General features: G+C 40.0%; 1 protein-coding gene and 2 pseudogenes across 1 annotated transcript; all 3 read left to right on the top strand.

Annotated features, from left to right (window-relative positions):
* The first annotated feature begins 770 nt into the window (after positions 1-770).
* On the top strand, positions 771-5,347 carry LOC149210106 (ABC transporter C family member 8 pseudogene; annotated as a pseudogene).
* A 3,037-nt stretch (positions 5,348-8,384) lies between these two features.
* On the top strand, positions 8,385-13,203 carry LOC149210105 (ABC transporter C family member 8-like; annotated as a pseudogene).
* Positions 13,204-28,492: 15,289 nt separating this feature from the next.
* Positions 28,493-139,398, top strand: LOC149210104 (uncharacterized). Its single transcript, XM_089398871.1, has 4 exons — positions 28,493-29,972; positions 31,393-31,635; positions 31,732-31,848; positions 139,109-139,398. Exons 1-4 carry the CDS (start codon positions 28,493-28,495, stop codon positions 139,396-139,398), a joined length of 2,130 nt encoding a protein of 709 aa, XP_089254997.1.
* Positions 139,399-144,179: the final 4,781 nt, after the last annotated feature.

Below are 144,179 nucleotides of genomic sequence, written 5' to 3'. Positions count from 1 at the left end.
GACCTACTTTATAATCGCCTATTTGTGAACATTAAGCCTAATCTATTGAATAATTACTTCTTTTTTCTCGTGGGTGTCCCAATAGGTCGTCTGTCCAAGTGGTTTGTGATAACTGAGAAGGACATAATAGTTTACTGCATTTTCAACTATCTTTTGGGGCTATTTTTTCCAAATTTGGGGTATTCAGACTTCACTGCGAGTGCAAGGGATAAAGTTTCCATATCTGGAGATGGAAATGCTAAAGGCGTTTAAAGTCTTCTCTCCGGTAAAAAAATGTTTGTGTTCTATGACTAGAATTTGATCGTGTACTCTTTGATTAGTTGTTAATGTACTATCCTACATTAGATGTGCAGTCGCTTTTGTAAAGAAGGTAGTGGATGACCCTATAACTCTAAGGCTTCTTGCCAACACCTACTCCACTAATGAGCATATAGATCTGTGGGAGAAGAAAATTAGCAAGTCTTTGGAGAAGAACTATATACCAGAGAAAGAGGTGTTGAAAAAAATTGCAGTTAAGGATTTGCAATATTTTTCCTTCTTCCCTTTGCATTTTTAGACTTATGATATCCTGTATTTGAGGATTTCTACCAAAACCTACTCCATTAACGAAATTGTATCTCTGTGGGAAAAGAAATTTGACAAACTCTGCAGAATACCTATATTCCAGAGGAAGAGGTGCTAAAAGAAATTGTAGGTTAACATGGAATATTTTTCCTTGTTCCCCAGCCCTCAACATTAAAGTTTAAATCTTGTACTCTAATGATTACGAGATGCCTCAGACTGTAGCTGCACTCCCTGGACATGTTGTCAATGAAGCAGGGGTCATTCTGGCTTGTGGGGCTACTTTCCTCTGGCAAGATGGGAGAGTTGCAACTATTGAATGTTCGTTTCTCTCTGATATGTCAATGGATATAATCGTCCATGGATCCAGAGGATGTCTGAGCCTGCGTGATTTTGTGATTCCTTACGAGGAAAACTGTGCATCTTTTCAATCTTCATCCAATGTCAAATTTGCAGGAAAGCTCCAGAATGGATGGGATCCGAAGCCCAGTGAGCATAGTGTGTCATAACTGAATTGCCTCAGGAGGTTCTTATGGAGAGTTTTGCTCATGGAGATATGATGGAGATTGGGGAGAGAGGATTGAATATGAGTGGAGGACAAAAACAGAGGATTCAGTTGGCTAGAGCAGTTTATAACGATGCTGACATTTATCTATTGGATGATCCCTTTAATGCAGTCGATGCTCATACAGCTTCAACTCTATCAAATAAGGAGGAGACATTACATAAGAGAGACTCCAAGACTTGCTAATATTGCTTGTCATAGTATGAAAAATCTGGTTTACCTCTGTATCAGATCTGTAAAGATCTTAGAATGAGATCCAGACATATTAATGTGAAAATTTCTGTGCATATTAGATATAAAAGATTTGAGTTTTGGGTTATCAAAGCTATAGATTGAGAACTACATGGATTGCTTGATAGGATGGCTGGCTCGATTTGTATATCAGGATTGCTAGCTTCTTTGTGGTGGTAGTGTGAGATCAATTGGGAATTGCTACTCGTTTCATACTTCAGGAGGGAAATGAATTTCCCATTGATGGTGGTGATGAAGGAACCCAGCAAAAGCACAAAGAATAGCATAGTTGATTGAATAAAAAAATCAATTGTGTAAATACAAATAACACACCCTACAAAGTGATGTCTTCTTGAATATTGATCAATATGAATGATTTTCGTTTGACAGCTCTTGTGTTTTGATTCTTCATGAATAGGAATTGATTCATTCAACTAAAATTGGTATTGTTGATTTTGATGGCACTTCTGTTCTCCAGCTTGATGATTGGGTGTTGTGCCGAATTTACAAGAAAAATGGTCATTCTCAGAGAGTACAAGCGGTAGAATGAGATGAAACTCTGTCTTTTGCCTATATGAACCATACCATCACAAAAAATTGTGTATATATCATTTCACCATAGAAACTGTAAACAGTTTTTAGAGTGATAACTGCATCCTCAAGGTATTCTCTTGCTCCTTTTATTTCTTCCCTCTTGCATTGAAATTTTGTGGAACTCAGTTGAACCCAAAAATCATCCTAAAGTTATATAGGTCAAAAAATTTCCTTAAGTCACAGTGCGGCTTCAAATTTAAACATAAATACATATAAACAGAAGGTAAAGTCTCAATATTCGATTATATGAGCAGATTACATAGCTTATTCAGCTAGCACGAGACCAGACTTGACTACATTAGTCAAATATCTTTCCAACTCCAGTAACTACACCACAGTTCACATCGATTGACTGATGACTTGATCTCCACAGTTATTTACTTACTGTCCAACAAGGAGACCAACATGTTAATCATCTGGATTCTACAGCTGGGAGTGTGACCTGATAAATAATGAGAAACATACATATTGCAGCAATACAAAATGTGCACACAAAGATACTTCACTAATTCTTTATTCACAGGTACCTCTATTTATACACAAACATAGTAGTGGAGTCCTGCTGAAAGATTCCAGCTTCAACAGCAACTAACCTCCCTATTTTAACTCATTAACCTACAGCTAATCATCCTTAATAGCACTTATACATGAGCTATTTGTACTCTAAAACAGAATCCCTAAATAGCCTATTACATTTACGTATTGGAGAGTTATTCTCTAACATGATTAGCAACCAGAGCATAACAGAATTTATTTATTGCTCTAGTACAAGCGAAGTTGAAATGAACTCTGTGAATTGTTCAAAACAACATTTTTGGAAATAATGTTTCCTGACTTGTTCTGAAATTGTACCCATGTTTTCTGGATAAGTTGCATTCTCTTCACTTTGGACAATGTTTTAGACCATAAACTTACAGTCCTGTCTCCAAGACTATATGACAGAATGATTTTGAGACTTTCTTCAAGGTTTAACAGGTAAATATATAAACATTTCCATTATAATTTTACGAGGATAATTCATTTAAACAGGTTGACTAATAATATCAAATATGAGGTCAGCTAATTGTTAACACTATTCAATACTGGAGTACAATTAAGAAAGCATGGTAAGCTCAAGTAGAACTGCAAGATTATTGTGAAAGCCACCATAACTCCTTCCTTTCAGAATAGAATTTGAATTAGTATTTGTGGGATTGCTTGAAAAATGGTTGCTAGCATCTTTGGTGGGTATTGCAGTCATCCATCACATTTTTTATAGTTACCTCTCTTTCCTCGAGGAAAGAAAACAATGGATGATGTCTTATCATTTTCACTACATCCAATGAGTTCTTTTGACAGACTGAGTAGCAGAATGAAATGCCAATACAACACATACCAAAAAGACTAGTATTGTTGTCAAAGTATTAGGAGACAATGTCTATGGATCCAGTTTGAAGCTTGAAGTAAGGGCATGACCATGCAGGATCACACAACATTCACATTTCATAGCTGAAACAATTTCTGCCTCATGTTATAATTCAGTTATTGAGTGGGAAGCCAAGAATTTGTTAAATGTCTTTTTATAGAAGAAATCCAAGTTACTCCATTGAGTAAAGCAGGGTTTTTGAGCCATCAGACTTTCAAATGGTTGGATCCTTTACTACGTCTAGGCTATTCAAAACCATTGGAACTCAAATATATACCGCATTCACCCTCTGAAGATGAAGCATTCACAGCTCAAAAGGCATTTGCAGAAGCATGGGATCTTCAAAAAAACCAAGACCCATTAAACAAATAGACAATATTAAAAGCATTATCAAAATGGTACTGGAAAGATATGGTAGTCAAGGGAGTATTTGCATTTATGAGATCAGCAACAACAATTTCTGGACCTCTATTTATGCAGTCCTTTGTACAATTAGTAGGTAGAGAATAGTCTTTCCAAAATGAAAAAATTATTCTTGTTGGAGGTTTATTTGCAGTTAAGCGCATAGAGTCCTTCTCTCGAAGGCATTGGTACTTCAATTCTAGACGCACAGGTATGCGAATGTGTTCGGCCTTGATGGCAACTATATATCAGAAACAACTTCGGCTATCCAGTCTAGGAAGATGAAGACATGCCACTAGTGAGATTGTAAACTACATAGTTGTAGATGCATATCATTTTGGAGAGTTTCCGTGGTGGCTGCATTGGGGTTGGACCGTCCCTTTGCAAATATCTGTAGCAATGGGCATGCTTTTTGCCACAGTTGGATGGGCAGCTATTCCAGGGTTTCTCATCATCATTCTTACTCTCATTCTAAACAAACCTCTAGCCAAAACCTTCCAGAAGTGCCAAGCTAAGTTCATGAATGCACAGGATGAAAGACTGAGAATAACATATGAAATTCTTAATAGTATGAAAATAATCAAACTACAAGCATGGGAAGAAAAATTTAAAGAGCTGATAGAAAATCTCTGAGCTATGGAGTTCAAATGGTTGTCTTCAGCACAGTTTAATAGAACATATGGTACCATACTCTACTGGATGTCACCCATCATTACTGCATCTATAGTTTTTGCCGGCTGTGCTATCATAGGGGATCCACCGTTAACTGCCACAACCATATTTACAGTTCTTGCAACATTCCGTGTGATACAAGATCCAGTGAGAATGCTACCTAAAGTTTTGGCTATATTAATTCAGGTTAAAGTATCCTTAGATCGTCTGGAAAAGTTCTTACAAGATGATGAGCTGAGACCAGATTCTGTTGTGGGGAAAGCACTTGCCGGATCCCAGTATACCATCAAAATTCATCAAGCCATACTCAGCTGGGATCCAGAATCTTCATTGACAAATCCAACATTGAAGGGAATAAATCTCCACATTAAAACTGAAGAAAAGGTAGCAATTTGTGGCTCAGTGGGATCAGGAAATCTGCTCTGCTATATACAATTCTTGGAGAAATCCCAAAAATTTCAAGATATGTAAGTTGAACATTAACTACTCTTCTTGAGCAAAAGTAACCATTTCATAGTTCAACAAGATTGTAGATGCAGCTTTTTTGCTTTCTATATACATAAATTCTTCCATAAACTTTTTGATTGGACTATGTGCAGGTTGAAGTATATGGCAATGTTTCCTACGTCGTACAAACAGCTTGGATTCAGAGTGGTACTGTCAAAGATAACATACTCTATGGGAAACCAATGGAAAAAATTCAATACAAGAAGGCAATAAAAGCTTGTGCATTAGACAAGGATATAAAGAGTTTTGCTCATGGAGATATGATGGAGATTGGGGAGAGAGGACTGAATATGAGTGGAGGACAAAAACAGAGGATTCAGTTGGCTAGAGCAGTATATAACGATGCTGACATTTATCTATTGGATGATCCCTTCAGTGCAGTCGATGCTCATACAACTTCAACTCTATAAAATAAGGAGGAGACATTACATAAGGGAGACTCCAATACTTGCTAATATTGCTTGTCATAGTATGAAAAATCTGGTTTACCTCTGTATCAGATCTGTAAGGTTCTTAGAATGAGATCCAGACATATTAATGTGAAAATTTCTGTGCATATTAGATATAAAAGATTTGATTTTTGGGTTATCAAAGCTATAGATTGAGAACTACATGGATTGCTTGATAGGATGGCTGGTTCGATTTGTATATCAGGATTGCTAGCTTCTTTGTGGTGGTAGTGTGAGATCAATTGGGAATTGCTACTCGTTTCATACTTCAAGAGGGAAATGAATTTCCCAATGATGGTGGTGATGAAGGAACCTAGCAAAAGCACAGAGAATAGCATAGTTGATTGAATAAAAAAATCAATTGTGTAAATACAAATAACACACCCTACAAAGTGATGTCTTCTTGAATATTGATCAATATGAATGATTTTCCTTTCACAGTTCTTGTGTTTTGATTCTTTATGAGTAGGAATTGATTCATTCAACTAAAATTGGTTTTGTTGATTTTGATGGCACTTCTGTTCTCCAGCTTGATGATTGGGTGCTGTGCCGAATTTACAAGAAAAATGGTCATTCTCAGAGAGTACAAGCGGTAGAACGAGATGAAACTCTGTCTTTTGCCTATATGAACCATACCATCACAAAAAATTGTGTATATATCATTTCACCATAGAAACTGTAAACAGTTTTTAGAGTGATAACTGCATCCTCAAGGTATTCTCTTGCTCCTTTTATTTCTTCCCTCTTGCATTGAAATTTTGTGGAACTCAGTTGAACCCAAAAATCATCCTAAAGTTATATAGGTCAAAAAATTTCCTTAAGTCACAGTTCGGCTTCAAATTTAAACACAAATAGATATAAACAGAAGGTAAAGTCTCAGTATTCGATTATATGAGTAGATTACATAGCTTATTTAGCTAGCACAAGACCAGACTTGACTACATTAGTCAAATATCTTTCCAACTCCAGTAACTACACCACAGTTCACATGGATTGACTGATGACTTGATCCCCACAGTTATTTACTTATTGTCCAACAAGGAGACCAACATGTTAATCATCTGGATTCAAAAGCGGGGAGTGTGACCTGCTTAATAATGAGAAACATACATATTGCAGCAATACAAAATGTGCACACAAAGATACTTCTCTAATTCTATATTCACAGGTATCTCTATTTACACAAACACAGTAGTGGAGTCCTGCTGAAAGATTCGAGCTTCAACAGCAACTAACCTCCCTATTTTAACTCATTAACCTACAGCTAATCATCCTTAACAGCACTTATACATGAGTTGTTTGTACTCTAAAACAGAATCCCTAAATAGCCTATTACATTTATGTATTGGAGAGTTATTCTCTAACATGATCAGCAACCACAACATAACATAATTTATTTATTGCTCTAGTACAAATGAAGTTGAAGTGAACTCTATGAATTGTTCAAAACAAAATTTTTGGAAATAATGTTTCCTGACTTGTTCAGAAATTGTACCCATGTTTTCTGGATAAGCTGCATTCTCTTCACTTTGGACAATGTTTCAGACCATAAACTTGCACTCCTGTCTCCAATACTATATGACAGAATGATTTTGAGACTTGCTTCAAGGTTTAACAGGTAAATATATAAACATTTCCATTATAATTTTATCGGGATAATTCATTTAAACAGGTTGGCTAATAATATCAAAGATCAGGTCAGCTAATTGTTAACACTATTCAATACTGGAGTACAATTAAGAAAGCATGGTAAGCTCAAGTAGAACTGCAAGATTATTGTGAAAGCCACCATAACTCCTTCCTTTCAGAATAGAATTTGAATTAGTATTTGTGGGATTGCTTGAAAAATGGTAGCTAGCATCTTTGGTGGGTATTGCAGTCATCCATCACATTTTTTATAGTTACCTCTCTTTCCTCGAGGAAAGGAAAACAATGGATGATGTCTTATCATTTTCACTACATCCACTGAGTTCTTTTGACAGACTGAGTAGCAGAATGAAATGCCAATACAACACATACCAAAAAGACTAGTATTGTTGTCAAAGTATTAGGAGACAATGTCTATGGATCCAGTTTGAAGCTTGAAGTAAGGGCATGACCATGCAGGATCACACAACATTCACATTTCATAGCTGAAACAATTTCTGCCTCATGTTATAATTCAGTTATTGAGTGGGAAGCCAAGAACTTGTTAAATGTCTTTTTATAGGCAAACGCCATAAATGAATTGCTGTTAATTTTTGAGTTAACATGTTCTTTTCTTAGGTCAGTTACTTCATTAATCCATTAGCTCATTATTAATTCCATTAATTCATTAGCAATCACATTAACCATTATCATATGACAGTAACTAATGAAAGAACATCAAAGTTCAAAGGCTTAAAGCCAGGGCAAAACCCCACAAGGTGGAAAACCCACAGATCTTTTCTTCTTGATAATATCAAATGTTCAGAGAGAGAGAAATCCATAAGTACAATGATACATTAGTCAAAGTCAATAGATTGACTTGCCATAGATGATCCCAATCCACTGTCCAAAAGTCAAAGTCACATCTGCCAAAGTCAATAGCAGTCAACAGTAGTCAAAGCTGCCCTAACCAGTCAGCAGCCAACAGTTAACAAGCCCAGTCAAATCAGCCCAATCTATTCGGTCAAAGGAGAGAGAAATTCACTCTCTCTAGGTAGCCAAAATGCAGTCATCGCAGCCTTCAAAAGTCTGGCCAAAACTTGGTAAATTTGTCCTCCAAAATTTGCACGTGTGGGAGAGAGGTTGCTGCCCAAAGAAAGTTGAATCCATCATGAGAGGAAAGAGAAAATCATGTTCCTGATGATTTAGCACAGTTTAATAGAACATATGGTACCATACTCTACTGGATGTCACCCATCATTACTGCATCTATAGTTTTTTCCAGGTGTGCTATCATAGGGGATCCACCGTTAACTGCACAACCATATTTACAGTGCTTGCAACATTCCGTGTGATACAAGATCCAGTGAGAATGCTACCTAAAGTTTTGGCTATATTAATTCAGGTTAAATTCTCCTTCGATCATCTGGACAAGTTCTTACAAGATGATGAGCTAAGAGCAGATTCTGTTGTGAGGAAAGCACTTGCCGGATCCCAGTATACCATCGAAATTTATCAAGCCATACTCAGCTGGGATCCAGAATCTTCATTGACAAAGGCAACATTGAAGGGAATAAATTTGCACATTAAAACTGGTGAAAAGGTAGCAATTTGTGGATCCCAGCTCCAGTAACTACACCACAATTCACATCGATAGACTGATGACTTGATCTCCACATTTATTTACTTATTGTCCAACAAGGAGACCAACATGTTAATCATCTGGATTCTACAGCTGGGAGTGTGACCTGATAAATAATGAGAAACATACATATTGCAGCAATACAAAATGTGCACACAAAGATACTTCACTAATTCTTTATTCACAGGTACCTCTATTTATACACAAACACAGTAGTGGAGTCCTGCTGAAAGATTCCAGCTTCAACAGCAACTAACCTCCCTATTTTAACTCATTAACCTACAGCTAATCATCCTTAACAGCACTTATACATGAGCTGTTTGTACTCTAAAACAGAATCCCTAAATAGCCTATTACATTTATGTATTGGAGAGTTATTCTCTAACATGATCAGCAACCAGAGCATAACAGAATTTATTTATTTCTCTAGTACAAACGAAGTTGAAATGAACTCTGTGAATTGTTCAAAACAACATTTTTGGAAATAATGTTTCCTGACTTGTTCTGAAATTGTACCCATGTTTTCTGGATAAGCTGCATTGTCTTCACTTTGGACAATGTTTCAGACCATAAACTTATAGTCCGGTCTCCAAGACTATATGACAGAATGCTTTTGAGACTTGCTTCAAGGTTTAACGGGTAAATATATAAACATTTCCATTATAATTTTACCAGGATAATTCATTTAAACAGGTTGGCTAATAATATCAAAGATGAGGTCAGCTAATTGTTAACACTATTCAATACTGGAGTACAATTAAGAAAGCATGGTAAGCTTAAGTAGAACTGCAAGATTATTGTGAAAGCCACCATAACTCCCTCCTTTCAGAATAGAATCTGAATTAGTATTTGTAGGATTGCTTGAAAAATGGTTTCTAGCATCTTTGGTGGGTATTGCAGTCATCCATCACATTTTTTATAGTTACCTCTCTTTCCTCGAGGAAAGAAAACAATGGATGATGTCTTATCATTTTCACTACATCCATTGAGTTCTTTTGACAGACTGAGTAGCAGAATGAAATGTCAATACAACACATACCAAAAAGACTAGTATTGCTGTCAAAGTATTAGGAGACAATGTCTATGGATCTAGTTTGAAGCTTGAAGTAAGGGAATGACCATGCAGGATCACACAACATTCACATTTCATAGCTGAAATAATTTTTGCCTCATGTTATAATTCAGTTATTGAGTGGGAAGCCAAGAACTTGTTAAATGTATTTTTATAGAAGAGATCCAAGTTACTCCATTGAGTAAAGCAGGGTTTTTGAGCCGTCTAACTTTCAAATGGTTGGATCCTTTACTATGTCTAGGCTATTCAAAACCATTGGAACTCAAAGATATACCGTATTTACCCTCTGAAGATGAAGCATTCACAGCTCAAAAGGCATTTGCAGAAGCATGGGATCTTCAGAAAAACCAAGACCCATTAAACAAACAGACAATATTCAAAGCATTATCAAAATGGTACTGGAAAGATATGGTAGTCACGGGAGTATTTGCATTTATGAGATTAGTAGCAACAATTTCTGGACCTCTGTTTATGTGGTCCTTTTTACAGTTAGCAGGTAGAGAACAGTCTTTCCAAAATGAAAAAATTATTCTTGTTGGAGGTCTATTTGCAGTTAAGTGCATAGAGTCATTCTCTCGAAGGCATTGGTACTTCAATTCCAGATGCACAGGTATGCGAATGCGTTCGGCCTTGATGGCAGCTGTATATCAGAAACAACTTTGGCTGTCTAGTCTAAGAAGACGAAGACATGCCACTGGTGAGATTGTAAACTACATAGCTGTAGATGCATATCGTTTTGGAGAGTTTCTGTGGTGGCTGCATTGGGGTTGGACCATCCCTTTGCAAATATCTGTAGCAATTGGCATGCTTTTTGCCACAGTTGGATGGGCAGCTATTCCAGGTTTGCTCATCATCATTCTTACTCTCATTCTAAACAAACCTCTAGCCAAAACCCTCTAGAAGTGCCAAGCTGAGTTCATGACTGCACAGGATGAAAGACTGAGAATAACATCTGAAATTCTTAATAGTATGAAAATAATCAAACTACAAGCATGGGAAGAAAAATTTAAAGATCTGATAGAAAATCTCCGAGCTGTGGATTTCAAATGGTTGTCTTCAGCACAGTTTAATAGAACATATGGTACCATACTCTACTGGATGTCACCCATCATTACTGCATCTATAGTTTTTGTCGGGTGTGCTATCATAGGGGATCCACCGTTAACTGCCACAACCATATTTACAGTGCTTGCAAAATTCCGTGTGATACAAGATCCAGTGAGAATGCTACCTAAAGTTTTGGCTATATTAATTAAGGTTAAAGTCTCCTTAGATCATCTGGACAAGTTCTTACAAGATGATGAGCTGAGACCAGATTTTGTTGTGAGGAAAGCACTTGCCGGATCCCAGTATACCATCAAAATTCATCAAGCCATACTCAACTGGGATCCATAATCTTCATTGACAAAGCCAACATTGAAGGGAATAAATCTGCACATTGACACTGGAGAAAAGGTAGCAATTTGTGGCTCAATGGGATCAAGGAAATCTGCTCTGCTATATAATTACTTGAAAAATGGTTGCTAGCATCTTTGGTGGGTATTGCAGTCATCCATCACATTTTTTATAGTTACCTCTCTTTCCTTGAGGAAAGGAAAACAATGGATGATGTCTTATCATTTTCACTACATCCACTGAGTTCTTTTGACAGACTGAGTAGCAGAATGAAATGCCAATACAACACATACCAAAAAGACTAGTATTGCTGTCAAAGTATTAGGAGACAATGTCTATGGATCCAGTTTGAAGCTTGAAGTAAGGGCATGACCATGCAGGATCACACAACATTCACATTCATAGCTGAAACAATTTCTGCCTCATGTTATAATTCAGTTATTGAGTTGGAAGCCAAGAACTTGTTAAATGTCTTTTTATAGGCAAACGCCATAAATGAATTGCTGTTAATTTTTGAGTTAACATGTTCTTTGATTAGGTCAGTTACTTCATTAATCCATTATCTCATTATTAATTCCATTAATTCATTAGCAATCACATTAACCATTATCATATGACAGTAACTAATGAAAAAACATCAAAGTTCAAAGGCTTAAAGCCAAGGAAAAACCCCACAAGGGGGAAAACCCACAGATCTTTTCTTCTTGATAATATCAAATATTCAGAGAGAGAGAAATCCACAAGTACAATGATACATTAGTCAAAGTCAATAAATTGACTTGCCATAGATGATCCCAATCCACTGTCCAAAAGTCAAAGTCACATCTACTGAAGTCAATAGCAGTCAACAGCAGTCAGAGCTTCCCTAACCAGTCAGCAGTCAACAGTTAACAAGCCCAGTCAAATCAGCCCAATCTATTCGGTCAAAGGAGAGAGAAATTCACTTTCTCTAGGTAGCCAAAATGCAGTCATCGCAGCCTTCAAAAGTCTGGCCAAAACTTGATAAATTTGTCCTCCAAAATTTGCACGTGTGGGAGAGAGGTAGCTGCCCAAAGAAAGTTGAATCCATCATGAGAGGAAGGAGAAAATCATGTGCGTGATGATTCAACACAGTTTAATAGAACATATGGTACCATACTCTACTGGATGTCACCCATCATTACTGCATCTATAGTTTTTGTTGGGTGTGCTATCATAGGGGATCCACCGTTAACTGCCACAACCATATTTACAGTGCTTGCAACATTCCGTGTGATACAAGATCTAGTGAGAATGCTACTTGAAGTTTTGGCTATATTAATTCAGGTTAAAGTCTCCTTCGATCGTCTGGACAAGTTCTTACAAGATGATGAGCTGAGACCAGATTCTATTGTGAGGAAAGCACTTACCGGATCCCAGTATACCATCGAAATTAATCAAGCCATACTCAGCTGGGATCCAGAATCTTCATTGACAAAGCCAACATTGAAGGGAATAAATCTGCACATTAAAACTAGAGAAAAGGTAGCAATTTGTGGCCCAGTGGGATCAGGGAAATCTACTCTGCTATATGCAATTCTTGGAGAAATCCAAAAAATTTCAGGAGATGTAAGTTGAACATTGACTACTCTTCTTGAGCAAAAGTAACGATTTCATAGTTCAACAAGATTGTAGATGCAGCTTTTTTGCTTTCTGTATACATAAATTCTTCCATAAACTTTTTGATTGGACTACGTGCAGGTTTAAGTATATGGCAATGTTGCCTACATGGCACAAACAGCTTGGATTCAGAGTGGTACTGTCAAAGATAACATACTCTATGGGAAACCAATGGACAAAATTTAATACAAGAAGGCAATAAAAGCTTGTGCATTAGACAAGGATATAGAGAGTTTTGCTCATGGAGATATGACGGAGATTGGGGAGAGAGGATTGAATATGAGTGGAGGACAAAAACAGAGGATTCAGTTGGCTAGAGCAGTATATAACGATGCTGACATTTATCTATTGGATGATCCCTTCAGTGCAGTCGATGCTCACCCAGCTTCAACTCTATCAAATAAGGAGGAGACATTACATAAGAGAGACTCCAAGACTTGCTAATATTGCTTGTCATAGTATGAAAAATCTGGTTTACCTCTATATCAGATCTGTAAAGATCTTAGAATGAGATCCAGACATATTAATGTGAAAATTTATGTGCATATTAGATATAAAATATTTGAGTTTTGGGTTATCAAAGCTATAGATTGAGAACTACATGGATTGCTTGATAGGATGGCTGGTTCGATTTGTATATCAGGATTGCTAGCTTCTTTGTGGTGGTAGTGTGAGATCAATTGGGAATTGCTACTCGTTTCATACTTCAAAAGGGAAATGAATTTCCCAATGATGGTGGTGATGAAGGAAACCAGCAAAAGCACAGAGAATAGCATACTTGATTGAATAAAAAAATCAATTGTGTAAATACAAATAACACACCCTACAAAGTGATGTCTTCTTGAATATATGAATGATTTTCCTTTCACACTTCTTGTGTTTTGATTCTTTATGAATAGGAATTGATTCATTCAACTAAAATTGGTATTGTTGATTTTGATGGCACTTCTGTTCTCCAGCTTGATGATTGGGTGTTGTGTCGAATTTACAAGAAAAATGTTCATTCTCAGAGAGTACAAGCGGTAGAACGAGATGAATCACCAAGTGCAGATGAAGTGATGGCTTCTTTACGTGATATTGATCAGCAAAACAAACCGCAACTGCCCAAAATTACCTCTTTCAGTGGGTTTTTTTAGAGTGACGATCCTTTCATAGATGGTTTTTTAAACGATGAAGCCATGGATGGCAATGGAAACAGCGGCAGACTACCTCAAGTCCAGTCCTCCAACCTCTCTCACAACAATTTCAGCAATAACAACGACAACAATAGCGATTGCCGATATGAAGTTGTCCCAAAACAAGAAGAATTAGCAGTGGAAAATGACAAAAAATTCAATTCTCTCAAGAAGACCACTCCTTAGCATATGGGGACGATGAAACCAACCCTGCAAAGAGATTCAACAACATGCAGAACAACTACAGCGACAACGTCAACAATAATGTTTCAGCCTTGCTTAATTCAATGCAGCCCAATCAAAATTTCCAACAGCAGAACTTCCTAAGCGCATTGAATGACAGTCAACAGAATTCAGACTTCCCTACATTCAGAACATGCATTGGACCACCTAAGCAAACAGAAAAAAATACTTCAAGTCCAGACGCACAGGTATGCGAATGCGTTTGGCCTTGATGGAAGCTGTATATCAGAAACAACTTTGGTTGTCCAGTCTAGGAAGACGAAGACATGCCACTGGTGAGATTGTAAACTACATAGCTGTTGATGCATATCGTTTTGGAGAGTTTCCGTGGTGGCTGCATTGGGGTTGGACCGTCCCTTTGTTTAACTTCATCTTCAACTAGGCAATCTTTAAGGTATCTAAACAAGTTCAATGGATATTTATGACTACTTTTATTCCATTTCATAGCCACTTTAACCCCTGAATAGGGTTTTCGGCATGGCTTCCTCAATTTAAACTCATTATCATCGACCCTTGCTTTCAAAATAGCCCATTCACATTTCAATATTCTTCCACACACTATGCCTTACAGCGTTTCCTTTGCAACATTAGGTGCAAATGCTAGTTAAAAATAAGTGAATTTATAGTTTCCGGGTCTCTTCTATATATATATATATATATATATATATATATATATATATATTAGCATGCTCACATTAAAAAAATCTAGTTCATAAAATTTCATAAGTTTTTATTAAATACATATATTAATTATTAATAATATTAAAAATTAATGTTATTAATGTTATTATTAATAATATTAATATAATTCTAAAAGGTATCTCAATTGATTCTATTGTTCAGTAATTTTTTAATTGAAAAGATACTAGGTCAAATCTTCTCGACGTCGCTTTGGGATTTACTAATAAGAAAATCAATAATATTAATTATATTATTACTATTATATTAATTAATAATAATAAAAACATTTAATACAAAAAAATGTAATAAATAAATAAATTTAAATGGTTTAGAACAAATAAATAAATAAATTTAAATTTAAAAACGGTGAAAATTTTAAATGGTTTAAATTCTAGCTAAAATCACCTAACGCTCAAACGAAGTTGGTATAAAGACACAAGGGCTTGGTTAAACCATTGGGAAGATCGACGAGAATGTTGCATTTCAAAACATTAATAACATTAAAAATATTGTTACTTCTAAGTTCAAAGAAAAATTGTGGTGTGAGAAAGATTCAGGAGCTAAAAGAAAATTAAGATATTATAAGGAGGTCATCTACCCCACCCTAGAAGATCAAAAGTATCTCTCTATTTTAACTAGCTCAAAGAAGAAAATTAATATAGCCAAGATTAGAACGAACACTCATGAGCTCCATAGTGAAACTGGTCCTTGGGCAGTTCCTAAAACACCATGGATGGAAAGGATCTACCATATCTGTGAGAATATGAACATCGAGGATGAAAATCACTTCCTCTTAGAGAGCCCCACATACAACCACATTAGATCTCAGTTTCATAACCTTTGCTGCAATACTGGCCTTCCTAGCCTTTTAGGATGTCAAAATTATAGTGAGCTCAGGAGGCTTCTCTCCAAGCTTTTCGAGCATAGGAATAAAATCTTAAATCAAACTAAATAATTCATTTATTTAGGTTCGATAGACCAAAATTTGGTCTTAGTGGACGTTAACCACCATCATCATCATCAATAAATTTAAATTTAAATTTAAATGGTTTAATGTGGCCAAAAAAAAATTAAATGGTTTATAAATTATTATTTTATAGTTTTTTTAATGACAAAAAAATCAAAATATAGACAAAAACTTAAAAGAAAATGAATAATAGATAATATTTTTTTCAAAAATAAATTCATATAAATAAAATGAAACGAAATAAGCATTTGCTAATTCATAAATTCATTTACTATAATCTCATTTGATTATATTAAATTTTAAAAAATATAACATGTAAAACTATAAATATAACGATTTACAATTTTTTATTGTATGATATATTTCAAAAATTGATAATTAAATTAAAAAAACTAATTTTATATTTTTACTTCATCTATTTTACTTATAATTAATTTACAATATAATGTATTTCAAATTTTAAAAATAAAAATACATTTCAAAACATCAACCATAATTTCTAAATTTCATAATTTGTTAATCATAGAGGAACTTATCATGAAACTTATTAATACAAACAATTTACTTCATAAGTAAAATATTTCAATGTCAACTAATATATACAATGAAAATAAATAAATTTTCATGGTTAAAACATTTTTAAGCATTTCAAATAATGTTATTATTTTATGTTTGGGCTATATTTTTTTGTTAATTTTGTCTTTGATATGCAAACATTTTCTTTTTTAATTTTGCATTTAAAAAATACTTACATAAGAAATTATATCACTCTAAATATTTCTTAGATTTGTGATTAAACTAGATTTGTCCACTTTAAATTTGCTATTATCACTACCTTGGCAACATACAAATATATGTATAAGTTGTTGCCACGATTATAGGAAAATACCTTGTTATATATGGTATGGAAAACTTTGTTATTAATTGAAGAAGACGTAGCATTCACAACTTGTAGCCCACATTCTCCTAGAGTGAGCAGAAGATTGGAGTACACAATCTCATCTTCGAACATGTTGAGGGAGGCCTTAACACAAGAATGGATGGAATTTATTTCAGTAGTGAAGACATGTAGGAAAATACCTTCTTATATATTTGCTTATATATAAATGAATGTTATCAATAATAATGAGAAACTTATCATGAAGGAACTTATTAGAATTGGAATAATCTAAAATTGCTAGGAAATTGGTGGGTGGGGAGCCATGTGAATCTAATTTTTTTAATTTATTAAAAGTAATGGACCATTTTGCTAAATAAAATTTGCTTATATATAAATGAATATTATAAATAATAATGAGGAACTTATCATGCAGGAATTTATTAGAATAAGAATAATCTTAAATCTCTAGAAAATTGGTGGGTAAGGAGCTACATATTCCCTATCTATTTTTTTAAATTTATTAAAAATCAATACAACCAAACAAACTTTGTAATTGATAAACATTAAAATTAAATATATACTTAACATATTCCCTTGAGAATCAAACTAAATTTCTATCCCCTAAATATGATTATTTGATTATAAAATCAAATAATCATTGACGTTGTCTTATGGTAGTAGGGTTGTTTGATTATGAAATCGAGTACTATATACAACCAGGCCGTTGACGTTTGTCCTTATACTAAAGGACAGCCGTGTGACAGTTAGTGTGATTGAAATATTTATGCATGAGCTTGAACTTAGGCCAATTCATCAACAATATTAATTCGAGTCATCCACTGATATATACACATCGTATCCCCCACATACACACACACACACACACATATATATATAAATAATATCGCTGGTTGATTATGACACCGGTTTACTATTTGTTTGGATGGAAAGAGGACGTGAGTCACCATCATTGGAATAGCCTTATTTCCAATTTATTAAATTTAATAAAAATTTAATGGATTAAATTAAATTTATTTGAAAAATTAATAGTTTTATTTATAATATTTTAATTCAATATTTTTTTTACAATATCTTAATTTAAATTTTCAATATTTTAAGTTAATTATTTATTATAATTATTATAATGGTGGCATGAAAAGACTTTGTAAAGAACATTGTCATGTTATATTTAAAAATAATAAAATAATATTTATACTAATATATTAAACAATGGTAAACATTATCATGTTATATCTAAAAATAATAAAATAATATTTACACTAATATATTAAAAAATGGTGATAATAGAAATTAATTTTCAAAACCTCTTATAAATAAAATGTTTCAACTTCCATCTTAATTTTAATGTTAACCATAAATAAAATATTTAAATGTCCATATTAGTAACATAATTTAATATCTTTCACCCGGATGCGGGTGTCCTGACGTGCCATTAAGGCATTCCCGCGCCTCTACACCTGTGTCAAGGCCGAGGCAGCAAGCAGGTACGAGATAGCGATGAAGACAAGAAATTATTTAATGCTACAGGCAAACGGAATTAAGGAAAGGCAAAGCACGGTAGAGGTTGCATTCAAGCCGAGCGAGCCTACTCCGGTCTCGAGGAGATCTGGTGTAATGGAGTCTTGTACGCGGCATATGGTGATGGCGAAGTCCTGGTTATATAACAACACCGCTCAGACCTGCAATGTTCAGGGAATGTTGTTTGACGTGGGCGGTGAGCAAAATATTGATCTGCAGTATTGTCTCAAGGAAACTGAGCAAAGTCTCAAAACGCTCAAGTTGGAAGCCGTGATGCGTCGAAGAGGAGTGCCTCGTTGAGGCGGTCGTTCAGGGGTTCGCAATGGGATTAAAGGGGAGGAGCCGCACCCAATAGCTCCTATGGCTGCCATACCCCCCTCGTCATCTAGCTCTGAGGAGGAATTTCTGTTTTTGCCGGATTCCTACCAGACATTCCGCCTCCGAATTCCCAGAAGGATCCTTCAGTCGGATGTAATTGTCAATTTCTCTGTGTATCTTTCAGAAGCGCCTCCAGTTAATCCCTCATGGTCCTCCCCTGCTTCCGATAGCCTCCAGAGCAGCGAAATTCTTCTGGGGGACATGCAGCCGGCTCCGGAACAGGAGAACTCAACACAGGATGAATCAGTGCAAGAAATTCTACCATTAATAAACCGTGTTCAGAATAGAAATGAGGAACAAGATTCAGTTCATCCGGGTTCGGAGGGGCATCTTCAGGATGGTGAGGAGTCTGTCATTTGGCTTGATCCGCCCAGCCCGATGCAGAGGCAACCGCCAACGTCGCCCAGTCACCTAACCTGAATATGTTCGAAGGCGTTTCTCAAGGTTTTTTGCATACTTGTTCATGTCTTTGTTGGTTAAATCCTCAATCTCGCTCAGTTCCTGTTCTCAGCCCTATAGTGGCAGCTTGTTAAAAGTTAGAGTCAGCAAGTTAATAGAGTCTGTTTTTTGGCTATCCAAAACTGTATGTTGTCCAAGGAACTCATTTGGACAATTTTTTGTAATGATGTCTCAGAGGTCTGATAGTCTGTCCTAGTTGTCTCTGTTAGAGGGTGGCCTCGTCCCCCTTGGATGATGTAAACTATGTAAATATTTTTCTTACTTAATATAGAAGTAGCCTTTACCCAGAAAAAAAAAAACATAATTTAATATCTTTCACATAGAGATATAATGAAATTTAAATTATTATTTTTATGTGTAGTTTATTCAATTCTTAGCAAGGACTTGATATGTGGTATTTAAATAAATTACTTAAAAAAAATCAATGTGAATCATAAATAAAACATTTATCTTATATATAGAGATATCTTATTTCATTGATAGCTACTTTGTAATTCAATGTATGGGGAGGGTTAGCTAGTTCCTTCCATTTATAAGTGTTTTTAATGAGTTGATATTTAATATTAAAAAAATTATTAATAAAAAATATCAATGTAAATATCTATATTTTTTTTTATAGAGAGAAAGACTATATTTATATTGTATAAAGCAAATAAAAAACATTTTTTTTATTAAAACATTTTTATTAGTGTGTTGGTTAAAATGAAGGATATGAGTGAATTTTTTGTTTTGCTCACCATGGAGTTAACCATCTATGTTAACTCGTGATCTATCAAGCTCTTAGAAAATCAAATTTCTAAAAAAAATTGATCTTTCCCAATGTTTTACAAGGGCTACATAGTAGCTAGTATCTGCCACTTAGTTTAAATATAGTTTAATTAAACTAAAAAACAATAAATACAAAACAAAACAACTAATAAAATATTGTATGGTTGAATGTCATCACGAAAAATTAAGAAAAGAAAGTTTTGGCCACAACTTTTTATTATTTTCCTTCGTAATTTTTTTATAATATTTTATGAGGCTTTTTTAATTGTAAAAAAATTATTATACTTCAATTGTTAAATTAGCAATGATATATTTATTATTATTATTATTAAATACATATTAATATATACACTTTAATATATATGTTTATTATCTATGTGTGTTTTATATTTTATTAATATATATAATTTTTTTATAATTAAATTTATTAAAATATTTTTTTAATATAATAATAAGTCACTTTAAATTGAAAATATGGAGAAAAAATTACAAGCCTTGAAAATGGAAATAATAGGAAAAATAATAAATAATAAAAATAAGAAAGTTAAATAAAAAAGAAATAAAATAAAAATGAAAAATTAGTAATTAACAGAAATGGAAGTTACTAAACAGCCTATAATAAGACCTCAACCAATCACTTTACAAATAAATAAATTTAAATAATAATAAAAATAACAAAAATTGAATTCCTAATATTAAACTATAAATAAACAATATAATTTTTTGGTAAAAAAAAACTAAATGTGTAATATCATAATATCATAAGTACCGCAAGTACAATAAAATAAAAATTAACATGAATCTATATCAATAATAACATACTATATCTTAATTCGAGAGGGAGAGCTCTCGGGTCTAAGGTTTGAAGGAGAACGGCTTCATCTGCAACCTGAGTACTTACTCTGGAGAAGAACAGAGCCAGAGCGGCAGAGCTTCGCAGAAGAGGGCAGATTCTGACCCGATAGATGGAAAACGCGGGGTCCATTGGGACCCCATCATACAAACAGATAATGATGAACAAGGAGAAGACTGCACAGGATGGAGTGCAGATATCAGGGTCTGAGAAGTCAGGTAAGGAGAATCTGACCAATAAGGGGAAGAGGACTAATGAGGGAAAAAATACCAAGAAATAGAAAGAAATCATCGGAAGTAATAGTACAGTGAACAGAGACAGTACAGATCCTTCCCAAGCACAGGTCTCACAAGGATACAAGCCGGAGAAGGAATAAGCAACAGAAGAGGAGGAGGATCTAAACCAAGACAACGCGGAACAAGGAGGAACAACGTCAACAACCATTGGAAAAAAGACCTAGGGTCCATGCAAACCCAAAGCCGCTAACACCCTAAGGGTAATAATTTCTGACCCGAAACTTCAAGCGTACCGTGACCACATGGTTGAACATGCAGTGATCTGCAGGTTCATGGGGTTCTGGCCAACAGAAAGAGCACTGTGCATGTGGATAAAGCAACAATGGAAACCCAAAGGGGATGTAAGGCTACACTTAGGAGCCAAGGGATTCTTTACAGTAGTTTTTTCCAATCTGGAAGACAAGGATCGAATATTTGATGGAGGACCGTATTTCTTTGCCTCTGCAGGTCTTTACATGTGACCATGGAAACCCAACTTCGCGCCAGAACAGGAAACCTTCAAACAGGTACTGGTCTGGATTCGCCTATTCTCTCTTCCGATTGACTATTGGGGACATGCAGCACTGGAACAGATAGGCAACAAGTTAGGTACCTTCATCAAGGCCTCAAAAGCGACATTACAAAAAAGATATACCTCTTGTGCTAGAATCTGTGTAGAGATGGATGTTTCGGGAGCACTTCATGAGGGCCTATGGTTGGAATATAGAGATGAAGTGTATTTTCAAGCCATAGACTATGAGCAGATCTCGTTCCATTGCAAGAAGTGTCATGAGCATGGAGATTTGATCAAAGAATGCCCAATGAACAAATTGGTAGAGAAAACCAAGGAAAACAAAGGAGATAAGAATAAGGAAGCCTTTGTATGACCGAATGCAAGACATAGAGCAAATAAAAAACGATAGACTTGTTAGAAAATTATATATTACGGAGCAATGGAACACATAAAATATTGCAGAAATATAAACACAGAAAACACACAAAACAAGAGAGACACAGATATACGTGGTTCACCCAGTTTGGGCTACGTCCACCCCGAATAGCCAGTCCTTCCTTTCTATTATCCAGCAAAATGAAGAGACACAACCTACAACAAATTCGTTGTAATATCCTCTGTTTTCTCTCACGGTCTCACCTCTTTGTTTCTCGCTCACAGAATACACATCTATCACACAGCCTCAAATACAATACCCTCATACAAAGAGAGGGGTTTCCTTCTAGGGAAAAAAACCATAAACTAAACATAAGTTCTACTGTCAGATCATCCGCCTAATGAACGGCCCAGATTGACTAGAAATTACTATACTTTTACAAGGCAATTTTACAACTATTTTTAGCTTCGGGGGTGCTGCCCCCGAAACCCCCCACCAGGGGGGGCTCCCAAAGGTCGCAGCCGGCCCCCCCTGGACCCCCCCTGCAGCGAATATTTTACGGGCGGCGTTGCCGCCCCCATTTCGAACTGGGGTCCTATGTGGTGATACCTTTTAATATAGAAGATAATCAGGCTCCACACCCAACAATCTCCCACTTGGAGACTGATTGTAGCAACTCCACCGCTGCTCCATTTGTTGGACAATGACTCCTCTTTGGACCTGGTTGTTTCTCATCTTCATCGTCATCCTTGAAGACCAACTGAAACTGAACATATTCTCATTTTCTCCCTGGTTACAACTTTTGTTAGCATATCTGCAGGATTCTGGCTAGTGTGTATCTTTTCCAGCTTCAACTCTCCATCTTCCAACACTGATCGTATGAAATGGTACTTGAGATGTATGTGTTTAGTCCTGGAATGAAATGCTGAGTTCTTTGCAAGATGAATGGCACTTTGGCTATCACTGTATAACGTGCCCATATCATGCTCCTTACCCAATTCACCCATAAACCTTTGTAACCAAATCATTTCTTTACTAGCCTCTGTAGCAGCAACATACTTTGCTTCTGTTGTTGAAAGTGCAACAACACTTTGGATTTTTGAAACCCAACTGACAGCTGTTCCTCCAACAGTAAATACATATCCTGTAGTGCTCCTCCTGTTATCTCTGTCACCTGCCATATCTGCATCAACATATCCTTGTAGGGAGATGTTTGAACCACCAAAGCATAATGCTTGATTTGTGGTACCTTTCAAATATCTGAGAATCCATTTCACTGCCATCCAATGTTCCTTTCCTGGATTGTTCATGTACCTGCTTACAACTCCCACTGCATGTGCAATATCAGGCCTTGTGCAGACCATTGCATACATTAAGCTTCCAACTGCTGATGCATATGGAACTTTAGACATATAATCCATGTCTTCTTGGGTCTTTGGGCACATTTCCTTGCTAAGTTTGAAATGGCTAGCAAAAGGTGTACTAACTGGTTTTGCATTGTGCATGTTAAATCTTTTCAACACCTTTTGTATGTACTCATTCTGAGACAATGTTAATTTACGATTTTTCCTATCTCTAGTTATTCTCATACCAAGGATTTGTTTTGTAGCTCCCAAATCCTTCATTGCAAATGAATTTGCCAATTTTCTTTTGAGCACATTTATTTCCTGCATGTTAGATCCTGCAACAAGCATGTCATCTACATACAATAACAATATAATATAGCTTCCATCATTTTTGTTTTTCAAATAAACACAATGATCAGAGTGACATCTAGTATAACCTTGTTCAGACATAAACTTGTCAAATTTTAGATACCACTACCTTGGAGCCTGTTTTAAGCCATACAAGCTCTTCTTCAACCTGCACACTAGTTTCTCCTTCCCTTTCACCTCATATCCTTGTGGCTGCTACATATATATCTCTTCCTCCAAATCCCCATGGAGAAAGGTTGTCTTTACATCTAATTGCTCAAGATGCAAATCTTCAGCTGCTACAAGACTTAAAATGGTTCTGATTGAAGTCATTTTAACAACAGGAGAAAATATTTCATCAAAATCAATACCTTTCTTCTGTGCAAACCCCTTCACCACAAGTCTAGCTTTATACCTCTGTTTTCCTCCATCTTCTTCCTTCAGCTTGTAAACCCATTTATTCTTCAATGTAGTTTTTCCTACAGGCAACTTGACTAAATCCTAAGTCTGGTTATGCATTAAGGAGTCCATCTCTTCTTCCATGGCTACCTCCCACTTCTTCCTGCTTTCAATCTGCATTGCTTCTTCATAACATTCGGGTTCACCGGAATCAGTCAACAATAAATAATATAATGAAGGAGAGTATCGTTCAAGGGGTCTACTTATCCTGGTAGATCTTCTAACACCACTTTCAGGTGTTTGAGGTGCCTGTTGTTTTTGTGGTGGTTGTTGTTGTTGTGGTTGTTGATTATTATTATTTTCAGGCACCTTTCCTTTTTCAGTGATTTCATCAAGAACTGCGTATTCCTTGTTTTCCTTTTCCTGTTTCTTTTCCTGCAACTGATTCTTATACAAGACCTTTTCATTGAATATTACATCTCTACTCCTAATGATTTTGTGATTTTCGTAATCATATAAGCGATAACCAAAATCATTAACACCATATCCAATAAAGGTACATTTCTTTGACTTTGCCTCAAGCTTTGTTCTATTTTCTTTATCAATATGGACAAAGGCCTCACAACCAAAAGGCTTTAAAATAGAGTAGTTTACCTTTTTACCTGTCCATGCTTCCTCTGGAACACCACCATCCAAGGAACTTGAAGGCCCTCTGTTTATTAGATAAACAGTAGTATCTACAGCATCTGCCCAAAACTGTAAAGGCAATCCTGCATGCAATCTCATGCACCTTTCACGCTCCATGATTGTTCTGTTCATTCTTTCTGACACACCATTTTCTTGTGGTGTTCTTGGAACTATCTTCTCTCTGCGAATTCCATGCTCTGAACAGTACATATCAAACTCTTTTCTGCAATATTCACCTCCATTGTCTGATCTAAGACACTTCAATTTCTTTCCTGTCTCAATCTCAACCAAAGCTTTCCATTTCTTGAAAGTATCAAATACATCAGATTTATTCTTAATACAATAAATCCAAGTTTTTCTAGTTGCATCATCAATAAAAGTAACATAATAATGAGAGCCACCGAGAGATGATACCTGAGCAGGTCCCCATACATCTGTATGCACAAGCTCTAATTTTTCATTCTTCTTTTCTTTCCCAACTCTGAGAAATCTGACTCTCTTCTGTTTTCATAAATGCAATTCTCACAGAAGTCCAAATCAACATTCTTCAAACCTAGCAACAAATTCCTTGAGTGAAGAATCTTCATCCCCTTTTCACTCATGTGTCTGAGCCTATGATGCCATAATGCTGCATCTGCTCCTTTACAAGTTAAAGCATTAACAGAGTTAGAAATACCATTGCATAAATACAATGTACCAACCTTTTCGCCTTTTGTTATTACCAGGGCTCCTTTGGTGACCTTCCAAGCTTTATCTGTGAAAGTTGTCACACAACCTTCATCGCCTAACTGCCCTGTTCAAATCAGATTTTTCTTTAGATCTGGAACATGCCTTACCTCTTTTAATAGCCTTTGGTTTCCATTCTGCTGTTTTACAAGAACCTTACCCATTCCAACGATTTTACAGGGTTTATCATCACCCAGACGAACTTTTCCAAAATCTCCTTGAACATAGTCATGAAAGTATTTCTTATCAGGTGTGGCATGGAATGAAGCCCCTGAATCTACCACCCAGGAATCAGTAATATTTTCGAAAGAAAGAATCAAAGCATCTTGTAACACCTCACCTGTCACATTTGCTTCATGATTGTTTTCTTGCTGTGCATCTCCTTCTTTTCCCTTCCGAGATCTACAGTCCTTCTTTAGGTTTCCTTTCTTTACACATTTCCAGCACACTATCCCCGATCTGGACTTGGATCTGCCTTTCCTTGATTTACTGCGATATCCTGAGATCTTTCCTCTTTCCATTTTTCTTCCTCTAGACTCTACACTCAAAGCATTTCCTGATGTCTCACCGGAGCTTTTTCGTCGCATTTCCTCGCTAAGGATAGCACCGACAACATCATCAAACTTTAAAGTACTAGATCCAGAAACGGAGTTACTAATGGCCATTACCAAACCATTCCAACTTTTTGGTAATGAGCACAAGAATAACAGAGCTCTAACTTCATCATCAAAGTTTACCCCTACAGAACTTAACTGACTTGTAACTGTATTAAAATCATTTAAATGGTTTGCAACAGATCCACCTTCCGACATATTCATATTAAATAATCGTTTCATAAGAAATACCTTGTTTGAGGCCGAGGGTTTTTCATATAGTTTCGACAATGTCTGCATCAAACCCTCTGTCGTGGTTTCCTTCGAAATGTTGAAGGCGACTGACACAGCAAGGCACAACCGTATTGTTCCGAGTGCCTTTCTATCGAGAAGGTTCCATTCTTCGTCTTTCATACCCGTCAGCATCTTTGTTTTTCCACCCAATGGTAGGTATAGATCTTTCTGATACAGATAATCTTCCATCTGCATCTTCCACAGCGAGAAGTTTTGGTCGTTAAATTTCTCGACCCTAAACTTACCATCTTCTGCCATTGCTCCCACTCGAACCAGGAACCCTTCTTTCCTGCGAGTTTATCATCCAAATAGACCTTCGGCTCCGATACCAGTTGTTAGAAAATTATATATTACGGAGCAATGGAACACATAAAATATTTCAGAAATATAAACACAGAAAATGCACAAAACAAGAGAGACACAGATATACGTGGTTCACCCAGTTTGGGCTACGTCCACCCCGAACAGCTAGTCCTTCCTTTCTATTATCCAGCAAAATGAAGAGACACAACCTACAACAAATCCGCTGTAATATCCTCTGTTTTCTCTCACAGTCTCACCTCTTTGTTTCTCGCTCACAGAATACACATCTATCACACAGCCTCAAATACAATACCCTCATACAAAGAGAGGGGTTGCCTTCTAGGGCAAAAAACCATAAACTAAACATAAGTTCTACCGTCAGATCATCCGCCTAATGAACGGCCCAGATTGACTAGAAATTACTATACTTTTAGAAGGCAATTTTACAGCTGTTTTTAGCTTCGGGGGCGCTGCCCCCGAAACCCCCCACCAAGGGGGGGCTCCCAAAGGTCGCAGCCGCCCCCCCTGGACCCCCCCTGCAATGAATATTTTACGGGCGGGGTTGCCGCCCCCATTTTGAACTGGGTCCTATGTGGCGATACCTTTGAATATAGAAGATAATCAGGCTCCACACCCAACAAGACTAAAGCAAGCACTTCCCTTGGAAATACACGCAATGCTTTTGAGGTGTTAGAATTAGAAACAGAGTTAGAGGACAACATTCCAAAGCAAGAATTATCGAAAGTAAGCAAACCCATAGCCACACCAGAAATGAAAGAACCAGTTTCGAAGCCTTCAAACAACATCCCTCATGGTCAAGGTTCAACGAAAGGTGTAGAAGAAGATTCAGAGATGCTAGCGAAACAGGGCTCGAAGATATGGAATTAAGCGACATGCTTGAGCAAGAAGGTATGGATTTACCAAATATGGTAGAAGACTAGAAAAAGAAAGGAATAGAACACATATCGAAAGAGGAGGTAAACAAAATTAACAACTTATTCATAGCAAGAAAACAAGCAGAGCTGGAGTTGCAAAGAAAGAGCTTGGGAATAGCAAAAGGGCTAGGGGTACGAGTGCAGGGACTGCATCAAACCTCCACCAACTCCAAGAACTGGAAAAAAAGAGGAAGAAAAACCAACAATGAGGCATTACAAGAACTGGGACAGATGCTCCTAAATTCAGTCAAGATGAAAGCCCTTGAGGTGCTCTCACTAACCTCCTAAACTATGTTTATTATGAAAGTACTTTCATGGAATGCTAGAGGGCTAAATAGCCAAAAAAAACAACATTTGTTAAAGAAGAAGGTCCAAAAGGAACAACCAGACATAGTGTTTGTGCAAGAAACTAAATGTTCCAGCAACACAATGGTCAATATCAGTAAAAAACTAGGTAAATGAATGGAATACCTAGAAACAGCAAGCAATGGTTGGGAAGGAGGCATGGCCATTCTGTGGAATCCATAGGTCATCTAGCTCATTTCCTCTGAAGCTGCCAGATCTCACATATCAATAGAAGTCCAAATAGTAGGGAATCCAGAAACATATTTATGCACCAATGTCTATGGCCCTCAGAAACTAGAGGCCAAATTGCTATTACTGAGATCTCTATCCAACTTGAAGCTAAGATATCCACAAGCAAAAGCGATCTTCGGAGGTGATTTCAATATGATCACTTCGCTCATGGAAAAGAGAGGAGGTATTAGAATGCTCAACAGGGACACTGAAGCTTTCATAGACTTCATTAAATCGGCCAAGCTGGTAGACGTCTTCCCCAAGAGTGGAGCTTTCACTTGGAACAACAAAAGGGGGGTGATAGGCAAATAGCCTCTCGACTGGACAGATTTTTAGTGACAGAAACTATTCTCCTGGAAGGGATCACTGTGGAATCGGACATACTTCCCAGTGGAGGTCGGACCACTGGCCCATAATAATGACTGCGGCCATCCAAGGCACACCCAGAAATAAGCCATTCAGATTTGAAAAGTTTTGGCTCAGTCATCCCGAGTTCATTCCGAAGATTGATCAATGGTGGAAGGAACCGTTAGGCATAAGAGGAACCAAAATGTTTCTTCTACAGGCTAAACTTAAACACATCAGAGCCAGACTTAAAGTCTGGAATCAAGAAGTCTTTGGTAACATATTTAAGGAAAAAAAGAAACTGGAGGAGCAAATGGAACAAATTCACAAAGGATGGATCCAAGGCAACATAGACCAAGAGACTATGAACATAGAACAAAAGCTAATGCAAGACTGGCAGTTAAGATGCCAACAGGAGGAAACACTATGGAAGCAAAAGTCCCGAATTCAATGGCTTAAGGAAGGCGAACAGAACACAAAAAATTTTCATAGATCTGCCATTGATCACAGAGGGGCTAACAAAATATTAAGCATTAAAGATGATCAGGGAACCTCTGTTCAGACTCACCAGGAAATCTCAAGCCTTCTCATAAACCATTTCAGCCGGATTTCTCGGGAACCAGAGATTGACAGAGAGGAAGCCATTGAGGAGCTTCTAACTTCTATCCCCAAGCTCATCACGGAGGATCAAAACAAAGCTTTAAATCGAGAAATCACATTGGAAGAAGTGGAAGAGGTTGTAAAAGATATGCCTAATGGTAAAGCACCTGGGCCAGATGGATTCACCATCGACTTTTACAAAGCGTGTTGGGAGATAGTCAAGATAGAGGTTTTGGAAGTGATCGAGGATTCACGGCGCTCCTCTTCAATCCTCAAATCCCTCAATTATACATTCCTTGCCCTTATTCCAAAGGAGGAGGAAGCTAATACTCTGTCGAAGTTTCGACCAATTGCGCTGTGCAATGTCTTGTACAAGATTATTTCTAAAGTCATTGCCAATAGACTAAAACCAATTCTTCCAGGTATCATTTCGGAAGAGCAATCAGGCTATGTAGAGGGGAGACAGATTTTGGACAACATCTTACTAGCACAAGAGATGATTCACACTCTCCGAACACAGAAAAAAGCAGGCATGCTAATGCAGTTGGACCTATCAAAGGCTTATGATAAGGTAAACTGGCACTATTTGAAAGTTATTTTAGAAGCCTTCAGCTTTGCTAAACAATGGATAATCTGGATCCTAGCCTTGGTTAAATCCACAAGATTTTCAATCCTGGTTAATGGAGCCCCAACAGACCAATTCACTCCATCCCGAGGTTTAAGGCAAGGGGATCCCTTATCCCCCTTTCTGTTTGTGATTCTAATGGAAGGTTTAAGCAGACTAATCAGTAGAGCAAAAGAGGAAGGAATCATTCAGGGACTCCAACCCTTGCCCACTAGCCCTGCAACAACACATCAACAGTTTGTGGATGACACAATGCTACACGACACGCCCTCGGTCAAAGAAGCTCTTGGATTCATAATTATTCTCAATCGCTTCAGTAAGGCCTCAGGTATGGAGCTTAATCTAAAAAAATCTTCCATTTTCTTTTTCAATAAGCACTTAGCAGTTCAGAAAAATCTCTCGACCATCCTAGGCTTCAAAAGCTGCAACCTCCCTTCAAGATACCTCGGCATTCTGCTGACTAACAGACCCTGGCAGAAATTGCATTTGGAAATAATTTTAGCCAACCTAGAGAAAATATGTCATCATTGGACACACAGAACCCTAAAATTTGCAGGCCGTCTTGTCCTCACCAAATCTGTCCTCCAGGCCATTCTGCATCACATGCTTTCCATTCTCCCAGCACCTAAAAGGGTTCTTCAGAAAATGAGAATCATCCAAAGAGCGTTTCTCTGGTCAGGTAATTCAGGGAAACAGAAATGGTCTCTAATGGCATGGGATAAGATCTGAAAACCCAAACACCTAGGTGGGTTGAATCTGAAGAACCCATTCATAGTTAATTGGGCCTATGGAGCAAAGTTATGGTGGGGGTGGCTGAAGGAACCCAACTTACCTTGGGCCAAACATTGGAAATATAAGTATGCACACAATCACAGTCTGCAGAATTTAATCAAAATGCAAGAAACCACTGAGGGCTCTCCAATTTGGAACCTGGCTAGAACTAACCGGCACATAATTTAGAAGTAGAGTTTTTGGGAAATTCGAGACGTAAAGACTGCCCTGTTCTGGGAAGATGCGTGGCAACAACTACCTAAGCTGGAAAGCCTTGAATTCTTAACTATCCAAAGAAGAAACCAAGAGCTAGGGAGAACAACAGTAAACCATTACTGGAAACCTAATGAAAATGACCAAGCATGGAGAATTTGGATATTCAGTGACACAGAACCGTTGGAAGGAGAAAGCAACAATTTAAGAGCACTAAAGACAGATCTGACTAAAAGAAAGATAAGTAAAGCACGGGAGACTGACAAATTATGTTGGGGCAAGCTCGAGGGGGGCAACTTCACACTCAAAGAAGCAAGAATCTATATAGAAGGGACTGAACATGAAGAAAAATTCAACTGGCACAGTAAAGTGTGGGATGCTCAACTTTGGCTGAAGATTAAAACTTTCCTCTGGCTCTTGATGCACCGAAGAACACTTACCTGGGAGAACCTTAGGAAAAAAGGGTTCAACGACCCATCACGTTGCCCCCTGTGTGGAATTGAGGAGGAAACCTTGAATCACCTCCTCAATACTTGTGAATGGAAAGACAGCCTCTGGAATTGGATGGAAACCATTCTTAAGAGAATGGACAGGGTAAGGAATTCAATTCAGGAAACCATAGAGAATTGGAGGCAATTTCTCCAATACCCAAATGGTTAATACAATATGGAAACTTATCCCAGAGTTTATAGTATGGTTGGTATGGAAAGAAAGAAACAAGAGAGTATTTCTAAATGAAACCAGAAACATAAACTTTATTAAAGACACAATTCTGCAAAACATCAGAGAAACAGTTATCTCTAAAGGGAAAGTAGAACAGGACAAGAACATCTCAATCTCGGACTTACAAATTCTGAAGGCATTTGGTATTGAGGTTGGAACCATCAAGGTTTCATCAAATCAGCGACAGCAACAAAGCACCGATGTGAATACCTGGATTCCTCCTCCGATAGGCTTTCATAAACTCAACTTTGACGGAGCCTCTCGGGGAAATCCGAGGCCTGCAGGTATTGGTGGTGTTCTTCGGGACAACAAAGGAGAAATTCAACATATTTACAGTCAATTGTTGGGTGAAGGAACTAATAATGAAATGTAATTTGCAGCTTTAGAGCAAGGATTAAGAATTATCAGGCGCTTGAAAACAAGAGCCATCATGGTGGAAGAGGATTCTCAACTAGCGATCGTGGCAGCAAGAAGAATGTATTCCGGAGCCAAACCGAGTAAGGCCACGAAGAATTGGAGGCTTTCCAAGGTCAAAGAGCTAATAGCTGATCACCTCTCATGCCTTGATAGAATCATACTACATGTAGTGAGAAGAAAGGCGAACGTAGTGGCAGATCATCTGGCCAACTACGGGATCGATAATCACTTAGCCTACCCGGACACCTGTTGGCATGAGGTCACATGCACCGAACTTCGGAGTAAGTGCACTCTTCTATCGAGACAAGACATAAGTTAACAGAAGAAGTGGTGCAGGGGTACGAAATATTTCTCCTTAACAGTGAATGAAGACAACCAATTGGAGGAACATCAGGCGGTAGACCCAAGAAGTACAAAAGGAGAAGTGGGAAATTACCCACAAGGACAAAGTGCATGGACTGATGCATCCATCCAACAAAAAATATGAGCAGCAAATCACAAAGGAGGACACTTGGCATTCCACAAATTGGCTCAAGCGTGGCAGAGTTAATACTAAGGATACGTATCATGAACAGGAATTGGGAAATCAGAACAGCAGTTATTATGGCAGGATATGCGCCTATCCGACGATGAAGTGGGAAACCTTAGGCCAGATAAGGCCACCCTCTACTATAACCAAGACCTCCCACTAGAAGATAGAAACACAGCTCTCCCTCGACATGCAACATAGCAATAGTTTTGATATCAGTAGTTTCATTGTTTTGCACTCTGCAATAGCAGTATGGCTCGTGAGGGAAACCGAAATGTCTCAGCTAACAGAGACCTTCAAAAGGCCCTGTAGGCCTATGAAACTCGAACTTCCCAAAAAGAAAAGCGCAAGATCGAAGAGCTAGAAGCAGTTGTAGCAGAGGAGGAAGAACATCTGGAGGAGCAAGATTTGGAGAAGGAAGTGGAATGGATTCAAGATCCGGGAACTGCAACCACTTGAGCTACACAATTTGTACGAACCCAGACTGAGATGTGGAGGATGAAAACTATGCTAGCCAAGGTGCTTAGCATGCAGGGGGAATACATCAATCAAGCACATCAGGCTATCTCCCTAATTTCAATAGAGCACACGCTAAACTGGACGCCATAGATTTCAATCTTAACGCCCTGACTCAGGAAGTCGGCACACTCTCACAGAAAATGAGTGTCCTCGTCAGTCTCCTTAGGCACTCCATTTGTGAAGATTCCTCAGCTGTGAGTGAGGTCTCATAGGAAGCAACCGATACCAGTCAGGGGAAACGAACCACTTAGCGTGCTCCTCAGCCTAGGAAAGCGACCGCACCAGCCAGCCCGAGTGCTCCAAGTAAAGATTATGTAATCCTAAAGCTGTAATTTCTTTATAGTTTCAGTTCACACTTCTTGTTTTGGCATGTTTTGTTTCTGGTTTCGAGGTTACTGGTTTCTTGGGATTAAGGAGATCCTCTTGGCCCTCCCACTTTCTTTCTATCTAGTCGCCCAAGAGGGTAAATTGTTTTGCAGTCTCAAGCCCCTCTTTAAGCAACCCTGCGTGGTTAGCCTTGGTGTCAAAAGATAGAGTTTTAGCGGCTCATAATCATTTTGAACGGGCAAGGAAGCTTTACTTTTATTTGTGCGTGCATACGATTTTGTATCTTATGTATTTTATGAATTAATATAAAACTGCTGATTTACACAAAAAAACATGCTATATCTTAATTCAATATTTTATTTACATTATTTTGATTTAATAATTTATTATAAGATATGATTACATACTAAAATGAGTTTTGAAATTTTTAATATTATAAAAATATTACCCAAATAAAAATAATGTCTCTGGTTGCATTGTATATGCTTAGGACCCCTCTTCTATAACCATCCAAAAACCCCTAAAAACATGAACTTGTAAAAGTCTAATGGCCCTATTTTCGGGGAAGTTGACATTCAATAAAAATATTACCCAAATAAAAATAATGTCTCAAGTTTTGGCATCGTATATGCTTAGGATCCCTCTTCTATAACCATCCAAAAAAACCCCTAAAAACATGAACTTGTAAGTGTCTAATGGCCCTCTTTTCGAGGAGTAGACATTTAATTGAATTTGCTTTTCTTACACTGCTTTTCTTATATTCCCTCTATGTTCTTATATTCACATCAAATAATATTATATTAAAAAACAAAATAAAGTTTATTTAATTAATAATAAAGTATTTAGAGCTAATTTATTTGGTAAAGTATAATCTCACACATAATATTTTCATATATTCAGTGGTGTAAAAGATTTTTAAACAAACTTTGTGATCATTAAAGTGATTGATGGTGTGTATATGTTTTTTTCTATTGTTTGTGTCCATTTATACTACACAATCATTTAATTATTAATTCAGAATCACAATTGATCATGCGAGGCACTTGATGTCATAGACACAAAAGAAGAATTCCTCTAATCACACACACTATTTGTTAGAAATACTGAGAGAGGTGGGGGGCACTCTCTCATTTTTATTTTTTTAATAGAAGTTAATAGTTGTATGGATTATAGCTTATTCAAAAAACCATATGCAATATCAAAAGTAAGAGCATGTAAATCATAAAACACATCATCACATCAATCACATATTGACATCGAGATTTTAGGTAGACATCCAATGTAGGAGAAAAACATTGTTGATGTCGATTTGTCTTCTTCTTTTATTATAAAGAAAATATTCTTACAATTTCGTACTGGCATAGACTCTCGTTAGCACATAGGCTCCTACCTGTAGGAGGCTACAACCTCCTCTCATTCTCCAAATCCTACTTGAAGGGAGTGACTACACCCTAATCAAGTTTACTGACTCCTACCAGAAGGAACCTCCTACTCCCTCACTAAAGGTGACAACCCTCAACACTTCGTGGAGCACATTTAAAATTTTTAATACTATATCCACCTTTCAATCAACCATAAATAATATGCAGGCCACTATCGACACCAACCATGCACCAAGATACCAAATATTGAATCATTGAAGACAAATACCAATATTGAATACCAACTAAATTACTAAAGAAAATGAATCACTAAATTCCCATTAAACCATTGTAACTAGATCAAGCCAATATACTAATACTGGAAATACCAAGCCTTGAATCAGTGAGTAGCAACATTGAATACAAATATGCCAATCACTAGATCATTGAATATCAATATTTCTCTATAATCGTAACACTGACTAAACCAACGTACCAATACTCAAACAAATCAACACTATGCAAGGTTAAGCCAAAATACTGTCATATTAAACCAATATTAAAGCCATAAAAGGTTTTTCCAATATCATTGTCAAAATATTCAATTAAGTAGAGGTCACACCCAAGTACCAAGTAACAACCTTGTGAGATGTCAAGTTAACCAAGTTATAACACAACATCAAATCATATCATGTCAACTCTTGACAAGAGATATATAGAACCCTAACTATCAAATGCCAAGCCATATATAGTGTCATAGAAACTTGTCACAATCCCTTCTCAATTCTCATCCACAAGGAAATTGTTAAGTCAATGTACAACACTTTGCACTAGGCCAATATCAAAGTCAAATGTAGTATCATTTTCAAGCATCAAATTCATTAAAATAATAAGGATGGAACACAGCCAATAAGTAAGATCAAGTTCCAAGCTAGATCCTTCAATTAGATCATATGCTTATCAATCCTTGACTACTTAACAAGATATCATTTGTTTCTATCTGTCATAAATCTTATCAGATTTCAAGCCAATACTCATCAAACTATTCAATATGTAAAATTTTTGTCATTTGGCAAGAATATAAAGTCCCTAGCAAGCAACAACACATTAAGTTCATAAAGGATCATTGTCCCACTTCTGTTACTGTAGCATAATCCACATCAACATTTTCCCTATCAATTCAATAACATACTCATCAAGAAGCCAAATCAACTATTAACATAATCAGCAAAGCAATTTCCCTCATTAACATAACTCAATGCATCAAACCCTTTATAATATGACTATAAGGATCATCATTCAACCAAGTCAAGGTTCAACATATAGTTCATTGTCAATGGTGTTAGTGTCCTATATTATAGTAGTCAAAAACAAGTTTTGTCTTTTCAATTTATTTTGGTAAATGTGTAAAGGTTTTGCTATGGTCTCTTAGAGATCAAGCTATTGGTCTTTGTAAAGAATGTAATATTTCATTCTTAATGTAATTATCTTAGAGTGTGTGAAAGATGATGTAAAAATAGTTTTGGATTCTTTAAAGATTGAGTCAAGTAAGTCTAGGGTCGATGTCTCATACACGATCATGAGTGAGGTCATAATGAGTCTTGTTTTCTCATCATTGGTACAAATTAGTGGGGTCAGTTCATTCAGTTAGGTTTAAAAAATTATCAACTAATTTTTTTCCTCGGTTAAATACCCCTACATGCAATCAAAAATATGCAGGCGAAAATTTGTTTCCCTTTGGCACTGCGCTTGTTGTGAGGGGTAACTTTAAAGGACAAAGGTTTGTAGCTTGAGCACGAGTCTTTAAATAGGTTCCTAACATTGTAGAGGATGTCTTCTACCTGCTCAAAACTTTCAAAAATCTAGGGAATGGCTAGAAGTATGAGAACCATGGAGTTCCTGTGCATTTGGAGAAACATAATGCGTTCGTTGCGCTTTCACACAGTCAAAAGAAGTTGCTGCATTTTTTCAGTGTTTTTGACATCATTTTCAAAATCGTTTTTTGACCAAATGGAGATGAATTTTGAAAACAAAAACACCGGTTTTGTGAAACACAAGCTAAATTATAATAACCTCCTTCATTTTTGTAACATGTGTCATATATTTGAATATTTGAATGAATCATTACAGACTATTTTTTAGATTTCATTATTTCCTGTTTTAGTCATAATACTTGGGCGTGGATTCTAAGGTGATGGAGAATAATTTTTGGAAAAGGAGAGAGGTTTCTCTCAAGAAAAAGTTCATAAACAAAAAACTCCTTCATTTTTGTAACAAATATCATGATTTGAGAGATACGATTTAATATTTGAGCCCTATTTTCCATAAATTTGGTCCCTATTTCATAGTAGGCAGTTTCTAAATCTAATGTAACTGACTCTATCTTTGGGAAATTATTGAGCTCAATCCCCTAAGTCCAGGGATGAGCTAATTTTATATATTCATGAATTTTAGTGTGCAAAGGTTGGTTGGTCCGGTTTAGAGAAGAGACATTATGCATTGCACTCTTTTGCTATATTTTTCAGTGAATGAAAAGACAAAGGCCTAATTTACATGGATTCTTGTGTTAGTTTCTTTGGAGATGTGATTCTTTGTTTTGTAAGTTATCTTTTGTTATCAATCATGCTTTGAAATGTGTCTTCTTGTTTAGTTGAACAAATATTTGTCTCATAATTCACTTCAAAAAGTGCTATGTTTCAGTTTGCTAAACATTTATGTTTTCCACTTGAATGACATTTAGAATTCATCCTGTTGTTTGATTCTCTATGTGTCATTTTCCACCTATATTCTACTCACCCTCCTACAACGAATTTGACTGAAAAATTCCAAAAATACTACCTACCTTGCCCCTGTAGAGGATCCATCTTTCTCTTCATCCTATCACTGGAAAAGAATAAACTTATATGGTTGTATTGCCCAATGGATCTATCCTTTTTGAGCACCATACCTATCCTAATATCTAAGTGAATGAAGTTTTAGACAGAGATAACCCTCTTTGAAGCTGGAAGGGCTAGATTCTAAGCTTCCAAGTGGTTTGTGGCTACCTTTCGATTCCTCTCCTTAGCTTGGAGGAATTACAGAGATCTAGCATAGTGGTTCCATTGTCGGGGAGCAAAAGGTTCCATCTTCCCTGGGAAAGAAACATCAAGTTCTAGATCTGATTACTGATGGTGAACTGTGATCAGACATTATAAGGATGTCAATTATTCATCGGGAAACTCCACTTACAAACAATCTAGAGTTCAGAGCATCTATGTGACCTCCACTAATCAAAAAATTCAGAGTTTAAAGTGCAGATCCGGTTACCTAGTCAATCAAAATGATAGGGTATGTTGAAGACCCTTTGTCTATTGAAAGATTTATAGAATATTTTGATATTTTTGATGATGATCAAGTGGAAGAAGCTTTCGTAGTTTTTTATTTAAGATTAAGAAAATTCTCTCAGGGGAAGAGCTATTTTTTAAAATCATTTGTTGAAAAATTGAGAAAGATATTGAAGCCTTAGAGATTCAAATTCAGTCCCACAATTTCCAATGTTAAAATAAGTCATTTGAGAACCTTTTCTAGCCAAAAAAAATACGAGGTAGTGCTGCCCTATGATTTGTATATTAATGAATGCTCTGATTTTGGACACAAGTTTGATAATGCATAGTTGAAGTTGTTAGCCTCCTATTGCAATAGGTTTCATATTTCATGATTGACTATTTTACATGCCAAATATGTCATCTTGTCATGCTGCAAGGTTCCATATTTCCAAGAAGTTCCATTTTGAAGAAACATACCATTTTTGAAGAGTTTTACAGTTAAGGGAAAGCCAAACAGCTTAATCTTGGCTTCCCTAGGTTTAAATTGCTTGTTTTAGAAGATAGAGAATGAATATCTGTCCAAACAGTTCAAGCTTGGCAGATGAGTAGCTAAGTAGAGAAATGAAGGAGCCCAACTGCTTAATCTGGGCCCTTGGAAGAGATAAGGGTTGATTTTAGATAGGAGGGCAGTCAAAAGAAAAGAGGATAATCAGGGTCTGCAAGTCTAATTGCACCCATTCAAAAGGAAGAAAAAATGCTAGGTAAGTAGGTTGGGTAAGTAGTTTTGTGGTTGCACAATCAAGCTATGTGATCCATTCCATGTTTTCAAGTGTTATATCTATTCAGATCACAATTATGAGGTAGTTTTTCATTTGGAGGAGCTCAAGTGAGGCATGTCTAACTCCCCCTTCTTCTTATTCCCCAAATCATTCACTAACCTCCCCAAAGAGGTCAAGATCTGCTTTATATCTCTTAAGTTTCATCATTTGTAATATCATTGGCCTAAGTAAAGGTTTGCTTTGCTTAGGAGTACTCTTATTCACTCTATAAGTCATTTTTCCCTTTTAAGTAGCCTAAGATCTCTAAACTTAGCGTTGTCTTGTCATTTTCATATTAACTTCTAAACATTATTATGTAAATCCCTATATATTTCCCCTTCGCCTTATTAAAAAGCACTAAATAGCTCCCCTATGTACATATCCCCTCCCTCTGGTTGAAAGATAAACTTGACTATGCTTGGGAATTGCTAAGTTTGCCTGAAACTTAGCCAGAACCCTCGGTTGCCTCTCAAACCATCTTCTAAATGCATTAGGACTCATTCCTATACATAAAATTCCCCTCCAAATGTATAAAATCCATCTTTGGCCGTGTTTTACCTTTCCCAAGGCATAAACCCCTTTTTTTGGGCCATAAACCCTTCTCAAAGCACATAAAACCCCTCTCAAGTGCCTTTGAACTCCTCCAAAGCGTGAAATTCCTCTTTTAGGTTATCAGACCCCTTCCGAGGCCTCAAAAACCCATATTACCCAAAGTTTTGACCCCCCCGCACATAAATAAATGATAAAATATACAGCGGGCCCCGCACCGAAACCTGCCATCTGCTCTGCGTTCCGTCAACCCTCCGATCCGCCCTCCCAGATCCAACGACCCTCGACGATTTTGGAGCCGCCCCGTCACTCGACAGTTAGCGTCCGATAGCACGGTGGTTTTGCCGTCGTACAGAAGGACGCGTGTCCGCCTTTGATTGCATTGGAGCCCCTCTGGCATTTACCACCCTCGTACAGAAGGCGATCTGATAAAACCACAAACCGCCTTCTGTCTCTCCGCCCCCTGATGTCAACGCCACGTCGCCGCTCACGTCACCTCTGCGTCAACCCCCGCTGCTACGTGTCGCTTCCACCACATCTGCCTCCGTCCCTACCCCGCCACCATGTCCTATGCCACGTCACCCTGTCGTACTGCCACGTCACCCTACTACGTAACCCTGCCGTACTAGGACCCACCACTGACGTCATGCTGACGTCATCACCGAAAAAGGCGCGAAGGGCGAAAATCGCAGCAAAGGATGCCCGGAATGAAAAACTGAGGCAGTTTTTGATGCGCGATTAGCGCTTAGCGCTAATCACGCATCGCTAAGAAAAATTGATCAAAATGGAGGGCTTCTCATGGCTCAGCTACCTGCAAACCCAAAAATTCGCGAAAGGCAACAGGATTTCTTCATGTATGTTCATATTCAATCGGCCAGCGCCGATAGCATTCCAGAGGCCACAAAAAGCATTTGCAGCAGTTATTTTTGCCTTGAAAGGGCAGAAAAGGAGCGACTTGACAGTTTCAAAGAGTATCAAAGGAAAGATGAAGCCCAGACTCAACTAAAGAGTATCAGTGAAGCAGCAAAGAGTATCAGATCGGCAATATAAAAGCAGGTGAACATTAAAGGCCCCCAAGCAAAGTCAAAGAAAGAGGTGAAGCCATTTAAGACTCTCAGATCACAGTTAATGCACATCAAAACCACTTAAGGGCAGGGGATCAAAGCCCAAAGCACAGTTATGGCTAAATGAACAGCACAGAGCCACAAGGACACCCTATTAACTCATTTTTATATAGCTACCTCCAGGACAGCTCAGATAAATATCTTCTTGCATTAATTCCAGGACAAGATTAGATTAAAAAACTCATTTCCCTCATACCTGTTTAAGGTCTGCTGTAATAGATATTTTTGGATATTTTCTCCATATAAACCACCCTAATTCATTGTTTAAAGGGTTGGTTGGTTGATAATCCTCATTCGAGACTTGCGTTGTATACTTTGAGAGCTCTGTAATCAAAGACTGCTGGAATGCTTTGGATGAAGAACTGACTGTTGTGTTATTTAATGGCCAAAGAGTGACTGTGGAACTCCCGTGCTACTACATGGCTCAATAAGTGTTTTCCTAACTCTATTTACAGTTTACATATGTTTATGCCACCATTGTGTTACCATCTAAATAGCAAGAAAGAAGAATAGCTTAGGTTTTGCTTGACTGCACCCTATGCTCAGTTCCTATTATTTCTATTTGTTTTCTTCAGAAATGGTTATAAATATGCATACTTAAATGATCATATTTACCCTGTTTCTTTCACATATGACTGTTATTTAGGAATTATTGACTGCTCCTAGACAAACTTTCATTCACCTTCCCTCTCTGTTAGCTAATGAAAGATTCTTAGTTGCCTTTCATCTTTGACCTTCATTCATCTTTATTCTAGCCTGATATTGTCCTATGTGTAGCTATCCTGCTCTGTATTCCTCTTGTGACCAAGAAAATGCAACAGCAAGCCCTAATCCATGACTCCATGCCCATTGGTTTGAACTTCTCACACTATGCATCCCAACTCCCCTTGAAAACATCATCCTTCCCACCAAAATCAAAACAAAACCCATGTACACCATAACTAGCCTAAAATCATGCCAAAACAAAGTTAAATTATAAAGAGAGAGCCCTCTCTGACTGCAGGTAGGCTAGGACCTGCAACCCAAGGATTGGTTTGTGGTTACCTAGGTGATGAGCCCCAAATTTGGTAACATTTTGGGCTCATTTGGCCTAATTATCCTTGTTCAATCCTTCATTTTTCATAACTTATGCATTATTTTTTAGTATGTTTATGTCATTTGTACGAATAAGGGTAGTCACTCTTCCTAGGTGGCTAACACGTGCTCATTTCAGGTTTTTTGACATATGTTGGATCAAAACCGAGCAGTCATAGGCTAGGAGACAGCCAAGATTGGGTTGAGGATTCGTAGGGGGGTTGTCTATGGCATTAAATAGCCTCCCTCAGGATCTTCACCCCCAACTCCGAGCTCCAAAGGCCACCAAAATCGGATCTAGAAGGCAGCCAAACAGATTTTGGAAGAAGCTGTTCACTCACAGTTTGGGCAGCCAAGTCCCATAGATTTAGGAGGCCATCTAGGGCCTTTTGGTGTATAAATTTCAAGGCCTCAGCCTTGGTGAGGGACTTTTGGAAACTCTTGCATACTTTGCACTACAGTGCTGCTAGCTTCATTTTGTTCTCTTGTAGCCATTGTTGGCATAACTCTTGACTTATGATTATTTTTTGATAATGAGAAGCAGTCCGATTTGATATCAGCTCTGAGTTTTCTATAGGAGCCATAGCTCTCGAGGTTGGGCCCAAACTGAGAGCCTAGGGCCCCCTTCTTTGTATTGTTATCTTTTCTTTATGCATCGTGATTTTCCTTTTATCCATTTGAAACGTGTTTCTGTTGAGCAAGATTTAGTTGTGTTGGTTAAATAGGTCACTGTTGATAAATAGAATTGCTTCAGATGTGTAGAGTAGATTGGTAGGATAATAACAGAAAAAGCTCCAAGAAAAATGCTTGACAACACTCTCAGTTTCACCTCTCCCTCATTGAATCAGGGGCTGGAATTGCAGAAACAGTGTTGCCCAACAAAAACACTAGCTTGCTTGACCATGCAATCTTTGGTGTAATGTTTTCATTTGTAGAAGTTAGTTATGCGTTCAGACCTTTGAAATGTTTCTTTTCTTAAGTGTTATACATGGTTCTCTTTATAAATAAAGCTGATGTTCATTTGTTTCATTGACAGTTAGATTAGATTAGCTAAGATTTTGATTGTGTGCAGGACTTGGTTGATTCGGTTAAGTGTACACCGTGCAGGGCATCTCCACCACTCGCTCATCCACCCAAGCTTCGTCCAAGCCAGCTACTCCATCTCCTAGTTAGGTTCATGTTGAGGCCTCGAAAATCACTGCAACAACATTGGGGAAACCACCCGGTCCGGACCTTAATACAACTTCTTTTCCATTTGGAATAGTGGCTCCGACTGGGGATAATGGGACCAGTTTCCCAAAAACTATAGGTGAATGGGATGGATGAGTGACTTATAGAATATGCTGGCGATAAGCGAATGACTAAAACTATCAGCAAAAATATAATAACTATGATCTACCCCGGGGACTTATCGATTTCTAAAGCGTAGCGTTTGATGATCTGTGCTTTAAGACAGGCATATAGATGACTCCGTCTCTAAAACATAGATATTAAATCATTCAAGACTGCTGTGCATAAATAGTTACGCAAAGCGATAACAGCGAAATTACCACACTTTATCATTTATATCATTGTTACATGCATGATTAAAGAAAAAGGCATATCACAAAACATCCAATAGTGGAATGAGATAGAGATTTGCTATTACAGCACATACATGTACTCAACAATAGCAAGAATAATTGCATAACAATTCATATAAAAGGAATGAATACAGATGCAGATAAAAGTACCATATAAGCTGCTTAACACTCCCATATATCAATCGTTATGTCGCAGTCCTTCCTTCAACTCAGAAAACATCCCCAACAACAGACAATAGTGCGCAATTGCATAAAGAAGCTTTCTCGTTAAATTAAGAACCATTGGTCGAGTTTCATAAAAGAATATAGGCTGAAGCACAGTAGTGCAAACTTCAGTCTTCAAGTCTATTACAAAATTTTACGACCCTTTCTAAAAACATGAAAGGGTCTATAAATACTAAACTAATCTAAATATCTAAGAAACTGAAATGCTATTAAGTTGGCATCAATAAATATTCCTCCTATCTTCCTCAGGGATCTGGCAATCGGCGACAATGATTCATCAGGTAGGCTCTTTGCCTTTAAACCTGAGCTGACATATCGCTAGCATTGGCTCTACTTCAGGCAGTTTGTTGAGGCGCGAACGGAGCTGAGAAGCGTATGTGGCATCTTGAATATCGGGAATTATACACCCGAGAGCATCAGTTAAACACTTGAGGGCCGACCTTTGTGTGTGTGGCTTGATCAGAAAGAACCAATATGCATCGAAAGTCAAAGTATTAACTCCAGCGATTAACCTCCCCTTCTCCTCCAAGTCAGGATAACTTGATTGCTCAATCATATTTGCTGTTGTTATGCTTCCAGGTGTACACTGGGAGATCATGTTCGCCAAGTAGAGGGTGTTGTTGACCAAATCAACCATATTGCTGGCAGTTAATTTACATCTTGAAGCCGCCCTTTCTGCTTTCATCACTTGAGTGTGCCATTCTGTGAAGAGTATGTCCTTGTACGTTTCTTGGATTCTGGGCAAATTCGCTGCTTTTCCCACATCAGAATCTTGCCAATCAAGATATGCGACTATGGTTTCTTCAGCTTGGTCTAATTCACTCCCGGCCTTCTCTACCTGCTGACATACTGATGTAGTTAGCTCGCACAATGGTTCTGCCTCAGTGAGTTGATGGCATAGTAGCTTAATCTGTGATATTAACGCACTGTTTATTTACGATGCCTCTGCTCTGAAATCCTCCACTTTTTGGGTGCCCTTTATGACTTCGAGCTATGCCGACAATTGAGCTATTTGCTCGTCCTTCGTTTTCATCATCAGCTCATTCGCTGTCCTCAACTGTGCCAATGCCTCCGATAATTCCTTTTGTTTCTGGATCGCACTTTGGTCGATCCTCTACCTTTCTGCTTGCAATTGCTGGGTTAATGAATTGTTCGCTTGCTGTTGTGCCAGCAACTGCTCTTCTGCTTGCGCTGCCTTCAGCTTTGCCTCGGTCACTTCTGCCTGTAGTGCAAAAATTTCTTGGTCTTTAGTCTTCAATAGAAGACTTACCTCCGATGCCTTATCAATAGTCGCTGCAGAATAGGCTCCTGCATACTGTGACAGCTTTGTTAGGTCATCGGAGGGGTCCAATTCCTCCTTCCATACTACATTACCCATGACTGTTTGCTCTGGAAAGATAGAAGGTTGATCAGTCCTTCGTCTTTTCCTTGATCGCTTTACAACTGCTCTATGCATTGGGCTGTAGAAAACGTCCAGGGGAGGAATATCTTCCACCTGGAGAACAATTTGATCGGAAGGGTCTTTAGGAATTACCTCAACATCCTTAGAAATGGGTGGGATGCTGGTTCCACTTAGAACCTCAGGAGAAGTGATGTCCGGTGTGTCATTTGTTTTGGAGGTGTCTGCATCTTTGGAACCTTCCTTTCCACTGATAATAGAATCGAATTGCTTCCACTGCTGGAGCAATTCGGGATCAATGGTGGTTTGTTTCTGCTTTTCGGCTTGGGACTCGCTCCGTTCTTTTTCCTGCTCTTTCCTCTGCTGCTCCTCTTGTTCTCTCCTTTTTTTTTCTTCTTGTTCCCGTTTCTGCCTATCTTCCAGTTCTTTTTTCTGTTTCTCCTCTTGTTCCCTCTTCTGCTGTTCCTCTACCTCTTTCTTCTTTCTCTCTTCTTGTTCCATTTGTGCTCTCTCTTGTTTTTCTGCTTGTTCTTTCTTTTGCCTTTCCGCTTGTTCTTTTCTCTGCCTTTCTGCCTGTTGCTTCTTTTGCCTTTCCTCCTGTTGCTTCTTCTGATCTTTTGTTGTAACAGGAGGCTGGGTTGATTGTTGCTGACCAGGCTCGCTTGAAGAAGTCGCCGGGGTTGTTGCCAGTAAATCTAGAGGCATAGTTTGCAACCTCTGCTCTCTAAGTTTATTGAACTCAGTTAACCCTTCATCATTATATTTCATCCTAGCGAGTTCTTTAGCATGACCAATTGTTTCGGAGGCAACGAACAGGTCATCAAACATATCTTCTTGATGGTCAAATTTTGTCAACTTGGCCTGTTCTAATGCAGTGTAAGCAGATTTCTTTGGATCATATAGCCTATTTGGGATAGTGGCCAGGGTTAAAGATTGAATCTTTGTGGCTTCCTTTTCTGCATGCTTGAGATCATGCAGAGTATAGACACCAATTCTCAAGGGAAAAGAGGGCCAGCCCCTCTTCTTTTCTTTCTTGAGAGTCTGTGTAGTACTCTCGGCCATAATCTGATAGGAGATTTCCCTTGCTAGCAGTTTATCTGGAATATACAAAGGGAGAACATGCGGATTGGCTTGGCTCCCGAAAACCCTAACGTAGGTAAATCTCTCTTCTCCAAACCAACTTGCTACCGCTGGTAAATCAAAAGAAGCTAGATAGGAGATTTTGGGAATGGGCCTATCAAAAATGGAATAATGAATGGGAACCATAAAGCCATTGCAGATTTGGTACAAATGGTGCTTGTAAGAAGACTTCCACAATTTCTGGTGGTATATATGAATGGGTGAGGGGTCTTGGGCAGTCCACCTCCAACCGAGGACGGGAAACTCAGAATTGAAACATAATGTATCTAAAATATATGCACTGTAATAAAACGGGGGAATTTTCCTTTCAGTGACAACAGAATTGGCTCTAAAATCACGAATAGCTACAGCTAGCTTATCAGAGAGAGTAGTGGCCCAATCCATGATTATACTGTTTACTGCTGCCTCCATTAGAGGAACCATCTCTATTGTAAAGTTAGCAGGGTCATGTAATCCCCATAGCCTACACATCATTATCCCCACATAGCAATAGGGAGAAGCCAAAGAATCGACTGAGTACTTACCGGAAGACTCGTGCTTGTGTTTGGCCGGATTCTGCCTCCAATCCCGGATGGGCTCGAATTCCACTTCATTATCGGCTGCAAATTTCTCCAGGAAAGTCTTGTTATACACCTTCTCCGGCTCGGGCAAGTGATACATTTGCCTTAAATGTTCTGGCTTGAACGATCCGAAAATCCTCCCACTCTGGTGCTAAAAGTTCTATCGAGGATTGGAATTTCCTCAATTGCCCATCGCACGACGTCTGTGTAGGGGAGAATCTGTTCTCTGGAAGCTATCCTGTGAAGGAAAGAGTCGGCCAAATCTTTAAGAGTGGAATCAGACTTCTTGAGTAAGTCCACACCAGCTTCCGTCACTGTTACCACTGGTTGTTCGGCTTCTAGTAGATTATACGTGCCTTTCCATGTAGCTCTGGTAAGACCCGTGCATGTAGTGTCTGATATTAAGCCCTTCTTTTTATCTACGGTAGCTTGTCCTGCAACTGATGAAGCAGCGGAACCCGCGGCCTTCTTAGATTTCTTTCCCATCTTGCTCAGTCTTCTCTCGAAAGATGAATTCTACACAAAGGCAAGAAAAACCGTAACATAGAAATATAACAATGAAAATCTATGGTGGGAGAGATATATCAATCGAAGCGTGCCGAGAGATCAACTCTCAAAAATGGCTGCAGATCCAATCACTGGGAAGATCTTACAGATTCATTAAATGGCAGTTTAAGGCCTGCTACTCCTTAAATGCTTATTACACCGTTATCTGGCTGAATGACCCCCTTAAGCGTGCAATGGATATTTTGGCGGTTGAGCGCAGGTGATCGTTAATCGAAGGGGCAAAACTTTAAATATGAATACATCACCTTATCCCTCCATTTAACGACTTTTTCAAAATCCGCGCTCCATCAATCAGGTATCAATAATACTTTAGATCTTCAAGTTATGGCTTTTGAAACGCCGATCGCCGATAGCGATATCGCATCGCTTCGGAGAATAGGTATTATACAATCATAAGCGTGGGATCCTCCCAATCGCCGATTGTGACATTGCATCGGATTAGTGTGAAGAAATATAACAAGGTGCATTTAGAGTGAAGTGTTGATTCCCCGATCGCCGATATTGCATCGCATCGGGGGTGAGACCTGGGCGCCTTATTAATGTGCATGGGATGCTGCCGACTGCCGATTGCGAAATTGCATCGGATCGGGGTTAATAACTTAGAGTGCTTTGACTGTGTATGGGGTATCGCTGATAGCCGATTGCCGATTGCGCATCGCGTCGGAGCTTATGTTATGTGCGTTTTTAAGATGTGTATGGAGTATTGCCGATCACCGATAGTGAAATCGCATCGGCGGAGACCAATGTGCCACTTAAATGTGTTCTCCATGTCATTGCGATATGCGATCTTGCGATCGCTTTATCGCAATAATAAGAGATTGTTTTATTTCTTGAAAAATAGTTGTTCGAAAGGCTTAAATAAATGAGCTCATTTGATCATCGGACCTTTTTGAACAACAGAAATATTGATACCAATTAAACTTTCAAAGGGACCCATTTCATATGTTTAACTTTTATAAATAAAAATGATATGAAATGGGGGGTTGTTGTAGAGCACAACACTTGGCGATTCGCTGGAAGAACCAGTTATCTCTGGAACTGATAAAAACACTTAAGCTTTTTCAAATAGAGTCTCAATGAGAAGGGGAAAATTCTAATATAACTAGATATCTATGCATTCTGAACAAAGTGAAACTATTTTGTTAACTTCCTCCCTTTTTTAAAGAAAATAAATGCATTCCAAGTTTTAAAATAGGCCTTTGTTGGTTTATAATGATAAAACAGAAAACTTTTCCAAATCAGCTTTTAAAATTAACCCCTCTGTCATAGGTAGAGCCTCTGTTGCCAGCAAACGTTTATAGTCTCGACAGGGATACCTTTTAACCATGCTATTGTTCATTGTTCCCTTCACTTAAGAGTGTGACTAACAAAATGAATCCAAAACATGTTTTCATATTTTGTATTTCATTTCCTTTTTCTTCTTTGTTATTGATAAGATAAAAAGCCATTGTCCTGGTTTGGTGGCCAGCTGTTGACAATGCCATTCACTGGTAGTAATTTAACTGAACAAGCTGGCTCGTGATGAGACCCCTTGTCTTGTAATTTCAAGCCATTACCCTGTTTTGATATGCAGTATTGGTAATGTCAGTCAAATTATTTTCCTATGAACATGGTAAGCAGGCTTGTAATAAGACCTCTTATCTTTAATCTCTTATATTTTAGAATTACACTCTGAGTAATCATAAACTTTAGTGAATGGGGTGAACAATCTTCTCCTTAAGAGAAAATGGATGACAGGTCAAGAGTTGAAGGTGCTGGAAATGGATTAGCTTCTATCTTAATATGGGTAACCTTTGGAGACCAATTTTGAAAACAGAAAATGATTCACAGAACTTTTATGTTTTTGAGAGGAGTTTACAAAAGTTAGACTGTGATTTCAAAATACAAAGATATCTAATTTCCTAGAAATTATCCCTTCTGATTAAGGGTTCTATTATTTAAAAGCAAATATTCATACTACTCCTGTGAGACAACTTTTCAACTACAGCAAAAGGTCAATGGAAGATATCTCACAACCTTATTTTCTGCAAACCCTACAAACTACAAAAATCTATCAAACTAAAAGGAGAAGGGGTTACCTCCTCAATTAAATAATTTCTTCAAGATCAGGCCATTAACAGGGAGAGAATCTCTCAACCCTGATAAGTCTTGCGATACAAAGGTGGAATGGCCTATCTTTTCACAGATCTGAAATGGTCCAAGCCACATCTTCTGGAACTTGGTGTGCTTTCCTTTATCTTCATGGGCTTTGTCCCATTTCAAAACTAAGTCACCGACTTGAAACTGTTTTGAACCGGATGAGACTGAGTCAAAAGATGCTTTAATGATTTGTTGATGTTTGGCATGAGTAACTCTAGCTTTTTGTCTCTCCTCTTCTAATTTGAGAATTTGATCATGTCTAAACTGGATAGAAGAAGAAGGGGTTTCCTCAATGTACTGTACTAGGGCCAAAGAGGGAAGAACTAGATTTGTAGGCAATACTGCTTCTTTTCCATATACCAGATTAAATGGGGAAGATCCAATAGAAGCCTTCTGCGTTATTCTATTAGCCCATAATGCACACATCAAAGATTTGTGCCAGTTCCTATGATTCTGTTCAATAGTTCGCTTAATGATTTTGATCAGATTCTTATTAGTAGATTCGGCTAAGCCATTTCCCTGGGGATAATAATTAGCAGAATACTTCAGTTTAAACCCCCTCTTAATAGCAAAATCATACATAGCATTGCCTGAGAAATAGGAAGCATTATAAAAAACAAGAGCGTTTGGGACACCAAACCTGGTAATGATGAATTGGTCTATGAATTCAATGATTGCCTCTGAATTTGCTGTCTTCAAAGGAATAGCCTCCACCCATTTAGTAAAATAATCAGTAGCAGTGAGGATATACCTATGTTGTTTGGAAGATGGTGGAGTAATCTCCCCAATGATATCCAATCCCCATTGTTCAAATGGTTGTTCAATGTTGATTGGTTGCAGAGGGAAGGCTGATTTACGTTGTCTTCCACTAGAAGTCTGGCAGTTGAAACACTTCCTTACATATTCGTGGGCATCTCTAAGTAGAGTAGGCCAATAATACCCAGCATGAATAACTTTGTGAGCTGTTGTGTTTGCTCCAAAATGTCCTCTTGCTGGTCCATCATGTAGCTCTTGCAAAACCTTTTGAGCTTCAGGTTTCTCAAGGCATCTTAACAAGATAGAATCATAATTCCGCTTAAAAAGCACATCACCAATAAGAGTGAAATTCTTTGCTTTTAACCTAATGGCCCTTTTGTTTTTGTAAGACAAATGTGTGGGGGCATAGCCATTCTTTAAGAAAAAGATTAAATATGTATATTGTGATTGAGAATCAGTGGCACTTAGCTGATTGATTTCTTCAATTTGACTTGTATCTCCTGATTCTGGAAGGTTGGATGCTCCTGCCAATATCCTGCAAAAACCTTGACCTCTAACAATCTTTGCTGGTTTAATTTCTAAGTCATATTCTTGAAGCGTTGTGACCCAATTTGCTCTTTTTTCACCTAGCTCCCTTTGGATTAATAGTTGCCTAACTGCTGGGAAAGGAACTATAACTTTTGTGTGGGTTTTCAAAAGAAAGGGTCTGTAATGCTTGACTGCTTTAAATGCTGCAAAGGCTTGTTTTTCTACGTCAGAGTAATTCAATTCAACACCCTGAAGATTAGAGCTAAAGAATGAGATAGGTGCTTCCAAATTGTCATCATTTAATTGAGTGAGTACTGCAGCATAAGATAAGTCGGATGCCATCGTATACAATGTAAAGTGATTGGAAAAATTTGGAGTACTTAAGGTTGGGGCACTGATTATTGATTACTTGATTAGATCAAAAGCTTCCTTTTTAGCTGATCCCCACTTAAAGACTAAATTCTTCTTAATCATTGTTTGAAGTGGCAAAACAACTTGAGAAAAATCTGGAACAAGTCTTTTAATGAAATTGATCTGGCCTAAAAACGACTGCATCGATTTTTTATTGTGAGGGAATGGGATTTCATAGATTTCTTTGATTCGATCAGGAAGCCCAAGAGCTTCCCTTGATCAAGAGCAAAGAATGACTTTTTCGGGTTCAGAGAAATACCATACCTCTTGCATCGCTGAAAAATTTGACTTAAGTCATGCAAATGATTAGACCTCTCTTTAGAGAATACAGTTATATCATCTAAATAGATGACTACTGTTTTATTAATTAACCCTCTAAAAGCTGTATCCATAGCTCTTTGGAATGTCGCTCCTGCATTTATAAGTCCAAAAGGCATTTTCTGATATGCATATGTTCCCCATTTTGTCCTAAATGTAGTTTTGAGTTGGTCATCAGGATGAACCAGAACTTGGTTGTATCCTGAGAAACCATCCAGAAAGGACATCAATTCAGAGCCTGCCACTGATTGAAGTATTTGCTCCATAGTGGGTAATGGGAAATTGTCTTTTAAGCTTGCCTTGTTCAGGTTCCTGAAATCAATACAAATTCGGATGTCGCCATTTTTCTTTCTGATTGGCACCATATTAGAGACCTAGTTTGAATGTCGGACTGGAAAAATAATCTTGGCTTTCAGGAGTTTGTTAAGTTCTGACTTTATTTGGCTCTCTAAATTTGGGTGTATTTTTCTTAACTTCTGCTGGATTGGTTTTTGATCGGGAAGCATAGGAATGGTGTGTTGGATAATAGATGTGTCATAGGTCTTCAAATCATCATATTTCCAAGCAAAAATTTGTTTGTTTTTCTTTAACAATCTAATGAATGCCTCCTTTTCATTTGAAGAAAGTCCTAATCCTAAATTGATATTTTGAGGACCTTGCTCAGTACCTAAATTTATCAATTCAAACCTTAGGGCAGAGCTTTGGAGCTTTGCACTGATTACAGGTCTAAACCTGTCTTTAATATCATAAAGATCTTCTAGCTTTACTACAGGCTTAGGAATTGCATTTTCTTGAGGTGATTATTTCATTTGTGAGTCATGCTCATTCTCTTCAATGATTTGATTATCATAGGACTTTTCAGAGGTTAAGAATTGTAAAATGTCCTCATCATGGTTGAACACTCTCCAGTTAGTGACATTATCAAGAACTGAAGGCCTAAAAATCAATTCTACAGAAAATTTATCAAGGCTGTAGTCTTCAGAAGGCAGAAGCTTGGAAGCTACGTTGGCTAGTAGGTCAGCTGCTGAGTTCTGTGACCTAGGAATTGAGGAAATGTTGAATGTTGAAAAATGTGAGGTAAGATCTTGCACTAGCGATTGATAATGCTTGAGGTGATTTGAGAGACAATGAATTGCATTCCTCACCTGTTTAACAATTATTTCAGAATCGCCAAATACTTTAAGGTATTTTACTTTAAGGCTGATTGCTTTATATAACCCCTGGACTAAGGCTTCATATTCGGCCGTATTGTTAGTGCATTCAAATTCTAATCTACAGAACAGCATTGTTTTCTCCCCATCTGGGCTAACCAAAACACATCCTGCACCTGAGCCTTCGCTTGACTTAGAGCCATCAAAATACAAAGACCAAAATAAAGGAAAATTAGGAGTCATATTTACAGTTTTCTCATCATCATTGAAACATCTAGATTTATCTGTTTGTGAAAAATTCTCAATCTGAGATGAAAAATGATTAACTGAGAAAGGTGAGGATTGGGCAAAAAAGTTGCCAAAGAATGATTCTGATGAATAATTCCCCAAAATGTTGTTATTGAACGCCACAGGCGGGTTTTCTTGTTCAAATTCAGTAACTGTGTGGGTCATATGTTTTTCTCGGTCGATCCTTATTTGATTTGGCTTACCCTTATAGGGAATCCACATGTGTGACCAATCGGTGGAAATATACCCATGTAATTTTTTGGACCAATCCCTACTTAAAATTAAACCATAAAACTCAGGTATGTCAGCTATTAAGATATCAATTCTTTGTACTATCATGGGATCAGCTGACAACCTGATAGTTACGGAATTAATTTCTCCCACAACCTGTACTTTAGTTCCGTCCAACTGTACAATATGGATGGCAGACTTCTGGGGTTCTATGTTCAGTTTAGAGCAAACTGAAGCAGGCATTATATTAGATGATGCCCCTGAGTCAATTAGACAGTTGTTCCGGTTTCGATTATAGATCTCATAGGTTAGAAGGAATGGTGGAGTATGAGAGTTTGATCTATCTCCAATCAGAACTGAATCGGTAGCTTCAACCATACTTGGAGGAGGTTGGCTTGAATCATTATCAGCTTTAGCACTGGGAAGAGGTGTAGAAGGGATAGCATTCAATTCTTTAAGAAGTAATTTTTGCTGATGTTTTAATTTACTAAGTTCAAACATGGTTATGTTTGCTTTAGTTTTCTTCATGTCATCAACAATGTTGTATTCCATTGAATCGGATACCACCAACGTTTTATATGTTGAAGGAGAATTAGAAGTTGAAGGCTGGTTTTGGGGATTTACTGCAGGTGATTTCTTTGGAGGTACTTTTTCCTTTGTTGTGGCAGCACCTGCACTCCTTTTCTTCGAAGTGGCCTGGATAGGGTCAGGAGTACTTCTACTTCTTGTAGTGACAGGGAAGGCTTCTTCTTCGTTATCGGTATCAGAGTTAGGGAGTATAAAATCCCACATTCCATGGCATTCAACTACTTCTTCTTCATCATCAGTTTGTGAGGTTGTTTCCTCCTCCTCTTCTTCTTGCTCTGAATCTGCGTTAGATATGACATTCGGTGGCTTTGATTCAGTTCTCTTATAGGTCCTAAATGGTCTTTTGTTTGAGGTTTCGGCTACTTGTTTCTTTATATCAACCATTTCGTTAGACAAAGTTTTCAAGACTTTTTGCAAGCCCTCCATGTCATATGGGTCCTTTGGGGTTTTCTTCTTAGAATACTCTTTAAAAGAGACTTTTTTGGCTTTTCTGTCTTCTAGAGCAGCTTTCTTCTCTAGAGCATTGATGCGCTTTTCCACAGCTAGTGCTTCTTTCATGTTTTCGGCTAAGGTAGGTTTCCCAGCCCTGTCTACAAAAATGGCTATATTGGCAGGCAAAGCTGTTATATACCATTCGCTCCGAATTTGTTCACTTGGTTTGGAAGCTGTAGGGATTTTGTTCAGGAGTTTATTGAATCTAGCATTAAATTCCTTTATTGGTTCCCTATGCTCTATTCTCAGATTGGAGAGATCGTTTATTAAAGTAGCCAAAGACATATCATCTCCATATTTGGTAAGAAACTTCTCTTGGCAAGTATTCCAACTAGTAATGGAACCAGAGGGTAGAGAAAAATACCAGGATCCTGCTGATCCTTGCAAGGTATAAGGGAAAAGCCTAACAACAACATCTTCTTCTGTTACTCCTTTCAAATTGACTGCCAACATGAAATTGTTGATATGTTCCTCAGCTTGGGTCCCATTATCTGGATTAAACTTGGGCAGCCATTTTTCAAGAAGATCTGGTAATGGATGCAATGGTGCAGGCATATTGACTACACCAGGTCTTGTCCATGGGTCTGCCATTACAATAGCAGTAGTAGATGATACTACCGCTGAAATTCCAGATGCCTGAGAAGGAGAAGATATTGAGGAGTGAGCAGGTTGGGATGTTACAAGACCTAGTCCCTGGTGAACATTACTATGTGATGGAGGAGTGGATGGTTGACTTTGCAGATGAGAAGTTGAAATGGAGGATATGGATGAAAGCTCTTAACTATCAGATCCTTCAGTATATTTCTTTGCCTTTTTCCTTTTCGGTAAAGGGAACTCAGTAGGTTCAATACCAAGTTTTTCGCTCTGAAGTCTGGTGAGAGGATGGGGTAATTTGAACTGCGAAGTCGCACTGCTGTGTGATACTTCAGATCTTTGTGGCGAAATCGAGAAACTCTGAAGTTTATGGATAAGAGACTGAACTTCAGGTGATTCAAGACTTAATTGTTCTGAAGTATGATGGGCTTGAGCAGTGGTAGTTGATTCCTCTTCTTCTTGTTCGGATACTGGTGAACCAGCATGCAAATGAGAAGTCCGAGGGGATTTGGAGGGAGAATTACTCTTAGAATGGCTTGCAGATTTAGGTTTGTTTGACATTCACAGTCGGGCCCTCCTTCTAGCGCCAAAAATGTTGAGGCCTCGAGAATCGCTGCAACAACATTGGGGAAACCACCCGGTCCGGACCTTAATACAGCTCCTTTTCCGTTTGGAATAGTGGCTCCGACTGGGGATAATGGGACCAGTTTCCCAAAAACTATAGGTGAACGGGATGGATGAGTGACTTATATAATATGCTAGCGATAAGCGAATAACTAAAACTATCAGCAAAAATATAATAACTATGATCTACCCCGGGGACTTATCGATTTCTAAAGCGTAGCGTTTGATGATCTGTGCTTTAAGACAGGCATATAGATGACTCCGTCTCTAAAACATAGATATTAAATCATTCAAGACTGTTGTGCATAAATAGTTACGCAAAGCGATAACAACGAAATTACCACACTTTATCATTTATATCATTGTTACATGCATGATTAAAGAAAAAGGCATATCACAAAACATCCAATAGTGGAATGAGATAGAGATTTGTTGTTACAGCGCATACATGTATTCAACAATAGCAAGAATAATTGCATAACAATTCATATAAAAGGAATGAATACAGATGCAGATAAAAGTACCATATAAGCTGCTTAACACTCCCATATATCAATCGCTATGTTGCAGTCCTTCCTTCAACTCAGAAAACATCCCCAACAACAAACAATAGTGCGCAATTGCATAAAGAAGCTTTCTCGTTAAATTAAGAACCATTGGTCGAGTTTCATAAAAGAATATAGGCTGAAGCACAGTAGTGCAAACTTCAGTCTTTAAGTCTATTACAAAATTTTACGACCCTTTCTAAAAACATGAAAGGGTCTATAAATACTAAACTAATCTAAATATCTAAGAAACTGAAATGCTATTAAGTTGGCATCAATAAATATTCCTCCTATATTCCTCAGCAATCTGGAAATTGGCGGCAATGATTCATCAGGTAGGCTCTTTGCCTTTAAACTTGAGCTGACATATCGCTAGCATTGGCTCTACTTTAGGCGGTTTGTTGAGCCACGAACTGAGCTGAGCAGCGTATGTCGCATCTTGAATATTGGGAATTATACACCCGAGTGCATCAGTTAAACACTTGAGGGCCGACCTTTGTGTGTGTGGCTTGATCAGAAAGAACCAATATGCATCGAAAGTCAAAGTATTAACTCCAGCGATTAACCTCCCCTTCTCCTCCAAGTCAGGATAACTTGATTGCTCAATCATATTTGTTGGTGTTATGCTTCCAGGTGTACACTGGGAGATCATGTTCGCCAAGTAGAGGGTGTTGTTGACCAAATCAACCATATTGCTGGTAGTTAATTTACATCTTGAAGCCGCCCTTTCTGCTTTCATCACTTGAGTGTGCCATTCTGTGAAGAGTATGTCCTTGTACGTTTCTTGGATTCTGGGCAAATTCGCTGCTTTTCCCACATCAGAATCTTGCCAATCAAGATATGCGACTATGGTTTCTTCAGCTTGGTCTAATTCACTCCTGGCCTTCTCTACCTGCTGACATACTGATGTAGTTAGCTCGCACAATGGTTCTGCCTCAGTGAGTTGATGGCATAGTAGCCTAATCTGCGATATTAACGCACTGTTTATTTGTGATACCTCTGCTCTGAAGTCCTCCACTTTTTGGGTGCCCTTTATGACTTCGAGTTGTGCCGACAATTGAGCTATTTGCTCGTCCTTCGTTTTCATCATCAGCTCATTCGCTGTCCTCAACTGTGCCAATGCCTCCGATAATTCCTTTTGTTTCTGGATCACGCTTTGGTCGATCCTCTGCCTTTCTGCTTGCAATTGCTGGGTTAATGAATTGTTCGCTTGCTGTTGTGCCAGCAACTGCTCTTCTGCTTGCGCTGCCTTCAACTTTGCCTCGGTCACTTCTACCTGTAGTGCAAAAATTTCTTGGTCTTTAGTCTTCAATAGAAGACTTACCTCCGATGCCTTATCAATAGTCGCTGCAGAATAGGCTCCTGCATACTGTGACAGCTTTGTTAGGTCATCGGAGGGGTCCAATTCCTCCTTCCATACTACATTACCCGTGACTGTTTGCTCTGGAAAGATAGAAGGTTGATCAGTCCTTCATCTTTTCCTTGATCGCTTTACAATTGCTCTATGCCTTGGGCTGTAGAAAACGTCCAGGGGAGGAATATCTTCCACCTGGAGAACGATTTGATCGGAAGGGTCTTTAGGAATTACCTCAACATCCTTAGAAATGGGTGGGCCGCTGGTTCCACTTAGAACCTGAGGAGAAGTGATGTCCGGTGTGTCATTTGTTTTGGAGGTGTCTGTATCTTTGGAACCTTCCTTTCCACTGATAATAGAATCGAATTATTTCCACTGCTAGAGAAATTCGGGATCAATGGTGGTTTGTTTCTGCTTTTCGGCTTGGGACTCGCTCCGTTCGTTTTCCTGCTCTTTCCTCTGCTGCTCGTCTTGTTCTCTCCTCTGTTTTTCTTCTTGTTCCCTTTTCTGCCTATCTTCCAGTTCTTTTTTCTGTTTCTCCTCTTGTTCCCTCTTCTGCTGTTCCTCTACCTCTTTCTTCTTTCTCTCTTCTTGTTCCATTTGTGCTCTCTCTTGTTTTTCTGCTTGTTCTTTCTTTTGCCTTTCCGCTTGTTCTTTTCTCTGCCTTTCTGCCTGTTGCTTCTTTTGCCTTTCCTCCTGTTGCTTCTTTTGATCTTTTGTTGTAACAGGAGGCTGGGTTGATTGTTGCCAACCAGGCTCGCTTGAAGAAGTCGCCAGGGTTGTTGCCAGTAAATCTAGAGGCAGAGTTTGCAACCTCTGCTCTCTAAGTTTATTGAACTCAGTTAACCCTTCATCATTATATTTCATCCTAGCAAGTTCTTTATCATGACCGATTGTTTCGGAGGCAACAAACAAGTCATCAAACATATCTTCTTGATGGTCAAATTTTGTCAACTTGGCCTGTTCTAATGCAGTGTAAGCAGTTTTCTTTGGATCATATAGCCTATTTGGGATAGTGGCCAGGGTTAAAGATTGAATCTTTGTGGCTTCCTTTTCTGCATGCTTGAGATCATGCAGAGTATAGACACCAATTCTCAAGGGAAAAGAGGGCCAGCCCCTCTTCTTTTCTTTCTTGAGAGTCTGTGTAGTACTCTCGGCCATAATCTGATAGGAGATTTCTCTTGCTAGAAGTTTATCTGGAATATACAAAGGGAGAACATGCGGATTGGCTTGGCTCCCGAAAACCCTAACGTAGGTAAATCTCTCTTCTCCAAACCAACTTGCTACCGCTGGTAAATCAAAAGAAGCTAGATAGGAGATTTTGGGAATGGGCCTATCAAAAATGGAATAATGAATGGGAACCATAAAACGATTGCAGATTTGGTACAAATGGTGCTTGTAAGAAGACTTCCACAATTTCTGGTGGTATATATGAATGGGTGAGGGGTCTTGGGCAGTCCACCTCCAACCGAGGACGGGAAACTCAGAATTGAAACATAATGTATCTAAAATATATGCATTGTAATAAAACGGGGGAATTTTCCTTTCAGTGACAACAGAATTGGCTCTAAAATCATGAATAGCTACAGCTATCTTATCAAAGAGAATAGTGGCCCAATCCATGATTATACTGTTTACTGCTGCCTCCATTAGAGGAACCATCTCTATTGTAAAGTTAGCAGAGTCATGTAATCCCCATAGCCTACACATCATTATCCCCGCATAGCAATAGGGAGAAGCCAAAGAATCGACTGAGTACTTACCGGAAGACTCGTGCTTGTGTTTGGCTGGATTCTGCCTCTAATCCCGGATGGGCTTAGATTCCACTTCATTATCGGCTTCAAATTTCTCCAGGAAATTCTTGTTATACACCTTCTCCGGCTCGGGCAAGTGATACATTTGCCTTAAATGTTCTAGCTTGAACAATCCGAAAATCCTCCCATCTCTGGTGCTAAAAATTCTGTCGAGGATTGGAATTTCCTCAATTGCCCATCGCACGATGTCTGTGTAGGGGAGAATCTGTTCTCTGGCCGCTATCCTGTGAAGGAAAGAGTCGGCCAAATATTTAAGAGTGGAATCAAACTTCTTGAGTAAGTCCACACCAGCTTCCGTCACTGTTACCACTGGTTGTTCGGCTTCTAGTAGATTATACGTGCCTTGCCATGTAGCTCTGGTAAGACCCGTGCATGTAGTGTCTGATATTAAGCCCTTCTTTCTATCTACAACAGCTTGTCCTACAACTGATGAAGCAGCGGAACCCGCGGTCTTCTTAGATTTCTTTCCCATCTTGCTCAGTCTTCTCTCGAAAGATGAATTCTACACAAAGGCAAGAAAAACCGTAACATAGAAATATAACAATGAAAATCTATGGTGGGAGAGATATATCAATCGAAGCGTGCTGAGAGATCAACTCTCAAAAATGGCTGTGGATCCAATCACTGGGAAGATATTACAGATTCATTAAATGGCAGTTTAAGGCCTGCTACTCCTTAAATGCTTATTACACTGTTACCCGGCTGAATGACCCCCTTAAGCGTGCAATGGATATTTTGGCGGTTGAGCGCAGGTGATCGTTAATCGAAGGGGCAAAACTTTAAATATGAATACATCACCTTATCCCTCCATTTAACGGCTTTTTTGAAATCCGTGCTCCATCGATCAGGTATCAATAATACTTTAGATCTTCAAGTTATGGCTTTTGAAACGCCGATCGACGATAGCGATATCGCATCGCTTCGAAGAATAGGTATTATACAATCATAAGCGTGGGATCCTCCCGATCGCCGATTGCGACATCGCATCGGATTAGTGTGAAGAAATATAACAAGGTGCATTTAGAGTGAAGTGCTGATTCCCCGATCGCCGATATGGCATCGCATCGGGGGTGAGACCTGGGCGCCTTATTAATGTGCATGGGATGCTGCCGACTGCCGATTGTGAAATTGCATCGGATCGGGGTTAATAACTTAAAGTTCTTTGACTATGTATGGGGTATCGCTGATAGCCGATCGCCGATTGCGCATCGCGTCGGAGCTTATGTTATGTGCGTTTTTAAGATGTGTATGGAGTATTGCCGATCGCCGATAGCGAAATCGCATCGGCGGAGACCAATGTGCCACTTAAATGTGTTCTCCATGTCATTGCGATATGCGATCTTGCGATCGCTTTATCGCAATAATAAGAGATTGTTTTATTTCTTGAAAAATAGTTGTTCGAAAGGCTTAAATAAATGAGCTCATTTGATCATCGGACCTTTTTGAACAACATAAATATTGATACCAATTAAACTTTCAAAGGGACCCATTTCATATGTTTAACTTTTATAAATAAAAATGATATGAAATGGGGGGTTGTTGTAGAGCACAACAGTTCCTCGTCTCACAACCATTCTTCTGCCCACGTAACCCTACCTTCTTGCTCCTCCACTGTCTTAGCCTTATTTAAGCCAAGCCAGCTTTCCACACCCTCTCATCACTCCATCCATAAGTCCCTGGGTCATTTCAGGCCCCTAACCTACCTTCCTATCCATTCATGCACCTTCCCTCACTTACCCATCCTCCAAAACCCAATTTTAAAACATCCTGTAGAAATTTCGTAACATCCTGTAGAAATCCCTAAAACATCCTGTAGAACCCCTGCAGACTTCCTGTAGAAGCTCACAAATGAGGTTGTTGGATAGCCAAACTTTGTGAAACTCTCCGGAAGAGCGTTAGGGACTCCTTAGACCCTCTCTGAACCTTCCCAACCTTTTCCAAGCATTTCTCTTCCTTGATCCACCTTGGCACAGTAAAAAGCCAATTAAAACACATGCATGATAATTCTGATAACTTATTCAAAAATACAAAAAGATGTTTCCTTCAGATAGAGGTAGCCTAGACATGTGCATTTTACCTTCATAGAAGTAATGGCATCTCTTTTAATAGTTTGCATTCTCCTCTTTGCATAAGTAGGACTAGCTGGTAGAATTAGGGTTTGCTAGGGTTCGCGTTACCTTTTGGCTTTCAGTTTCTTTTCGCAAGTAGATCATATTCCTTTGAGTTAGCTTCCATCCATCAGTGACAAAGCTTCTTCTAAGAGCTCATAGAAGTTGGCTTAAGCCCCTAGCGGACTTGTTCCAGTTGACCAAGTGACAGCTGCGGCAAGAGCTAGTACTTGTGCATACAGCACCGTCGCTTCCAAGTTTGTTATGAACTATCGGGTTGATAAAAGTAAAGAAGGGAGTCCCAGGAGTTGCAGCATTATTGCTACAATACTGGAGCCCACCATCTTTTTGGCACCGTTGCTAGGGAAGCGTCATAGTATTGGTGATTGTTGCTTTTCTTCTATTTTCCTTCACTTGCCTTCTGCTAAATAGTTTATTTCATTTCCATTCTGTAATTTCATTTCCGCAAAAGTAAAGTATATATTTCCTACTTTCATAGATTAGCATTTCAATTCCGCAATTTCAATTCTGCAAGCGTAGATTAGCATTTCAATTCCCTAATTTCAATTTTGCAAGCATAGATTAGCATTTCAATTCTGCAAGCGTAGACTAGCATTTCATTCCTGCAATTCATTTGAGCAACATAGATTAGTCCTTTCCTGCTTTCCTTTCAATTCTGCATTCTCATTTCAGCAAGATAGTTAGTTGCAGTTCAATCTATTTTAGTTTTTGCAGGTGCAAGCAGAAAAAAAAACAAAAAGCAATCAAAATCCTTTCCATTTCATGCCTCGTAGGAACAGAGATAAAACCGGCAAATTCTTACCCAACACCCCCACCACTTCACTGAGTCACCCTTCTCTCTTCTTTGGTGATAGTGATCCAGAAGAACCTATAAGAGAGCCTCCTGAGATATACGAAGATCCTATAATAGAAGAAGAGTTAGAGAACGCTCCATCTGAAGCCATGGCTGAAAACCGAAATGGTAGAAGAGAAGATGAGAGAATAGAAGGTGCCTTTCCCATCCGAGAGACCAATGGAGACATGAAAATGAAAAACATAAGCCCCTCCGCTCTACGTCACTTCCACGGATTGACTACTGAAGACCCTGATACCTTCCTGTTTGAGTTTGTTGTCCTTTGTCGAACCTATGACTATACAGAAGATGAGCAAAAATTGAAACTCTTTCCCTCTACCCTCAAGGATGCAGCATTATGCTGGTTCATGGGCTTACCTGGAAACAGTATCACCACTTGGGCTCAGATGCAGCAAGCTTTCAATACCAAATACCGGGACTACTGTAGGTCAAAGGAAGCCAAGGGAGAAATCTTTCGAATGACCATGGGAAATGATGAGTCTTTGGAAGATTATGAGGAAAGGTTCCAACTTAGCTATAAATGGGCCAGGTGCACACTTGACCCTGAATCTCTCAAGTTGGTCCTACTCCGAGGAGTCTCTGAAGACCTTCTAGATACCCTTCACATGCTAGCTGGAGGAGATATTTACCAACTACCTTATGAGGATATAAATATTGTGTTTAGAAACCACTCTAGGGCAGCCCGGAAAAGAGGCAGGGGAAACCCCCTTTTAGCTAGTACTACTTTCTCCAAGCATGAGTTTGTTAATCAGCTAGAGGACCTCAAAAGTGAGGTGAGACAGACCATTGCCATGCAACTTGATACATTCCGAATCCAGCAAAATAAAGAGGAAGCTGAGAGGGCTTTGGCCATCTTCTATCCTAGGTGTACGAGGAAGCACCCTAAGAACGAGTGTCCATTACACTCGGTAGAGGTATGTTTCGTTTGTGAGGAGGATCACCCCACAAACCAATGCCCAACCTTACCTGGATTTAGTGCCATATACCAAGGAACTGTGGCACCCACTGAACCTCTCTACTTCCTCAACCAAAGGAGGCCGCATGGACCTAGACCTTACCAACAAGGGATGCAAGGGACATCCCAAGCTTATTATAGCCCCAACCAATCTGCTCCTATGCCTTCTTGGGGTCCCCCTCCTCATCCTTCCTGGTCTGTGCCTCCTCCATGGTCTTACCCACCTCAATACCATACTCAGCCCACTACTCATTCGTTTCACTCACATGTCCAGCCACAGCCTCAATGGAATGCACCTCAACCGGGGTGGAGGCCCCAGTACAACACTCCTCCCGCCATTTTGCCTCCACCACCAGCTCAACCACAACCATTACCTCCTGCTCCTCCCAGACAACCCCAAATTCCTGCTCAACCGAACCCGAACCCCAACAACCGACAGGCCCAACAGGTATATACCGGGGAAACAACATGCCCTACCTATGCTGTGGAGATCCAGGAGATCAACCTGCGATCCGGGAAGACTCTTCCGGATCGCCAACCTCCTCCCCCAGAGGACGAGGAAGATAAACAGGAAAGTGAACCCAAGGCCATTCCACCCTTTCCTGAGAGACTAACAGTAACCACACAACCCGACCCAGAAGAGAATGAGCTTCTGGGAGAACTCAAACAGTTGTGTGTGAGAATACCGCTTCTCCAAGCCATCAAAGATGTACTGTTATACAACAAATTGGTTAAGGAAAAGTGTTTCAGGCACCCAGGCAGGTGAAAAAGAGATGCCTCAACCATCAATGTCATAGGACAACTATCTAATCTTATGTTGGGGCAAGTAATCTGTCCCAAGTATTTGGATCCTGGGAGTCCTATAGTTGATGTCCACATTAATGGCACCATCATACCCCACACCTTGATTGATTTAGGGGCTACCATTAACATGATGACCAGGGATACCATGCTCAAACTCAACCTTCAGGGTTCCTTAAGGAAGACCTCGACAGTCCTGCAGTTGGCAGATCGCTCCACCGTGACCCCCGAAGGGATTGTGGAGGATGTCTTGGTCTCTATTGACTCTTGGGAGTATCCTGCGGACTTCTTGGTTCTTCAACCAAAGGCAAAGCTTACTGGATACCCCCTTATTTTGGGAAGACCTTGGTTAGCCACTGCGGATGCTTACATAAGCTACCGAGCAGGAAACATGACCATCAAAAATAGTCCTATGTCCAAGCAGCTAGTCGTATACCCTCCTGCCCAACCTCTATTAGAGCATGACTTACCACTTTGGTTGGAAGAAGGAGAAGAGGATGAGGTGTACTCTGCACCCTTGTGCACCTTAGAAACCACCAGGCAAGGCCCTCAAACTGAGGATGATTTGATTGAGACCTTGATTCAGAATCCGCCTCCCAGTGCATTGTCCTTAGAGAAATTGGTGGAGGATACTCAAGCTAGCACCTTAGTGGACCTTTGTGTGACTGATCCAACCTCTCCCAGAGTTAAAAACGTGGAGTTTGGCCCTAAGAGAATGTTAAAGATCAGCTCCTCCCTATCTCCTTCCCAGGAAAAGGAGCTGTATAGCTTGTTGGCCAGTCATCTAGATGCTTTTGCTTGGAGCTATAAGGAAATGAAAGGAGTCCATCCTTCGATCTGTACCCATCACACCTACATTAAAGAAGATTGTAAACTGGTTAGGCAACCTCAGAGGAGAATGAATCCAGCCCTTAAGGACATTGTCAAAGAAGAATTGCAAAAATTGTTGGATGCAGGATTCATCTACCCCATCTCAGATAGCGAGTGGGTGTCCCCTCTGGTGTTGGTACCCAAGAAAAATGGAAAGTGGAGAATCTGTGTGGACTACCGAGAACTAAACAAAGCCACCAAGAAAGACCACTTCCCTCTACCTTTCATAGATCAAGTGTTGGATGGACTGGCGGGAAAGATTTTTTTTTCTTTCCTAGATGGGTTCAGTGGGTATAACCAGATCCAAATCAGCCCGGAAGACCAAGATAAGACCACCTTCACTTGTCCTTGGGGTACCTTTGCTTACCGAGTCCTTCCCTTTGGGCTATGCAGTGCTCCTGCCACTTTCCAAAGAGCAGTATTGAGCATCTTTTCTAAGCTGGTCCATGATTCGGTGGAAATCTATATGGATGAGTTCACTCCTTATGGGTCCAACTTCCAGGAAGCATTGTCCAATCTAGGAAAAGTTCTAACCAAGTGCATTGAGATGAACCTGTCCCTTAGTCCTAAAAAATGTGAATTCCTGATGACTGAAGGGACTGTGCTAGGACATACCATTTCTCACCAAGGAATGCAGGTGGATCCTAATAAAATTGCCCTCATAAAAAAGGTTCCACCTCCTCAGAAGGTAAGAGATGTTCGGAGTTTCTTAGGCTTAGCAGGATATTATAGAAGATTCATTAAGGACTTCAGCAAGCTAGCCTCGCCACTGTTTGGCCTCTTAGCAAAAGATGTTGAGTTCAAATGGACGGACGACTGTCAAAGGGCTCTGAATGAATTAAAGGATAAGTTAGTGTCCGCCCCGATCTTGAGAGGTCCAAACTGGGCCCTACCTTTCCACATCCACACTGATGCTTCGAACAAAGCCATGGGGGCAGCCTTAGGACAGGTTGAACAAAAGCTCCCATATGCCATATACTTTGTCAGAAAAAACTTATCCAAGGCAGAAATGAATTATACTGTAACTGAGAAAGAGTTCTTGGCCGTGGTCCATGCCCTGAACAAGTTCCGACACTACATCACAGGCTATCAAACATTTGTACATACTGATCATGCTGCAATTAGATATTTAATGAATAAACGAGATGTGAATGCTCGTATTATTAGATGGTTACTTTTGTTGCAGCAGTTTGATTTGACTACGTTGACAAACCAGGTAAAGAAAATGTTGTTGCTGGCTTCTTGTCTAGATTGGATTTACCTGTAGGTGAAGATGGAACAGTGGATGACCAGATGCCAGATGAACATCTGTTTGCTATCTCAGTACTCTCTCCATGGTTTGATGATATAGCAAACTACCTGGTCTCAGCACAGTTCCCTCCGCATCTATCCTCAAAAGAGAAGAGCAGAATTGTGAGGAAAAGTGCCTCATTCACTTGGATCGGGGGCAACCTGTTCAAACTTGGCCCCGATCAGATCTTAAGGCGTTGTGTAAGGGAGGAGGAAGCCTTTGACATCCTCCTAACCTGTCATGATGGGCCTTGTGGGGGACATTTTGTAGCCAAGAGGACTGCCTTCAAAATTCTACAGGTAGGCTACTATTGGCCCACGCTTCATCAAGATGTCAAAAGATGTATCAGCCAATGTGACCGATGCCAAAGGATGGGGAAGCCGACTCCAAGGGACGAAATGCCTCTCCAACCTCAAGTGACTCTTGAACCATTTGAGAAGTGGGGTATTGATTTTGTGGGTCCTATCAATCCTCCTTCAAGGCAAAGGTATTACATCATTGTGTGCACAGACTATCTGACAAAGTGGGCGGAAACCAAGGCAATCAAAGTAGCGATAGAAGAAAAGGTGGCTGAGTTTTTAAGAGAAAACATCTTCTACAAATTTGGCTACCCAAGAGAGTTAGTCACCGATCAAGGAAGCCAGTTCACCTCCAACTTAATTGAAGACTTGCTCGCTCATCACAAGATCAAGCATAGGACTTCCATCCCCTATCATCCTCAAGCAAATGGGCAGGTGGAAGTCACCAATAAAGCATTAGAAGGGATTTTGACTAAGGTGGTGAGCAGCAGTAGAAAGGATTGCGCAGATCGCCTGGTTGAGGCCACTTGGGCTTACAACACCACTTGGAAGACCACAACCGGCTTCACACCTTATGAGGTGGTCTATGGGAAGAGAGCTTTGCTGTCAATTGAGTTCGAGTACAACACATTGAGGATGGCAGCTCAGCTGGACCTAGATCTCAGCCATGCCCAACAAGAAAGGTTATTGCAACTGAATGGGCTAGATGAACACCGACTGCAGGCCCTTCTCCACTCAAAATTGGTTCAACTTCAGAGGAAGATATGGCATGACCGGCACCTCAATGACAAACAATTCCAGCTGGGAGATTGGGCACTGTTGTATGATTCCAGACATAAGGATTTCAAGGGGAAGCTGAGGACAAGATGGCTAGGACCATATGCAGTGGAGAAGTGTAATGACAATGGTTCTGTCCTTATTCGGACCATTGATGAGGAAGCCATCCCCATGCTTGTCAATGGGCATCGACTAAAGACCTACAGGAAACCTCTTTCGAGGCAAGAGTTCATCAAAACTGTGGAAAAATCAGTGCTAGTCATAGGGAAGGGTTCTGCCTCTGTTTTGGGCATACCCTGAGCATCATATATATATATCTATGAACCTTTCTGAGGCACCCAAGGCAGATGGTAGGGGTGAAAACCTCTCTGAGGCGCCCAAGGCAGATAGTAGGGTGAAAACCTCATTGAGGCGCCCCTGCTGTCTCTTAAAAAAAAAAAAAAAAAAGGAAAAAGAAGAAGAAAAAAAGGAAAAGAAAAAAGAGAAGGAGGCAGAAACAGGAAAACAGGCTTAATCTTTGGAAATTGATGCAGGTTGCAGGTATTCCATGCAAAAAGGAGGCCTCTCAACTCAAGGACAAGGGTCCCTACCATGCTACCAGGTGACCTCACAAGCACTCCCTCCATAAACACTCATCTCTTCCAAGGTTTGGGCGCAATCTGGTCATAGTTTAGCCTTCTACAGGAAGCTACAGGACTTTCTACAGGAAGTTCTGTATTTCTACAGGAAACATCCTGTAGAGCCTTTGGACGGGCCAGGACCAACTATGAAGGAGAATTTGAGGCTTGAAGTCTGATGAGGAGGCATGCAACCACTTTTTTTCTCCATCCCCCACTGCTGTCGCCTCCTTTCACCACCATTGCTGCCATATGATCGAAATACCTGCACAGTCATACCAGAACGTTGGTTTCTCAGAAAAAATATTTTTAAGTGGGAAATAAAGCATGCAGAGGCTCAACGCTTTACCTGTCAAGGCAATCTAAGGACCCTGCACCTGTGAATGTGACTCAATTATTTCGGCATGCACCCCAGGAGGAGAAACGGCTACAGGATGTCCTACAGGAATCCTGTAGCAGTTGATCCAGCTAGAGCACATACCATGGAGGCACCCGCAGCTCATGAAGTCAGCGCATGCAACATTCACAGCCAGGAAACTGGTCTCGTAACTAGCAGCAGTCAATGAAGAGGAGCTCCCATGCCTGTGCACGAAGCAGCAGCAAGTGGATCCATCATCCCTCGTCCTGAAGCCTGAGAAAAATCACGTCCACAGCCGCACAGGTAAGTGCCTCACCCTGTTTCGTCAAATTACATAAGCTATACTCTAAAATGTGCGTAACTATGGAAATGAACGGATTGAACAAGTCGGGTAGCCATTCAACTGGCCACCACAACCAGTCTGACGGCCTCGTCAGATCCGAAAGGCTTTGGTTATGTCGAAAAGACAGGAAATGGACACGTGGGAAGCGTCCAGTCGGAGAGAAGCGGCGATCTAACAGGAATGGTGGCGGTAGATACACAGGGAAGGATTCGGCGGTCAGGGATACATGCAGCGGAATGATAGCAGTGACGTCGGCCAACGGGCCGACGGGGACAACTCACCCCTGCGCCACGAATTCCGCAGAAATTCAAATCAGCCGGCTGAATCACTTATGGCGCACTGCAGTCATTTATTCACAACCGTTTCGCAGCCGAGTACACATCCTAAATTCTCTAAAGGCTGTTAACCCGAGTTCTCGACCTGTTCCAACATCCTGTTGCTGCACAGAAGGTCCAGAACCATTGAAGCGCTCCCCAGAATCCGTGCACGACTCCTACAGGAAGCTGTGCTACAGGAAGCCCAACATTACAGAGGAATTTGGTCTGTTCATGTCGGAGGTGGCAATTCTGGAATGAGGTAAGCCTAAACATAGTTCTCCCATGCAATTGATTCAAAAGGTGGTGAAGTCGACATGTTGAAGGGGTAGGAAACCGTGAATTAAAGTCTGTTCATGAATTTACAAGTCGTTTTCTTATCGCTGCATGAGAATTGTCGTCGTAGTATGTATGAGGGATTTTCTCCGGGGTTTGATTTATAATTGAGCCACTGTCAAGGCTCACTCATAGAAAGTTGTGAATTTTATAAACTGTGTGCATAACAGAGACATAGCTCCGCGCTTTGTCTAAGAAAATCCCGAAGATCCACTTCTGTATACGAGCAGGAAAGCTCAAGACAACAAAGCAAGTTTTTACCATGCCAGGAGGGTTCATTAGAAAAGAGCCTACAGATTCAAAGAAGTTACGGGAAACCCCTGAGGTGGTGGACTTGTTTTCCCGTGCGCAATGGATGTCATTATGTGACAAGCTTCAAGGTCACGATGACGAGGTTGCAGAAGAATTCCTACAGTCCTTGAAGCCAAAGTCAAAAACATTGGCCATTGTCAACTTCAGAGGATTGACCCTCAGACTCACCCCACAGTTCATTAGCAGAGTAACTGAACTACCGATGGGGGTACCCTGGGATAAGGAGGAGAGAAAACTGGGTCAGAAATCTAAGAAGGAGTTCTTCTTGCCAGTGGAACAATTCTCAGAGGACAAGAATGGAGTTCGAAGAACCAGCCTACAGCCATTCTGGAGTGAGGTCAGCCTCCAGATTATGAAGTATATTACGTGTGAAGGGCGATTTAGCATCGTGTATGGCTATCATTTCCAGTTTCTCACAAAACTCAGGCACCAAATGGACCTACCCTCAGAGCAAAAGTTGAGCATTCCTTACTTCCTCCTGCAATCCATGACTGAGTGTGCCACCAAACTGAGAGAGGGAACACCAGACCAGATACCCCATCATGGGCTCATCAAGCTCCTCGTGGAAGATGCACTCCACACGTACACCGTCCCTCTCTCCGGGAAACTTTTCGAAATCTGACTAAGGATGATGACATCCGAATTTTGGCTGAGGAGCTCACCTCCTTCATCAGCGAGGAGAAGGAACACACTCAAGCAGAGAAGAAAGGTAAAGGCCAAGAAACCCCGGGCAAAACACCAAAGAAAGAACAGAAGGGAAAACAAGAGAAAAACCAAGCTGCCAAAACAGGGGGTGACAAAACCACACCAACACCCAGGGAGAAAAGACTACAGAGCAGGGTGGAAAGGACTGAAAAAGTCCACGTCAGTGAGGGCACCTCTAAGGCACCCTCAGCCAAGCAGGCTAAAACAGTGCCGTCTATTTCTATAGGAAGGTTAAAAACGGCTTCTACAGGAAGCCAGAAATCAGCCACTACAGGGCTTTCTACAGGAAGTCCTGAAAAAGGAAAACAGAAGGAGAAAACGGCCGAAATTCTTGCTAGGGAGGCAGCAGCTGTGCTGGCCACCCTAAGTACCTCTCCCAAGCCAAAGGAAAAACGAAAGAGGGAGACTCCTCTGTATTTCAAAGCAAGAAGGAGTGTAAGAATTAAAATCGGCAGGCCCCAACCTCCATCCAAAGACCCAATTACCATTGAAGACACCCCTACCTCGCCAAAGGAGAAGTCCCCCTCCAAAGTATCAGTCACTTATGAGCGGGGGAGCCCGAAGACAACTACCTGGAGGGAGAGAATGGAAAGGTTAGCTTCAAAAACCCCTCTACAGGATGCTAAAGCCGTTCTACAGGAAACATTGGCCAGGCTCAAGGAGACCGAAAGAATGGAGGGGGAGGCAGCCAAATCACCACAAAGGGAAGAAGAGGTAGAGCACATTATGGAACCTAGCCCCCAGCCCAGCTTGGGCTCTTATTATAACTTTTTGGAGGCCGGGAAAATCATTCCACAGAAATTCACAGTGCCACTTTTCTTTGCACTGGAGGAAGAAAGAGTGAGGACCCACACATGGATGAGAATATATAAGTCTAAAGGAGTAGCAGATATAGGCCCCTTGGAGGAACAACTCAAGGAGGCAAGAAGAGAATTGGCCATGGAAAAACATGTGGGAAACTGCCAGCGAGTATTTCTACAGGAAGAAAATGAGAAGCTCAAACTACAGCTACAAGGACAGAGGAAAGAGAGGGGCACAACATCAGAGGACACCACAGCAGGACCTCAAGGCAAGGAAGGAATGCAAGCTGATCTTGAGGAACTAAACCAGCAACTACAAGAAAGAGAATTGCAGGCAAACATAGAGATAAAAGCTCTAAAACAACAGGTGCAAGAAAAGGAGGCACAACTGGCCCGCATGGCCAGTTGGGTTATGGATGCTCTGCAATGTAGGCAGCCGACCAAATCTTATGGCCTATACCTATGGGACCAGTGGCTGCAATTCCAAATTAATGCCTTGGCACAGAGGGGTATCTCCCAAATCCAAAACCCCCAGCAGTTCACAGATTTATGTAATAGCAGTTCAATGGAGGACAAGGCCAAGCTATCAAAGTTCCACCTCCATAATTTGGCCCTTCCAAATCTAACTTCATGGGACCCCAACACAGTTGTGGGAGATATGCAGTTGATGGCACTAACTTCATGGTTAAACCACAAGGAAAAGAGAGCGGCAGACGTCAAAGATGTTATGAACCGAGAGTTACATGAACCACTGTTGATTAGAGCAGAGCCAGGGGACCCCACCGCATTGATATCATCCCACCAGCACCTAGAAACCAACTCTCAGGCTTTATTAAAATACATGGATCAGCAGGCTCAGGCTATAGCACACTTCGAGGATATGGAGCGATTATTAGGGGACAATTGTGTTCATGCTTGCACCCGTAGGTGGAAAACATTGTCCCACAGCCTCAAAATCAGGGAATATCACACTCCAACCAGAATGAGGGAGGCCCTGGCACGGGTGCCTCTCTACAAGAAGTCCATGTAGAACCTACAGGCTAGCTGGATCGGCCTCAAGCTAAGCCCACCTTTGCTTTTAGGATTGGTAGAAGGAAGCACAGAAAAAGAAGAGCATAAGCAGTGGGAAGAGGTGGAAAGGAAGGCCAGGTTCCATGACAGTGACGAGGATACTACTTCAGAAGCATGGGATGTGAGAGTGGCGATTAAAGCAATGAAAGACGAGGAGCTGGACTAGTTGCTCAGGGATGAGCAATCATTTTAGCAGGGGGGTGATGATGAGCCCCAAATTTGGTAACATTTTGGGCTCATTTGGCCTAATTATCCTTGTTCAATCCTTCATTTTTCATAACTTATGCATTATTTTTTAGTATCTTTATGTCATTTTTACGAATAAGGGTAGTCACTCTTCCTAGGTGGCTAACACGTGCTCATTTCAGGTTTTTTGACATATGTTGGAGCAAAACCGAGCAGTCATAGGCTAGGAGACAGCCAAGCTTAGGTTGAGGATTCGTAGGGGGGTTGTCTATGGCATTAAATAACCTCCCTCAGGATCTTCACCCCCAACTCCGAGCTCCAAAGGCCACCAAAACCGGATCTAGAAGGCAGCCAAACAGATTTTGGAAGGAGTTGTTCACTCACAGTTTGGGCAGCCAAGTCCCATAGATTTAGGAGGCCAGCTAAGGCCTCGTGGTGTATAAATGTTAAGGCCTCAGCCTTCGTGAGGGACTTTTGGAAACTCTTGCATACTTTGCACTACAGTGCTGCTAGCTTCATTTTGTTCTCTTGTAGCCATTGTTGGCATAACTCTTGACTTATGATTATTTTTTGATAATGAGAAGTAGTCTGATTTGATATTAGCTCTGATTTTTCTATAGGAGCCATAGCTCTCGGGGTTGGGCCCAACCTAAGAGCCTAGGGCCTCCTTCTTTGTATTGTTTTCTTTTCTTTATGCGTCGTGATTTTCCTTTTATGCATTTGAAACATGTTTCTGTTGAGCAAGATTTAGTTGTGTTGGTTAAATAGGTCACTGTTGATAAATAGAATTGCTTCAGATGTGTAGAGTAGATTGGTAGGATAATAACAGAAAAAGATCCAAGAAAAAGGGTTGACAACACTCTCAGTTTCACCTCTCCCTCATTGGATCAAGGGCTGGAATTGTAGAAACAGTGTTGCCCAACAAAAACACTAGTTTGCTTGACCATGCAATCTTTGGTGTAATGCTTTCATTTGTAGAAGTTAGTTATGCATTCAGACCTTTGAAATTTTTCTTTGCTTAAGTGTTGTACATGGTTCTCTTTATAAATAAAGCCGTTGTTCATTTGTTTCATTGACAGTTAGATTAGATTAGCTAAGATTTCGATTGTGTGCAGGACTTGGTTGATTCGGTTAAGTGTACACCGTGCAGGGCATCTCCACCACTCTCTCATCCACCCAAGCTTCGTCCAGGCTAGCTTCTCCATCTTTTAGTTAGGTTCCTCGTCTCACAACCATTCTTCTGCCCACGTAACCCTACCTTCTTTCTCCTCCAATGTCTTAGCCTTATTTAAGCCAAGCCAACTTTCCACACTCTCTCATCACTCCATCCATCAGTCCCTGGGTCATTTCAAGCCCCTACCCTACCTCCCTATCCATTCATGCACCTTCCCTCACTCACCCATCCTCCAAAACCCAATTTTAAAACATCCTGTAGAAATTTCTGAACATCCTGTAGAAATCCCTGAAACATCCTGTAGAACCCCTGCAGACTTCCTGTAGAAGCTCACAAATGAGGTTGCTGGATAGCCAAACTTTGTGAAACTCTCTAGAAGAGTGTTAGGGACTCCTTAGACCCTCTATGAACCTTCCCAACCTTTTCCAAGCATTTCTCTTCCTTGATCGACCCCTGCACAGTAAAAAGCCAGTTAAAACACATGCATGATAATTCTGATAACTTATTCAAAAATACAAAAAGATGTTTACTTCAGATAGAGGTAGCCTAGACATGTGCATTTTACCTTCATAGAAGTAATGGCATCTCTTTTAATAGTTTGCATTCTCCTCTTTGTATCAGTAGGACTAGCTGGTAGAATTAGGGTTTGCTAGGGCTTACGTTACCTTTTGGCTTTCAGTTTCTTCCCGCAAGTAGATCATCTTCCTTTGAGTTAGCTTCCATCCATCAGTTACAAAGTTTCTTCTAAGAGCTCATAGAGGTTGGCTTAAGCCGCTAGCGGACTTGTGCCAGCTGACCAAGTGACAGCTACGGCAAGAGCTAGTACTTGTGCATACAACACCGTCGCTTCCAAGTTTGTTACGAACTACCGGGTTGATAAAAGTAAAGAAGGGAGTCCCAGGAGTTGCAGCATTATTGCTGCAATACTGGAGCCCACCACTCGGTCGTATCCCTTAAGGAGCCAAGAGACAACCTGAGTGATAACATCATTGGCGACTCCACTGGGGACCTTATTCAGAAAATTCCAAAAAAAAAAACATGTTAGAAGCTGGCTCCCAAGAAGAAAACACATAATACTAGGTCAAATCTAGACCCAAATCTACCAGTTGTTTTTGAAAATCCCAATTTAATCTCTAGAAACCTTAGCAAACAGAAAAAAGAAGAGTTTGATGATTCTAGCCCTGAAACAGTTCAGCCAAGCTGTTTTCCAACCCCTGTTAAAGTTTTATTTCGTTCAACCCCTACTTCCCCTTGTTCATCATCCACCTCTCCAAGCACCTTTTCCACACCTCCATTCACTGCGCATACTACCACTACCACCACTGTTATTACAGCTCTTCTAGCTATTCCAGTCGTTCCACTTATCCCTGTAAATATGGCTAACAGATATGCACCTTTACGGTTACCTGCAAATCCAGGGGCTATGCCTCAGGATTATCAAACCAAAATTTTATATTTTGATGCTACTTGTTCTGGCACAGCCCTGCAACATACCAAGAAAATGTAGGACTATTTTGAGAGTTATGAAATAAATGATGATAGTGTAAGAATGAAGATTTTTGTACCAAGTTTAACAAGAGATGTAAGGCCCTGGTTTAGAGCTCTTGCTGCAAATTCCATAGCTGACCCAGAGGCCCTTTACCAAACATTTCTTAACAGATGGGAGAAGAAGAAGGACCCTCTGCACATATTATCTGAGTATGACACTATCAAAAGAGGCCCTCAAGAAGCTGTCTTAGACTATTGTGCCAGGTTTAACAATGTTTACAACGCTATTCCACAAAACCTTAGACCTCCACCTGATCTTGCTTTATACAAATTCCCTGATGGATTTGATTCAGACATGGCTTATCAGTTAAGGGAAAGAGCCCCTCAAAACTTAGCAGACATGCAGAATGTAGCTATTAGTGTGGAGGCAAATCTGATTGCCAAGCGAAATAGAGCAAGAGCTAAGAGAAGAACCACTTTCAAAGATGAACCTTCAGCCTTTGAGCAAAAATTGGACACAATCATCAAAGGTATGGACAACTTTGAAAATAGAATGGGAACTATTGAAAGAAAAGCCTCATGGGAAGGACAGCAAAACAATCCTATCAGAAATCCAAACTTTAGAAAAAATCAGAACCCAAACGTTGGAAGGGCAAGTCTTGACCATGACATAAGACCTCCTTTTCATGAAAACTATGCTGAAGCATCCACATCTAGTGAGCAGACAGAGGACACTCACATAAACTTGATGGGTTTGAAAAGTGAACAACAAGTATTCCTAACCCAAGAAGACCAAGATGACCATGATATAAAGCAATTTCAGACCAAGTCTGGAGAGTCCTTTGACTTCAAACAAGGCTATGATTCAGCTGTCTACGAAGTCCATAAACAATACAAATTGAGAACAAGAACCATTGATGTGTCTGATCCCATCAAGCCAAAGGATGCCAAGCAAGCTAAGAAAGTAAAAGACAAGGTCGCTATCATAGAACCTGCTGATAAAACAGATCCAAAATTAAAGGAAGTGACCATAGAGGATGTATCTGACATGCAGCCCTCTAATAACCAGCCTTTTGTATCCTTTCCCTCAAAAGACAATGTAAATAGCACTCCTCAAAGCCTTCCCAAAACAGAACAATCTCAAGAAGTCACTCATAACCAAGAGAAGATCACTGAAGACACAATTGAAAAGGGAAAATCTACCAGTCACAATACTAAAACACAGTCAGAAAAACCTTTTGATTTAGAAGCAGAAATTGGTAAATTAAAGATATCTATTCCTCTCTCTGAGCTTGCCAAACATGATGTGTACAGACAGCAAATCAAAAGATCACTGCAAATGCCAGAGAACAGGGATGATGTTAATGTCTTAGATAATCAACCTGAATTACTTTTTGGTCCTGAAGTCAATGGTAAATCAAGACATGGACCTGTTCTACCCTTTTATGTCAGTGTGCACATTCATGATAAAGTGTTGCACAATGCTATGTTTGATTCAGGTGCTTCACACAATCTAATGCCCAAAGCTGTAATGGAGAAGCTAAACCTTGATGTCACTAGACCCTACAAAGACTTATTCTCATTTGATTCTAGTCAGGTCAAGTGTTTAGGCTTAATCAAAGACCTTTGTGTGTCTTTAGTCCAATTTCCCAACAAAACGATCCTAATGGACATGGTGGTAGCTGATATTCCACCAAAGTATGGCATGCTCTTATCAAGATCTTGGGGAGAAAAACTCCAAGGATCTCTCCAACTAGACCTCTCCTATGCCACTATTTCAGTCTTTGGGCAACCAAAGAGACTATATAGAGAAACACTGATGAAGTATGTGGTAAGTAGTGAGGAAAAACCCCAAAACTTTCCCATTTACTCAATCCATTTTGATATGGATTCCTTTATATTGTTCAATAGTTATAGCTACCCTTCCACTGATGAGAAGCCTTTGCCTTTAGAACAAGAAACATGCATCAATCAAGAGTCGGTTGCCCATACCTGTGAAACTGTTAAAACAATTAGTGCAACCAGCATACAAGAAGAACCACATGAAGCACAAAACCCAAGTCCGCCCAATCCTAAAATGACTGAAACTCTTAATACTAACCACAAGCAAGAAATCACATGGTATTTAGAGTTTGATGGTTCTGTTAATAAGCTAGGAGCATGGGCAGGAATATGGATTCACAATACACATAACAGCCATGCAGAGGGTCATGCTTACAGACTAAACTTCAAATGCACCTGTTATCACTTAGAACTAAAATTGATATATGTAACTTTTCATCCTAGCCCGATGACAAAGGTCAGTGCTAGTTTATTTTTGTTTTAATTGTCTTCCCTTAGAATCTAAAGTTTTGAAGAGTTTTTGAGTTAAGTTGTTCTCAGCTCCCATTGGTTCCCCTCCATCTACCATTGTTTCATAGCCACCTGTTATCTTATGTCAGCCACCGTGTCTTTTTGTAATTTCGCAGCGCAATCATGATTAGGCAGTTTCGCAGCGCAATCATGATTAGGCAGTTTCGCAGCGCATCATGATTAGGCAGTTTCGCAGCGCATCATTCAAATTTAAAACTGACCGCGCTGTGAAATCATGGATTCGTACTTTTCGCAGTGAATCTTTCCCGAAATATCAAATCCGTTAGGTGATTTATAGGCCGTGTCCTCTCATGTCAGCTCATGTACCTCTCTTATCACATTTTACCACTCATTGCCACTATCACCACCACTAGATCTGTTGATACGCACGAATTATCATTCCCAAGAAAAACAACCGTGCATAAATCTGAATGATGGTCGTAAGTCTTGCATGAATGACAAATCTGCAAGATTACATCTTGAAAGATTTTAAACGGAAAAATTTAAAATTCAAGCGAGGCTGATAATCAAGCGAGGCTGAATTCAAATAGAAGCTGAAACACAATTCCAACCGGAGCTGGTAGTTATTGTTTGCGAGGATTTGGAAGAATCAATGGAGAAAAAGGAGCACAGATCCGGCAAATGTCTAAGGACTGAGCCTGAAGGCCTGGATATAACGCTGAGAAATGAAGAGGTGAAGAAAGCATTTAAAAAGGCCGGGTGCTGGAAGTTTTGCAAAAAGTTACAAGGAGGACACGCACAGGTAACTAAAGAATTTGCACTTAACTACACAGGCTTGAATTCAAAAGTAGCCATGTTAGAATTGCAGGTTTCGCCAGAAGTGATATCTACTGTGACAGAGATCCCACGAGGACAAGAGGAATGGTTTAAAAACTTCAAATTTGACATGAATCCTTGTAAGGAGTTTTTGAAGGATGAATTTGTAAATGAATATTTAAGTAAGGCAGTGCCCAGGAATTATGTCAAAGAATATTATGCTCACTTACTCACCTGCATACAGAAATATCTGACTTGTGAAGGAAGGTATAACAAGGTTTACTCTTACCATTTTAAACTCCTTTTGCATTTCACCGGGAAGGTCTCCATAGACTTACCTTTTTATCTATTCCGTAGTTTGAGTAAGATGTGTGATAAGGTACAGCTAAGGAAAGAGGATTGTGAAACCTCTTTGTTTCATCATGGTTTGATCAAACTACTGGTTTTAGATGGACTCCAAAAGATAGACAGAGATTGGAATTCATTCATTTTTATGGCTGGCTTCAAAAGCCAGACTGGCCTCACTCCTCCACCTGCTAGAGATTTTACAATAGCTGAGCTCCAAACAGAAGCAAGAGCTAAAAGAGTTCCAAAGTCACAAGTAAGAAAACAAGTGAAGCCACTCGTCATCCAAGATCAACCTCAGCAATCAACTAAGGAAAAAGCTCATGGTAAAAATACTGTACCTGAAACAAGCACATTTGAAGTAGTCTCAAGGATAAGAACAAGAAGCCAGATGAATAAGGAAAAAGGTAAAGCTATAGCAGTCAAAGAAAGTCCAGTGTCCAAGGCAAGTTTAAATGACTTATTACAGGCTATTGAATTTGAGCAGTCTATACCAGTTCAAATCGAGTTAATATAGTCAGAACAAGAAAGCACCAAGAAATCCAAGGCCTCGAAAAGGCTTAAATTTGATGAGCCAGCTGAAGAGTTCGTTTTTAAACCTAGAAGACCTATGACAAGGAGATTCCAGCAAGTACAGGAAGTACTGCCAAGAACAGAGGAAACAGGGGAAGAGACACAGAAAAACGCAGGCAAAACGGTCATTACACCTAAAGAAAATAATATAGCAGCCCTGAAGAGCCAATTAGAATCAGCTAAGTATGAGATTGCCAAATTGAAGAAAGCCGTTAGAAGACATGCAGTCATACACGCAAAGTATTATAAAACTCTATGGGAAGGGAATGCAGCTGTAGAAGCCCAGCTGAATTCAGGGGTTGATGGCCATTCACAATTTCACACCTGGACAGTACCATCAATCAAAGAAGCCAAGTACATCAGAAGGATCAATATGCAACTGAGAGTTGGGAATAAGCCTATGAAGAAACAAATTGAAGATCTGAAGGCACAGCTAAGCCAGTTTAAAGGATCTGCTAAATGAGTTTTCATTTCAAGTAAGATTTTGTTTCAAAATTTTGACAAGTTTGCTTGATCTTATCTTTCTGAAGAAATATAAATTCCTATTCGACCTGTGGAAAGTCTAAAGAAGTTTTTGGAAATCAAGCACTTGGCTAATAAAGGTCTCAGGTTAAAAACAAGCTGTTTTAAATAACTCAGCATTTTCGTAGCGCGCTACGAAACTGCTGAAAGTGATGATTTCAACGTAAATCAAACAGTTTTGAATTATAAGCGGGAATTTTGAAAGGGAAACGTCTAAAAGGCATACAAGGCATCATCTGAAGCTATCAACAGTCAACCAGGTCAAGACAGGTGGAGAAAATATATATTCAAATCCAACTTTAAATTTTTGCCGTAAAGTGAGCACATTTACCACAGTTCAGGATATATCAAACAGTTTACAAGAAACTTTTGCCTGCACACATGTACATGGGGAAAAGCTTAGAACGCATCAAGGACGTGGCAGTCTGCTCCATTTTGGGTAATTAAAGGATAAAGGACATGCTTATTTCCATTCGAATATTTTGGGGAAAACTAAAGACCAGTAAACAGGGGTAGTTTCCTATCTTTCAGGGCATTGGAAAATAGGTGTCATTGAAGACAACCATGGAGCCTTGAAGACCATCACAACTAAACTAGAAGGGAATCAGATGTCAAAGAACGAGGAATCATCTTAATTAAAGCCATCATGCATGTAATATGGAGTTAGAGTCATAGTTGATTTAGATCTCTAAAAAAAAACTCCAGTCAACACTTTGTTGTATTTATTAGTTAGTTAAAGGGTTAATAGGTTTCATTAGAAGTAGTTTTCGAATTCCCCTCATGCTGGAGGAGGAATCTCGATCAGTTAGAATAAGAGCTCTATATATAGCTGAAACAGAAATGTAATCAGGGTTGGAAAACTTTATAACAAAGCTTGTATTTGGCTTATGTAAGACTCATTTTCAGTAATATAATTTTGACTTTACTTCTCAGGATTCATGAAGGATTTCTTATGTTCAGAATATGTGATGTTGTCATTTTCTTAATTCTTACAGTGGTATAGATGTATAATCACTCAGAATTCACTGGATGTGCTCTGATTTCCTGTATACATTTATAAACTGTGTGGTCCCATATGAGTTGATGTCCTGAATGTCTAAATGTTGAATGCCCTGACTTCCATGTAAGGTTAAGTTCACTGTTATATTGAGGTGTTGTTGACTCCATAAGCCCAATGGATAGTTGTTTAATGTGTTTCCAGCATTCATATTTTTCACAGTTGTTCTATAAGAGTTAGCCATCTTATCTTTAATCAAAATCATTAATCCATCAAGAGAGAGCCCTCTCAGGTTGAGGAGGCTAGGCCTCAGCCTAAAGTAGGTTTGAAATAGTTACTTAGAGTCAACCTGACCAGCAGCCTATCAGGGTCTGATTTTGAGATAACATTTTGGTGCGTCTGCCGGGAGCCTGAAGATTACTCATTCCCGAAATCATGAAGCTGAACTTCTGAAGGTAGCAGGAGCTCAGAAGGTTTTCGAGGCTGCATTCTACCTTGGTGACTCCATACAATCTTAAAGTTAAAAAGGTGGCTTCGAGAGGAAGATATACAAGGAGTAATCCTGACCCAGATCCACCTACTCCTGTGGATAATCCAAACACCATCTCAAGGAGCAGGCAAAGATTTCCTGATATACCAGGTACTTCATCTGTATCAAAATCTTTGTTCCCTGAATTTTCTAGAAGTCCTGAAGATAAAATTGTAGATGATAAAATTCATGAGGTATTGTTGAGGTCTGAGAACGAAGAAGAACTTATTGGAATTATTTTAGATTTACAAAAAAGAGGCATTGATACTTCATCCTTAGTGTCACAAAAAGATAAGGAAGAGTTTTGGGAGGTTGTTACTTCAGAATTACTGTTAGAAGAAGAAGATTTGAATCAACTCAAAGAGCTTGATCCTTTTGAAGTTTTGCTCAAATCCAAAACCGGTTTACCTCTCCCAAATTGGAGTTCCTTTGTCAGTGGTTTGCAAAGTCCAAATAGTCCTTTTCGTACCAATACTTTATCTTCTGCCTCTGCTAGTCCAAATAGTCCTCAGACACTATCTCACACTAGTTTTGCTCCCACCGGTCATACAATACCTGTTATCACTGCTCCTCCATTCATTATGGCTATACCTGCTAGGTATGCTCCTCTAGCTCTCCCTGTTGTTTTACATAATCTTCCTAGCAAATATGCTGCCATAATTCCAACATGGGGAGGAGATGAAGATATTACAGCAAAGGAACATGTGGATAGGTTCAATGATTTTGTTGATAGGGAAGAAGTGGATGATGAAGATGTAAAACTAAGATTGTTTGCTCAAACTTTCATTGGGGAAGTCAGAAAATGGTTTAAAGCCCTTAGAGCCGGAAGCATTCATAGTTGGGTAGAATTTGAAGATAGCTTTCTAAGGAAATGGGGAAACAGAACCAACCTTGTCCAAGCCCTTACCGAATACAACAATCTTAGAAGAGCTCCAGACGAAACTGTCCAAAACTTCTCTAAGAGGTTTAACAAAATATACAATTCTATTCCAGCTCATTTGAAACCTCCTAGAGCTTTGGCACAGTTGAGATATGTTGAATCATTTGATTCAGATTTCTCTCTTTTACTCAGAGAAAGGGAGTCTGCCTCTCTTGCTGACATGCAAAATGATGCAATTAAGGTAGAGGTGAATATGCTTGCTACTAAGAAATCAAAGATGGCAAAGACTAAGCTGAAGGAAGAAGAGAAACCTTCTACCTCTGCTCAAGAAGACAAGTTTGAAACAGTGATGAAAACCATGGAGAAATTGATGGACCGACTAGCTCTTGGGAATGTTTCTGCTCCTCCAGCACAACAGGAACCTCAATTCAGGAACCCTCAGTTTAGAAGACGTCAGAATCAGCAAAGGCCAAGAGACAACAGAAATCAGCAGGCAGATCCTCCAGTGAGACCTCCCTTCCAACAAAATTTGGTAGATGAAGAAGATGAACCTGAAGTCCCTGAGGAATCAATCCATTGTTTTGATGAAGAAGTGTCAGGGATTTTCTTGACTAAGGAGGAACATGATGAGTCCAGTATGATAAAATCAGGAGAAGAGCCTTCAGATTTTTTAAAGGGATATCAGCACGCTATCTTTGAGATGCAAAAGCAGTATAATCTTAGGAATAGAGATGTTCCTATTACAGCAAACAAAGCACAGCCCAAGAAGAATACCTCAAAGACAGTTGAAGATAAAAAGGAAAAATCAAAGGTGGTTGAAGGTAAGGATGATTCTCCTCTTGTCAAAAAGGATATTCAAATCCTTCCTCCTCCTAAAGAAATTGACAAGACTACTTATGTTTTTAATCTTGAGAATGAGATTGCAAAAATTAAGATATCAGTCCCTTTTAATGAAATTCTCAAGGTAGACAAATACAGAAGAAAAATTGTTGAAATGCTTAATTCACAACTAGGAGTGGCTGATATCCTAAATGTACAAGAAGATAACCCTATTATCTGCTTGGGCCCAAGACTTGAGGATGAACAAAATGAAGAGTTTCCCCCTTTTTACATAAGCATTAGCATTCATGATATGACTCTACATAATGCTATGTTAGACTCAGGGGCATCACATAATCTCATGCCTAAGGTAATCATGGAAAGACTGGGGTTAGAGGTAACTAGGCCATATAAGGATTTATTTTCCTTTGATTCAAAAAGAGTCCATTGCATTGGTTTGATAAAAGATGTTGTTGTGGGGCTCACACAAATTCCAGCAAAAACAATTGTTATGGATATTGTTGTTGCAGACATTCCACCAAAGTTTGGGATGCTTCTTTCAAGGTCATGGGCAGCAAAAATCAAGGGCACAATGCAGATGGACCTTACATATGCTACCATCCCAGTGTTTGGTGAACAAAGGAGGTTGTATCGCGAGACAAGGATGGCCTACATGGTAAGCAGAAAAGACAAGCCTCAGAATTTTCCTATTTATTCATGTGATACTGGTCTTGGGTCAGCTATCCTTTTCAATGAATCAGTTGCAAAAGAATCACAAGATGAACCTGCGGAAAATCAGTGTCAAGAAGGGCAGCAAGGAGATGAAAGAGACATCATGGGCTGCTGGTCATTATACTTTGATGGATCAGCAGGAAAAGAAGGGGCAGGAGCTGGGATTTGGATCACTAGTCCAACTGAAGAAAGTAAGTTTCTCTCATACAAATTAAACTTTGATTGTACCAACAATATGGCTGAGTACGAATCTCTGATTTTAGGTTTGGAAGCCTTGATAAAATTGAAAGCTAGAAACATTGTTGTTTGTGGAGATTCTGAATTGGTAATTAAACAAGTAGAAGGTACATATCAAACTAAGGATACAAGGATGAGAGCATACAGAAATTTAGTGTTGGAAATGTTGGAAAAATTTCAATCCTATTCTTTTAGCATCAAAACTAGAGATCAAAACTCTATTGCAGATTCTCTTGCTGTTTCGGCCAGTCTCTTTATCATTCCTAAGCACTCTTCTGAAAATTATGAAGTGGAGGTTCGCCATAGACCAGTTATACCGGATAATATCACAAATTGGCAAGTTTTTGAGGATGATCAGCATGTAAGGAACTTCATTGAATTAAAAGGAGAGTTTGAACACAATCAGATAGATCAGCAGAATATGTTAATAGAGTCAAAGGAAAGCTCTGAAGTCTTACAATTACAAAACAACTTAATTCCTAAAGGCCTCATTCCCCTTGAGAAATTATTTGATCAAAATGATGTGTTCAAAGCACCAAGACTACAAGCTAATGAAGAAGAAGTAGAAAGCTGCAATTTAGGAGACTCGGTTGTGCCTAAGATAGTCAAGATTTCAAAATTCCTTTCAGCTGATATGAAGACTAAATATGTTGAGATGATGAAAAGATTCATTGATGTTTTTGCATGGAGTTATGCTGACTTGAAACAATATGACTCTTCAATCATACAACATACCATTCCTATTAAGCAGAATGAAAAGCCTTTTAAGCAGAAGCTAAGAAGAATTAATCCTCTTCTAATACCAATGATTGAAAAAGAAGTGAAAAATCTCTTTGATGCTAAAATTATTGTCCCAATCAGATTCTCAAATTGGCTTGCTAACTTGGTACCACTCAGAAAAAAGAATGGAGAGATCAGAATTTGTATAGACTTCAGAAAATTAAACAAAGCTTCATTGAAAGATAATTACCCCCTCCCCAAAATGGATTTCATTCTGCAAAACATTGTTGGTTCACAAAGGATGTCTATGCTTGATGGTTTCTCAGGGTACAATCAGATTCTTGTTCACCCAGATGATCAGGAGAAAACGGCCTTCACTACACCATGGGGAACATTCATGTATGCAAAAATGCCATTTGGCCTCATGAACGCGGGAGCCACTTTCCAGAGAGCAATGGATATTTCTTTTGCTGAAGAAAAGGACAAATCAGTGGTGGTTTATCTTGATGACACCACAGTTTTTTCAAAAAGGGAATAAGACCACTTAAAGCACCTTGAAAGGGTCCTACTGAAGTGTAGGAGGTTTGGTATTTCTCTAAACCCAACCAAAAGTATTTTCACTCTAACTTCTGGCAAATTGCTTGGACATATTATTTCTCAAGAAGGAATTAGGATTGATCCTAATAGAGTTAGTGCAATTCAAAAATTAGATTTACCAAGGAGTAAGAAGGAGATTCAATCCTTTCTTGGGAAAGTTAACTTTGTTAGAAGATTCATTCCTAATTTTGCTGAAGTTGTCAAGAACATAACAAAGATGTTAAAGAAAGGAGCAGATTTTAAATGGACAGTTGAAGCAAAGAAATCATTTGAAGAGATCAAGAAGGCACTTACTCAAGCACCAGTACTCATCAGCCCGGATTTTACCAAGGAGTTCCTTATCTTCACATTCGCTTCTGAAGACACAATTGCTGGAGTTTTATTGCAAAAAGGAAGTCAAGGTACTGAACAACCCATTTCTTTCTTTAGCAAGACATTAGCCAATGCTGAATTGAAATATAATATCTTAGAGAAACAAGCCTATGCATTGGTGAAAGCAATTAAGGATTTCAGAATCTATGTTTTACACTCTCACATTGTTGCCTACGTCCCAAATGCTGTTATAAAAGATATTCTTACACAAGCTGATCCAGATGGAAAAAGGGGAAAGTGGATAGCAAAATTGCTGGAGTATGACATTGAGATCAAACCCACAAAGTTGGTAAAGGGTCAAGGCCTAGCCAAATTGTTGACTCAGTCAAATTTGGAATGTATTGATATTAATTTAAGCACAGAAATCTCAGAAATTTCTGAAAATGAAGAGGAATTGGTCCAAATAAATGAGAAATTCTTGATCTCAGAATGGTACAAGGATTTAGCATTTGTTTTGCAGCATAATAGAGCTCCTGATAATCTTTCAAAATCCAAAGCTCGGTTTACCAAATTGAAATATCTCAGATATTTTTTGTATGACCAAAATTTGTTTTGGAAAGATGCAGGAGGAATATTATTAAACTGCCTCATTGAAGAAGAAGCTGATAAAGTAATTGATGAGTTTCATAAAGGGGATTGTGGAGGACATCACTATTGGAAAGCCACTGCAAACAAGGTTTTGAGAGCTGGCTATTTTTGGCCAACTATGTTTAGAGATATCTATAAAAAGATAGCCACATGCCATGAATGTCAAGTGTTTGAAGGAAAGAGAAAGCTTATGCCAATGCCCTTGGTTCCTATTTATGTTGAAGCACCTTTCCAGCAGTGGGGATTAGACTTTATAGGGGAAATCCATCCTCCTTCATCAGGACAGCATCGCTGGATTCTCACAGCCACCGATTACTTTACAAAATGGATAGAAGCAATACCCACAAGGCAAGCAAATGATTCAGTGATTATTTCTTTCTTAGAAAATAATATATTATCAAGATTTGGTTGCCCAATCAAGATCATTACAGACAATGCTCAAGCTTTCAAGTCCAAAAGGATGATTAATTTTTGTCATCAGTATCAAATCTCCCTTGGACATTCCACTGCTTATTATCCACAGGGGAATGGTTTGGCTGAGTCATCAAACAAGAGCCTTGTGAGAATCATTAAGAAGCTGGTGCAAGAAAATAAAAAAGCTTGGCATTTGAAACTGAGATATGCTTTGTGGGCTGACCGGATTTGCACAAAGAGGTCCATTGGAACATCACCATATGAGCTAGTATATGGGGCAGAGGCTATATTTCCAACATCCCTTGGAGTACCAGTAATGAAGTTGATTCAAGGACTAGAAGAAGAACCAAATGCTATGCAACGAAGGATTAATCAGCTAATAGCTTTGCAAGAGAAAAGAAATGAGGTGTTTGACAGTCATCAACAAAACCAGAACAGGATCAAGAGAGCATTTGACAAAAAGATCAAAGAAGTTACATTCCAGATTCATGATAAAGTCTTGAAATGGGAAGCTAGAACTGAAGAGAAAGGTAAACATGGTAAATTTGAAAATTTGTGGAAAGGGCCATATCAAATTTCTGCTTTCCATGGGAATAACACCTACATTCTACAAGAGATTGATGGAACACCGTATGTTGGAGGACCTGTTAATGGCAGGTTCCTAAAGCATTACAATTGATTGAATCTCTGCCAAGTTTCTCACAACATTGTACATAACCGTTTTATTAGTCTTTCTTTGTTGCAAATAAATGACAAGCTGAACAGGAAGCTCAAGCCCGAGGTGAAGGCTCACAAAGCTAGAAAAGGATGCTTGTAAACTCCATCTATGTTTTCATAAATTGGACAAAGCACTGGACATACGAGTTCTTAGTGTACTACAGGAGCACACTATCCCAAGTGGAGCCACTGTTATCACTTAGAACTAAAATTGATATATGTAACTTTTCATCCTAGCCCGATGACAAAGGTCAGTGCTAGTTTATTTTTGTTTTAATTGTCTTCCCTTAGAATCTGAAGTTTTGAAGAGTTTTTGAGTTAAGTTGTTCTCAGCTCCCATTGGTTCCCCTCCATCTACCATTGTTTCATAGCCACCTTTTATCTTATGTCAGCCACCGTGTCTTTTTGTAATTTCGCAGAGCAATCATGATTAGGCAGTTTCGCAGCGCATCATGATTAGGGAGTTTCACAGCGCATCATTCAAATTTAAAACTGACCGCGCTGCAAAATCATGGATTCGTACTTTTCGCAGCGAATCTTTCCCGAAATATCAAATCCGTTAGGTGAGTCATAGGCCGTGTCCTCTCATGTCAGCTCATGTACCTCTCTTATCACATTTTACCACTCATTGTCACTATCACCACCACTAGATCTGTTGATACGCACGAATTATCATTCCCAAGAAAGACAACCGTGCATAAATCTTAATGATGGCCGTAAGTCTTGCATGAATGACAAATCTGCAAGATTACATCTTGAAAGATTTTAAACGGAAAAATTTAAAATTCAAGCGAGGCTGATAATCAAGCGAGGCTGATAATCAAGCGAGGCTGAATTCAAATAGAAGCTGAAACACAATTCCAACCGGAGCTGGTAGTTATTGTTTGCGAGGATTTGGAAGAATCAATGGAGAAAAAGGAGCACAGATCCGGCAAATGTCTAAGGACTGAGCCTGAAGGCCTGGATATAACGCTGAGAAATAAAGAGGTGAAGAAAGCATTTAAAAAGGCTGGGTGCTGGAAGTTTTGCAAAAAGTTACAAGGAGGACACGCACAGGTAACTAAAGAATTTGCACTTAACTACACAGGCTTGAATTAAAAAGTAGCCATGTTAGAATTGCAGGTTTTGCCAGAAGTGATATCTACTGTGACAGAGATCCCACGAGGACAAGAGGAATGGTTTAAAAACTTCAAATTTGACATGAATCCTTGTAAGGAGTTTTTGAAGGATGAATTTGTAAATGAAGATTTAAGTAAGGCAGTGCCCAGGAATTATGTCAAAGAATATTATGCTCACTTACTCACCTGCATACAGAAATATCTGACTTGTGAAGGAAGGTATAACAAGGTTTACTCTTACCATTTTAAACTCCTTTTGCATTTCACCGGGAAGGTCTCCATAGACTTACCTTTTTATCTGTTCCGTAGTTTGAGTAAGATGTGTGATAAGGTACAGCTGAGGAAAGAAGATTGTGAAACCTCTTTGTTTCATCATGGTCTGATCAAACTACTGGTTTTAGATGGACTCCAAAAGATAGACAGAGATTGGAACTCATTCATTTTTATGGCTGGCTTCAAAAGCCAGACTGGCCTCACTCCTCCACCTGCTAGAGATTTTACAATAGCTGAGCTCCAAACAGAAGCAAGAGCTAAAAGAGTTCCAAAGTCACAAGTAAGAAAACAAGTGAAGCCACTCGTCATCCAAGATCAACCTCAGCAATCAACTAAGGAAAAATCTCATGCTAAAAAGACTGTACCTAAAACAAGCACATCTGAAGTAGTCTCAAGGATAAGAACAAGAAGCCAGATGAATAAGGAAAAAGGTAAAGCTATAACAATCGAAGAAAGTCCAGTGTCCAGGGCAAGTTTAAATGACTTATTACAGGCTATTGAATTTGAGCAGTCTCTACCAGTTCAAATCGAGTTAATACAGTCAGAACAAGAAAGCACCAAGAAATCCAAGGCCTCAAAAAGGCTTAAATTTGATGAGCCAGCTGAAGAGTTCGTTTTTAAACCTAGAAGACCTATGACAAGGAGATTCCAGCAAGTACAGGAAGTACTGCCAAGAACAGAGGAAACAGGGGAAGAGACACAGAAAAACACAGGCAAAACGGTCATTACACCTAAATAAAATAATATAGCAGCCCTGAAGAGCCAATTAGAATCAGCTAAGTATGAGATTGCCAAATTGAAGAAAGTCGTTAGAAGACATGCAGTCATACACGCAAAGTATTATAAAACTCTATGGGAAGGGAATGCAGCTGTAGAAGCCCAGCTGAATTCAGTGGTTGATGGCCATTCACAATTTCACACCTGGACAGTACCATCAATCAAAGAAGCCAAGTACATCAGAAGGATCAATATGCAACTGAGAGCTGGGAATAAGGCTATGAAGAAACAAATTGAAGATCTGAAGGCACAGCTAAGCCAGCTTAAAGGACCTGCTAAATGAGTTTTCATTTCAAGTAAGATTTTGTTTCAAAAATTTGACAAGTTTGCTTGATCTTATCTTTCTGAAGAAATATAAATTCCTATTCGACCTGTGGAAAATCTAAAGAAGTTTTTGGAAATCAAGCACTTGGCTAATAAAGGTCTCAGGTTAAAAACAAGCTGTTTTAAATAACTCAGCAGTTTTGTAGCGCGCTATGAAACTGCTGAAAGTGATGATTTCAACATAAATCAAGCAGTTTTGAATTATAAGCGGGAATTTTGAAAGGGAAACGTCTAAAAGGCATACAAGGCATCATCTGAAGCTATCAACAGTCAACCAGGTCAAGACAGGTGGAGAAAATATATATTCAAATCCAACTTTAAATTTTTGCCGTAAAGTGAGCACATTTACCACAGTTCAGGATATATCAAACAGTTTACAAGAAACTTTTGCCTGCACACATGTACATGGGAAAAAGCTTACAACGCATCAAGGACGTGGCAGTCTGCTCCATTTTGGGTAATTAAAGGATAAAGGACATGCTTATTTGCATTCGAATATTTTGGGGAAAACTAAAGACCAGTAAACAGGGGTAGTTTCCTATCTTTCAGGGCATTGGAAAACATGTGTCATTGAAGACAACCATGGAGCCTTGAAGACCATCACAACTAAACTAGAAGGGAACCAGATGTCAAAGAACGAGGAATCATCTTAATTAAAGCCATCATGCATGTAATATGGAGTTAGAGTCATAGTTGATTTAGATCTCTAAAAAAACTCCAGTCAACACTTTGTTGTATTTATTAGTTAGTTAAAGGGTTAATAGGTGTCATTAGAAGTAGTTTTCGAATTCCCCTCATGCTGGAGGAGGAATCTCGATCAGTTAGGATAAGAGCTCTATATATAGCTGAAACAGAAATGTAATCAGGGTTGGAAAACTTTATAACAAAGCTTGTATTTGGCTTATGTAAGACTCATTTTCAGTAATATAATTTTGACTTTACTTCTCAGGATTCATGAAGGATTTCTTATGTTCAGAATATGTGATGTTGTCCTTTTCTTAATTCTTACAGTGGTATAGATGTATAATCACTCAGAATTCACTGAATGTGCTCTGATTTCCTGTATACATTTATAAAATATGTGGTCCCATATGAGTTGATGTCCTGAATGTCTAAATGCTGAATGCCCTGACTTCCATGTAAGGTTAAGTTCACCGTTATATTGAGGTGTTTTTGACTCCATAAGCCCAATGGATAGTTGTTTAATGTGTTTCCAGCATTCATATTTTTCACAGTTGTTCTATAAGAGTTAGCCATCTTATCTTTAATCAAAATCATTAATCCATCAAGAGAGAGCCCTCTCAGGTTGAGGAGGCTAGGCCTCAGCCTAAAGTAGGTTTGAAATAGTTACTTAGAGTCAACCTTACCAGCAGCCTATCAGGGTTTGATTTTGAGATAACAACACCAACAACATGGCAGAGTATGAGGCTCTCTTTTTAGGCCTTAAACTGCTCAAAGCTCTAAGAGCTGCAAAAGTGTCCATTCTAGGTGACTCCGATTTGATCATTCAATAGATGAAAGGTAACTTTGTTACTAATGACAATAGGCTAAGAGCTTATAGGTCTGCTGCCACAGAAATACTCAATTCCTTCACCAAATCCAAGCTTGCTAAAATTTCTAGAAGCCATAACATGCGTGCTCATAGTCTAGCTACTTTTGCTAGCACTTGCAAGCTGCCCTTTGAGCCCAATTACCACTTTACTACTAAGATAAAGCACAGGCCTGATGTCCCTAACAATATCAAAGATTGGCAAGTGTTTGAGGATGATGCTCAAATCAGCAATTTTCTTACCTTACAACAAGAATTCTCAAGCTTAAACATTGATGAAGATGCCATGGATGACCCACAACGGCAAATGAGCCAAAATGAGCAAACTATAACAACTGAAGCAGCAAATCAAATACTGCACCCAACCATTTTTTATGAGAAAAACATGCAAGAGCTGAAGCAAATGCATTTAGATGAAATAGCTGAAGCAGAGGCTGAAGTCATTGATTTAAAGGACAAATTTTTACCTGCTGGCCTCACTCCATTAGAAGACATATTTGATTCAAACGATGTCCCCAAAAAGCCAAAGATGCAGCCCTTAAACGCTGTTGTGGAAGACTGTAATATTGGGACAGCAGAGAAGCCCAAAATGATTAAACTGTCCAAGTCTTTGCCTCCCGATCAAAAACCAAAATATGTTGATTTATTTAAAGAGTTTCAAGATGTATTTGCCTGGAGTTATGAGGACCTTAAGTCCTATGACACCTCTGTTATTCAACATACCATTCCCTTAAAGCCAAATCAAAAGCCCTTCAAACAGAAACTAAGGAGAATCAATCCTGTGCTTCTCCCTTTGATTGAGAAAGAAGTGAAAAGAATGTTTGAGGCTGGTATCATAGCACCCATTAGATTTTCAGAATGGGTATCCAATGTTGTTCCCACAAGGAAGAAAACAGGGTAGATTAGACTATGTGTGGACTTAAGAAATCTGAACCAAGTCTCCCTTAAAGATCACTACCCACTGCCAAAAATGGACCACATTCTACAAAGAGTAGTGGGGTCTTCAAGAATTTCTTTGCTAGTGGCTTTTCAAGTTTTAATCAGCTACTTCTTCACCCAGATGACCAAGACAAAATAGCCTTTACAACACCATGGGGAACATTTAAGTATGTGAAGATGCCTTTCAGACTAAAGAATGCAGGTGCTACCTTTCAAAGGGCCATGGACATTGCATTTGCCAAGGAAATCCATGATTTCCTAGTGGTTTACCTTGATGACCTTACTCCTTTCTCAAAATCTGATCAAGAGCACCTAAAACATTTGAGACAAGTGTTCCTAACATATAGGAAATATGGCATTTCCTTCAACCCCAAGAAGTCTTTATTTGGCCTTGAAGAAGGCAAATTGCTAGGCCATATCATTTCAAAAGACGGGATTAGAATTGATTCGGAAAGAATCCAAGCCATTTTGCAAATCCCTTATCCGAGAAACATCAAAGAATTGCAAGCATTCCTAGGAAAGATCAATTTCCTAAGGAGATTTATCCCAAACTTGGTCGAGCTGATAAGAATGCTAAATAAAATGTTAAAGAAGGATTCCAAGGTAAAATTGACTTTAGAGGCCAAGCAAGCCTTTGAGGGCATAAAATCTGCCTTAACCCAAGCCCCAGTGCTCACAAGTCCTCAATTTGATAAGGATTTCATCATTTTTTCATTTGCATCTGAACACACCATCGTTGCTGTCCTTTTGCAGAACGATGATCAGGGAAATGAAAAGCCAATTGCATTTTTCAGTCGAGCCCTTAGAGATGCACCCTTGAAGTACCAAATCATGGAGAAGCAAGCATATGCCCTTGTTAAAGCAATCAAATATTTCAGAATTTACATTTTATATTCACATGTGATTGCTTATGTGCCAAATGTTGTTGTAAAAGACATATTAACTCAGGAGGTCATAGAAGGCAAAAGAGGCAAATGGATTGCAAATATCCTTGAGTATGACATTGAGATAAAACCCACCAAGCTGATAAAGGGACAAGGTTTAGCCAAACTGATGTCTGAAACCAATTTTCAAGCCTTAGACATTAATCAACTGGACAATGAACAGGAGCTGGCGACTCCACAGATTAGTCAAGCTTTTTTGCAATCCCCATGGTATGCTGATATATGTCTTATATTGTTAAACCTGTGTGCTCCTCCAGGGTTGTCCAGAACCAAAAAGAGATTCTTGAAAATGAAAGCATCAAAGTTTTGTATTATAGACAGTTCTTTGTTTTGGAAAAATCATGAAGGAATTTTACTTAATTGCTTAACATTAGATGAAACTGATAGTGTCATGAAAGAATTCCATGCAGGGGACTGTGGAGGGCACTTATATTGGAAGTCCACTGCTGATAAGATACTAAGGGCTGGTTTCTATTGGCCCTCTTTGTTTGCTGATGTGAGAAAGTTTGTTGTTTCATGCCACAAATGCCAAATCTTTGAAGGCAAAAGAAAGCTTCTACCTTTGCCCTTTAAGCCCATTTCAACCGAGAAGCCTTTTCAACAATGGGGTCTTGACTTCATTGGAGAAATCCATCCATCCTCTTCTGGCCAGCATAAGTGGATTCTAACAGCCACAGATTACTTTACCAAGTGGATTGAAGCCATCCCATGTAGGCAAGCCAATGACTCCACCATCATCCAATTCCTTGAAACCAACATTTTGTCCAGATTTGGCTGTCCTGAGAAGATCATTACAGATAACGCTGCTGCCTTCAAATCCAAGAAAATGATCAGTTTTTGCCACAAATTCCACATTACCTTAGGTCATTCCACAACCTATTACCCTCAAGGTAATGGCTTGGCTGAATTATCCAACAAGAGTCCGATTAACATCATTAAGAAAGTCTTGGAGGAGAACAAGAAGAACTGGCACAAAAAGCTTGTGAATGCCCTATGGGCAGACAAATTGTCAACCAAGAGATCCATTGGGATGAGCCCATATGATTTAGTCTATGGCATGGAGGCTAGGTTCCCCTCTTCTTTGGGAATCCCTGTTATCAAATTGCTGCAAGAGATTCAGGCAGAGCTAAATGATATCCAAAGAAGAATAAACCAAACCATCCATTTGCAGCAAACAAGAGAGAAAGTGTACGACAAAGCTCATATTTTACAAGAGAAGCTCAAGAAGATGTTTGACAAAAGAACCAAGGCTGAAGATTTCTACATAGGCAACAAAGTCTTAAGATGGGATTCAAGAAGGGAGGACAAAGGAAAGCATGGAAAGTTTGACTTCCTATGGAAATGCCCCTTTATTATTTCTACTATTCAGGGCAACAACACATATTTTCTGAAGAGTTTGGATGGCAGCACAGCTGAAGAAGGCCCTGTCAATGGCCAAATGCTAAAGCACTATCATGATCCCTTTTGTTGAACGCAACACAGCTCTGTATACTATCTGTACATTAATATTTGTATTTTCAACACTTTTTCATATATCAGGCCAATAAGAGGGAACAACGCAGCAAAATTTGAAGGAAAGATCAAAGAAAGTTCTATTTCAGATCTCCGTTTTTGAAATAATTACAAAAGAAGTGCTCAAGCAGATTTCAACATGTTTACAAGCACCCAAAAGGCAAGAAGCAGGGCTGTAATTTTTCTGAAATTTAGCTCAAAAGGATACTGCATATTAGCTTATAAGAATTCAGTAAAAGGCATTGACAAGAAGGAGAAATTCAATTTACAGCAGCAATTGAAAATCAAGGCATTCTGATCTGCTGTTCTTGGCTTTTCATCTTGAAAAACCATCCCCAAGTGGAGCCACTGTTAGCCTCCTATTGCAATAGGTTTCATATTTCATGATTGATTGTTTTACATGCCAAATATGTCATCTTGTCATGTTGCAAGGTTCCATATTTCCAAAAAGTTCCATTTTGAAAAAACATACCATTTTTGAAGAGTTTTACAGTTAAGGGAAAGCCAAACAGCTTAATCTTGGCTTCCCTAGGTTTAAATTGCTTGTTTTAAAAGATAGAGAATGAATATCTGTCCAAACAGTTCAAGCTTCGCAGATGAGTAGCTAGGTAGAGAAATGAAGGAGCCCAAATGCTTAATCTGGGCCCTTGGAAGAGATAAGGGTTGATTTTAGATAGGAGGGAAGTCAAAAGAAAAGAGGATAATCAGGGTCTGCAAGTCTAAGTGCACCCATTCAAAAGGAAGAAAAAATGTTGGGTAAGTAGGCTGGGTAAGTAGTTTTGTGGTTGCACAATCAAGCTATGTGATCCTTTCCATGTTTTCAAGTGTTATATCTATTCAAATCACAATTATGAGGCATTTTTTCATTTGGAGGAGCTCAAGTGAGGCATGTCTAACTCCCCCTTCTTCTTATTCCCCAAATCATTCACTAACCTCCCCAAAGAGGTCAAGATCTGCTTGATATCTATTAGGTTTCATCATTTGTAATATCATTGGCCTAAGTAAAGGTTTGCTTTGCTTAGGAGTACTCTTATTCACTCTATAAGTCATTTTTCCCTTTTAAGTAGCCTAAGATCTCTAAACTTAGCGTTGTCTTGTCATTTTCATATTAACTTATAAACATTATTATGTAAATCCCTATCTATTTCCCCTTCCCCTTATTAAAAAGCACTAAATTGCTCCCCTATGTACATATCCCCTCCCTCTGGTTGAAAGATAACCTTGACTATGCTTGGGAATTGCTAAGTTTGCCTGAAACTTAGCCAGAACCCTCGGTTGCCTCTCAAACCATCTTCTAAATGCATTAGGACTCATTCCTATGCATAAAATTCCCCTCCAAATGTATAAAATCCATCTTTGGCCGTGTTTTACCTTTCCCAAGGCATAAACCCCTTTTTTTGGGCCATAAACCCTTCTCAAAGCACATAAAACCCCTCTCAAGTGCCTTTGAACTCCTCCAAAGCGTGAAATTCCTTTTTTAGGTTATCGGACCCCTTCCGAGGCCTCAAAAACCCATATTACCCAAAGTTTTGACCCCCCCGCACATAAATAAATGATAAAATATACAGCGAGCCCCGCGCACAAACCTGCCGTCAGCTCCGCGTTCCGTTAGCCCTCCGATCCGCCCTCCCAGATCTAACGGCCCTCGGCGATTTCGGAGCCGCCCCGTCACTCGACAGTTAGCGTCCGATAGCACGGCGGTTTTGCCATCGTACAGAAGGACGCGTGTCCGCCTTTGATTGCATCGGAGCCCCTCTGACATTTACCGCCCTCGTACAGAAGGCGGTCCGATAAAACCACAAACCGCCTTCTGTCTCTCCGCCCCCTGACGTCAGCACCACGTTGCCGCTCACGTCACCTCTGTGTCAACCCCCGCTACTACGTGTCGCTTCCACCGCATCTGTCTTAGTCCCAACCCCGCCACCGTGTCCTGTGCCACATCACCCTGCCCTACTGCCACGTCACCCTGCCGTACCAGGACCCACCACTGACGTCATGTTGACATCATGACCGAAAAAGGCGCGAAGGGCGAAAATCGTAGCAAAGGATGCCCGAAATGAAAAACTGAGGCAGTTTTTGATGCGCAATTAGCGCTTAGCGCTAATCGCGCATTGCTAAGAAAAATTGATCAAAATGGAGGGCTTCTCATGGCTCAGCTGCCTGCAAACCCAAAAATTCGCGGAAGGCAACAGGATTTCTTCATGTATGTTCATATTCAATCGGCCAGCACCGGTAGCATTCCAGAGGCCACGAAAAGCATTTGCAGCAGTTATTTTTGCCTTGAAAGGGCAGAAAAGGGGCGAATTGATAGTTTCAAAGAGTATCAGGGGAAAGATGAAGCCCAGACTCAACTAAAGAGTATGAGTGAAGTGGCAAAGAGTATCAGATTGGCAATATCAAAGCAGGTGAACATTAAAGGCCCCCAAGCAAAGTCAAAGAAAGCGGTGAAGCCATATAAGACTCTCAGATCACAGTTAATGCACATCAAAACCACTCAAGGGCAGGGGATTAAAGCCCAAAGCATAGTTATGGCTAAATGAACAGCACAGAGCCACAAGGACACCCTATTAACTCATTTTGATACAGCTGCCTCCAGGACAGCTCAGATAAATATCTTCTTGCATTAATTCCAGGACAAGATTAGATTAAAAAACTCATTTCCCTCAGACCTGTTTAAGGTCTACTGTAATAGATATTTTTGGATATTTTCTCTATATAAACCACCCTAATTCATTGTTTAAAGGGTTGGTTGGTTGATAATCCTCATTCGTGACTCGCGTTGTATACTTTGAGAGCTGTGTAATCAAAGACTGCTAGAATGCTTTGGATGAAGAACTGACTGTTGTGTTATTTAATGGCCAAAGAGTGACTGTGGAATTCCCGTGCTACTACATGGCTCAATAAGTGTTTTCCTAACTCTGTTTACAGTTTACATATGTTTATGCCACCATTGTGTTACCATCTAAATAGCAAGAAAGAAGAATAGCTTAGGTTTTGCTTGACTGCACCCTATGCTCAGTTCCTGTTATTTCTATATGTTTTCTTCAGAAATGGTTATAAATATGCATACTTAAATGATCATATTTACCCTGTTTCTTTCACATATGACTGTTATTTAGGAATTATTGACTGCTCCTAGACAAACTTTCATTCACCTTCCCTCTCTGTTAGCTAATGAAAGATTCTTAGTTTCCTTTCATCTCTGACCTTCATTCATCTTTATTCCAGCCTGATATTGTCCTATGTGTAGCTATCCTGCTCCGTATTCCTCTTGTGACCAAGAAAACACAACAGCAAGCCCTAATCCATGACTCCATGCCCAATGGTTTGAACTTCTCACACTATGCATCCCAACTCCGCTTAAAAACATCATCCTTCCCACCAAAATCAAAACAAAACCCATGTACACCATAACTAGCCTAAAATCATGCCAAAACAAAGTTAAATTATAAAGAGAGAGCCCTCTCTGACTGCAGGTAGGCTAGGACCTGCAGCCCAAAGATTGGTTTGTGGTTACCTCGGCCGTATCCCTTAAGGAGCCAAGGGACAACCTGAGTCATAACAGAAGTAATGGTTTGACATAGTGAATACATCAAAAAAATGTTGAGATTGCAACAAGATGATGGAGCTTAGTGAAAAGAGTCGCCTTCACTAAGTGGGCCCGCAGGCTATTTTTGGCGCAAGTCTATTTTTAGACTATGTCTATTTTTAGACATATGGATCATGTCTATGTTTATGGATGATTGATCAAGTTGGGAAAATAGATGGACTTCTATTTTTGATGAAAGTGTGAGTGATCACAGTGTGAGTGATCAAGTCTATTTTTAGATTGGCTGTCAAAAATAGAAAAGTCAAATATTATTATCTCACAATAATATTTGGACTATAAACTTAATCTTATTCTCTTGGAGCACTTCAGTTTGAGCTACGGAAGTGGCACATGCAGCTGTCAGAAGGAAATTCGTTTTTCTTATGATTCAGTTGAGTTGTTGCATGCATGACTTCAGTTAGAACTCAAGTGAGTTGAGTTTAGTGGACTGGAGGTACAGTTGATGGAGTTGTGTTCAGTTTAACTTAGTTAAACTGGTTGTAGTTAGTCTAACTGCAGATAGACTAATGATGAGTTGTTAAACGAATTATTAACTCATAATACAACTAAAGAATACATCAGTTAACTCAGTTACATGTCAGTGCATGTTCAGTTCAACAGGGACAGGTGGTAGAGAATCAGATTGCTATCAATTGTGACTATAGTTGTGCACCAGATCTTGCACAATCAAAGGATTTAGTATGCCAATGAGTTTGCTCACGTATTTGGCCCGCATTTTAGCCTTTGCTCACGTCCAACAAAGTGTGAGTGACTATTTTGCAGGTGAAAATCGAGTTTGGGAAGCCATTCTCATCAGTTCTTGAGCAGGTATTGAGCAGTGGAGGCAGGCAAGCAGTGGAAGAGATTTGGAGATCAGATCTGAGCTGTATTGTGTGTAACAGAGGTGGAGATACTTGTGAGAAGTATTATGCTGTGTAATGTTACATGACTCAATCATTAATATACAGATAGTGTGGGGTTTTTAGCGAGATGCTTTCCCCGTGATACAAACTGTGTTAATGTGTGAATGCTCTTGATGTTTTATTGTTATTGATGCTGCTATATTCTTGATCAACGTAGAGGAGATTATGTATTATACATGTTCCGCTTAAATTGTATGATCAGGATAATCTCTGTTGAATATGTGTTAAATTATTCAAAATTTCTACATGGTATCAGAGCTAAATAATTGTAGAAAAATTTTCTACATGGTATCAGAGCTAGATAATTGTAGAAAAAGTTTCTACATGGTATCGGAGCAGCTTGATTTGTAGAAGAGATTTTTACAGGATATCAAGCGAGGGTTGATCGGAAGCAATTGAGTTGGTTGCTGGTGGAAAATCGAATTTGCAGCAGTGTTGTTGAAATGTCTTTCAACGGATTGCAAATGTTATTCCAAAGCAAGAGCGACCTGGCGCTCAAGGATAAACTCAGTGACAATAAAGGTGAGAATGGATCTTCATCAAAGGTATCTGATGAAGAGAATTGTGCTTTGGCTGCCAAAGCAAAGAAAGGGAAGAGCAAGAAAGCTTCTCAGTCTGGTGCGAAAGGCAAGAAGCAGGATATGTCCAAAGTGAAGTGTTTTCACTGTCACCAGCATGGACACTATGCCACAAATTGTCCGCAGAAGAAGAAGAACAAGCAAGCTGCTGGATCTGCAAGGGGAGAGGCTTTAGCTTCTCAGTTTGAGCTTGATTTTTCATTGATCGCATGCTTGGTTTCAAGTGTGATGGGATCAGTGTGGTTCTTGGACAGTGGTGCGTCTTTTCACATGACGGGAGATAGAGATTTGTTCTCTGATCTGGAGGACAAAGATCTTGGAGTGCACATCGAGATGGGCGATGATGGTAGATACAGTGCGACCGGTATCGGTACCATTTCCTTTGAGAGGGAGTCTGGTAAACCCTTTGTATTGAAGGAAGTCATGCATGTTCCAGGATTGAAGAAGAATCTCATCTCAGTGGCGATGTTAGAAGACAAGGGGTATGATGTTGTTTTCAGCGAGGGAAAGGCCTTCCTGCGCAGCAAGACAACTGGTGAGACCCGGAAGATAGGGGTTCGAGTGAGGAACCTTTATCAGTTGCATGTAGATAGATGCGCAGCAATGGCAGGCAAGGCAGAAGGATTGGTGAGCCGGGATGATGGCGAGTTGTGGCACAGGAGATTGGGTCACCTTCACCATGGAGCCTTGAAGATACTGCAGCAGATCACTACAGGGCTTCCTAAAGGCACACTTGCGCAGTCAGATCAGTGCAAGGGGTGTACTTTGGGGAAGTTTGTGAAAGCCACCTTTCACGAGAAGGATAGTCGCGCCACGACGATCCTTGAGAGAATTCACACAGACGTGTGTGGACCTTTCTCAGTTGCTTCGACAACAAAACACAGGTATTATGTGATTTTTGTTGATGATTTCTCTCGTAAGTGCTAGATCTTCTTCATGCAGAAGAAGAGCGAGACATATTCAAAGTTCTGTGAATTCAAAGCACTGGTCGAGAAGGAGTAGGGGAAGAAGGTGAAGGCTCTTAGGAGCGATAATGGTGGTGAATACATCTCGGACGAGTTCAAGGATTTCTGCAAGGCAGAAGGGATTTGTAGAGAGCTCATAGCTCCCCATAACCCACAGCAGAACGAGGTAGCTGAGCGGAAGAACAGAACGATTGTGGGTGCTGCACGGGCAATGTTGCATGATCAGGGCCTACCCCTTCACTTGTGGGTGGAAGCATGCAATACAGCAGTTTATGTGCAGAACCGTTGTCCTCATAGGATACTTGGCATGAGTACACCCGAGGAGGCTTATTCTGGTAAGAAGCCTGATCTTTCTCATTTGAGGATTTTTGGTGCTAACGTTTACATGCATGTGACGAAGGATGCCAGAAAGAAGTTGGAGCCGACTGCAGAGGTTGGGATATTTGTGGGGTACACTGATACGCCCCACAACTATCGTGTGTATTTGCCAGACAGTGGTAAAACTGTTGTATGACGGGATATAAAATTTCAGGAGGAGAAAGCCATGAAGTGTTCGCTTGAGAGGGAGCTACACTTACATGCAGATGAGGAGCTATTAGTTCCTAAGGATGAGCTTCAAGACGTGGATCAGCCACAGGACGAGGTTCATGGAGTGGAAGAGACCACTCATGCAGCGCCAACCATTAGAGGGCGAAAGCGCTTGACAGAAGCTGAGCGACTGGCTCAAGATGCAGAGAAAGTTGTAGGACCACCTACAGCCCAACGCAGGCAGAGACAGTCACCTGATCGGTACACTGGATACATGGCTCTTATGAGCAAGTGTGTTGTGACTGAGCCATCCTCTTTCGAGGAAGCTGTGGAGGATCCCGCATGGGTAGACGCCATGGTGGAAGAGTATGATTCTATTGTCAGAAACAGTGCATGGGAGATTGTTCCTAGACCGGAAGGGAAATCAGTGGTGGGTTCGAGATGGATCTACAAAGTTAAGCAGGCAGCTGACGAGAGTGTGGAGAAGTACAAGGCAAGATTTGTTGCCCGAGGCTTTTCACAGATTGAGGGGATCGATTATGAGGAGACCTTTGCACCTGTCGCAAGGTATTCTTCCATACGGACGATTCTTGCTCTCTCAGCGCAGATGGGATGGCACATTCATCAGATGGATGTGAAGACTGCGTTCCTCAACGGAGTCATTGAGGAGGAGGTGTACATTGAGCAACCCGAAGGCTTTGAAGTCTTCAGCAGCGAGTCGCATGTGTGCAGGCTCAAGAGAGCACTGTATGGGTTGAAGCAAGCACCACGTGCTTGGTACACACGGATAGACAGCTATTTCACAGGACTTGGATTCTCCAAGAACGAGGCGGATCCGAACCTATACCAGATTGTGGTGGAGGGTAAGTTGCTTATCATTGTATTGTATGTTGATGATTTGATTCTAATGGGTGATGAGCTGTTGATACTGTCATGCAAGAAGGATCTTGGTACAGAGTTTGAGATGAAGGACTTGGGCCTCCTTCACTATTTCCTAGGATTGGAAATATGGCAGCGCAGTGGTGGACTGTTTGTTTCTCAGGGCAAGTATGCTCGGGAGATACTGGAGAAGTTCAACATGCATGGCTGCAAGCCTGTTGATACTCCTCTTCCTGGAGGTTGGAGGAAGGAGGATGCCACTTCGGGAGAAGAAGTGGATGCCACTGTTTATCGACAGTTGGTGGGGTCGCTGATGTATTTGGTCAATACACGACCTGATATATGCTATGCAGTTAACCAGCTTTCACAAGCTATGGTTAAGCCTACCAAGCTCTTCTGGAAGGTGGGCAAGCATGTATTGAGCCACTTGAGAGGCACATCGGGATATGGTTCTTGGTACAGACAGGAGGATGAGGTGAAGCTATGTGGCTTCACGGATGCAGATTGGGTAGGGAGCCCAACGGACAGAAAGAGCACATCAGGAGGGGTCTTCAGTATCGGATCGACAGTAGTTTCTTGGTACAACAGGAAGCAGAGATCTGTGTGGATGAGGATGATCTTGGTCGGGTTTTTCGGGTCCAAGCACATCAGGTACCATCATATCAGAGATTGTGTGCAGCGGAGGATCATGTTACTTTCATACATTCCAACGGAGGATCAGGATGCTGATATTCTGACGAAGGCTCTCACCAGGAGCAAATTCGAGTACCACCGAGGCAGGATAGGGGTTGCTGATAATCCATATCTTGTCGAGAGGGAGTGTTGAGATTGCAACAAGATGATGGAGCTTAGTGAAAAGAGTCGCCTTCACTAAGTGGGCCCGCAGGCTATTTTTGGCGCAAGTCTATTTTTAGACATATGGATCATGTCTATGTTTATGGATGATTGATCAAGTTGGGAAAATAGATGGACTTCTATTTTTGATGAAAGTGTGAGTGATCACAGTGTGAGTGATCAAGTCTATTTTTAGACTGGCTGTCAAAAATAGAAAAGTCAAATATTATTATCTCACAATAATATTTGGACTATAAACTTAATCTTATTCTCTTGGAGCACTTCAGTTTGAGCTACGGAAGTGGCACATGCAGCTGTCAGAAGGAAATTCGTTTTTCTTATGAGTCAGTTGAGTTGTTGCATGCATGACTTCAGTTAGAACTCAAGTGAGTTGAGTTTAGTGGACTGGAGGTACAGTTGATGGAGTTGTGTTCAGTTTAACTTAGTTAAACTGGTTGTAGTTAGTCTAACTGCAGATAGACTAATGATGAGTTGTTAAACGAATTATTAACTCATAATACAACTAAAGAATACATCAGTTAACTCAGTTGCATGTCAGTGCATGTTCAGTTCAACAGGGACAGGTGGTAGAGAATCAGATTGCTATCAGTTGTGACTATAGTTGTGCACCAGATCTTGCACAATCAAAGGATTGAGTATGCCAATGAGTTTGCTCACGTATTTGGCCCGCATTTTAGCCTTTGCTCACGTCCAACAAAGTGTGAGTGACTATTTTGCAGGTGAAAATCGAGTTTGGGAAGCCATTCTCATCAGTTCTTGAGCAGGTATTGAGCAGTGGAGGCAGGCAAGCAGTGGAAGAGATTTGGAGATCAGATCTGAGCTGTATTGTGTGTAACAGAGGTGGAGATACTTGTGAGAAGTATTATGCTGTGTAATGTTACATGACTCAATCATTAATATACAGATAGTGTGGGGTTTTTAGCGAGATGCTTTCCCCGTGATACAAACTGTGTTAATGTGTGAATGCTCTTGATGTTTTATTGTTATTGATGCTGCTATATTCTTGATCAACGTAGAGGAGATTATGTATTATACATGTTCCGCTTAAATTGTATGATCAGGATAATCTCTGTTGAATATGTGTTAAATTATTCAAAATTTCTACAAAAAATTCAGCCATGACAAGGCAGTCATTGAATACCTTGAGGATCATCAAAAAAATCATTCCTTTTATGATTTTGTAGCTCATTATATGGAAGTTTTTTTCAGCTTGTATTTTCAATCATGTTTTCAATATGGAGACAAGATGAATCATGAGTTTCCACTACCATTACATTGTCCAATTTCCATATGGTGTAAGCACAGTCGAGCACTCTAATTATTTCAGCAGCTACTTGATTGGCTTCACTAGAATTTTTGTATCACTTGATTTCAACAGTTCTTTAACAGGTTAGAGTAGGAAATGTTGTGCCAATAAGCTGATAACTCTAAGCATGTTTTGTAGTATTTTTCAGTTTTATTTTTCAGCAGCTTCAAAGTTCAGTTCGCATCATGTACAATTCTGTTTGGATTTAAGTTTTGGTTCTAAGACTTACAGAGCAGGAACATGTTGCATGATTGCGAGAAACCCATGATAAGACTACCAGTATACGGTGTTCTTGGCACCTTAGAGGGAGGATAGCATCTCCATTCGAGTCAATATTAGTGTCCTATATTATAGTAGTCAAAAACAAGTTGTCTTTTTAAATTATTTTGGTAAAAGTGTAAAGGCTTTGCTATGATCTCTTAGAGATCAAGCTATTGGTCTTTGTAAAGAATGTAAGATTTAATTATTTATGTAATTATGTTAGAGTGTGTGAAAGATGATGTAAAAATAGTTATGGATTCCCTAAAGTTTGAGTCGAGTAAGTCTAGGGTTAATGCCTCAAACAAGATCATGTGTGAGGTCATAGTGAGTATTTTTTCTCATCATTGACACAAAGTAGTGGGTTCTATTCATTTAGTTAGGTTGTCAACATCATAAACTAATTTTTTAATTCGGTTAGGGACCCCAACATCTAGTCAAACATATTTTAGTGGAAATTCGTTGCGCTTCTGCTATGGGTGGTAACCTTCAAGGACAAAGGTTTGTAGCTTGAGCATAGGTCTTTAAACATGTTTCTAACATTGTAGAGGAGGTCTTCTACCTATTCAACACCTTCAGAAATCCAACGAATTTCTAGAATTATGAGAACCATGGATTCGTTTTGCTTTTGGAGAAACACAATGCATTTGTTGCGCTTTCACACAGTCAAAGGAAGTTGTTGCATTTTTTAACTATTTTTGTCATCATTTTCAAAATCAGATTTTGACCAAATGGAGATGCATTTTGAAAACATGAAAGGCCTTTTTTTCAAACACGGGCTAAATTATAATAACCTCCTTCAATTTTGTAACAGGTATCATCGATTGGAATATTCGAATGAATCATTACAACTTATTTTTCAGAGTTCGTTATTTCCAGTTTTAGTCATGATCATTGGGCGTGGATTCTGAGGCAATGGAGAAGAATTTTTGAAAATTGAGAGAGGCTTCTCTCAAGCACAAGTTCATAAACAAAATAATCCTTATGTCTTGTAACAACTATCATTATTTGAGAGATATGATTTAATATTTGATCCATATTTTCCAAAAATTCGGTCCCTATTTCCTAGCAGACAGTTTGTAAATCTAATTTAACTGACTCTATATTTGGGAAATTGTTGAGCTCGACCCCCTAAGTCGAGGGATGAGATAATTATATATATTTCATGAATTTTAGTGTGCAAAAGGTTGGTTGGTCAGGTTCAAATAAGAGACATTGTGTACTACATTCAGTTGATATATTTTTTAGTGAATGAAAAGACAAAGGCCTAATTTTATAGGGATTCCTGGTTAGTTGCTTTGGAGATGCGCTTCTTCGTTTTGTAAGTTATCTTCTGTTATCAATAATGCTTTTAAAGGCATCTTATTTTTTAGTTGAACAAATATTTGTCTCAGAATTCACTTCAAAACATGCTATGTTTTAGCTTGCTAAACATTTATGTTTCCACTTGAATGGCATTTAGATTTCATCATGTTCTTTGATGCTCTGTATGTCATTTTCCACCTATCTTCTACTCACCCTCCTACAAATAATTTGACTCAATAATCCTAAAATACTACCTACCTTTCCCATGTAGAAGATCCCTCTTTCTCTTCATCCTATTACTAGAAAAGACTAAACTTATATGACTATATTGCCCGATGGATCTATCTTCTTTCCTACTAGCAAAATGTTACACATCATTTTGTGACATTAGGAAATTGACCATCAGTTTGGATCTCTCTCTGTCCACACACGTGTTCCAGAGCATTACCCTGCAAAGCTTGAAACTAAATTATCCCAAAGAAAGTGGAATTTCTAGATCCTGTGGTACAAAACCATGATTTTGGCTATATTCGTAGTTTCCTAGATAATTTATGTGCATATGCAGAAAAGACCATTATTATCTACGCATAATTACACATTTTATTCCACTATGACCTACGAAAATGACTTGAAGTGATTAAAAATAAAAAGTAAAGTCTAGAAGCATTGTTGGTAGCATCTATCCCAAACAACAAGCTTCGAATGAGTGCCTATTTAGTGTTGATCCATCCCATCATGAAGTAACTCCCCTTCCTTTGTGGAACCTTTATCCCACTAATAGTGGATCTTAGCCCTTGGAGAATGGATCCATAACTTCCCATTCATGGCCTATAAAGCCACTACAAATTTGAGAATTGAAGGATCACTGTTGGAAGTAGGTTTATATTGTTGAGATTAGGTTGGAAATCATTTCTTTCAAGGGAGAGATTTAGGGTTGCAGAAGAGGCTTGCTACATTAAGGCCACATGGTTGTAAGGCTTTTCTCCAATTTTATGAATATAAGCAATTGATATTTCTTAGTTACATCTACATTGATTTAATTTGTAGGATTCCTTGATCGCCTACATGAGTTTTGGTTGTATAATTGATCAGTTCACATGTATAATTGGTTAATTAGTTCATTTATCTCTTTGATTATATGTTGTATACTTTGATCTCTTGTTTTTCTCTATCTTTGCATATTTATTTTAGGACATTGCATAGAAGTTGTTAGGAACTATCTCTATCTAAAACTTCATTCACTTACATACTGAACTTTTGACCCAACAATTCCTTTCTCTCCTTTCCAACCCGAACCTTGTTATTCTACAACTTTAGGTTTTTTAGGTCATAATTTGTCACCGCCACACATTCCTTTTTATTCACCAGAAGTAACTTTGTCAAAAATTCCTATTGGGAGTGAACCTATTGATTCATCCATGTTTACTAGCTCCCCAAAATCACTATTGTATGGGGGTCCATCAGTTCCTCCTATGTACTAGTCACTTACTGGTACCTTTTTAGGAGCATCCTCTTCTCCCCAACCTTCTACTTGGTCATCTGGTGTATCTACATCTACTGTTCATATCATGACTTCCATGAATGAATCACTGACAATGCCAGACCAACAAATTCACATGGTTTCTGGTAATTCAAGTAACCCTCAAGTAACCTCGACTAGCATTTACTACTAGCCTGGGGGGCAACCACCTTATCCTCCACCTAGCGGAGAACCTTTTGTTGGGGATCAACCTTTTACCGGAACCTATGGTCAGATACCTCAACCCAACCTAGGTTACTCTGCTGTAAATCAACCTTTATATGGTACTCTGTATCCTAGAACGAACACAATTTGGAATCATGCCATTAATAAAAAAATTGGTCCAGGTGCTCCACAAGTGACACTTTATCAACCTGTTTAACCTACTGGACAAACTAATCCTCAAATACCTATTCCAGGTATTGCGGTACTTTTCCAGCAGCCTGTTGAAGGGATTCCACCAACAATTTTCCAACAACTTGTTCAAGGAATTCCTCAAACAATTCCTATTCAACAACTGATTCAATGACCATTTTAGAGTTCACCAAACCCCTATTCAAACAACTATTTCAAATCTGGTTCCAACTTCTTCTCAGCCACTTATTCTGGGAGTATCACAAACAACTATTCCAGTAACCCCTCAAATATTTGTTCCTCAGACTACTCATGCAATCCTGCAGGTTTCTGCTTATCAATTTATTCCTACCATCTAGTCTATACCACATATTCCTATTAGGAAACCTATTGTCAGAACAATGAAAACACCTTTTCAAGGTCAAGCTTACCAAGTTCCACCTTTTCAAGGACAAGCTTTTCAAAGTCCGCCTCTCCAAGGCCGACGTTTTCAAAACCCACCTTTTCAAGGTCAATTCATTCAAAGCTAACCTGTTCAAAGTAAATTTGTTCAAGGTCAACCTTTGCAAGCACAACCTATGCAGGAGTAATATTACTTAGGTAAAATGGGTAAAAATCAACCTTTCGAGAGTCAACCATACCCTGATCATACTTATCAAGTCCATGTTCAAGATCAACCCGGTATGGTTCATCCTAGTTACCCTGGTGGAATTCCAATTCCGACTACTCAAGATATTCCAGGATATCCTCGATATCCACCTCGAGGGGTTGGTCTCAACCCGCAAGGTTATAAAAATTTATCGCAAGACCCTAGCTAGCAGTTATCGTTTATTTCAATGCTAGATCTACCATACTTATCCTAGTTAGCTAACGATATATATATTATTATCTTTTTTGGCCGACAATTCCTACCAAGTCACCAAGTGACATACCCAATTTGGAAGGTAAATCAGGAGAGGATTCATCAAATCATGTGATGACATATCATCTTTGGTGTGCATCAAATTCTTTGATCGATGATTCCATCCATCTACGCATTAACTTTAATAGATTCAGAAGCTAAATGGTACATAGAACTACCTCATGCCTCTTTCCATAACTTTAACTCCCTGGAAATATTTTTTTTTAACCCACTTTTAGTTACCAATACGTTATGACACTGCAACTGAACTATTGACATATCCATGAATGGAGATGTAGACCTCGCTTAGTCAAAGTTTTTATTCCAGATCAAATTTTAGCTGAATAGCTTACAAAGTATCTTCTCCCCGTTATCACGGAAGATGTTTCCAAGGGAGGTATTATAATGGAAGAGAAAGTAATTGCTCGTGTCCAGTACTTAGACTTAGTCTACACTCAATCTGGCACTTTGTACGAAAAAATCCTGAATTTACCTCACTCTATAGGTGAACCCATTATTACATCTCCTACAGGATCAGGATCTAATACCGCTAATGGAATTATAGGTTCTGTTAGCCAACAATCTAAAGGTAAAAAGAAAATTCTAAAAATAATTAGACTTTGGCCATACAAGATACACTATCTGAGAGCCTTCCCCTGGAAACTATTTCCGAGATCAATGTTGTAGAATCATCTACTGGCAAGACAAAATCAACTGGAAATAAAAAGAAGGGGAAAGGTAAATTGAAGCAAAATGCTTCTCCCAAAGATAAACTTACTAAAGTTGAGCCTACTGACGAAAGACAAAAACCTTTCTATCCTTTCCTTATTTGCAATGAGGATCACTATACGAAGGAATGCCCACATCGGGCAGAGGTTTCTAAATTCATTAAAGGTTCTCCAACTACCATTGTTTTGAAGGATCCATTTCCTTCTCAAGACAACAAAATGGTTTCTCATAACACATATTCCTCTTCCACATCACAAGATATCTTGAGGATTTCTTCGCAAGAAATTTTGATAGCTACGAGATCCAAAGATTACGGGTTCAAGCATCCTATCGAAAATGGAAAGGAGGCTAGTTCATCTGGTTAACATTCCAATTTAATTCCTCCTTCTCCTTTTGAAACATTACAGATCAAGAACCCAAATCATAACATGATGATCTGACCACCTCCTAAAGGTGTTCTTCGAAAATCAGCTTTCAACCCGCATGCTATAGTGGCACAAAATTACAACATTGTTGAAGACCTAGTTATGTCTCCTTCACAATGTCAGCTTCTGAAGTATTGCAAACATGCTCGCCACAACAATTTTTTTTATTGTTAGCTATATGGTCTATTGATCCACATTATCATAACATAATTATATTTGATCTTGAGAATCATATCCCAAGACTCCCTCATCAACTAGCAACACAGGGTCTAGTTTTTGATAAAACTAGGTGAGTATTTCATACAGTTGTTGATGAAGGATCTTCTACATGCATTATGTCGATTGCTTGTTGAAAGGTTTTAGGTTCTCTAACCATTAATCAATCACCTACCACTCTAAAATCCTTTGATGGAAGAGGTTTTCGTCCATATGGGATCTTGAATGATTTTCCCATAGAGATAGACAGAAAAATCGTCGCCATTGAATTTGAAGTTGTGGATGCTCAGTGTTGGGATGGGGTTCCCTGGGTCAGATTGGGGTTAGTTAACCGAAATTTTGTATACAGTTTTGTAAAAGATGTAAAGTCTTTGTGATATGTGGATGCAGAATGCATAGATGAATAAGATTCAAAGGGGCTTAGCTCCCTATTTTGGGTAAAGTTTTGAGTCAGTTTTGAAATTCACCCATGGTGCGCGAACCATGGCATTGTATTGAAAAGTGTATAAATAGTTGAGTCTTATAAAGTCTTAGAAGGAAGTTTTGGACAAGTTTTGATAGAGAATTGAGAACATTGAAGAGTTCTTGTTGTCTTGGGAAAGAGCTAAGGCAAGAAGGATCTGCTTCCTATGCTTAAATAGAGAAGGGAAGGCTCCTACTGTTGAGTGTGTAGGAGGCCTAGGTAGAGTCCGCAACTGAGTGCGTGGAATCCTATAGCTATGTGCACAAGGTAAGAAGAGCTTGTAATCAGTGAATTGAAGATCAATATAGACAATTTTCCAAATAATTACTGAGTATTTCCGTTTGTATCTGTTTATGTTATATGCTGCGATGAATGACATGTTTTATGAAATAATGATTGAATCCTACGTGAATTTACTAAATCTATCTTAATAATGTATGAAATGAATGCTTAGCCCCTTCTGCAAAGTTTCAAATTATTTCTCTTATGTTTTCTAACGAATGAAGTAGATCTACGCGAACTCCAATCTAGGGTTACTTTTTGATGCACGAAAGTAGATAAATCAATTGCTTAAGGTCTGCAAGGACTGATTCTGGAACTACGCGAAGGTATGAAGGCCGCTTTTACTTAGTATTGGCATTGTATTGAAAAGTCTATAAATACTTGAGTCTTAGGAAGTCTTAGAAGGAAGTTTTGGAAAGTTTTGATACAGAATTGAGAACATTGAAGAGTTCTTGTTGTCTTAGGGAAGAGCTAAGGCAGGAAGGGTCTGCTTCCTATGCTTAGATAGAGAAGGGAAGGCTCCTACAGTTGAGTGCACAAGAGGCCAAGGTAGAGTCCGCAGCTGAGTGCGCAGGAGGCCTAGGTAGAGTCCGCAGCTGAGTGCGCAGGAGGCCTGGGTAGAGTCCGCAGCTGAGTGCGCGGACTCCTGCAGCTATGTGCACATGGTAAGAAGAGTTTGTAATCAATGAATTGAAGATCAATAAAGACAATTTTCCAAATAATTACTGAGTATTTCCATTTGTATCTGTTTATGTTATATGCTACTGATGAATGACATGTTTTATGAAATAATGATTGAATGCTACATGAATTTACTGAATCTATCTTAATAATGTATGAAATGAATGCTTAGCCACTTCTGCGAAGTTTCAAATTATTTCTCTTATGTTTTCTGACGAATGAAGTAGATCTATGCGAACTCCAATCTAGGGTTACTTTTTGATGCGTGAAAGTAGATAAATCAATTGTTTAAGGTCTACAAGGACTGGTTCTGGACCTACACGAAGGTATCAAGGCCGGTTTTACCTAGTATTGGGTTAGTGGGTCCTGACCCAGGTTCAGAGTTAAGTTTTCCAAACAAATCCTTACACTACTAGCCCTTTCAACATCAACCCGCGGAGCGCGGACTAAAGTCTTACCCGAGGTAGTATGGGGGGATGCTAGAACCAAGTTTCTACACCTAGAGATGGTTGTGATGTCATTTTATACCCCTAATATGCCTTTTTGCAGATCGATAAGCCTTTAGGGATTATCGATATAACTTCCTTTTACCAGCCTTTAGACCTTCACAAAGGTCTACGATTGTCTTTCACGGACCTTAAACAGGCGAATCAACTACTTACATGCCTCTATAATTATCCTTAGTTTTGCATTTACCCATATCGACTTAAGTATCTGATAACTTTAACATGCATTAAGATATTCTTCGTGTAAATAGATATTATTACTTGCGCTCTTATAATAATGTAAAACATGCATAATTGCGCATCAATACAGTATTAAATCATAACCCCATTATTCATCATAACATAAATGCATTCATTCATAAAAAAAGTAAATGGACAAAACATAGATATTTCTAGAATAATCTCTTTATTGATACTTCAGTTTTGCTTATAAACTCAAGACTACCCTACGCACTCAGCTGTAGGGGTCCACGCACTCAGCTCTGAAGTCTACTCTAGGCCTCTGTGCACTAAGCTGCAGAGCCTCTCTTCTACTCTAAGACTCTTTGCTCTTTGCTTCTACTGACCCATTACATTCATTGGTCTCTCCCTTTCCTCTGCCTTAGACTCTTTAAGACTCTCCTTTTTATACAAACCCATGGTCCGCGAGCCATGGGTCGATCTACTAAAGCTGACCCAACTTACATAAAAGAAGGGAAAAACCCTTTATGACACTTTACTATCTACGCACTCTGCGACCACAACTTACAGAGAATTTAAACTTTACATAACAAAAACTTGGGCTTTTTACCCCAAAACTTGGGCTTTTGCCCCAAAATTGACCCTAGGGAACCCTATCCCAATAGGCCCCCAACACAAATATCTTGACTCACCCTCGAGTCACTCTTCTGGCACGGAGATATTACTGCAGAGACCTCCTAGTTTGATCTGTGCCACTGCTACCTAAACTGCTATCTGCATGGCTTCCTGCTTGATCTGCTCCACTAGCTGCTCAGTTACTAGTCTAGTTCTACCTTCTTTTACCTTCTATTGTGTCCTCTATAGGCTCACCAACTTCTCCTCAATGGCGGCAGAGATAACATAGGCCTCATCTAACCAAGGCCCCAATCTGGCCTTGAGGTCCGCCTCTTTTGTTTGTGCCGCCTCCACCTATTCGAGAAACTGCTCTGCCTCATGCAGCTTAGCCAATCACTGTGAGATAACAACTCTGTGCGTCATCGCTCTTGCTTCATCGTACTGCTGCTACAATTCACGAGCTTCTGTGTTCAACCTCTGCAGGTTAGGATCTTCCTGCAGAGTCATAACGACCTCCATAGACTGCTCAAAGAGTGTGGTGCAATCCACCACCGCGGCATCTACTGTAGTGACTACATCCTTTACAACCGTGTCGTGTTGTTCTCTTACCTTTGGTGGAGTTGAAGGCTGTGACTTCAACTCAAGCTATATGATCTTCAGGTTTAGCTCAAACTAAACCTTGGTCATTTCTATTTTCGCATCATGCGCTCCTATAGCCAATTTCCTAATCTTGGCCTCCAACGACACTTCTTCTGGGATGTGTAGTTTAGGAACTGTTATGCATGCTTCGACCACCACGGCTGCAGTTTTCTTATTTTGCTCTTGAACCTTTTTCCATACTTATAGTGCGATCGTCTTTTCAAAGAACATCTGTTCGTTGTTGACTTTCTGCTCGCTGATCAAGGTCAGCATGCACTGCTCCTAGGCACTAATTTCTACAATCACACCTGCTTGTAGTGTTTGAAGGAATTCACTAGGGAGCGTGACCAAGTTGAGGCCAAAATTCCTCAAAGCATTGATAGTAGCCTTGTTAGCATCCGCCTCCACGCTGAGAGCTACATCAAGCAGCGCGACCGCCCAGAGATCTAAGGATTTAACCAACTCTGCTACTTGAGTGGTCCACGACGTTAAGCTAGTTGATGCTGCACTACTTTACCCTGCATCGACCTGGAGTCTAGCTGTCTAGATATGTAACTTGCGTAGACCCAACTGTATGGAGACCATTGCTTGCTTCTACGGCTACTCAAATTGTTGTCATATCCATTACCTTATCTCCAATATCGTCCAAGTCACCCTTCGTCAAGGTGATTGGATCTAGTGAGGACTTGGAGGCTTTGGTATTCTTTCACTATCCCTCCTTTTCCTATTCCCTATTTCGCTTGATGCAGAAGGGAGTGCTCTATTGATCGCCACCATCCTATTCTGACTGTTCTCCATCCTCCATTTGGGGTGAAGGAGATTTCTGACTTCTGTTAGAGCCGCACTCTTCCTGATATGCTTGCTCCTTTGTAACGCACTTTGCTTCTACCCAAGGCTTTTCCTCAATCTCCTTCTTCCTCTTTTCTGCCAACTGCTGAACCTTCAGTCAGGCTGCTTCCTTTTTCTACTTTTCTGCGGACTTGCTAGTCCTAGCAGCCAAATCCAATGTTGTGTGCCAATCTGCTGGCCATCGCTTAAGGACTTCGGCAATGGCATCATCCGTAGCCAAGTAGGGAATATCATACCACTTCTGATCTGGATCCTTCTGCGCCCGGATGTAAACACGGTGGAAGTCCGCTTTGAACTCCGCATGGCCAGATAAATACTCAAAGACAATTGGTGACAACCGCTACTTTCAATTGATGGGTGTGCGGATGCTTGCCTCCATCAGCACCCAAAAGATTTTGCTTTCGCGAACCTACACAACATCCTTTGTGGCCCAGAGAGAAGCAAACTTGGCTACTTCTGGTAAATCTGTCTTGACTGGAGGAAACTAGTTGTCCTTTAGCAACTCCCACATGACCAGCACAATTGATAATGACAACCATGAATAATGGAAAGTCTTAGTTTGGTCCTATGCCTCTTTGTAGTTCATAAGGAACTCGCTGCACAGGTAGCGCGCCCAGTTAAACTGTATGCCCTCTATGAACTAATCCGCTAATGAGACCATTGGTGCTGACATCTTGTCTGTGTGGCAATTTCTCATCACTTTACCAGCCAAAATTTGGGTAGCTACCTTCACCGCAGGGTCAATAATACTGGAAATAGAATACATGTGCACCTTCTTGACAAGTTTGAACTTGTCCTTCATCTTCTTAGCAAGGTCGCACTCACCCGTATTTCCGCCAAATGCCTTGGTCGGATTCAGTCCTGAATGAGGGAGCAATGTGATCATATGGATCAACATATTAGTGATTGGTGTTGGCTCGCTCAACCACATGCACCCGTCATGCACAAGGCACAACAACTGCTTAATGACTGTCAGATTTATGGGGGCGTGGTGGTAGTGAGGCACCCATAGTAGGTTCAACAACCCTACCTTGTTTACCCCACGAATCCATTCCACCAACTTCAGCCGTTATCACTAAAAAATTGATCATCTAGCTTTATTTACTAGATGGATCGAAGTACACCATGTAAAGGCAATTTTACCATAGTAAAATTGCTTTCACTGTGAGAAATTACCTAATAAACCACCTTTATTAAGTAATTTATAGTTTAACCCATGAAGAATAATTAAATAAACCACTATTTATTTGATTTTCCTCTAGAAATAATTAATTAAACCATTGCTTTATTATTATTCCTTGTTAAATTTGACCCAATCATGAAAAATAAATAGATAAATCATTATTTTTCTTATTTTTCTCTAAGAATAACTAATTAATTATTAATTAATTACTATTCTTTGTTAAATTTGACTAAATCCCTTAAGAATAATTAAATAAATCATTATTTGTTTATTATTCCTTAACTAATTCCTTGAGATGATAAATAAATCATTTATTTATTTATTATTTCTAAATAAAAGTTTAATTTTTTTTTCCCTCTTAAACAAATATAATAAAATATTCCAAGTGGTTATTCCAAGAATGGGATCAATAATATTTTATTATTACTCATTATTCGAGAATAAATCAATATTTTGTTATAAATAGAAGGGTTTTCCATTCATTATTCACTTTTGATTATTTTCATTGTTGCACTCACTGTTGTAACTCTCATTATTTTCATTTTCGCACACCATATTTTTCCTGGGTTTTTGCATTATAGAGGAGAGAGACTCTACAGAAGTTGAAAGCGTTTGAGGATAGCGAAGAACCCATCCCATAGAGGGGGTCTGGTAACATATCTTTGTTCCCTTTACAGGTGTTATAATAAACTATTCTTTACATATCTAGTTTCCATTGGATGTTTTGGGGTTATTACTCTTTATTTCACTGTTTAACTATGATTGCAGCATATATCAGGATTTTGGTAGGTTTTGTTTCTATCAATAGCTACAGATCTACAATGTTTAGTAGTCATTTGTATTGCTGAGATCGTTTGTCATCCATGACCTTAAGTGGGTTCTTTTCATACATTACTGAGAAGAAAACACTACAACAAGTTGGCGACTCCACTGGGTTTTATACTTCAAATCCAGAAACTTGAGTGACCTTTGGTTTTCAGCTTAGGGTTTTATTCTTCAAATCCAGAACGCAACTTTCTGCCCAAAAAGTGCGATTTCATAAAACAACAGGTCAGAACATGCGATTTTTGGGTTTTAAGGTTTCTCTCAAATCTATTTATGGGTTTTGCTGAGAGCTTTCTATTGGGTGTCTGACCTTTATCTCATCCCGCTCAGGCCTTGATCCATTTTTTTTTACTCGTCGAAGTCGAATTTAGCCTCCCTTAGGGCTTCTAGTACACTTTCGCCTTTCTAGGAGGAGTTTAGCTGAGTGAGAAGTCCACGTTTCTGCAGCACGTTCAGCCACATTTTCCATATCTATAACCTTTTGTCTCAAATCTGATAAGATAGGTTCCTACCATCCATAGTTTCGCACTCAAACTGGTTTGGTCATCCCCTTAGCGTCCCATCAGTTGCCATAGGTGTTTTGCCCATCTCCCTATATTTTTGCAACGATATTCCCCTCTGGTTTTTTGATGTTGCTGCACCACTTTCCAGTAGCTTAGAGTCACTTGATCCCAGCCACATCGCCATTCAGATCTCTTGACCATTTCAGTGTATTTTCCATTGGTTTCGCCACCTAGCAGTACAGTGTTTGTAAACCCAGTTTGGGTGGGGTTTAGTTAATTGATTTGCTGTTTATTTTCTATTATTTATTTCAGTTTATTTACAACAAGATTTTTTATATTTTACAAACACAATCTGTGCTTAATCAATTAATACACTTGCACACACAAGCACACCTTAAGCGAAGGGCGCTTGGTTTACACTGCCAAGCCAAGATTTAACATAATAAATTTATCTCACCGCATCAGAGACAGAAGATATATTGTTGATCCCCCTTCACCCTTTCCATGTTCCTCGTGTCCTTTCATCACTGAACCACCAAGGTGCCAGTCGCAGAGACCATTAGGCCTTCACCTCGAGTTTCCACTCGGGCATATTACTTCTCCCCATCGAGTTCGAGTTCATAGCCCTCCAAGTACCCATTCTGACTCTTCTCTTGATTCCTCATTTGATTCCGAACCTCCTTCACCGCATATCGTCACCATGTATGGACCCAGAGTAGGTGCAGGACCCCAATCTAGTGGTGCCTCCGGTGCTATACTAGTGGTCACATCAGGTAGAATAGTCTCAGAACCGTTCCGGTAACCCCCATGCTCCCCTTTATGGCTAGGTTAAGTCTACCGTATCTTAACCAGTTGATAAACGACCCCATACACCATGATTTTGGTTGTACCTCTATGCTGACTAAGCTTCCCTCAGACATCCCAAAGTTTGAGGGTATTGCTGGAAAGGATCCTACCAACCATGTCCGATCCTTCCACATGTGGTGTTCATCCAACTCCATAATCAATGACTCCATTTGTCTTCAGCTCTTCCAACTCACGCTCACTAGAGACACTACAAAATGGTATATAGACTAGCCCACCACCTCTCATTCTGTTTTCCCGATGCTTGCTAAAGTGTTCTTGTCCTATTTCCAGTTACCTCTCTAGTACGACACTAGTACAAAGATTTTGACCACATTCTGTCAATCCTCGCTACTTGCCTTTTTGGCCATGTTCAAGAGTGGTGTCGAAGGAGGAGCACATGTCGTGCCCCACCTTTCAAAGACCATGTTTATCTAGATTGTTTTCTCAAGAGCTTTTTATCCCCCCTCAGGAAAGATGTCAGGTCTCATTTTCCTTAGACCGAGAAAGAATCTCTCCAGAACACTTTGAAATATGATCTGATTTATGCTCAATCAAGTTATGTCTATACCATTATTCTAGATGTCCCTCGTCATGGCAGTGCAAATGCACCAAGGGCATCTCACGCCACTGACGGTATCATTGGATCCATTTCAAACTCTTCGCCATATTCTCAGCAGAGTTATGGCTACCCGTAAGGGGGGCACCAGTTCCTCTAACATTTATGCCCCTCCTGCTAGTAACACATTTCCAGGGCCTCTACCCATTTACCAAACTGTTGCTCCTTCTTATGTACAGCCTGGCACTCCAACCCCTCAAGAATTAGCGCCACAATCTCCCATGCATCCTCAGCCCCAACAGCCACCACCCCCTCAGGGTCAGGTGTTTGTGCATCAGAGTGATACCAATCCCCAAAATTTGAAGAAAAATAGTAAGGGGAAGGGTAACATGGGTAATCAATGTAACCAGCCTAGTGAACCCCAGGGGAACTAGCCTAACACAAACAACTAGCAACAGGGTGGCCAACCCAAGAAAAAAAAGACTATTCATATGAATAAGCCTTGTGCATGTTGTGGTGTACATGGCCACCATACACATGAGTGTCCCCTTTTACCCCAGATGCACCAACTAGGGGAAGCTCAAGCAGCTTCTCAAGGTCAACAATCACCTCAGAATCTTGCACCACCTCAAACAACTGTGCCCACAAATCCTTATCCTCATCAAGGATTTGTTGCTGCTCAACCTCAGTCAAGTCAAGAAACCCACCTCCCCCAACATTCTAGTCCCGGTGACTACCAGATTCTTATGATGAACTTTGATGAGATTAACCCCTCCCATATCAACCTACAAACTCGGTCGCATCAATATGACAGGCCCTCCACTTCGTCAGCTGTCGAGTCGAAAACCAAAGTTTCCACTAAGACTTATGGCACCCAATAGTCCTTTATAGATCCCTCAACCCAAAATTGAGGCCATTCCCAAGATCCCAAAGTGACCATTATGTCGTAATGTAGCTTCTAACAAAGCTGCCCATACATACAGTATAATAGATGAATTGGCGCAATCACCTGCCGCCATGTCGACATTGGAAGTACTCCAGTCATGCCCTTCCCAAAATAAAGTTCTACAAACTTCCTTGGGTGCAGTGGATCCTTCTTACGATTGTTTGATTATCTTCCCGGTTGATACATTAGAGCACCCCCCATTGCCTTCATCGGTTTCTTTCCAGATACCAGTTAGAATTCGTAATGCCATAATATCTAGATGAAATATTAATGAAGGCACATCCACCTGTGTGATGTCCATTGTTGTTTGGAAACAACTCAAGTCACCTGAGTTGTCCCCCTCCACCATCACCTTGCGTGCTTGGGATGGACACTCCTCCCAGCCCCTTGGCATGTACCGCAACTGTCCAGTGACCCTTGCATGCAAGATTGTTCATGTCGATATCAAAGTCATAGATTCCCCTTTGGATTACAACATCCTCTTAGGTCATAGTTACACATAGGCCATGTCAGTTGTTGCATTTGTGGTGTTCCACAAGATGTGCTTCCCCCATGAAGGGAAGATCATTACCATTGATTAGTTGACTTACTACGAGCATGCATCTTTGACCTCCCCCAACTCTATCATCTCGTCGGTATCCAATAAACAATTGTCCACTCCTTCTACTAGTGTCTCACCCGAAGTCTATAAAGATTCCACATTGTTAGGTGCCTTCCGTGGTCCTCCCCCTCCCATTTCTAAACCTACTTCCATGAGTGTTTGCATGTTATAAGTGTCACAAGCTACCCTTAAGCAGTCCAGTACACCTGATCAACGGTCAGCTCCCCAACATCCTGCTGTTGCTCTTCCAACTAAACCCTCTGGACTCACTCCCCCGAGACCTCCTTCGTTTGTGGGTGCCTCTCCTATGTTCCCTCCAGGAACTGTTCCTCCAGGTCTCAACCATCCAGGAGCTATTCCGCCAGGGCATTATCCTATCGGCCATATACCTTTCTTATTCCCCCCTCTGGGAGTTTTTTTTGTACCTGTCATGGCTTTGTTGGTCCTTCCTAACATGACTCTCGGGATCCCAGTATGGTACATCAATCCCCCTGCAAACATTCCGCCTGGTCAGCCCGATTCAGAAGGTCCCCATGATCCCTGCCACTTCTTTAGTACCATCACAACCTCAATAGGAACCAACTCTTATTGCGAAAGAAGTTAGACAAGGGGGAAAATCCAAAAATAAATATTTGAAGGACAAGGCTCCCCAAGCTCCTCCAGCCCCTAAGGCCCCAAAGCCTTGTGCTTTCTGTGAAGTTGTTGGGCATGCCACCAACAATTGTACTGAACTCCCTCAACTCAAACCTTTGGTTCAGGAAGCGTTCCGTGAGTCGAATATTATAGAAGTCCATGTTAACATACTGGTCCCACCTAAGAAACTCAAAACACTTCACATAAACCATCCTTGTGCCCTTTGTGATCTTTATGGTCACTATTCCCATTGTTGCCCTCATCTCGATGAGTTTCACGATTAGTTTGGGGCGATTCGTGAATACGAGGCCACTCGTAGTAGAGCCACTACTCCTCTACCTGCGGATTCTAGTACCACCAGCCAACCAGAACATGGAAACTCTATCCCCTCTATTGTGATCCCCTCCCCCGATGTCGAGATAACAGATAACATAAGCCCCATTCTTTACCTGTCATCATCCTTGAGTTCCTCACCAACAAACCTTCCTGTGGTTACTACGCACATTTCTATCGAACCTTTTTCAATAGAATCTGAGGTCTCAACATCAGTAGACCCTCCGTCTACCAACCCATCATCTGCCATCCAAGACGATGCATATGTGAACCTTATTCCTTAGGTTTATGCACCACGTAATGCCGCCCCTTCATGTAGTCAATCTACCCCTGATTACCCCTACCCTTAAGTAAGGGGGCATTTCTTTAGAGGATTTTGAAGGCCATTTCCTTCCTAATTCTCTCCATGCACTCTACCTCCATAAATGTTGCTCACAACACACCCCTTTGATTTGCATGTCTCTATTTTTTCCATAAAGTTAGGTAGATTGCATCATATCATCCATTGTCTTTTTCACCTTTCAGATGGATCCATCATTCACACCATATATTGACCATGTTGATGGTGCAAGTCGCTCCTCCCGGAATCTAGCCTCGATAGCCTAGGCCATTTTTACCCCCTTGCATACGTTAGTTCTTTCAAAAGGTGTGTGCATTGGATCTGCCACCAATAATCAGGGCGAAAATGATGTAGTGATAGGTTTGTTAGTCGATTCCCTCACTCATCGCATCCTTCATCGTCATGTTCGTTTAGATTCCTTGCTACTTGTCATGCAATTGAATGGTGTGTATCAAGTGCATAACCAAGTCCTATTTAGAAAATATTTATGAGTGAAGCTACTGGTACATGAATTTGAAACCATTACATTCATTCATGTGCCTAGAGCCCAAAATCACTATGTAGATACCATTGCAAACAACATTCTAGATTGGCATCTATCACATGTATACCACAAAACATAACCATACAAATGATGAACCATCATAGTCATACAAAATGCATAATCATATTATGTATCATAACAGTGTTTGGAGCCATATCTCTAAATACATCCAGTACACTGATAACACACTGGGGGGGCACATAGGCGCCTACATCTTGTTATCATCCTTTGGAGGATCTTGTGCCAAGTTGGGCCGAGATTCTTGAATCCCTTTTTCGAGCAGTCAGAACACAATGGCACTCCACAAACTCGTCCTGCTATGGGGAAGCATTCTCACCTTTGCATACTAGATCAATATCCCATGCTTGGGAGCATGATGGTCTTCCCCTAGCCATCTTTCTCAATTAAGTCTTCGCCTAGATCCCACTGGATCTAGGTATGGTCGATTATTCTCCCATTCCTTGGATAGTTTGTCCCACGGACCTCTTTGGTGAGCCATATGCACATCGTATATCGTAGATGTTTGATACCATATCTTCAAATACACTACTTTATGTCCACATAGTCCCCATGTCTGACTTCATGGATGAGGATGATTCTAGACCTCCTCTAGTAGTTCATTCTCGTTTTCCTCTTCCCTTAATTCTTCACTAGGAACCATTGTTCCAAGAATCATTAAGGCCATCTTTAGACAACTAAGGCCACTTTCCTAAAAGTTGTAGATCCCAATTTTGATGGTTAGTTTATCCACTACGATTTCCATAGCTCAATTTGATGAACCGTCAGCACCGTTGGAAAGCTCTCATTGAGCCCTATAATGGGTCTTATTTTTTTATGATTTGACACTTCACCCAGAAACCATTTTTCCAAGAAGGGTCACTTCGTTACCTCTCAAAGTCAAATTTCGTCATAAAGTGACACTTGTACTTTGAGGTTCACCTCCTCTTAATACTTGACATACCATATGTCAATTTTCATCATGAGTGACCATCATTTACTCATGTTCCCATGGTCCCCATCGGGCCTAGTCTATGTGGTAACATCATCGAGTCACCCTTGTTCCGAGCATTCGCGATGAGTCACCCTTGCATTCTTGGAGTCTATTTCATGTCCCATCATATCATGTTACAATATTCCATCCATATTTGCATACCTCCATCCTGTGTTTCCCATTTTGGCCTCCAGTCATACTACCCCCATCCCCTCTGGAGTTGAGTCAGTTGCTGCGAGGTCAACCATGCACTTTATGCTCTCACAAGGGTAGTCATCTATTTTTCCCTCAGTCCCCTTTTCCCCATTATCCCCGGTGTCAGTCCATCAATCACATTACTATTTTCTGTCATGCTTTAGTTGAGGATCCTCATTGCCTCATCTATCGTGGGTCCTATTCTGTCAACACCAACTTATTTATTCCATAAGAACGGCCTAGAGGGAGGTGTATCTCGGTTATAGCTTCCATTATTGTTAGGCACCTTGGATCGAGCAGAGGGTCTCATTATTGCCCTTTGACTTGGTCGTTTCATGTTCGTGATCCATACACTTGATGGTCCAGTGATGCAATAGATTGTACTAGTGATTCCCGGGTGTGTGTGAGATGTTTCAGACCTCATGAATGGGTGGCCCTTCAGGTAGCCCCCCACATGGCCAGATGCATACCTACTATGCTACAGCCTCAGATGCAGTTCCACAGAGTTGATGGGTTCGGTTCCTACCGATTGTAATGTCCATAGCATGCACGTCTCCTCCAAATGATCCATTCAGTTTTGCAGAGCCCTTCCTTGTACAACAGGGCTTCTTTGGTTCTTCTACCCTCCCTCCCACCCATTTTTGGAGGGAAGGGAATTCATATCTCATGTAATCAGATATTATTGTACTTAGTCCTGGCTCATGTTTTCACCAAGTGCATTATGTATATGGGACACATTGTATTATTTTCTAGCTTTGTTATGCCAGCGTGTCATGTACCATTCAACATGTACTTTATTACTCAGTTTCATATTTCTAGGTGAACCATTATTTTTGTACTAAGTTATCTTGGCGAGTATGGGTATGCCTCCCTCGCCTCATTGAGGTCTGGTACCACAATAAAAAAGAGACTTGCATTAGTCTTGCCCCCCTGTCACTATCCTCTCTCAGGTTCAGCTTCAATGGTCTCTCTCTCTCTCTCTCTCTCTCTCCCCTTGACTCCCCTGTGTTGTCTAGTGATTGTGTCTTTACAACGTACTTTATTCATACGTTTTGCTCCTAACGCTCGTACGTCGGGGGAAATCTGTTATCAACAAAAAATTGATCATCTAATGTAATTTACTAGATGGATCGAAGTACACGATGTAAAGCCAATTTTACCATAGTAAAATTGCTTTCACTGTGAGAAATTACCTAATAAACCACCTTTATTAAGTAATTTATAGTTAAACCCATGAAGAATAATTAAATAAACCACTATTTATTTGATTTTCTTCTAGGAATAATTAATTAAACCATTGTTTTATTATTATTCCTTGTTAAATTTGACCCAATCATGAAAAATAAATAGGTAAATCATTATTTATCTTATTTTTCTCTAAGAATAACTAATTAATCATTAATTAATTACTATTCTTTGTTAAATTTGACTAAATCCCTTAGGAATAATTAAATAAATCATTATTTGTTTATTATTCTTTAACTAATTCCTTGAGATGATAAATAAATCATTTATTTATTTATTATTTCTAAATAAAAGTTTAAATATTTTTTCCCTCCTAAACAAATATAATAAAATATTCCAAGTTGTTATTCCAAGAATGGGATCAATAATATTTTATTATTTCTCATTATTCGAGGACACAACAACACCAGCGCGGTGACACCAAAATCCTTGTAGAAAACTCGCTTCATGAAGATATTGGTAGCTAGGTGGGGGAACCGCTCGATGTCCCCCAAATCCCAATCTTCAAGCTTCAGATGTGGGATGCACGCCAAGCACGGACTTTCAAAACTTATATTTTCTGGCTGTAGGGTTGTGTTCAGGAGGAACTGTCCCTCATCTGGGTCCTTTGGGACCTTCACTTTGCCTTGCTGCAGAGGGATATACTTCGACAATTTTGAAATAGGGTCGACCCCGTCAATGTCAATATCCTTTGCGCCCTCCTTGGCCTCCAGGTCTACCACTTTGCCTTTCTCGTGTGCGGTTGGCTTTTATTTTCTCTAAGCCTATGTCGCTGCATGCTTCCTCGGTGACTCACGCACCGCCATCAGTTTATTTTGTTTATCCTTTTTATGCTTGGTAACCTCTCTCATCAGCTTAGGCTTTGGCCGAGGCAACCTCAGTGATTTAGTCACTACTGTGGGAACCTCCATACTCACGACCTTAGGGGTAGCTCCCTCAGAGGGGACAGTGCCCCCAGTACTGGCGGGCTCAACTAGTGCAGACATGAAGCTGTTAATAAGGTTCTAACTGGGCTCAGGATACTGATCAGACACAGAGCTTTCAAGCAAATTCTCAAAGGGTTCACGCAATAGACAACAAAACTCAGAAATTATTAGAATGCAAAAGTGTTTCTTGCTGGATGGCCACCTCTAATTTATAGGCAAATTTGAATTCAAATTCGATTGTTCCTCCAAAAATCCGCTCATAAATGCTAGGTTGGCAAAAGATTTCCAAATATTTCACACTTGATTTCATCCTTAAATTTCGGCCGACCTCTCATCTTAACCGTCTTCTGGCAAAGAAATCATGCACAGTGACTATAACAGTCACGTTTTGGCTACGCTGCACAGTCTCCACCCCTATAACACAACTCCCTTCGTGCTTCTGTTGGTATTGTGACATCCTCATGTTCTGTGCAAACCCCTCATCATGCAACTCTACAACCCAGGGAATGTAGTTTATAGTTTTGCATCTCCTTGCATATTCCTAGAGTGTTAAGACTGTGCTACCGTCATATAGTCATGTAGCCAGATTCCCAGTGTATGGCTTCAGTGAATTGCCATTTACCTTTCTCGGAAATGGATCTCCATTCAATTTCACAAGCTGAACTGCTCCACCATATATAATCTCTTTGATAACATACGGCCTCAACTAATGCATCTGAAATTTTCCTGGAAACTTATCAAACTTGCTGTTATATAATAAAACTGAATTGTTTACCTTGAAGGTGCACAGTTTTATGTGTCGATCATGCCATGCTTTTTCATGCTCCTTCTGAACTTGTTGATGAAATCCAACCAAGAATCTATCTTCCCCCAGCTCTTTCAGTTGCGTGAGCCGCTCTTCTAAGGTTCTGCAGTCCACCATTCCTATGAATGACGCTATGCATAGACTAGGCACAATATACTCCATAGGCATCACAGCCTCTACGCCATAGACCAATATAAATGGTGTCTAATCGGTGAGCTTCTTACAAGTAGTTCTATAGGCCCATAACACAGCTGGTATGCGCACATCCCAATCATTCCTATGCACACTGAAAACCTTTGTCTGGGCATTCTCCAATATCTTATTAAATTCTTTGATCGTTCGATTGGCCTAAGGGTGATATGGCATATTCTTCTGATGATAAACTTGGAATTCTTCTGTTAACGTGCTGATTGTTTCATTAAGGAAGTGCGTACCGCGATCACTCATCAAAATCTTTGGGAAACCGAACCTAGTCAGCACATATTCAAATAGGAACTTCACTATTGTTGCCCCTATACAGTCCTTTACAGGTTGTGCCTCCACCCATCTGGTCAAATACTTGGTCACGGTGATGATATACCACACACCTGTCTTCTTTCCTGGAGGCTGAATTGGTCCTACAAAATCAATTGCCCACTTTTCAAATGGCTATAATGAGGCAGCTCATCCCTCTGTGATGGACTGTTTCCCTCTTTGAGGGTTTTAACCACGTCAAAAATACTGGTGTATTGATTTGAGATCTGGTTGTGAGCGGTGTCCTTTTGGTGTTCCTTCTGAGGAACTTACCCTGTAAATTCCTACATGGTATCGGAGCTATTTGAGGGCCGCGTCCGTTGGTGATCCAAATCTGAAGCCGGTAGAACTGCATGCGGCTGTCGTTTCCTATATCTACTGTTTCTGACTGCTTTCGGGCTGAGAGGACTGCTCTGTTGTGTTCGGAGCATCTGTTGCAGTGAGGAACCCCTTTCGTTTCACGCGAAAAGGTTTCCGGTAGCCCTATCTGCGTCATTTTTAAGATCTAGAGGTATACAGTGTTTATCTGCAGTTTACTGTTATTATCTCTTTGGTTATTTTGGTTTCTGTTTATTTAGCCTTTTTTTATTACCGGATCTATACCTTTCATTTCTGCGTATGCTCTTTGCCCTGGGACTCTGTGCGATCTGGGCAAATCAGAAACAGAAAGGAAGTTTTTTTTCTCATGCATATGCTCTTTTCCCTGCACCTTAGTGTGATCTTGGAAAATTAGAAACATTGAGAAAAATATTTAGTGTCCGGCTAAAGCTAACTTCGAGCCGTAAGGTTTGTTTTTCTTTGCATATTTGTGTTGGGTTTTTTGTTTTTGTTTTGTAGGAAAAAAGAGCTTTCTCAAGGCAAGCACGCAACCCAAGGCCCCCCCCCCCCCCCCTCTCTCTCTCTCAAATTTTTTGTATAGCTCAATTGGTTCAAAGCTATTTTAAGAGAGTAGAGGTCTTGGGTTCAAATCTCCATTTTGTGGGGGCGTTTTTTTTTTTTCATTCCCGCACATTCGCGCACTTTGCCAGCAACTTCAACAAATTTTTTTCAAAAAGCCATAACTTCTTCATCCGGAAGCCTTTTTCAGAGCCATTTTTTTTAAAACAGCCTAATTTTTCGAGATCTATCCATTGGAACACTTACTTTCAGCATCTTCAGCTTCAGTTTTTTTAAAAATGGAAAGTCCATGCCAAGTCATTCTTGACAGCACTAACTACTTCCAATGGATATCCTACATGGAAGATTTACTTAGAAGTAAAGGTCTCTACAGAATAGCCACAGGCCAAGAGAAGAAACCAAAGGATGAAGATAAGGTCGCAAAATGGGAAAATAGACAAGATCAAGCACGTGGTTTGATAGGGATGTCTATTTCTCCTGATCTTAGATTCCATATTGCAGAACTTGATACTCCTCATGAAGCATTGGAACAAATCACTAAAGTTTTTGGGATTAAAAATAAAATTAGAGCCCATCAACTTGAAAATGAGTTGCTTACATTGGATCCTAATAATTTTTCTTGCATTGAAGATTTCTTGTCCAAATTCAAGACCCTTAGATATCTCTTGGAAGGTGTTAAGGTTAAGAAAGAAGATAGTAACCTTATTTATTCCATCCTTACTAAGTTGGGACCAATCTACTCTGTATTTGTTTCCACCTTCCATTCTACAAGGGAAGCTTTCATTTGTTAAGGAAAAGACTACAAGGCCCCTTCCTTTGACTCTTTTTGTGATTCTTTAATAAGAGAACAAGAAAAACTCTTACACCTTGGTCTTCTTAATCTTGGAAACTCTTCCAAGAAAGCGTTAGCCGCCCAGCAGCAACCAAATTCAAAGAATCCTAAGAAGTCATATCCTAAAAAGAATGGTCCTAAACCAAACAAGGGTCCTAAGCAAACTCAGCCTCAAAATGAAAGATCATTTCAGCAAAATGATAAGACCAATAAAAACAAATGGAAGAAGACTGATAGACATTGTAACTTTTGTAATCGAGATGGCCACTTAGAATCTAAATGCTTTAAGAAGATGGAAGCCTTGGAAGCCGCAATGAAGAAACATAACATCCATGTGGAGCATTCTTCAACTTCAACTTCAACTTCATCTTCAAGAATGGCACTTTCTGCATGTCGTTGTCAATCATCTCAGTCTGGTTATGCATTAAATGTATCTTCTTCTTCTCATTCTCATGAGTGGCTCATTGATTCTGGAGCCTCTTATCACATGGCCAAAAACAAAGCCATGTTTTCTTCTTTAAATGATTGTAACACCAAAAATATATATGTTGGTGATGATAGATCTCTTAATGTTGTAGGGACTGGAACTGTTCATCTAGACAATGGTCAGTTTAATGATGTATTATGTGTTCCAACCTTATCCTGCAACCTTCTATCTGTATATCAGATAACTCATTCAGGTGAAGGAAAAATTGTTGAATTTTCACCTCATGATGTTGTAATCAAGGATCTAAGAGATCCTAAACAGATTCTAGCTACTGGTATTGCTGATGATTCCACAAGGTTGTATAAGTTTCACAACTTTGGATCATCAAATCTTCCCTCAGTATTTGTTGCTCATAATGATGAAGTGAGCAAACTTTGGCATGAGCGATTTGGTCACTTAAACTATCGTTCCCTTCAGCATCTATGTAAAGAAAATATGGTGACAGGTCTTCCTATGGTATCTTGCAAAGATGGTGTTTGTTCCGGATGTGTACTCGGAAAACATCATCGGGACAGTTTTGAAAAACGTGCCTCTTGGCATGCCTCAGCCCCTTTACAGCTTGTGCACAGTGATTTATGTGGTCCACTTCCTGTTGCTTCATTCTCTGGCTGCAAGTATTTCTTAACTTTCATTGATGAATTTCTCCAGACGCACTTGGGTATACTTCTTAAAACTCAAGAGCGAAGTATTTAACACATTTTTTGCCTTCAAAGCCTTTGTTGAAAAACAATCTGGACATCAAATTCTTAAGCTAAGAACTGATAATGGTGGAGAATATGTTAAAAACACATTCATCAACTTTTGCACCGAAAATGGAATTCAAATGCAACATACTGTTCCATACACTCCACAACAAAATGGTGTAGCTGAAAGGAAAAATCGCACCTTAAAGGAAATGGCTAATTATATGCTGCAATCTAAAGGACTCAGTCTTAGTTTTTGGGCCGAAGCAATTAATTGTGCAAATTATATAATAAATCTCACTCCTACTAAGGTTCTAAAGAATATCACTCCAGAAGAAGCTTGGAGTTCCATTAAACCAGATGTAAGTCACTTTCATGTTTTTGGAAGTGAAGCATGGGCCCATATTCCAGATGAAAAGCATAAAGCTTTATAACCTAAGAGTGAGAAATGTACTTTTGTTGGATATTCTAAAGATGTAAAAGGTTATAGACTTATTCCATTTAAGACCAAAAATGTTATCATTAGAAGAGATGTAAAATTTGATGAAAATAAATCGACCTGCGAGCCTAGTCCGGCGGATGTGCCACCTCTTCCTATCTCTTCTACTTTTGAAAACATTTCTTCTTCAGATGATGAAAGTGAGGATGACAATCCTCCCCCATCTTCTCAGGATCCTCCTTCAGCTCCTCAACTTCCAAGATGGTTCCATGCTACTCGGGATGCAGCAGGTGATCTTGCCGGTGATCCTACAAATCAGCGACGTACACGTTCTCAGTTCGAGAGAGCCTCTTCTTTACTGGCTCAAGCTCCAGTAAATTATGATCCTGACACCTTTGCAGAAGCTTCAGGCCATCCAAATTGGGAAGCAGCTATGAATGAAGAATATCATTCATTATTGGCAAATGATACATGGGATCTTGTTCCTCTACCAAAGGGACGAAAACTTGTTAGATGCAAATGGTTTACAGAACCAAGTATGGACCAGATGGGAAAGTTGATAAACATAAAGCTTGTCTTGTTGCTAAGGGTTTTTCACAGGTTGAAGGCATTGACTACACTGAAACCTTCTCCCCTGTTGCCAAAATGAACTCTATCCGCCTTGTTCTTTCCCTTGCTGCCTCTTTCAAATGGGAAGTCCATCAGATGGATGTTAAATCTGCCTTCTTGCATGGGGACTTGCATGAAGAAATCTATATGGAACAACCCATTGGCTTCATAAAAACAGACTCCAGCCTTGTATGTCGACTTAAGAAATCCCTTTATGGTCTCAAGCAAGCTCCTCGGGCTTGGTATGCCAAAATGGATAGCTTTCTTTTAGAATCTGGCTTTTCTAGGTGTCATTCTGACAATACTGTCTACACCAAGAAAGTGGGCAACTCTCTTATCATCCTTGTTCTTTATGTTGATGATCTTATCCTTACTAGTAGTGATCCCAACCTTATAAACCATGTGAAGTCTAGCCTTAAAAGGAAATTTGAAATGACAGACTTAGGACACTTACACTATTTTCTCGGTCTTCAAGTCTTGCAATCCAAGGAGGGTATTTCCCTTTCCCAGTCCAAGTATGCTTGTGATATTCTCCGTCATTTTCACATGGAAGACTGTAAGCCAACCCCTTCTCCCTTTCAGTCTGGAGTCAAAATTTCAGTCTCTTGTACTTCTCCTGAAGTTGATGCTAACTTATACCATCAACTTGTAGGAAAACTCTTGTATTTAACCCATACTCGTCCTGACCTTTCCTTTGATGTTGGCCTTGTTGCTCGTTTTATGCAAAACCCCCGTGAAAGTCATTGGAAAGCAGCTAAAAGAATACTTCATTATGTTCGAGGTACAGTACAGTTTGGGATTCATTACAGTGCCAAAGCAGCTCCTCTATTAGTTGGTTTCACTGATTCTGATTGGGCTGGTGACCCTGATGATCGGAAGTCTACTGCCGGTTATGTCTTCACTCTTGGTTCAGGACCTATTACATGGGCTTGTAAGAAACAGGCTGCCATTTCTCTTTCGTCAGCAGAAGCAGAGTATCGTGGTGCCGTGGAAGCTAGTAAGGTAGTAAGCATGGAGGGATCCATTTCTTCAGACTACTTATCCTGACTCCTTGAGGTAGAAGCCTCAGCAAAGATTTTTTTTTATTCCATGAAGGTTTCTTTCATGTAAATCAAAGCCAAACTCCTTTTCTGGAGCTTTGCAGACCCATTTTCTTTCCCTTATCCTGGCTAGTCTTCATTCCACTTCGCAGCATGATATTCACATTAGACCCTCTTCGCGAGGTTTAGCCCTCATCATCTGCAGGTTCTGGGTAGGCTGCTACGGCTGTGTCCCTTTTTCGTACATCTTAGCTATTAATATAGGGTAGTCTTATGTCGCGTGGTCAAATTGAGTACATTATCGATATGACAGGAGCATCAAGTTCATACATTCTCATGCGTAGTGTCCTAGTCCTCCACAATTGTAGCAAATAACTTGTCCCCAACCTCTCGCAGGCCCTCCTCTGCCTCGGCCTCATCTGTGCACCAGATATCCTCCTCATACTCCCCCGGTGCCTTGATCCAGAGGCCGAGTTTCTGTCTGCAACTAATACGTGGGCGTTCTCTCCACCATTAGCTCATAACTATGACAATTGCACTCATCATGACCTACTGATTTGCAGAAGTTGCAGAAGAGTTGTTACGGTGTCTGTAAAAATTTCTGCAGCAAGTGACAATTGTCTGTCACATGTTTTCCAGCTATCTAACATATAACACACTACTGCGCGGGCCCTGTACTTGGCCCTGCTTTAACTTTCAGCCTTAGAGGCATTGACCCTCCTCCTACAACATAATTCGCGAAGATAGGGCAATGACCTTTATCATGCCCTTGACTCTTACATTTCAAACACCAAACTTCTTCGCACACCTCAGGCCGACCCACTCTATCTTTCTTCAGACTTTCGAATTCTAGGAAAAGATTTTGCAACTCCACGTGAATCTGCTGAACTCCCAAAGTAACATTTTGAATGGGTGTCTCATGTATTCTCATCGCAATTTCCAGTGCTTCTGCCTGGGTCCCCATCTTTTGATGTGATAAAGCAACCCTTAGATAAGGCAAGAGTGAAGCCACAAACCATTCACGGTGCTGCCCATCCATAAGATTCATGTTAGCCTCGCGGATCTTACATTTCAATCTCTGATCCAGCTCCTAGGGTGTCTCACTAGGCTTCATCATGATTTCCTTTGAATCCCACGATTGATTGTGCTTCAAACTTACAATTCCTTATTCAGCGCAGTTTGAATTTCTACCAACGTTGTTGTTAGGTTATCGATGTAGTACTTGATCTACCACGTTAGTGCGTGATCCTGTAAAGCAGTAACCAACGTTGCTTTCTTCATCTAATCATTTGTAATGTTCTGGACTTGCCACACAACCTTCGCAGCGAACCAAAACTAGTCTAGGTCCTCATTTCCCAAGCCCTTGAAAACGGGGAACTTTACTATATTTTCCATTTTGAACAGTGGTGGAGGTGGTGGCAGTGTGGGTGGATGGAGGTGAAGATGGAGGTGATGTGGGTGGATGGGGTATTCACAGGAACCCTTGCCTTATTAACTAGACAATTCTCTATGGCGAAGCCTATGCTGCTCCTTCGTCGTCACTCAGAGGAGGCTCAATCAACGGGTTATATTCAGGACTTGTTCTCCTTCTATCCTTGAATAAATTTCCACTTCGCGTAGCTCCAAACATCAAGGTAATTGCATAACATTCTTTTCACACAAGAGAATTTTAATCCAAGTATTCAAAGATCTCAAATACTTACCTCGCGGTCCCTTGAATAAGCATCGCTCTGCTTCATTGTAGTTGACTGAGGTATTGACCACAAAATCTGTCACAAATCCTCCTAAGATGCTATCAAGCTAGTGATCAATAGCGCACGCGATCTTATCTTCATAGGCTTCCAATCTGCGCACTAGCTCTGGGGTCCACATTATTGGACCGTTAAACCTCCACCTTCCCTAGCCGTATGCCAATTTGGCAATCCACTCATATAGCTCAATCGGGAAGGAACAAAAGAAAATTTCATGTATCTCTATGTAATGATACCTGTCCAACCACTATTCTTTCATCAATTATGGATTTCTGTTTTCTTTCGCTGCGAATTTGTGGATATTTCTATCCAACCACTCCTCAATTTCTTTCTTTGTTGAATTCCAGTGATGCGACATCACACATCTCTTTATGTAGATCCTAGTCCTAGAAACAGAACCATTTTTTGGCTTAGTGGGTCTTGACCTAGGTTCAGAGTTAATTTTTCCAAACAAATCCCTACACTACTGGCCCTTTCGACAGCAACCCATGGATCACAGACTAAAGTCTCACTCGAAGTAGTATGCAGGGATGCTGGAACCAAGTTTCCACACCCAAAGGTGGCTATGATGTCGTTTTATAACCCTAATCTACCTTCATGCAGATCGATAAGCCTTTAGGGCTTATCCATATAACTTCCTTTTACTAGCCTTTAGACCTTCGCGAAGGTCTACGACTGTCTTTCGCGAACCTTAAACAGGCGAATCAACTACTTACGTGCCTCTGTAATTATCCTTATTTTCTGTATTTACCCAGATCGGCTTAAGTATCTGATAAATTTAACATGCATTAAGATATTCTTCGTGTAAATAGATATTATTACTTGCGTTCTTATAACAATGTAAAAAATGCATAATCGTGCATCAATACAATATTAAACCATGACCCTATTATTCATCACAACATAAACGCATTCATTCATAACAGCACTAAATGGACAAAACACAGATATTTCTGGAATAATCCCTTTATTGATAATTTAGTTCTGCTTACAGACTCAAGACTACCCTGCACACTCAGTTGCAGGGGTCCACACACTCATTTGCGGACTCTACTCTAGGCCTCTACGCACTTAGCTACAGAGCCTCTCTTCTACTCTAAGACTCTTTTCTCTTTGCTTTTACTGACCAATTACATTCATTGATCTCTCCCTTTCATCTGCCCTAGGGTCTCTAAGACTCATTTTTATACAATCCCATGGTCTGTGGACCATGGGTTGATCTACTAAAGCCAACACAACTTACATAAAAGAAGGGAAAAACCCTTTATGACACTTTACTATCTATGCACTCTGTGGCCACAACTTGCAAAGACTTTACACATTACATAACAAAAAATTGGGATGTCTCCCCCAAAACTTGGACTTTGGCCCCAGAATTGACCCTAAGGGACCCTATCCAACCACCTAGTAAGAGTAATGAGCCCTAGAATTCTATCAATCTGCACGAAGGCAGATCCAAGGTGCTAGAAAACATCACACTAGTCTTCGGGTGAAGAAACTTGATTCTTGCATCCCCCAATACTGCTTCGGGTGAGACTACAACCTGTGTTATGCAAGTTGTTGTCGAAATGGACATCAGTATAGGGTTTTGTTGGTTGGCGCAACTAACTGTGAACCTAGGTCTGGACCCCCTAGGACAACAAATTGTTCCATTGCTAGGACTAGGATCTACTTAAAGAGATGTGTGATGTCACAACATTGGAATCTGACTAAGAAAGAGATTGAAAGTGGTTAGATCGGAAGATTCACGAGTTCGCGGCTCAAGAAAATAGGAATCTGCGCCTGTCGAAGGAGGATTGGTACATGAAATCTTCTTCTGCACTTTCCCAATTTAACTATACATGTGGTTAACTAAACTGACAGACAATAAAGGAAGGAAGAAGCTTGATAGTCCTATAGTGTGCACTCTAGAATTGGTGCGATGACTAGAAGCCTCTAAAAACAATATCACGCGGGCTGTCGATCATTGGCTTGATTGAATTATTGGAGGATTTGTTACGGAATTTGCAGTTGACACCTCAGTCAGCTATAGAGAATATTATTCAAGGGACTGCAAGGTAAGTATTTAAGGTCATTGAATACTCGGATTAAAATGCTATTATGTGAAAATTGGGTAATGTCATTACCTTGATGTTCATAGCTATGCGAAGTGGAATATTCTTTAGAAATCGTCAAAACTCAAGACGAGAGTGTAGCCCATTGATTGGACCTCCTTCAAGTGATGATGAAGGGGCGGTGCAGACAACGCCATGAAGTGTTGTTCAGCTAATAACTCAAGGTATTCCTAGAATACATCATCCATCCACTCCACCTCCACCTTCACCTCCAGCGCATACACATTCATCCATACCTCCACCTCCACCACCATGATTCAACATGGTGAACACAATAAAGATGTCGATCTTCAAGGGCATAGGAAGTGAAGATCCGGAGCAGTTTTGGTTTGTTGCGAACGTTGTATGGACAATGCAGAAAATCATTGATGATAATATAAAGAAGGCACAGTTGGTTACCACCTTGTAAGATCATGCACTAACCTGGTACAGTGAGTATTATGCTGACAATCTTCATGCATCGCTAGAAAAAACTCAGACGACTTTGAACAAAGAGTTTAGTAAGCCTAAATCTGACTCACAGTTGGTTATTGAATTTAAAGAGATCATGATGAAGGTTAAGGAGATGCCTTGGGACTTTGATTAGAGGTTGAAGTGCCACATTAGACAAGCTAACATGCAGATCTCAGATAGCCAACATCACAATTGGTTTATCGCATCACTTTTGCCCCATTTGAAAATTTCTTTGTCACAACAAAAGATAGCAACATAGGAAAAAGACTTGGTGATTGCGATGAGGCTACATGCATCACGTATTCAGGATATGAACCTAAGGTTGCAACAGATCTACTCATAGTTAGCATGCCTACACCTATAATTATAGAGTTTGAAGAAGGACAAGGAGACTAAGCCAGACGTGCATGCAGAAGATTGGTGTTTGAAGTGCAAGGGCCATAGGCATGATAAAGATAATTTACCTGTGCACGCGAATTGTATTATAGGTGGGGGGGGAATTCCCTTGAAGCTAGAGGCTATAGCAGAGCTGATCATGGGGGCTATACTATGGTGTGCCATTTGTAAAGTCACTGGACAACATGCGAAGGATAACTGCCACTTGCTTTAGAAGTTTTTTCAAACACCTCAGTAGTTGCTCTATAATTTATGCAAATCTATGGGCCGCGATGAGTGCCACTGTTGAAGCTATGAGCTGATGATGGAAAGAACCCATAATTACCATATGCAAGTAGAAATTCAACCCCCAGATCAAGGCACATGAGGAGCATGCGAAGGTTTTCAGGGTCAAGTATGAGGCTGAGGAGGAGGACCTAGTAGAGGTCGCGGTCAGATTATCTGCTACAACTGTGGACTGTCGGGGCACTTTGCATGAGATTGCCTGAATCCTACACACCCTTTGTGTCAATACTACAAACAGTTCGACCATGCCATAGAAGAATGTCCGGTGTTAATAGCTAAGATGAAAGAGAAGAAACTGCAACCTCAATAGCCTACGCAAAATTTACAAATGATGAGGGCTGAGCCCCGTGAGGAGGATCAGAGCATTAATATTGTGCTAAGAAGCAATACGATGACTGGTGCCAATAAGGGTAAGAAGCCTGAAGAAGATGGATGGGTGCGCAAAGATCCAGAGAAGGAATTTGGCTTTGATCTTAATCGCGCTAAGGAAACATTCATGGAAGCCAAGAAGAGCTTCGCTGAGGCCTACACCTCAGGAAGCTAGGACAAGATGCAAGAAACTAGTGTGCCATCAGAGGTTGATCCTTCTGCATTCACCACCTTTTTGGACACCTTCATAAAGTTATTGCACAACAGGAAGGTTGTGGAAGGATTGTAGGACCTAATAGACAAGTGCACCAATAAGGAAAATACTCCTTCGGATTAGCGCGCGATCAGAAAAATCGGTAAGCATAAGGCACACACGGGGCGAGAGATGCATCTAACAGTACAAATAGGCGATTATGAAATGGACCAGGTCATCTTGGACCTGGGTTCCAATGGGAATTTTCTATTGAAACAAACATGGGAAAGGATGGGAAGATGTGTGCTACAGTGGTCTCCACTCGGGATGATGAATCAACAGAAGATCATCCCCATGGGACACTTATATGGAGTAACGGTTGATATTGATTGTGCAAGTGCATTAGCAGACTTTGAAGTTATAGAAATTGTCAATGAAAGTAATCCCTACCCTGCGCTATAGGGAATCTACTGGGCTATTGATATGAACAAGGTCATTAATCGGAAGAAGAGGACAATGTCGTTTGAAAGAAAGTAACTTAGGGCTATAGTGCCACTGGATCCTACCGAAGGGGTGTGTTGTACTGAACCAGTTCGCGATTATGTGGAAAGTGACGATGAGCTAGATCAAATCTACAAAATAATAGTGCAAGATTAGGATTGGATCAATCTGGTGGCAGATGGATGGATTGCATGGGATCAAGAGATCTCCTACACTTCTGATTCAGACGAGGAACTAGAACATTGGTAGAATCACTTACATGAAGTTTCTACATTGTGATGCAATATGATGATAAAGTCGTTGCGTTGTGTTTCGTCAGAGGTAAGAAATTTACCTTATTACGATTGTTTGACCGACGTCAATATGTTTTTAGATGAATTTGAGCGTGAAATCCCTGAGGACCACCGCTTTCAAGCATTGGAGTTGGTGTTGCGCACTATGCCCGAACAATGGTGGGGTACGCATAAGGATAGTTTTGTTGGATGGTGGGATTACAAGAGAATGAGGAAGCTATGGTTTGGGCATGCTAATACCAAAATGATTGAGAAGTATAATGGAAAGGATGATCCGCGCGATCACCTGGAAAAATGGACTAAGGTGTGGGGGATAGAACCGCAGCCAGAATGGGTACACATATTTTATCATACCTTGGATACAATCCCCATGAACTGGTACCTTGAAACAAAGCTTCGCCACGATACTGAAGAATGGGATATATTGAAGGAAGGATTATGATTGACCTTCAACTTCGAGGATGGATTTGAAAGCATTGATGAAGCACTGCAAGAAATTAAAGCAGTTATCTTCAAAACACCAAAGGAACCTATGGAATGGACCTAGCTGGACTAGAGCACCTAGTTGCGCCATGCATTGGAATGCTATAATGTAACCGCTGAAGAGGTGGAGGAAGACCTGAGGAATATCAATAGCTGGAGATAGAAGGGCATCGCCAAGTCGAAGGCCCACAAGTAGAGAACCCAAACATATCCATACCTTTGAAAACAAAGTAGGTAAATATTGGCACTTAAGAGGAACCAAAGTTTGCGAAGATTGGAGACGATTGGGATGACGCTACAGTAGACAAATTTTCTGAATTACTTCGTGAATACTAGGATCTCTTCCCCACTAAATTTTCGGATTTAAAGGGCATAATTGGTGATTTGGGCATTATGATGATCACATTGAAGTTGAACACGAAGCCTGTTAAATAGAGGCCTTATCACCTCAATCTTAAGTATAAGGAAAAGGTTTGCCAAGAGTTCGATAAAATGTTGGAGGCAGGCATCATAGAGCCTATTGAAGAGTCTGATTGGGTGAGCCCGATGGTGGTCCTAGAGAAGAAGCAAAAGGGAAAAATAAGGATTTGCGTAGATATGTGGAAGCTTAATGATGCATATGTTCATGATTCATTTCCAACACCATTTATAGATGAATTGTTAGAAAATGTCAGAGGGCAAGAGGCCTATTCCTTCACTGACAGATTTTATGGGTATCATCAAATTAAGGTTTCCCCAGAGGATAGAAGCAAAACCACTTTCGCAACAGAGTGGGGTTTCTTTCAATACATTATTATTCTATTTGGATTGAAGAACACACCTGCAATATTTTCCCATGTAATCATAACAACGTTCAGAGAATTCATTCATACGTTCCTGGAAGTGTACTTTGATGACCGGGTGGTGTTTGGATTGGTGAAGTGCCATGTAGCAAGTTTGTATCTTATGTTGGATACATGTCGAAGATACCAGATAGCGTTGAATTTGAAAAAATGTATCTTCTGTGTCCCTTTTGCATCTTGCTAGGTCATGTTGTGTGTAAACAAGAATTGATGGTTGACCCTGCAAAATTGTGTTTATTGTGAAATTGGGGGCCCCTAGGAATGTCAAGCATATGCAGATGACACTAGGACACATGAGATACTATAGAAAATTCATCAAAGCTTATGCTCAAATTACCATGCCCATGGAGAAACACTAAAGAAGGATACAACATTCAGCTAGGATGAAGAATGTCAACACAACTTAGATATGTTAAAAGAAAAGATGGTAACTGCACCAATCTTGGTGTTTCCCAATTGGAAAAAGGAGTTTCAAGTACATGTGGATGCTTCTTGCATTGTGTTGAGAGCAATGCTAACTCAGGTAGGTGAAGGAGGAATGGACCACCCTATAGCCTTTGCAAGAAGAAAGCTATCAAAGGCCAAGAAAATTTATTCAAAAACTGAGCATGAGGGGTTAGCCATGCTCTACGCGCTACAAAATTTAAGACATTATCTATTAGAAGGGAATTTCAAGATGTTTACAGATCATTCTGTCTTAAAATACCTAGTCAACAAGCCTGTGTTGGGAGGAAATATTTGCAGATGGTTGTTATTATTTCAAGAGTATGACTTTGAAGTCATTGTGAAGCTGGGGAGGTTGAATGTTGGACTTGACCATCTATCGCGAATTGAAATAGGCAAAGAACCCAACAACTTGGAGGAAGGGTTTCCCGATGCACAACTCTTTCAAGTGCTTGTAGCTGATAACCATTTTGCTGATATTATTCACTTCTTAATTACAGGGATGACGCATGAAGGATATACAAGTAAGCAAAAGAAAGAATTAGTAGTGCCCATAGCTGATTTTTTAGTCATTGCGGGACATTTGTACAAAATGGAGGCATATGAGATATTGTGGAGATATGTGCCAAACTTCAAGCATGATAGTATCCTCGCTGAGGCTCATGGAGGAGCTGTGGGAGGCCATTATGCAGGAAAAGCCACCATGCAAAAGATTTTTCTTGCAGATTTATGGTGGCCAATGTTACACAAGGATTCCAAAGCACACTGCAAGGAATGCGAGGCATGTTAAAGGACTAGAAAACTGTCACGAAGGGATGAGCTACCGCTACATCCTTAGTTGTCTTTATAGGGATTTCAGAAGTGGGCAATTGATTTTATCAGACCAATTCAGCCCCCTGGGAAGAAAACGAGCGCACGCTACATTATCACTGCGATGGAATATTTAACTAGATGGGCAGACGCACGACTAGTAAAGGATTGTACAGAGGCTACGGCAGAAAAGTTCTTGTTTGAACATGTCTTAACGAGGTTTGGATGCCCTAAGGTATTGATGAGTGACAAGGGTACACACTTTCTGAATGAAACGATTAGTGCGTTGACACAGGAATTCTCGGTCTACCATCAGAAGAGTACACCATATCACCCACAAGCAAATGGGACAATCAAAGCTTTTAATTTTTTTTTGGAGAATGTGCTGACAAAGATTTCTAATGCACAGCAAAATGATTTGGATTTGCGTGTACTTGCAGTGCTATAGGCCTATAGGACAACCTGTAAGAATATGACCAGACAAACACCGTCCACTTAATCTATGGGGTCTAAGCGATAATGCCTATGGAATACATTGTGCTGAGTCTGTGCATAGCAGCTTTGATGGATATGGGGATCGCGAGACCTTGGAAGAATGGCTCACACAATTCATGGAGCTAGAGGAGGACCGATTTTTGGTAGGATTCCACCAACAAGTATGGAAGGAACGCGAAAAATCATGGCATGATCGCCATATCAAGCTTCGCGCATTCAAGGTAAATGATCTTGTGTTGTTATATGATAGTAAGTTCACTAAATTTCTGGGTAAATTCCATATTCATTGGTTAGGACCATATATTTTCAAGGAAATTATGGATGGCGACGTAGTTCATCTTGTGAAGCTGAATGAGGAGCCCTTCCCGGGAAAAGTGAATGGGAGTAGACTAAAGTTATATACCTGGGGTCCTGCGCAAGGACTATATGGCAGCAAGACAATCTTAGTGCTCCAGGAGTTGTAAGGGAGAACGGGACTATAAACTACACTACCCTGTTTGGAGGACTAGGTAGCGAGCACACTGCGTGAAGATTGATGAGGATGCACCAGATGAAACTGCGCTCAGGATGTTGTGCGAGAGGGAACTGTACTGCACAACCCAGCAATAAAATGACTGTTGGATCTACTATTAATGATGGGACAACCAAAAAGCGGTTAAGAGGAGAAGGGAGGTGGAAATTAAGAAAAAAATCCTTGAAGATCTGTTGCCAAAGCAGCATTTATTATCAGAATTTGGGGGGAACAGTCAGATTTGAATTCAAATGCCCCTATAAATTGAGCATGCTGGTCCAGTAGAGAACACTTTTCATTCTAATAATTGTTGGAGACTTTTGCTATCTAACGTATATGAGCCGAGCATTCTGGGAAGAATTTCTATCGCTCGTGAACTATTCTCCAGTAGCTCGAGAGCTATTTATGGAAAGAATGACTGCCACTAACCTCACTGAAGCCCTGAGTTTAGGTGTTGTTGTTTCTAACGCGCGAGGACCAGAAGTTACAAGTATGGAAGCTCCGGCCTCTCTGCCTATGGTGCCAGGATCGCCTCAGCTAAAGCCCACCACTGGAAAAGAAAAAAAACCATTGCAAAGGCAAAGAACTCCATAAAGGACAAACAGAAGAGGCTGGTGTTGGTGTGAATGTCTCTGAGAAAGAATCCAGAGGTGCACCACAAGGTGCAAAAGGGTAAACAAGTGGAGCAAGTAGTGGACCTAGAAGAGGAATAATTCTAGGGTATTAAGGATGTCGATGCTGAGGGGGTAGAGCCTATGACAAGGCTGCCTGAGTATATCCCTCTGTGGAAGGGAAAAACTAAAGTAACGAAGGATCCTAATTCAGAGAAATTTTTAATTTTGACACCTTTGCTACCTGAGCAGGTCACATTCGAAGGTCCTCGACTAGCGCACATTCCATTGCTTAAGATGGAGGATTGGGACCTGGTGGACCATGCAAGGTTTCCAGACTTGGCGACTCACAAGTATATGTAAAAAATTTACTATGCTGACACAGGGGTTACAATGTTGGAGCCCATGAAGTGGGTTTGTGGTGTTGAACAATCTGGGTTGCTCAATATGTTGTTAGTGTCACATTATCACTGCTCTAGAATCAAAACGATATGTGTGCGTCAGCTCATCGCGCTATTACATGATTGGTGCCTATGGATAGGTGAGCCTATCCCCATCACATACATGTTAATCCCGAGGGTAATAAGGTTGTCGTACCAAGCGGTGAACCCTGCCAAAGAATGTGGAGGAAAAACGAGAGAAAAAGAGTTGGTAGATAGAATGAAGAAAGAATTTAGTCTGATCAAGAAGTCGCGAGGATACTTTATCATGTCCATTTCAAACCCAACAGTACAGTTGGCTGCCCCGATTCTAGCTAGAAAGTTGATGAGAAAATGCCACGTGGATGAAGTTCCAACGTCGATCATATCACTCGCAGCTTAGTGCGCGAAAGGTGTACAATACAACTGGGACAAGTATCTCTATCAGGAGTTCCTTGTGAACTACCAAAAGGCACAGGAGGACAACAGGCCATTTCATTATGCCTGGATGTTGTTTTCAATCATTCTGGTTTCTTGGAAGTTACTGGAGGATATCAAATTTCCTCCCCATAAAGAAGAATTTCCCTAGGCAGCACGGTTTGCCTCGTTGTGGGACACAAAATATCCCGAGCGTATTAAGGAAACAAAGATATTTTGGGTTTTGGTGGATATGGACCTTCACATGGTGGTTAATCAGTGACCATGGTTGTCTCCCACCTTGTTCGCACAGTTATCGGCCTATGTGGAATTCAAAGCCAATTTCCATAGGGTCTGGATCAAGGCGCGCAAAGAAATTGAACAGAAATGGCACCAGTTGCCTTATACGGTTACAAACATAGATATATATGAAGTTCTGGGGCTTTGGCCTCTGGAATGGTGCATGCCTAGGAAATTAGATGCAGGAAAAAGCACAGGAGCAGAAAGCTCTGGTGTGGAAAATTAGAAGGATGTCGCTCAAAATGCTACGCGCGCACTGACAGAACAAAAGAAGAAGGAAGTTACGGAGAAGGCTCGAATGGAAAAAGAGCGCATTGCTAAAGTGAAGGTGGAAAAGGAGCAGCAAGAGTCATAGGAAGGCAACAACTCAGCTTCTCTCGGAACAGAAGAACAAGATATGTTAGACCGGGGCAGAGGTGGTGACGAGGGGTAGAGCACCTCGTTCATTCTGAAGAAACAAGGGAAGGAACAAATTGGACGATCGCAAAAGAACAAAAAAATTGATAATAAGACACATGTTGATCCAATGATATTGACCGAAGGCGATCTTGACGAGATCAGAGATAAAGTGCAGGATACAACAACAGAGGTGTTGCAGTAGTTCGAACAACACTACATGTAGACACTATGGAGCATCCAGAAGGATCTGCATGAGTTGCAGATCTAGGCAAACATGATTCAGGTGGATGTCGAAAAGATGAGTGGCACACAAGCGAGCCTGACACAGGGCCATAACACTATCAAGGAGATTGAATGACCTCTAGGTCTTAGAGTCTTTGCTTTGTGAGAGGGGTCGGTCTGCATGGAGTCGAATGAGGATCGCGTGGTGCTTCACACAATGAAAGATATGGGACTGAACCTTACTGCGATGCCACTCGAGTTTCTTCATGCGCTACATCAAGGGCTCTCCGATGAGCTAAAGATCAAAGAACAATGCGCACTCACTATTGTAGGTGAGTTTAAAGTTAACAACGAGCAACTCTTTGTAGAAAAAACTCAGGCATTGAAGGATCAGGAGGAGTTGCAGACACAATGCCAGAACATGGTCACAACAATTGAGCAGGCCTACAAGTCCGTGCGTGAACTCAATATACCTGAAGATGCAGATGCCTCTGCTAAAGTGAGGAAATTGGCTGCTAGAGTGCATGCGTTAAGGGAATTGTCGAGAAGGTGACTTTCGATCTGAGGATGCAAATAACTAAGTTGCAGCTGAAGTTGCAGCTTACCACACTACCTGAGGTTCGGTAAAAAAGAGGAGTAGCGATAAAAGAATCCATGGCCCAAAGAGATGTCGTAGTACAAGGATGCAGCCAACTGTTCATTCAGGAAATGGGCCTCTTGGATACACTGCAAGAGGATCCTACACTGCATCGTTTGAAAAAAAAAATTAGGGAAGCACAGCAGTAGTATGATGTGATCAGTATGACGTCACGAATGTTGGAACCAGTTGAGCACTTCACGTGCTTGCAGGAAGGCAAGACAAAATTGATGCAGATCTAGGAGTTGCAAAAAAAGTAGTCCTTGCTCAAAGCCCAACTTGAGCCTTGGACAAAGGAAGCCTACCAGTTTTCACAGAACATTCATGAGAAGTTGAAGGCAATGCAATAGACACAAAGGACTATGCAACTTGCAGTAGAGGGGCCAACCACAGAGAAACTGGTCCAGGAAGTACAACAAGTAGAAACATAGATTATCGCGGAGCTTCACGCACTGACCAAGGCATTCAGAGAACTCTGTCAAAAAGTGGAACAACCAGCTGAGTGACTTGAGGATGAGTCACAATATTTGTGTTGGGGGCCTATTGGGATGGGGTCCCCTGGGTCAGTTTGGGGTTAGTTAACCCAAATTTTGTATACAGTTTTGTAAAAGATGTAAAGTCTCCGCGATATGTGGATGTAGAGTGCATAGATGAATAAGATTCAAAGGGGCTTAGCCCCTTGTTTTGGGTAAAGTTTTGAGTCAGTTTTGAGATTCACCCATGGTCCGCAGACCATGAAATTGTATTGAA

The sequence above is a fragment of the Pinus tabuliformis genome, chromosome 1_2, assembly GCF_031772625.1.
Source record: "Pinus tabuliformis cultivar Carrire ecotype Pingquan chromosome 1_2, CPIR1, whole genome shotgun sequence".
In the NCBI taxonomy this organism is placed as follows: Eukaryota; Viridiplantae; Streptophyta; class Pinopsida; order Pinales; family Pinaceae; genus Pinus; species Pinus tabuliformis.
Note: the sequence above shows the minus strand (reverse complement) of the source record. Positions and strands in the feature narration are given on the sequence as shown.

Coding starts and splice junctions, on each gene's coding strand:
- LOC149210104 (XM_089398871.1), top strand. CDS start 28,493: ATGACTGCGGCCATCCAAGGCACACCCAGAAATAAGCCATTCAGATTT. Junction 29,973..31,392: donor TCGCTTCAGTAAGGCCTCAG/GTATGGAGCTTA, acceptor ACTTTATTAAAG/ACACAATTCTGCAAAACATC. Junction 31,849..139,108: donor GTATTCCGGAGCCAAACCGA/GTAAGGCCACGA, acceptor TCTTAATTACAG/GGATGACGCATGAAGGATAT.